The sequence below is a fragment of the Idiotropiscis lumnitzeri genome, chromosome 1 (assembly GCF_059441095.1).
Source record: "Idiotropiscis lumnitzeri isolate Australia: NSW breed Sydney's pygmy pipehorse chromosome 1, RoL_Ilum_1.0, whole genome shotgun sequence".
Taxonomy (NCBI): Eukaryota; Metazoa; Chordata; class Actinopteri; order Syngnathiformes; family Syngnathidae; genus Idiotropiscis; species Idiotropiscis lumnitzeri.
This window is the reverse complement of record NC_142391.1, coordinates 19,493,834-19,638,012: the sequence shown is the minus strand read 5'-3', so window position 1 is coordinate 19,638,012 and position 144,179 is coordinate 19,493,834. Positions and strand designations below refer to the sequence as shown.

Below are 144,179 nucleotides of genomic sequence, written 5' to 3'. Positions count from 1 at the left end.
TTGCATCATCAATCTGATATGATTGTTTAATATTTTATTCTGTTACTTCCAGCCAGCCCCAAAGCATGAAAAACAAAATTGTCATATTATCTAATATTTTATGCATGTGTACTTATTTGCTTCTAAATGCAAAAATAAATACAAATTGTGGTTTTCTTATAAACCATGTAAATGCAAGGCTCTTTGTGTGTGTTCGTGTGCATGTGCGTGTGCGCGTGCGCGTGTGTGTGTGTGGCTGAATACAAGCGGTCGGCTTCCATTTACTATCCATGGAAACACTTTGCGCTTCCTGTACAGTAGATGGTGGTATTCACCAAACAGCTGTAATGCACCCATGAATAATGAGAAGAAAAAGAAGCAGCAGTATTTCTAAACAGATGTTGGAGTGCGCTACTTGGACTTTATTTACCCTTGTCCACAATGAGGTGCTGGATTCCGGCCAAGTTAAGTCATTTTAAACTTTAAATTCAAATAGCAACACTTTTCTCATACGAGCTTTAACGCCACTGAGGGCGCGTACATGTTGTCTACCTATAGTTCAATAGTTCATAAGGTAAAACCACCCAGTTCCCAGAATGCATTGCATGGGGGGGGTAGAGATGGTTGCCGCAATACATGTCCAACAGCTAAACAAAGTATGTTTACATGAAAGTGGTTTGTGGTGCCTAAAAAGACACCGCTGCCCATTGAGAACTGTGTTAAATTAGCTAACTGCTCACAGGTGTCATCTTATAAATAAGTCACGGTGGGACAATTCATTTTTTGAAGGGGCCACGTGAGAAACGGAAAAAGGTTGCCAGACCAACATGATTAATTGTGAATTTTATGTGTTTTATAAAACAGTATTGTTTTATTAAGATGCAGATTATGTAGCCCGTTTATATGTTGTAGTTAGGAAATAAAAACTAAAATGGTGAAAAAAAATGTCTAATCAAAATAAATTAATGAACATTCACAAAAAACATTTATCTATACTATTAACATTAACAAGTGAAAGACCAAAACCATTTACCAACCTGGGGAGCAAATCATAGATTTACTTTTATTTGAAAAGTAAATCTCACTTTTATGAAACAATTATTCATGTGCCAATTATTCACATTTGGTGCATTTGAAATGCAATTTGTATTTCACCGCAAGCGTCTGATTTGTGTGAGGATACAGACCTGTTGTCAAACACTATGATTCACCGTCTCAAGTTCAGGTGGACTTGTATCATCTCTAAAGTCCCTAGACTGAGTGCCCCCTGGTGATGGCATATTTCTCAATTTGGTTAAATCAAGGAGACATGGTGTCAGACCTAACAATCACTCATTATCTTCATTGCAGGAGTACAGCAAGCAATTTACTGTCGGAGACATGGTATTGCTGAACGGAAATAGGCTGCGCAGGAGCTGAAATGACTTAATTATGTCGTGCCTTGCTATCATCACCATTCCAATGATATTACTAAAGTCGTTCTCACCCATTTCAATCTCTGTTTTTCATCAGGCAGAAGTGAAGGGGCATAATATTTGTTGTCGAGATGAAATCATATTTCGACAAGGAGTGGTGAACTTCCCCACAGGACAAGCAAAAGCAGGCAATTGCTTCGGGTCCCAAGTTGCAGTGAGCCCTGGGAGATATTGGCTATGTCTCCCTGAAAATGACACGTGAGCCATTAAAACAGAATCATTCTTTTTAACATTGTCGTGCCACCCGTTTGCGAGCTACTCTTGAATACATCACAAATGTTCATGGATCTGTGCGCGCACACAAGTGCACGCACACTAACAGCAGATGTTTCGATGGAGAGTTTAACACTGACTGTTGAGGCAGAACTGATTAAGTGTGCTCAAGTGATCCATATAACTTGATTAAAACTGTTCCGGACGTTAATGTTGAGAATTTAAGACAAATCATGCAACGCTATTCCATCCTTACACTTTGATCGTTATTCATCACCCTCCGTCGGCGTCGGTCTTTGTACTTTTAAAGTGCTTCTGTCCTCGCATTTAAAAAATATGTACTTGTGCAACTTATTATCAAGCAATACAGTGGAGTGCAAAGATTTATATTGAATACATCAGTGCTTCAATTATATTGATTATATATTATAGCTATGATTTAATGAGGTTACAAAGATGTTGAGCTGTGTCATGAGTTTGTGTTACCAGCAGTTGAATATGAGTCACATTGAACACATTTATTTTTTTATTTATATTCCACTTTTTTGTGTTTGTTTTACAAACCGTGACTTTAGGTTGTACGTAAAATAATGACATCCAGGTCAATACCTCGCATCGCTTTTTGCTTGTGAAAATGTTTTGAATAACAGGCGTACAATATCACCAAATTGCCGCATTTCAATACGCATATTGCAGGCTTTAAGTTATGGTAGAATTATGTGAAATTATTATCGAGACCAGGCCCAACTCATTTGTATAATTTACAAAACCTAACTCGCTGACGGGACTAAACCCGTTTGCGGGCCTAATCCAGCCCAGGGGCCTTGCGTTTGACACCAGTGGTCTAGGACAAGGGTGTAAAAGAATGACCTTTCTAAATTTGCAAAAATCGGACTTTCAAAAATTCATAGCTCCCTTCATGTACATTGTAGCGTATGACAGCAATTGACTTATTTGGACATCTCGGATGCTACACGAGACAGACAATTTTTGTAGGCCTCAGTCAAAGGTACCGGAAGGAATTAAAAAAGAAAATCCACTCAAAGAGGCGCCATACGGTCTTGTTTTTTACTTTAAATATAAAATTTTCACCAGCCCTGTTGTATGCAAAATATGGTGAGATTTCTTGGATACAATTAATTTTGGAGGAGAAAAATAATACATAAATAAACAAATAAGAATAAGAAGAAAATCTATATTATATTAATAGTAATAATATTGGTAGTGGTCGTATTAATTATGTTAATATTTACAAAAACAATAGTAATACAAGTACTAGTAATACAACAATAATATGTAATATGGTAATACCGTATATTTCGTAACGTTTATGATTTAAGGGTTAGGTTAAGCAACACATGTATTTTTTCTGAAACTAAAAAAACAATCGTTTAAACTATAGCTATAACCTACAACACACGTTAAAAACTGCATTGTGCAAGCTTTTATACGTCACACTTTAAAACAAAAATTCAAAATATCTCAAAAACCTGATGTGCTAGAAAAAGAGTAAACCTTTTTTTAAAAATGTTTGGGGATACATAAAGCCTTTAATTAAAATTTGCTGTTGACCAGTGTTAACGTTGTGATCTAAATTAGTCAATTCTCTAAAATACATTACTTTTTTAGTATTCAGAAATAGCTGAGTGAAATTCTAAGAAAAGACATGAGCCACACCGAAAAGAGAATTAAAAGTGAATCGTTTCAAAGTAATTCTTCTATGCTCATAGCGCTTGTTGATTTAATATCCTCGAACTGCACCAGAGCTAATTTGACCGATAGTGGCCACCAGCACTGTAACATGAGACCTGCTGGCAGATGATGAGGCATGAACGGACTAAATCAAGACTCCACTCCGGGGTGGAATTGGCTGAGGTCTCGTTGCGTCCGACCTTTTGAGCTCAGTATAATGCCTTTCCCAAGCAGCATTGGGAGAGCCTTTAATGAAGTGCTCTCAGATGGAAAGCGTTTTCCGCAATGCTTCGATCCCCAAACCCCCAAAAGCCTTCACCACCGAGCCTCCACCCCTTCAAGTTTAGACAAAAGAATTTGCTAAACCACTCTCACCACTCCAACCTATTCAACAAAGTTGTACACTTCAATCTCACTCTTGTGAACGCCTCTGCCCTATTTGTTTTTCCTCTTTGCGTTGGCGATGTTTTGTGAAGCTATGATCAGCAAACCAGAAAACACGTGCTCTAATCCTTCTCCTAATGACTGGGTTCGTGTTTTTCTTTCTTTTTTTTTTTAACATGCTTCATAAGCACTGGCTAGAGACCTACACGTCCCAGCTCTGTGGATATTAGACAGTAACCTAATTTGCACTTGCTGTATGTAATGCACACCAGTGTTAAGTAGGAGGGGAGGTAGCTACGCAGGTCACTGGGAGCCTGCTGCATTCTGTAGCGATGCTTGTGCAAAAAAAAGGGGTCGTGTTTACATTATAACATGGGCACCTTGAGAGGTTGAGGGGGCAAAGGCAAAAGCAGAGACTAAGCAGCAGTAACGAGGTGTTTCTGGACCTGGATTACGTCAGCGCTCTCACTCTTGAGAGTCATTGTGTCAACCTCGTCTCATACTCATATTGTGGAGAACTCGATAATGCATTTGTACATAAAAAGTGAAGTTAAAAAAAAGGTTATAATATATATATATATATATATATATATACACACATACACATACACACACACACGGGTATACACTCCCAATATGATGGAGGCAATTTTTTTTACAGGACGTTTGAGAATAGCATAGAGGGTATTGGTTAAGTAACAAAGGACTTAGTTTTAGGATCCAAACTAACATATTTATACAGATTTTGTAGCCCTTTTCCGGTTGCAAGCACAGGACAAATGTTATGCGAAGCACAACACACTACCATTGTAGTATTGCATTTACCTTAGCTTTGTCCAAAGGGGGGGGGGGTAAATAGAATAACTACACAACAATTGTTTTGTTTTTTTCCATTATTTTGTCGTTGCATGGACCTTGTCAAAATGTAAGCAATTGTGTATATATTTTCATGACGAGACAATTGATTTAAAACACCATAATTAAAACCACCTCTTGCTTGGGTTGGGTATCATGTCTGATTTGAAGTTGAGTAATGCAGGAAGGTCAAGGGGGTGGAACTTTCACGTCTAAACTGTCAGTTGATTGCGATTGGACGAGGGATTTGGACACTATCAATGCTGACAATTTTTTACAATTTCACAAGAATTTGCATTTATGTCAATTTCCTTTGACATCTGACCCTGGTGTAAGAATACCTCTTGAATTCTACTCACAAATTATTGTGGTAGCAAGAGTTAGCGTAATTATACACAGCCACTGAATGACGTAAAATTTGTTTATCGACACCAGTTTTGTAAGTTCAACTCGACATAAATCTTCTGTCATTGTCCAAGGGGAGAAGGTTATTAAAAATGGACTGATAAAAGTAATAGAGGGAAAAACTGTCTACATATATTAAAACATTGTGTTTACGTGACTCCATCAGTCGGCCTTTTCTTTGCCAAATTGACCACACACAATGTATTACTATTTTATGATGAGAAATACCTCCCTTTCAACCTTTTTATACAGTGACAATTCCCCAGGTGTTGCAATCAGAGTATTTCTTTGTTTAACTCAGCTACGCCTCAGCTACAAGAACGACTCAGCCGAACACACATGGCCAATGTCAGCCGTAATTAACTTTGACAGGGGCATTTAGCGGTTGTAATTCAAATCTGATTCAGAGCATCTTAACCCTGAAGTCTGTCAAGTCATTTAAAATGCACTGGAACACTCATGGTCCCAATCAGGTCTGTGTTTGTGCGGCAGCATGTGTCAACTAAGCCAGCTGGGGGTGGGGTGGGGAGGAACGCTTCTTTTACATTACAGCCCTGGATGGGTGGACTTTTCGTCTCGTGTGGTTACCACGTTTGCCTTCGTCAAGAGGGGTTCTGGGTTCCAATCTTCACCCAGAACTCCCCTCCTGCATCCAGTTTGTCAGTTTGGCTTCCTCCCGCATTCCAAAAACGAGAAATTGAAGACTCAAATTTGGCCATAGATGTTGAATGTGTGCGGCAATTTCTTTCATGTAGCAAAAAATATCGTACATATTGATATTATGGTCCTAGTTGTTGCCATAGTGTAGTGTCAATATTAGCTTTGTAAAATTCTATAATTCTTTTTATAAAAAGTTAAATGTCTTATTTATACATAGCGGGCTCATCGACTTGCAATGGCGTTCCGTTCCTCCACATGCTGTTACCTGATTTTGTAAAACCAGAGTATACATTATTAAATAATAAAATAAAATCAACAACACAAAGTGAGAAAAAATCCTTATGCCCGTACCTCACGGAGTGTTTGCACACTGCCCAAATGTTTTTGTTTTCGTCAGGGTTTGTTCACGGTTACAAAAGGTTACTAAGTCGTCCATCAGACATTTGCAAATAGTTTTAATGGTCGCAAACAGTTTTTCTTGTTGCAATCAAATTGTGAACATTTTAAAATTTACTTTGCGAGAAGATTGCTAGGAGGCATTTTTAACATGTTCCAAATTAGATAGCGACAAGAAAAACTGTTTGCGACAATTTAAACTCCGGATGTCTGGTGAACGTCTTTGCAAAAGAGTATTGCAAGCTAGTGGCGTATAATGGGGTGAGGTGAGTGAATCAGGAAGAAAATGATCGAACCCGCTAGGGTAAGATTTTTTTCCACTGATAGCTGTAATCACTCATGCAAATGTTAAAAAAAAAAAACCTAACAAACAAAAAAAAGTGCATGTCCAATTTTGACACATTTTTTTTATTTTCATGTTAATGGCATGTCTGTAATGCGGAAACACCATTAACATAAAAATTAAACAATAACATGTACCACTATCGTAAAAAAAAAGTTAAAAAATTCAATACATACCGATAGACCAATATGAAAAACTTATATCGCAATTTACTTTTTAGCCATATCGCCCAGCAAGTAAAGTAAATATCTGTTACAAGCTTCACAAAAAATAGTAGTTGAAAAATGTGATTAATCACAATTAATTATGGATTTATTTATTTTTTTTGTTGCAATTAATTAGTTGAAAAATGTAAATATGAGGAGTTGTTGATGAGCACCTGGTTCCCAGGCCTTCATCCATGGGGCCCGGCCGGCTCAACCCGAAAAAGGCAATGTGGTTCCTCCTTCCCTCACCACCTGTGGGAGGGGCCAAAAGAGTCGAGTGCCTCGTGAGGCGGGCGGCGGGAAGAGGCAGGGATCTTGCCGATCCGATCCCCGGCTGCAGAAACTAGCTTTTGGGTCATGGAATGTCGCCACTCTGGTAAGGAAGGAGCCCAAGGTGGTGTGTGAGGCTGAGAATCTTGGGTCTCCTGGCCCGGCACCTTGAGCCCCTCCCTTTTTAGCGTGCGTGTGTGTGTGTGTGTGTGTGTGTGTGTGTTCATCTTTCTGGGCTGAAGAGACGTGTTGGGACCAGGTGCAATCAATCTTCATCAGCAGTATTTAAGATGGGCCCTTGCCCCATCTCATCGCCAGATCAACACTCTCCCTTACGAGTTTGTACATCCAGCCAGTTTTCCTTATATACACGCCAAGTTGTTTTTGGAATTCTTACTCTGTCTTGTTCCCTGCATTCCTTCGATTATTTGTACTCTGCTCCTCGCTTGTCAGCCCTGTACCCTGCAACTATACTGATGAGAGAGTAGCCTCCTTAGGGTAGGGGAACGGGTCCTGAGTGTTGTTTATGCTAATGCCCCAAAACAGCAACTCAGTGTACCCACGCTTTTTGGAGTCCTTGGAGGGTGTGCTGGAGAGCGCTCCCCCTGGAGCCGCCCTCGTTCTGCTGGGGAACTTCAATGCTCCTGTGGGCATTGACAGTGAGACCTGGAAGGGCGTGATTCGAAGGAACGGTCCCGCAGATCTGAACCCGAGGAGTGTTACGTTACTGGACTTATATGGTCGTCCTTGATTGTCCATCACGATCACCATGTTCAAACATAAGGGTGACCATATGCTTACTTGGCACCAGGATACCAGAGGCCGCAGTTTGATGATTGTCTTTGTTGTCGTATCAGCAGATTTGGGTCCACATGTTTTGGACACTCGAATGGAGAAATGGGCAGAGCTGTCAACTAATCACTACAAAAGTGTTTCAACTCCCACCTGTGGCAGAACTTTGCCCATGTGCCATGGGAGGCACGGGACATTGAGTTTTCTGACTGCATTGTTGAGGCAACTCTGGCCGGAGCTCTGGCCGTAAGGTGGTTGGTGCCTGTCGTGGCGGCAATTCCCAGAATCTACTGGTGGACATTGGTGGTAAGGGATGTTGTCAGGATGAAGAAAGAGTCCCATCGGGCCACAAAATTGTATTGGATTGGATTTTGGGCGTATGGGACTCGGGAGGCAGCGGACAGGTACCGGCTGGGTAGGCTGAACGCAGCTTTGGTGGTTGCTGATGTAAAAATCTGGATGTGAGAGGAGTTCGGTGAGGCCATGGAAAATGACTTCTGGATGGATTCGAGGAATCTCTGGTCCATCATCCGGCATCTCAGGAGAGGGAAGCAGTACACCGTTAACACTGTTTATCGTGGAGATGGGGTGTTGCTGACCTCGACTCTGGACGTTGTGAGTTGGTGGGTTGAATACTTCCTCAATTCCACTGACACGCCATCCATTGAGGAAGAAAAGCCTTAAGACACACCCATCTCTGGGGTTGAAGTAACTGAGGTGGTTAACGAGCTCCTCGTGACAAAGCCCCGGGGGGTGGATGAGATTTGCCCAGTGTTCCAATAGGCTCTGATCGGTGGGTACAGCATTCTCCGCACTGATTTCACAACGTTCCGAGTTGAGGGCAGCAGTGCAACATCCCCACTATACACAGCGTTGATAGACACCGCTTTCACCTGGTAGACCAGAATTTTTCAAAGCTGTCCGGAAGTAATAATCCATGGTCTCATCAAACTCAGCTCATACCTGAATTAATACCTCCGTGACCACCAAAGCTGAGTTCCACTTGTCCAGCCGGTAGTCATCAGCTGCTCACTGAGTACCTTAGCCTAAAAAGGTCAGATAGAACTCCTTCTTCTGCTTGACAGCATCCATCACCGATGTTTGGGGTTTGGCCCCACGATAGACAACAACCACCTTATGACCACAGGTCAGGTTGGCAGCCTCAACAATTGATGCACCTGGACAAAGCTGGGACCCGATTAACTAAGTTAATGACGTTTTGCTCAAAGTGTGCAATGGGGTGGGCATGTGTGCAACATGCGGACTTACCCAGGTAAGAAATTTGTGGTCATTTGCTTTGCCCCAGTGCATTGGGATTTCAATGCTTACTGCACATACCGGAATGAAATGTTTTCATAGCGCATCAACCGTAATTTCATGTGATATGTTGCATGAATTGTAAATTGCTCGTTCTCTAAGGACTATGTAACAGGATTGCAGATTTTCAGGATCGAATGTTTTTTCAATTGGAAAGACAAATGAAGCATGAACTTGAGGCATTTCTTTTCAGGCAATCGAAAACACAATTAAAGTTGCTTTGCCTTTAACATTTTGGGCTCTATATTCGCGAGCAGCATAGCTGTGGATGAGCGTAAAAACTGATTTTTGTGCCAACACGAGCTTCAAGTGCAATTGATTGTGCATTTTTGGTTCAACTCTCTGCACAATGCTGGACGTTCCAGCGTACATAGTTGTTTCCTTTGACGTGTGCCTGGTGCCCCTGACAATTTGGTTGCTTAAAGTAAACTAATCTTTATGTCTGCTGGAACCATGTACAGATGCAGGTAGTGTAATTTTTTTGCCGCTAATGTAAATTTAGTGAATTTGATCAAAATGTAGGCAGACAGATTCTGAGCTCTGTGGACAATGTGGTCGATGTCAAATTTCATTCATGAATATAATAACAGCATGCACTAAACCCTCTGAATAACTGAAAAATTCAATTCATTGAATGCATTATTAAGATCGTCATCTTTCGAGTATTTTTTGTAAAAATCAAGACACTGGCCGCGGCAAAGCTGTGGAGGGCTAGTCGAGGACGGGCACACACGGACATGGAGCATCGGTTGGAAGGCAGTCTCCAAGTGCCCATTTTACAGATCTATGATCTCCCCGGCCAACTTTACATCATCCGCCTGCTGAGGTCTGCTTGCAGTTATTTCTAAACCTACGTTGCGCACTTTGACCTCCTGGATAAACTCCAGCCAACAAGTTACTAGCTACTACCTTTACCAACCTAGGACTAAACTCTCCACCATGGGAGACAGGGCCTTCCAGACAGTTACTCCACGGCTCGGGAATGCCCTACAAAAGACCCTGAGGGAGCCACACAATATGGAGGTCTTAAAAAAAAAAAAAAAAGACTGTTGCAAAGTTGAGTTTTAAACCCTGTTATACTCTGTTGAAAATGTTTTTTTTTCTTTTACTTTTACTTTTTCTTTCATCTTGATTGTTGCAGGGTTTTTTTTAACTTTGTGTATTTTACTGTAATTTGTTTGAGCCCCCTACTTTCGTAATTTCAGAGTACTCTAAAATGTCAAGTGCATTATAAATGAAATGTATTATTTTATTATTATTATTATTATTATTGTCATATCCTAATACATTCTAATTTATTTTAATTAAGATTATATAATTATACAATATATAATTTGATAAAGCCCAGGCCACAAGTGCCCCAAAAGCAAAAAATAAATAAATTAAAATAAAAAATCAACTCAAACTATAATTCGCCAATTTTCTTGATAACCACTTGTTTCCATGTGGAATTTGTGGAGTTGTCACGTCACCTTGTTTACAAAAGAAACAAAAAACAAAAAGAAGAAAAAACAACCTCGGTATAAATTTGTTTACGTCACTTATTCGGTTTGTGTACAGCACTTTGGTCAACTGTGTTGCATTTAAAGGGCTTTATAAATAAAGTTGGATTGGATGACCATCATGTTATGGTGTCAAGCCTTTTGTAGATCGTGGATCAAAGTAAAAGACCAAATCAGTTTAGAAAAAGAAGAGGTTAAACGGAAAAAGAAGTTGTGTAGATTTCTGTGAGCGAAGTGAATGACAGTCGCCTTTTGGCTATTTATCAGCCTCTTTCTAATATGTTGCTGGACCACAGAAGACGACTGTATTTCGTATTTAGTTATGCGGAACCAGCAACTATTACTAGTGAGTTATTTGTTATATAATGTTTAAGAAAGTTATATTAATCTCATGTTAGCACATATACCGAACAGTATTGAGCTTAAGGGTACGATTACGGCTCTGGCCTTCCGTGGTACTCCAGTTTCCTCCTGCATTCCAAAGACATGCGTGGTAGGTGTGATTGTGAGCGTGAGTTGTTGTTTGTCTTTGTGTGCCCTGCGATTGGCTGGCAACCAGTTCAGGTTGTCAGCGGTTCAGATAATGGATGGCTAGTAATCTCAAAGTATTAACCTGTCACCTCTGACGACAACACCTGCCCCAGCTCACAAAGTGCATGGTTCGGACGGGATGTGTTGTTGTGGGAATTGATTTGCAAATGCTACTTCTTACCTGTCGATATCTCATGCTGCCTTGGATGATCAGTACAAGTATACAGAAATAACTACACTGCATAAATATGTGTAGAAAAAATAAAAACTCTTCAAGGAAAAGATAATTCATAATTCTCTGTGTGAAATCTGCATAATTATAATACAATACAGCTTTATTTATAGAGTGCATTTCACAACAACTGGAGCTGTGACAAAGCGCTTTCCATATGTTGTCATATAAATTAGTGGGAAGTTACACATAGCACAAATTTAAATTTATAAACGATATCAGCAGAACAGCGACAGTCTCATGTTGAGTTAAAAGCTAAAGAATAAAAAAAGTGTCTTCAAACAAGCTTTAAAAGTGGACAGAGAGGGGGCGGGGCTTACCTCACATTCAATGCAAGCTCATTCCATTGGGAAGGACCGGCAACAAAAAAGGCACGATCCCTCCTGAGGCTGTGCTTAGTCCTCGGTACGTCCGAAAACCTGAGGCATCGGGCAGGTGCGTAGGGGTGGAGGAGCTCGGAGAGGTACGCTGGGGCGAGGACATTTAAAGAGGAACAGAAGTATCTTAAAACAAACTCTCAAGTGCGAGGAGCCAGTGAAGAGAGGCCAAGATTGGGGTTATGTGATCCGTCTTCCGAGATGATGCCCCAATTGTCTAGCAAAGCAAAACGGTTGGTTTCTGAACCCAAGTCTAAATTTTCACAGCAAATTTGTTATACTATCGAGGCAATGACATGGGCTCTAAATTAATTTGGCAAAAAAAAAAACAGGTTCTCTATTTCCAATAGAAAGTGTGATCCCACTTGTGACTTCAGATACATGTATGGCACTAAAGTACGCCCATCTCAAAGGGGACCTTTGTCTCATGACTTGAAGTCAAAGGCCCATTTTCCGGCTTTAACACCTATACTATTACCATATAAAGCATTTTCTTCTGGCTTAAATTAAATTTTAGCATATTGAGTTCTCTTTTATACTCTAGGAAAGGGCGTTCAGTCGTTCAAACATTCATACAAAATATACAATTAATATTTTCTCAAAGACTTCTGCCAAAATACTATGTTGCATCAACATTTCCAGCCATGAGACATTTCATGGTGTCTGTCTGTAATTGTTTGCAGCCGGACTGAAAGTGGTGCTCCGTTCCGCCCACTGTCAATCGCCTTCGTCATTCATAGAGAACAAATCTTCTGCCAAGTGACTACTTGTAATTTTCTTCACCGTGAAAACAGTAAGCAGAGATTGAAAGAGCCGTGAAAAGCCAGCTGTCGGGACACATGCATTTAAAATGGCTTATTTGCATTTCCCTTATAATATGACACTTCTGCTAAGTGACATATGATTGATTATGGGGAGTGAAGTGGCTTTTGTAACCTCTGTAAGTGCTCTGAAAACAAATTAAAGCTTTCATCATTGTAACATGTCTATTATGGGATGTGGTAATAGCCCCTCGTTGTATCAAATTATTTGTGTCTAAATAATTTTGAAAAATGTAACTATTAATCATGCTGGAGCGTGACAAAAATCATGGCAAAGACTCACTGAAACCGGCTGGGTTAATTCACGATACACTTAGTGGTGTTTATGGCTTGCTTTGTGAAATAAGCTCAACTGCTTAATTGCTCATCTGCTGGTGGCTGTGGTGCTGTCAGCAGGAAAATTACCGTCTGACTTTAGTTTTAACAAAATGACCCCAAAAGAAACCCCACAATCTATCAGGTTCTATGCCATTCCTCAAGACCGTCTTTTCATTTTTTGAAAATGATTATTAATAAATGTCATTAGTTGCAGCCCGGAGGGATTTTTATAGAACAACGGTTATGTACATTGGACGTCCGGTCACTCGGATTGTTCATGTTCTCGCAAGAACGTTCCGAGCGACTGTCTTCCGGGCGCCATAGACTTTTATACGTCCTGAGTCATCCGGGGTGACTGATGACATTTTCTGATATTCATTCTCATCTCGGTGTATTCCGTGCTTTCCCCGGTTCTAACTCTTAAGTATTTGGGCAGAGAGAGATGACGTCCATCCTCTCCCATTTGTTATTAAGCAGGTCTAAGTTAAACACGAAGGGATAGTGTGTGTTTTATATGAGTAATGCATTAACCTACTTGGGAAAAGTTCATGTTAAACGTATAAGCTTGGACAGCACAAGATTTATGATGATAGCTGCAGAAATTATGCTTTTCTTCCCCCCAAAGGCATTTTAATTATGTAATTATTGCCAGCTGCTTTTCATTTACGGCAGCCGTTAATTAGGGCGCAGGGCCCGCAGTTAAAGTGCTAGATCAGTCCCTCACTCTGGCTCTCTCTCTCCCTCCTTTCTCCTTCTCTCCCACTGCCCCCTCCTGCCCATCACCCCCCCCCCCCCTTTCTCCCAGGGCGGTGGTGGCAATAGCCGAAACGATTAACCCCAAATCCTAAACAAAACTAATTTGTAATTCAAACTCCAGACTCCCGTTGGATTGGAGAAGGAACCCTTCAGCTTAATTCTGTTTAAAATAAGAAACGTTTGTGTGTTTGCTTACACTTTTGGACCACAAATACTGGCAAAACATCAACAGCACGTGTTTATTCACGCTAATGTCTGGCATTTTCAGGTGGATGCAGCTCAGAGAGGAATCAGGAGGGGACTGTTGACCGCCTCATTTCTGGCTTGATCGACTAAAGATGTACCGAAATTGAATTACGTTTTAAAGGTGAGTACTGAATAACTCAGAGATGTGTTTTGTCTGGGCTGTATAAATTATTTACATTTGATGACTGTAACGATGTTCTTCATTATTATTGTTTTTATCATTATTTTTTTAATTATTATATTATATTATATTATATTATATTATGTACTGTTCCTAAATTTGTAGAGCCTGTAAAAACAACTAATTCATTCTTAGTGGTATCGATTCTCTGTGTGTCTTTCGGTCCCAACAAACATGTAACACTAACAGGAGAGGATGACACCCTTGCCCAAATGTGAATACAAATTCTTTCTATATTGAAAAGCCCGACGTTATCCATTTGACAAAGGGAAAACTCAGGGATGAAAATAAATACACATGTGGAGAAATGGCCATGTGAGTTAGTTTGTGTGTGTGTGCAAGCAGATCTGACGGGTTTGCTATTTTACTCATGTTTTTGATGCCCTCACACAGCCGTCAGTGTCAGGCAGTCCTTCAGATGTCAATCTCCGGCTCTTGATGAATGAAAGCAAGTGCAAATGGAGGCATAAAACATCAGGTAAAATGCATGCTTTTCACATTTGGAGTGGCCGGTCGATTGGCCTGTCAAGGAGGGGAAGTGTTGAGAGGTGACACACATGTTATTACCTATGCATTACAGAAGATGATAAGGGTCTTTATAGTGCAAGTATCTTCAAAAGAGCTGTGAAGCGTTAAGCCATCTAGTGATGAATGAATTATAAAATGGAACTGTTTATGTGAGGTTCTATCCATCTAACATCCATCCATCTCAAACAAACTGTGTGTGTGTGCAATTGATCAACATTGCACCAATAATAATAATTCTCCTGGATGACCTGCTTTCAAAGTAACATAAACAGGTTAGAAATGTGAAATGAGTGGGGGCGGAACCACATGCATCAGAGGAATTAGCTCTTATGTAATCGTTTTAAATAAAACAATGACTTACTCTGCTTCAAAGCCACTGAAACGGTTGAAAATGAGAGGAATTTCACAGAACGGGCAATTTAGTCTTCAGTCAACTTTATTTTTTTTTGTGTGTTTATGAATCTTGAGCGGAAGCTGTAACACTCGCAGAGAACACATATGGCTCTGCCGAAGCCTGATAACGAACCTGATCATGTGAAATTTATCTGACTTCTTGCGGCTGCCATGTGCCTTCTTTATCAATGCACAAGCTGCTAATAACATTTGGTATACGTGAGCCCGCTTGCAACGTCAGTGGCTGTTCGCAGTGCCGTAGTCATTTAGAGCCCAAGGTAAACACAACCAATGCCCCTCTACTAAACACATACACAAACGCACACACGCACACCATAACGACAACCCCAATCCTCTTTTACTTAAACAAATTTTTTTTTTCATTTAGGCCACTTGTCCTCATATTAAAATCTGCTACAATTATCTGACATCTTCAATTAGCCTACTTTTTTTTCCACAAAGGAGTTTTAATATTAATGTTTCACAGCAAATAGATTGTGGATTTGAGAAAATTCTCCTTTTTCCTGAGCTACATCAAGTTCGTAAAATACTTTATCTGGATTATGATCGAACATCATCTAAACATTATAGAAAGTGTTCCTGGACAATAAAATACATTTTACTGTGATGTGCAATGCCAATTTATGAAAAAATATAATAAAAAGGAACGCATTTATTTTAATATAAAATATATATTTAGTAAAAATATAACACATCCAAAGATACAATTATTCTATAGAAAGCAGAAAAGAAAATCTGTCTTATAGTTGAATACTAAAACATTCTTTCGCTGTAGCCCTACGTTCATTTGTTGTTTAATGAAATCCTTGCATTAAGTCCCTCAAATTAACCTAGAAAAATACTATAGATTAGTAAATTGCTCCTCAAATGAAGTATTTGATTCGCCCAAATTCTCCTAAAAAAGAAAGTAATGTAGAGCCTTGCCCACGTAATCGTATTTTTTTTTCTTGCAACAAAGCCGAAAAGCTGTGTCACTTCACAGAGTGTTTGTCATTGTGGGGGTTAACAAAATAAAGTCATCAACATTAAACAAAGGTGTCATTATAACAATAATTACACTGAACCAAATGGGCAGAAGTCCATAAATTGCTCCATTTGCTTTTGTGTAAACTTAACTTTCATTTAACCCAGTGTAGACAATCATCCGTACGATTATCCTCTGAAATTAGCGGGTGTAACAATACCCAAAATTCAACTTTAGTCTCATGGTTCCATATTATTTCAGTACAAACATATTTATTTTTATTTTTTTTAAATTGCAACATTTTTGTGCATTTAAAAATATATTACGTTTTTATCTTAGATACCTCACTGTTACCCATGATAAAAGACGCAAGGATGGTTTGACATAATTTTCCTCTTTGCTCAAAGCTCTGTGTCCTTTTTTTTCTCAAGTCACAGAAAATGGTACGTCTCTGATTCTGAAACACTGAAAATTGTGCATCAATGCCCACTTTAGACAGTAGAAGAAACATTAGGACATTCAGAAATGCAAATTCATAAAAACATATATATATATATATATATACACACACTGTATTTTCCAGACTAGAGGCCGCTACTTTTTTCCTAGATTTTGAACCATGCAGCTAATACAACGGTGCGGCTTTTCTATTTTTCCTTCACCAGTAGGGGCGCTCTGTAGTTCAGAAAATACACCAAACAAAATCTCTACTTTTTCTCCTGAGTCTGTTCTGTTTTAATTAGCAAAGTTGTTGCCGTGTTAAAAGGCACTGTTTTAAGAATCTGTTCATATACCTTTATGTGTATTCACGGTATAAAATTGTTCTGTTCATGCAGTAAACAACAAATTCTTTTTCAACATCGAAAACTGCGGCTTATAGCCTGGTGCTCCTTTTTTTTTTTTTCAGAAAGAGTAGCTGCGGCTTATATATAGGTGCACCTTATAGTCCGATATATACATGTGGGTGAGACTGGTTAGCACGTCTGCCTCGAGTACAGAGGTGCATGGTTCGATTCCTGCTCCGACCTTTTTGTGTGGAGTTTGCATGCTCTCCCATGCCTGCGTAGGTTTTCTCCGGCTACTCCGATTTCCTCCCGCATTCCAAAGACATGCATGGTAGGTTAATGGAACACTCTCATGCTCATGACATACTGCTATTGGCATCATAGCATTCAAAATGAGTTGGCATTTCGATCAATACATGAGCAGAGGAGGGCATGTAAAGTGGTGCTGTTTCATGGATTTTAGTGTCAAGTAATAGTCTCATTAAAAAGTTAAAACAGTCAGTCTTGCTTATTTTTCAATTATATGGTCTAATGTACCACTTTGTATGTATATCAATAATACCCTTTTATAAGATCCGTAAGGTATTGGATTATAATATAGTATATTTATTTTATTGTATATGGTATTATGAAATCTGCCTGGCAACAGGAGCTAGCTGAATTCTGATAGGATAAAAACTCTAACCTAAAAATTCAACACTAGGACCTCATATGACATCAATGTGAAGAATATCATCATGATTTCTTAATTATGTTAGGCGAGCAGAAACTGGTGTCAATTGATGAAAAAGTGTTATCGAACAACCCCTACTAAAAATGCACAAAAACTCATGAAATGAATAGAGGATGTTTCTTTGCTAGAAATGAAATGAGGGCATGCCATTTGTTTTCAAGCTATACTTACACAAAGATACGTGTAGCCACAGATATTGTGTATGAGGAACTAAACCAACTACATCTAAAATAGGAATAAACTTTAAGTCAAATGCAAGAGTAGGGATTTTATTTTTCTAGCCCTTACTCAAAAGGGTGTCAAAGGGCTTCACAGGCCCACTGTTGACAAAAATTGGCAACATCCCACAATCCAAAGATCCAACCAGCAAGAAAAAACTCAAAATCACATTTCGGGGAAAAAGAAGAAACCTTGAGAAGGGACCACAGCTGAGGTTCTAAACATCTTTGAAAATTCATTTAGCTTTGCACACTCATCAAGACTGCAAAAATAAAATAAAATAAAAAATCCCTATCTTGGAGATTTATTGTGGCATTCCCCAAAAAGTCCAATTCCAATGTGCCAGTCCCCAAACATGGCCAGGGCTACGAGGATCCTTTACAGCTGTGAATTTGTTTCTAATTCGTTATTGATTTGACAATTTTGGGAGGGGCCTCCTGTGGCACCGAGCGGCTCAGGACAAGCCCCTTCCTGTGATCCTGAATCAGGATAAGCCTTACCGTGTATACAGTAAATGGTTTAAATATCTTACAACTAATTACACAACACTGCTCAGCATATGTGCAAATCCTCATTCGCTATCATTCATTTGTAAATTGTGATTCTTTATTTAAGCATTTTTGGTCGGCGTCAATGTCAAAAAATGTGTGACAAAAACAATATCAAGACAAGTGAGTGAGCAAAGCCTGCTTCCCTCTCGCCCTCAGTCGTTATGTTTACAAAACGCAGGCCTTGGAAGAAATACCCTTGATAGTTCCTTTTATGAGCAGTATGAAGTCTTATAATAACATATAATGCCTGCCAGGGTCATCTGAAGTTAAGCAGCGGCCGTGACCTGCAGCAATTACAGACAGTGAAACTGACTAAACTCAAACTTATCGGAGTCTTTCTGACAGTGCACAGCGTGCAGTCAGATCACAATCTTTGCGTTACGACTTGGATTCAAACTTTCAAAATGTGATCCAGGATTACAGAATATTGATATTCAAATGAAAACTAATCTCTTAAAAATGAAGCAGTCGGTCAAAAACGGACAAAAAGGTTTAAAGCAAAATGCACAGCGGGTAACACACGGCGTAGTGGTCTGAATATGTAATAGCTGCATGTACCGGCAGTAATAAAAATAAATTAACGAAGGGTGTAGAGTAAAGCAAGACAATATTGGGTTTACTTGTCAGATTTGATAGATTTAGATTGTGAAAATACATTTAATAAATGAATATGCTAAGTATGAATAGGTTGGTCTGAATACATTCCAAAAAATATATATTATATCGTAAGGATTGTGTTGCAATTTTTTTAAGATGAAGCGAATGGTGCACAGTGGAATAAATTCTGACCTGAAAAAATGTGTTTGACAAAGGGCTCAGCTGCTACAATTTGGCACAAATGAGATGTGAGGTATTGACCATTGTAAATAACAGCATGAGGCACTTCCAACTACCTAGTCATGAAAGACGACCAATAATATATCACACACACACACTTAAGGATCTGACCTCTTCAGGAAATAATTTCTCCTTCTTGTACACAACACCTAAATTGTTCCTGTAATCCATTTAGCGAATGGACTTCCAACGACAGCGTGCTTCCAAAGAATTTTGCAAATTCAGTGGACTTGAACACCAGAAAGATAATGATTAGTGGTGCTCCTTTTCCTCCTTATTCCAGCACTAGCACCTTAACTTTTACTAATAATCTGTGGCAAATTATCCTATAATCAGAGATTCATTTTTTTTTTTTTTTTGGTCACTAGCATACAGTAATAATCTCATACGCATAATATAATATATAGCTTTTCTCAGGAATCTGGGCTGCTTATTCAATTTGTTAGCACATATTCATTCTGTTGCCATCAGTTTGTCATTTTAAAAATGGTTTTAGTTACACCTAACAGAATATTCACACAGATTGTCTACTGTTGATTAGTGACTCACTCTTGAATTTTCAACTGTATTGTTTTCATTACTAATGTAATTTTGCTCCATCTCACTCTAAAATTTTTGACCAGCTTTATTTTCATGCCTCTATTTTTTATTGTAATTTCCATGGGAATTGATAATCAGCTATGTAGAAAGTTATATAATCTAACTTTTTTAAGTTGTTTTAAGACGTGCTACAGCATTACAGTCACTGACCAAGATCAATATGAGAAATGAACGGCTTGACCAACACTTGACCATATTCATGATTCTCTATTTATTTGATTGTCCTGGTCCTTGTGCTGTGATGATTGTATATTTATGTGTGTACTCGGTGGTGGATTACATCACACCCCTGTGGTTTTCCAATTACCAGAGTGACAGGCAAGGCAGTGGTAATAACATGTGAGTACTCGGTTCTGCTTTTTGACTACATTGGCCTTCTGTAAACCAGTTTGACTTTGGTTGTCTGTCAGAGCCGCCTTGTATTTATACAGCACTCAAACAAGTGGAGGTCTGCTCCGTGTGTGAGGTATTCTGTCGTATGCTGACAAGAGCAAGGTTGCCTACTTATGCTCGGATCTTAAGCCCGGGTAAGAAGGCTGAATAGTGTTAATCAACGCTAACACCTATTCTTTGTCAGCAGCCAGATGACAATGCTTTAGAAAGTATAATTCCCCCCCCCCCTGCTCTGACCCCTCAACCACCCATGATCCCCAAACACCCCCCCCCCCCTCATTGGGGGTTGGAGGGATCTGAAAATGGGACCAGTTAAGCACCGTCTACTGATCTATGGCTAAATAATTGCTGTTGGTATCCTGGCATCCTGATTAAAGTTCAGGAGTTTAATGGATCATTTGAAATAACCCCCGTATTTGTGTTATTCATCTCCCAAGTCGATCCATTTGGATCTGTGCCTGGGTGCATGGCACTTTTCAGTCATAGGGGGGCGAGCCAAGTCCAGCCCTGTGGTTCCTGCATATTCCCCCAGGATAGTGTGCTGCAGACCCAGACCAACATTCTCATCTGTATTCAATCTGCTCTGAGACAAGCTGGCTATGAGAAACTGCAAAGAGGAGAGGCACTTGGTCGCAAAAATACCCAAACAGCACACGCAGGAGGAGTGACATGGAAAATCCTGGACAGTTAGTGCTCTTTGTACACTTAGTTCAGCAGGAATCTGTCCAGAAACACCCTGACACACATCTGTTTACATTCCAGCCACCATCACATTCCAAATCCCTTGCTGATTGGAATCTGTTCCAATTAATTGTGTTCACCCATTTAAATGACACTTTAGACCCATTTATCCCATTTCATATCCAAAACACATCAGAATTGGCACGCTTGTGGTGCAAGTACTTTGTTTTTTATTGCCATTGCAAATCGAAATGAAACCCATACCCCATTAAGGCCTCCATTTTAGCTCGCTCTCCAATAAGGTTGGTCACAATTCCGCCAAAGTTTCTATTTTCAGTCCAGTGTACTGCGCATGTGCGGCGGCCATATTGCTTTCAGACAAACAATTGAGTGGTACCGGTTTACGAGCTAAAAGTCGTGAACCGTCTCACCGTTTCATCAAAAATATCCGAAACAAAAATATTTTGGTTACAACCAAATACTGCTGCTTTGTTGTCTGCCGGAGTGACTCGTCAATTTACAGTGAAAAATGTCACCAAAGAAAGCTATCTGTGCTCTCTAGAATTCACCGAAGGAAATGGGTCAACAGCTGAAAATCCAGTTGCGAGACTAGCGGCTGTGCAGGTATGCTTATCATCTGATTTGCCCGCTCACGTCAAATTTTTTTACAATAATGAATGCTTTGCAAACAGACATTAAAACAGGCACCTGCACACTCAATTACTCACATTACATCTTTACTCTTACAACACGTCACTTCCTTGGACTTCTACTTGAGTATTATTTTTAAAATTACTCTTTCGTATAAATATTGGCTACTCTGCACCTCTGTCCTTGACATGCTGGTCTGTCAGTTCTACAGAGATGTGAACTGTGTCACTGTGCCCTCAGGCCATATTGTTCACTAAAGTAACTAGGCCAAATGTTGGTATGGCTTTTTTTTTTATTATTATTAAATGAGCATAATCTTATGTGACTTTTGATGTCTTGCTAACAGGTGGAGAAAATGGTCAGCAAAAGTAAAGCCCAAACTCTTAGAAATGGAGACATTGCTGAAGCGTCAGTGAAAAAGGATGACCCATAACACTCCATCAACAAGCAGACGTAGCAGCCGAGAGACAGGAGATGAGACAGGTGATCCTCAAATCGATGTTGACACAACCGCAGCAATGGAAGCTGCAACAGCTCTACTGGACCTTTCATCAGTGTCAGGTGGGTTGACAAGCAATGCTACAAAAATGTGTCATTTAATACTAGAAGGTTTTAAATTGCTTTTTTAATGTATTTTTCAGCTCTTAAAGCTCAAGTCCTGCCAAATCAACACAACAGCAATACGGGAGACAAATCCTGTCAAAGTGATACATCAGGTTAAATGATAAAGTTCACACTGGAAAATAAAATTCTAAAAAAAAATGAACACTCACAGTGTAATAATCAAAATTTCGCTACACAGAAGAAACAAATGTTGTCTGTTGAAGATTTCAGACAGGAAGGAAAGGACTCGGTGTGACCCGGCTTCAGTTCACGGCTATTTGGAATTTTCATCGACCCTCTGGAGATGAACTATCATTCACAAAAGCTGTCAGAAAAAGATACATTGAGAGAATAAAAAAAAAATAGATTGCTAGAAAAGAAAACTGCAGCCCATTTTTTCCACAAATGTTGCTTCAGTTAACTTGTTCCATTCAACTTAGACATCTCGGATAAATGTTGAAATAATTGCTCTCAATCTCAAAATTCGCGGAACACTTCAAACAATTAAAAGCATTGTGTGTCGGAGCCTCATCCCCATCTCACTTGATACTAAGCTGCCAATTGTCTCATAGTGCTGTGCAGGATTCTTTCGGATGTCTTGTTTTTAGTGATATGAGGCATTGTATGTGGAACTCACCAGTCCATGTAAAACAACAGACCATTTGGTGAGGCTGCGACGTAGGGATACTCACAATCAAAAGTCTTTCCGATCTCCATCTTGTGGTCAAGGAACCTCATTTTGCTGGATTTCAGCCCACTTTGATGCAGCTTTGATGTCTTACCATGTCCCACCATCTATCGATGGATCAATAGGTTGCTTTTGCCGATCTGCATGCTGGCATCAGTGCAAAAAGAATGGATGGATCAGCATATTTATGTATGATATAATAAATAATACAAATCATAATACTTTTATAATGCTTCGGTAAAGGTCCAGTTTATTTTCCCCGTTCTATTATTTATTATCAAAACTGTCTTTATCCATATCTTTTATATGTTGAATATGTTTAACATCGGAAATATTGGTAAATAAGACTGATAGCATCGGAAACACAATATCCAAGGTGCAGTCATGATTCATAATTATTTTGAATCTGAATTTCTAATTGGCTTTGTATTATAATGAAACCTAATGCGTATGTTTAGAATCAGAATCAGAAATCCCTTTATTGTCATTGTACTCAAGTGTGCAACGAGATTAGAGAGCTCCCCTCTCCGGTGCAATACAACAATAATTCAGATAAATATATAAATTAGATAAATAAGAGAATAGTTAGTGCAATGGAAAATAATACTGAATAGGGTATATAAAAACACATCACGTTGCTGTTCTGCAAGGTAAGGGTGGTCGTGTGTGAGGGCATCAGGTCGAACAGGTGGGAGTTTGGGTGGGTATTGTCTTTGACGATGTTGAGAGCCCTTCTGAGGCACCGGGCGGTGTAGATGTCCGACAGTGAGGGGAGAGGGCAGCCAATAATCCTTTGCGCTGTTTTGACCGTCCTCTGGAGCCTCACTCCGTCCGCCTCAGTGCAGCCGCTGTACCAGGTGCAGACACAGTACGTCAGCAGGCTCTCGATGGACGAGTGGTAGAAGGCCAGCAGCAGCTTCCTGTCCAGGTTGAATTTCCTGAGGACTCTCAGGAAGTGCAGACGCTGGTGGACCTTCTTTACCACTGCTGTGGTGTTGTGAGTCCAAGAAAGGTCATCGGAGATCTGTACTCCCAGGAACTTGAACGTGTGGACCCTCTCCACACGCACGCCTTCGATGCAGAGGGGGGGCGGCACCGTCTTGTTCCTCCTGAAGTCGACGACGATCTCCTTTGTTTTTGCAAGGTTGAGTTGCAGTCTGTTGTCCTCGCACCAAGCCGTCACTCTCTGGACCTCCTCTCTGTAGGCTGTCTCGTCACCTTCCGAGATCAGACGGACCACTGTCTTACAATCGGTAAGAAAGATAATTATAACAAAACTTTTTGCAACAGCACATTGGAAAATGGGGATTTCTACTTGAGCTAATTGGGATACAAAAAATAATTGAAAATAAAAAGGGCCACTATGTCATCAGAAAACAGGGTGTTGAGTAAATATTTATATATTCAGTTTGTCAGTTACACCACCTGTTGTGAAACAACATCCACATCTACTCTCTGCCAATTTGCCAGTTGCCAGTTTGCCGTCCACTCAGACAAGTGTGAAACCCTCCATGGAGACAGTGTTTCATGCGTCCTGGTTAAACCAAATCTCAGTAAACCATATGAGTCTTCTTTCTCTGTACTTCTATCTCAGCTTCATCAATGCTAATGGCTTGTCAATCTTATTTGACAGACAACAGTGTGTCATAGTTGGTAGACATGATTTATACCGCCATGCTTTCTCTCTGCACTTGACACCAGTTCTGGGTTCCTAGCATGGTGAAGTCCGTGGTGTCTGAGGGACAGTAGCTGCTTCCCGGAGTGGACAATGGAGCCATGGTTGAAGCAGAAGGGCGGACCACAGGCAGACGAAATATACAATGTAAAAAGTACGGGAAAAGTTGGCGGATTTGAACCCCTTGCGTCACAATTATGTAGGAGTTTAAATAGGCAGGATATAATAAAATAGTAATAATATAAGGCAAAAAATAATGCAATAATAAAAAGTACTGTAAACGCTTTTACAAGGGAAGCAAATACAAAACTTGTCTATTTTTTTTAGAAAATAAAGTCCTGCAATTTCACAACTACATTCTGCTGTGCAAAATAATTGAAAGGTGTGGCAGATGTGAAATTACAGTGTAGAGTTGAGCGTAATTTACTGTGTCGTATTTGCAGTAAATGACTGTGAAATGATAGTAGCTTGTAATTAACTGAAAATGTAAAGTCCAAAATGTTATAGTGCACCCAAAAATATGTCCCTGCAATGTGCAGTATTTGATCAAGTCGAATCATTTGTTTAATGCGTCATCCCAGGCTGAAAGTAACACTAACCACGGCAGCCAACTCAAGTGGTAGAACTAAGCAAAACAAAGTTCTCCATTAATTAGCACATAGTCTGAGAATGAGTCTTTGTTTCCTCCTTTTTTCCTTTCCAGAGCAACCACTTGAAGTTGTGCAGAATCAATGAGATGCCCAAGAAACTTGAGAAAGACAGCATGTGTTCTCAGGAATCGTGCCACTCCTTGGTTGTCAACGTGAAAGTAAGTCAGCAAGTGTGAGCAATCACTGGAAATTATATGCTTTGAGAAGGATTTGGTATAAAGGTATTAGACTGTTCAAAATGTTTGGCAGGCCAAATTGACGGGAATTATATTCATGGACATGGTATGTCCACCCTGCAGCCTCCTTGTCAATTCTATCACGTTGCATATTTTCCGAGCGCTGGTGATTATATGAATAAATCGCAACAGATGTGGAACAGCATAGATTTAGATGTCTCCAGAGTTAGCTCAGGCCACTGTAGGGGAGCTGGAAACTATACAAATTAAACCAATCTCTTTCTTAGGATCCCAAGCTGCATTGGAGTTTGTTTGAAAATATAAAGCCTTTCATATGGATGGGACAGTACAAATAATGACTAAGAATAAATTATACATATTTATAAAATGTGAAAACAAGTTAAAAACTGACGTTCATTCATACTCATTTTTCTCATGGGCCACATCATAGTTTTGGTTTTGCTCGATGGGCCATTATGTCCCATATAAATCATGACCATCGTATTATTATTACATACACGCGACAAACTGCTGGATAACCGGTTTTAAAAATCAGAATCCAGGAAAATATTGTTTGTTTAACTACCATTGAATTAATTCTAACAGTGTGATTGGTAACAAAGAAAAAATGCTTGCAATATTTTAACATTTTTATAATTGACGACAATTTGCAATTTTGGCATTTTTGCAAGGAACACAAAGTGGTGCGTGATTTGCCTTCGCGGACCACATCAAATGATGTGCCGGGCGGCCTAGAGTTTGAAACGTGTGATTTAAATCTTCAGAATTCTTACTTACATTCTTTCCCATTCCAGGATTAATAAACTATTAACCAATCAATAAGACTCCAGTGATTAATAATGGCATAAAGCCAAGCAATAAAATTAAGTTTTAAGAAAATATTATAAACCAAACACTGGGGCAGAGTTTCACTGCGAATGACTTTAAACGGCAAAGACTTTCTTGCCTTTAGTAAGCAGTCATGATTCTGTGAATACAAGTAAAGTCTGCCCACTGTCTGAGATCTTAAGGTAGAGCTCAGACCAGGGATTGGCAACTGAAATGGTGGAAAGCGCCACAGTATCATGAAGCAAAATATTGCAGAATTTGTTTCCGTCGAGCTTGTTTTGCCTTGACGCAGAATACGTTCTCCTTCTGCTGCTGTTTGATGAATACATAACAAAAGATCAGAAAAAGGCGCATTTTCCATTTTTTTTCATTTCCATTTTTTAAAACGTTCTCATTCAAACATAAACGTTTTCTCATTAGGACGAGAAACTTTATCTCTTGGATTTCTCTGCCAATCAGAATGTGGTCAAGGGCCGCAGTTGCCCCTCCTTGGCTCAAACAGTGTTCATTGTCTTCAAAATCCACAGCTCAGAAATACATTCTGATGTCTGTCAGTTTAATGATTTAAAAGCAATCAGTAATGTGTTAAATTCAGCCGCTGAAAGATTGCAAGGCAGATTGGTAAGATTTGCTCGAACACATTTCGTTTTTGTGATGTATTAGAGCAGGGATGGGCAACTTAAACGGAGGAGTGGGCCACAATTTTCCGGCAGTACTGGGGGGCCCACATAGGACCGCACTTCCTTATCAGATGTATGACAAAAAAGCCATTTTAAATATGAACAAAATATGTGCATATGCGGTTTTTTTTTAACCAATGTAGAGGACAATTGGTTCAATCCGAGGTCGAATTCCTTGAGCAAGATACTGAACCCTCATTCATTCCTGATGCTGCGTCATCAGAAGATGAATGTGACATCAGTGTGAAGCGCTTGGGGGGCCCTAATATGTGGAAAAGGGCTCTACAAGTGAAGGACCTTCACCAAGGACCATATATTTGAATGCTCATATTTAAATGATCCACTATTCAACAGCAAAAGGTTTGACGAAAATAGAATAACCGCATACTTTGATTCACCACCTCCTCCATTCAAATGTCTCCTCCAGGTCATCATACGCATTTGTCAACCTATTAAACATTGAATCGGGCCATGATTTTGGGGGGCGCAACATTTCTCGTGAGGGGGGGGGAATATGCAGTTGCTTGTGTGTGCACAGGCCGCCACATGCGGCTCCCTGCATTAGTGTCTGAAGATTTTGTTGCTCATGCCAGAGTAAAGCATGTTGTAGTAATCTACCCTTCTAGTCTGTGAAAAAAAATCATGGAAATAAATTATTTTATCCAGTTGGCCTCCTGAAAATTGAAAGAGAGTGACAAGTGTAAAGTGACAAAGAAGTTGCTGGCCAAGCAGCGCCGTTGTTTTATATAGCTGGAAAAATGCTTGATGAAAAATGTCAATCTTTATTTTACAAATTTTCTTTAAACTTTTAAACGCAAACCACCACTACTTAAATTGACATTCATTAAATGTAATACAATAGCTCAGTGTACCATCAAGTCTTTGTGTGCCCAATTGAACTTGCCATAAACCCATGCAATCAGTTCCAGATTTCAAGATTCATTTAGGTCAGTGTCCATGGTGTTTTTTTTCTGAGCATATGCTATCATTGTATTATAACACAATCGTTGTGAAGTTTAGTAAGCCATAACGTTACACTGAGTATGCGAATCGTTGTAAAAGTCAACAAGCAGCTGAAGAAATTATATATATATATATATATATATATATATATATATATATATATATATACACTGTGTACTTCTTCACGCAGTCCCGTTCATCCCATTTCTTCCATTTTCTGGCCTCTTGTGTCCCTTCCCAACATTTATGCTGGCAGGCTGATGAGTCAGGGTCCCGTGCCAGCAGAGCAGGCCACCACTCTGGCTGCGCATGGCCTGTGGCCGCGCTCTAATTCTGCTCGGCTGGAGGAAGCCCTGACACCAACCCCACGACCATGTCCCAGCCGCGCAAGCCCTTAGCCATCTACCAATCCTCGCTCCTGGTGGCACAAGCCCTTAAGCCGCCTTCTGACTCCACTCTGGTTTGCGCAAGCCCTGCGACCGGCCACCGATAATCCTCCAGCGGTGCAAGCCCTGCAGCCACTCTCCAACTCTCCTCTGGCGGCATAACCGCCCTCCGACCATGCATCTGACTCTGTTCTGGTTGCACAAGCCCTGCGGCCGCCCTTAACTCTGCTCTGGCAACGCAAGCTGCAACCATCCAGGAGGCGTTTTTAAACTCCTTAGTTTTGTATTGTTTTCTCCAAAGCAAATTGATAAAATAGAAAACATGAGCTAATATCATTTTCCTGAAAAAAGATAAATACATTGAGCTTGTTATTCAAAAATGAATCCTGTCTGGATGATCCCTTTAAACATTTGTAGGGAGCGCTACCGAGCATTTATTTTAAAACATGTAATAACATTTTTTTTCAAGATTTTGTCAGCCAAAATGTGAGTGGAAAGTTTCAAAAGATTTTGTGCATATTTAGACCTTTAAAACCAATGTTGCTTTCTCGAGCAACAGCGTTTGGCAACAACTCCCAAACTTAGTGTTCCTCAATCTCAAGCGCCTAAACACTTTTCAGATCACATATGAGGTCGAACTGGTTCACCAGCTGGGAGGCCAACATTGAAGAATAAAACATATTTCTTTTCGCCGGTGAGTGACGCGACCGTTCCAAGGCTTGAAATAAGCGGTTTTGCATTGCTCTGTTCAATGCAATTTGTATTTTGCCCCGCAAACGGTGCCAAAACTGCAAATGTGACAAATCGCAGCGTTGCCAAGTGTTACACAACCACTGAGTGAATGCTAACTTGTTACGCCCGTCACACATCAAGATTGTTCAGAATATTAAAAAACAATCATGAGTAGGTGCTGGCTGCTGCTGCTGAGCTTTCTCTCGCTCGCTCTCTCTCTCTCTCTCAAGTTGTGTGTGAGCCTGCCTTTGCACCATTCTGAAGCATATTATTATGTCACAAGCGGCTAAGCACACTGAGGCTATGTTAGTCAGCTTGAATAGCTGCATGCTCTGTCTTGTCGTCAAGGCATAGTTACATCATCCAATTCCACAACCTGTCACCTGCAGAAGTTCTCTGATGACTCTGCGATTGTCTGCCTCATCACTGACGGTGACGATCGGGAGTACAGAGGGGTTACGCAGGGATTCGTGGACTGGTGTCAGCAGAACCGCCTCCAAATCAACGCTGGGAAATCCAAAGAGCTGGTGGTGGATTTCCGCAAGCGTCGGCACTCTCCACCTGCACCAGTGAATATCCAGGGAACAGACGTTGAGAGGGTCGCAACTTACAAGTACCTGGGTGTTCATCTGAACAATAAACTGGACTGGAGCGACAACACAGACGCTCTCTATAGGAAGGGTCAGAGCAGACTCTTCCTACTCAGGAGGCTGAGGTCCTTTGGTATTCGGGGAACACTCCTCAGGAACTTCTATGACTCGGTGGTTTCATCAGTCATCTTCTATGGAGTGGTCTCCTGGGCAGGAGGCATCTCGGGCCGGGACAAAAAGAGACTGGACAAACTAGTGAGGAGGTCCAGCTCTGTCCTGGGCTGCTCCCTGGACTCTGTGGACTCAGTGGGGGGCAGAAGGATGACGGCAAAACTGTCATCAATGCTGGACAACCCAGCCCACCCACTCATTGACACTCTGAGAACACTCCACAGCTCCTTCAGTGATAGACTGTTACACCCTCGCTGTACCAAAGAGAGATTTCGCCGCTCCTTCCTGCCGACTGCTGTCAGACTTTTTAACAAGAACATTGGGTCAGGCCTACAAACGGGAGGGCATTAGTGCAATTGTGCAGTCCTAGGATGCAATATACACTACTACTGTACTTTCAGCCAATGGTGTACTTAAATATTGACCAATGATGTCTTTTGTTTACCATTACAGTATTCTTATAACAGTACTTCTATCACTGCAGTATTTCTACCATTGCAGGACGTTCACTATTACAGTACTTTTATCATTGCAATATTTTTATCATTGCAGTATTTTCAATCATTCAGTAGTTTTTATTATTACAGCGTTTCCCCCTCTGTATAATGGACAGGCATTAGGAGTGTTTCCTTACACTTAGATACGTTTATACTGTGTATATTTGCATGCTTTTTATGAATGTCTGCTGCTAATGTTATACATTAACGGCTACTTTACGCCGCCGCCTCTGTGTGATCTATATCTTTGCTGCTGTAACACCTCAAATTTCCCCATTGTGGGACTAATAAAGGACATCTTTATCTTATCTTTATCTTTAAAATAGGCAGCATATGGCTCTCCAGGAATCTGTGTTCCCTACCCCTGGTGGAGCGGTACACTCGGCTGACTTGTGTGCGGGCAGCGTGGGATCGGTTCCCGCTCAGTGACGGTGTCTGTGTGTGGCCTGTGACTGGCTGGCCACCAGTTCAGGGTGGAGTCTGCCTTTCGCCCAAAGTCAGCACCTCTCCGCGACCCTGTACAGGATAAGTGGTGTTGAAGATGACACTTTACCCCAATGTACCAGAATCCCAACATGCCAGAACTCCAAAAGTGGCCCAGACTTCAAGGGTCCTTCCTAACTACTCGCAGGGCTAGTGGTTGTACTTCATCTTATTCTCTTCCAATTTTTTCGTCGTGCATCTTCTTCCACGTAATTCATCCGATTCACATCCATGCAATTTCAACATATTCTCAACATTCACACCGTCCAGTGTATTCGTTTTCTCATTCCAAAAATTCGCAGTTCTTCCACAATTCCTCATTTTTCACCCAAAATGTCCTCTTTCATTCCAAATGGTACATTCAACATAACAGATTCACATCATTCTCATTCAAAATTCTAAAGGTTCATTCAATTTAAGGCCGTATTTCTCTGAATTATTTTTTTTTTTGTTGCAAAGGAATTTTGAACAGGTTAAAAATTTGATGGTGACAAAAAAAAAAAAGAAAACCTGAACAGTGTGAGACCATTCGATCCAGCAAATGTCTTTGCAACATTTTCGCTAAATTAAGCGAACAAACAAGCAACATTCCCTACATGCATGCACACTTGCAAACCTTTACCACCCAATTAGATGCTTTAGAAAAAATTCAGACGTTTCAAAATTCTATATTTCTTCTTGATCATATTGCCCATTTTCAACCATATCATTCAACATCATTCCATCTGTTTCAGTATCATTCAAAATTATTTGTTTACAATTTTTTTCATTCAGCATTTCAACATTTCCATGCAATGCCTCCAGATTTTGCCGTGTCTACCTGTAGTTCTGAATTATAATTGTCATGCCTGTATTTCTCGATGGATTCGGAAGATTATAAACACACAGGCCTTCTGGATAATGTTGGATATCTAAAGCCTTCTACTCCCTGTAGCTCCTGTACTCAAGGCCACATTGAAACTTGGAAATGAATGCCGCGTGGTGTGGTACATTTGTTGTGCTTATGGCAATGCTTGTTGACTGAATTTTCGAGTCTTTTTTGACAGGGGTTAACACTCCAGCCCTATAAATGTCGGATTAAGACTTCTTACACAATGAACAGTGGCTGGTGTGGAAGGATTTGCTTCTAATTCCACTCTGTCATCAGTGGATATTAAGGATGACTTGTCTGTAAAATATTTAGAATCAAACAATGGTGCTATTGTGATATGAGCTTTATTTAAGAGGGCTAAATTGACCACGTTAATTGTCTCATGTCAGTCTACTAAGACCTCTGGGGGTTTACAGATCCCATGGATCGACATTCCTCCGCCTTTGTGTGTGTATTAGCTATTGTATCATTCAGTAAATTACTGCTGCAAACCACTAGTGAGTAGATTCGTGTAATATCATTGCTTACTGATGAGACCTATGAGTGTGTGTATTTTGTGAGCATGTATTGCTGAAAACAACAAATAAGTATGGACCATTGGTGCAATACTACTGGTTACTGTGCAAAGACACACAGAAGCATATTTTTCCTTGTAGTGCATTGGTTGTGCTGTTTTTGCACCTGTACTGGATTAGATGAGAACCCCAGCTTGTATCTTAACAGAGTTAAGTTTTTAGATTGAGTTTCACAGAAGGGTGGGACCTATACAGGCCAGGTGCTGGCTGGGTAATACCTCCCAGTGTTCAACAATCTGGTTCTGTTTCAGAGTTACTCTATGCTCCACTTCCTCTGCTGCCCTGGGTCTTGGGAGTGTGCCATCACACTTGGTATTCATCAAACCTCTCAAGGTAGATGAGGCAGGCTGTAAATGACTAAAACTTTCTATGTACTTTAGAATGGAAAGACTCCAGACTTCAGGTGAAAGGGTAAATTATATTTGAAGGTCAATTTTAGTAGTTCTAAGTAAAAATTAGCCTGTATCGGTTAGCCATGCACCAACTCAAAACACAGATGAACAGGGTTGATTCATATTAAGATTTGTTTCCAAATTGTCAACCAAGCTTCTTCAAAATGTCCGTATTATGTACCGTCTGAAAACTGGAAATGATTATGATACCTAAGGAACGACAATGAAGTCAAAGGTCAAATCAGGTATTACTGTTCTTTTATTCTACCGGCTCTCATTTTTTCTCCAATTCTAGCCAATACTTATGTTGTAGGGACAATGTTATCAGCAACATTTTTCAAGGTTTTGTTTTTCCCGACGATAAATCATTGCTTTTTTTGGTGCGCTAATTTCCATGCATTTTTGGCTGCCATGGAAACTCTGTAAATTCTGCTGTTTTGCCTTGAACACACACAATCTCATGCTAAACCGCCACACTCTGATGTAATATCAAATTTGCAAACAATAATCGTACGTTGTCAAAATATTTACAGAATCATAGAGATTAATGCCCGAGATTACGCGCTCACTAGTTACTTAGATGAGGATTGTTTTAACTGATGTCCATGGAAGATGTTCACCCTTATCATTTTTGATAGAATATCCCGGTTGCGTGTATTGCAAAATTTGGGAGACAAAGGCATGATAAAATATTGACAATAAACATTTACAGCATGGTGAAAAGAGAGTAAATTGTATCAATTGAGAGAAAATGATCCCGTCTCCGAACCAGCCATGTTTCCTGTGATAGATTCAATTAAGCTCTTGGCACAGTCGAGAGCTCATTTGAATTTATTGAAAATCTGAACTGTGCCTAGTATTACCTGTGTGAGAACATGGCACGTTTCAGTCCCTCTGATGTATAAATGTGTTTCTGATTCATGACATGACACATGGTCAGACGGCAGGCAATATGTATGAGTGTATGAGTGTGTTTCCTTGATCCCACCCCATGACCTGTGATCAGTAATTACCAGGATTGCCTGATGGATGCTGAGTGAAATGAATGATTGATGAACACTAAGAGAAAACAGCTGGGCCATTTCAACTGCATGACAGCACATTAACACCGTACGAAAATATCTTAAGTACATTCGACAAAGGGAGTGTGTATTTTGAGGTGGGGGGCGGGGGAGTAGGCCATAGACATGTAATGGGGGTTGAGTGCATGGACCCCAGCAAGTATTCCAACCCTGAAATGAGATAATATAATAGCTTTGCACTCTTCTTGGAAGTGTCTGTTTTGTGTCTCTCCAGAAACTCTCCCGCAGTCATTCAACCGCTGCTAACACCAGGACAGGATGCAAATGGTGTTAGGATCTATACATAGCTGTGTAATATATTTGTTATAGATCATGATTTTACTGGTCCGGCCCAGTTGATAATCGATTTTCCTCCATGTGGCCCCTGTGCTAAAATGAGTTTGACCCCCCCCCTGATTTAAATAGTATGAAATTCATTGAAAATGCTCCGATATGTACAAATTATGGATCACAGCAGATCCTATGAATATCTTCTTTTAAGTTTTAGGCGTATTAAATATCCTCGGTGCATACCGCCAGCTACAGTACACAGGATTGCAAAAGGGCTCGGCAAGCAATGTGAGCGTAAGAACAAAGACAAAGGAAATGATATTATAACTATTACCTTTGAGTCAAACCTGCATCATTAAGAAAAATAACAATCAATTAATATCCCTTCTTCATTTCACATATCCCGTATTCCATGTCCTCGTCCCCTTTCACTCCAGTGTCACCTGTGTTCTTATTCAATTAAAAATGTACATGATCTACAGCAGGGGTCATCATCGTGGTGACCACATGAGTAGCCCGTGGTCCCTAACATTTATGAATAGCATTATTTTTTTTTAATAACACCATTCAATAATAACATTATTAAAGGTAATTTCAGGTCTTTCCCTGATTTAGCAAATGGAACAATAATCACCTTTTTCCAAAACATCAGGCAAATTACCGTACCTTACCGCCAAATTATATTAAATAACTCAATAATCATCTCCAGAATTTCATCAGGAACTTTCCTAAAGATCACAAAGCAAAAGTTATCTTCTCCTGGTGAGGAATATCCCATATTAGCTATTGCCCTTTTCAAATCTGACATTAAAATCATTTTCAAGCACAGACCCCGCTACAGTTTCGGCATTTAGTATGCCGTCATTGACTTTTAAAATATCCTCCCTTCCTTTTTTAAAACAATCACCCAAATTATATCCTTCAAACACTTTCCCCATGTTAGCTTTGTCCGCATCCGCCACAGCTTGGAAATCGTCAAGATCAATTAACACAGGAATGTTTGTGTGCTTATACCTGACATCCTCTTTCCCATCATCATTCAAAGTAGTTTCCCTTTCAATTGTAGAAAACAATTGTTGCCAAAATTCCTTCTTTTCAATCACCTTCCTCCTCTAATATTCTAAAAACATTATCCATCCTTAAGATTTTGCACAAAGTTGTTAAGCTCTATTTCTGTCAGGTATGACTTCAACCTCTATCATCCCACCATGGAACATTTACTCTTTTATTTTGACATGTACTACCAGGAATGTTCGTAAATTTGCTTAATTTGTCATTCACTTGATCACTATATTGGTCTATTTCTTGAATGCATTTAAAGTCTGCATGACATCCTCTAAATAAAAACGATGCAAATCCGCTTTCATAAAATGTCATTTATGGTGAATGTAACTCTCCTCAATCCTCAATATATTTTCAATTTGACAAAAAATAGTAAAATGAAGATGCCCAATGCTCGTAATCTGGTCAACCTCTCATATAAACAAACTGGCAATTCACCAATCAACCATAGTCAGATCTATATGTGTTTTTTTTTTTAATATATATTCAAGTGTGTAATATTTTTCAGACATATTAGTAATCTATAATTTCTTCAACAACTTCCCTTTTTAGCACATTCGGTTTACTTCCCCATGAGCCATTATGGGCATTGATATCACACCATCTTTCTTTCTTTTAAATACATTTCCCAGCATCTCATTTGATAAAATCTTTACATGTATTAAAATAAATTGTATATTTGCTATTGTTGCTATTATAAATCTCAGTCACATCACATTCATGTTCCTTAGCAGTTTTTATATTCTATAATATATTCCTTCTTTGATAAAAGTCACACAACCTTTTCCTCAACCTTAGATGTTGCATCCTTTCGAAAAGTCCAAATGTGATTTTTACCAAATCTTGAACACATTTTTTTAAAACCTTGTTCATTTTGTATCAAACACATAGCTGAATGAGTATCACTGTGAGTTACGTAACCGGTTTGGGACTCCATATTTGTAATTGAATATTTCATGAATGTCATCAGCTTTAGTACTAATGCCCAAAACATCATTGACATGCTTGCACTACTGATCAAATTTGGTCACTCTTTCTAGTATATTGCATTGTTACATTTGCTACAGCACAGATAAATGCTATCAAATCATTTTTCAATCAATAAAGAATCTCTCAAAAGTCTTGTTTTAGATTCACAATAGCCTAGCATTGGGTTAGACCTTCACAGCAACACGTATCTGTTTGAAGCAAGATGATAAATCCGTTTTGTTCCAATGTGAGTGATAAAATAAAAAGAGAAAATGTGTGACAGCGCAGTATTCCATATTCCAACATTCGGTGACAAAATGACATACAAATAATAAGATCTGAATATCCATATGATTTCATTAACAGCAAACAATGTATGTTGTGTGCTAGAGGTTAAATGTTTTTCTCACTGATATCACAAGGAAATCTTTGCGGGTGGCAATGCCTTGTTTGGTAACGTCCTACCAAGACCAACAATGCGCATCCATTTCTTTGTTGTGTTTACAAATTCAGAAAGGATCCAGGCCTTTATTTTCCAATAATAACTGATTGTGGAGCGTTTATATTTGACTTGTTTGAAAACATGCACATTTTCAGATGTCTGTTGAAGCGGTTTTGACCACATTGTGAGACAGAGCTTCCACTTTGTGATGACCAACATCCCAATTAAGGAAACAACACTTTAAATCTCCAATTCGTCTGCCAGCCGGCAGTGTGTTAAGACCCCGTATAGCGTCAGTCAGTTATTGATCATTAAGGATGGAACTGAGAAACCACGTTCTTGCGCACCGTTGCGTGCACGCACACACACACACACGCGCGCGCACACTAAGCTTCACTCAGTCTATGTTGATTGAGGTAAATAAGATCCCTATTTTCCAACTGAATAGAGGCGATAATGGGCCGTTATCTTAGCCCAGTCAGGGGGAAATGTTCTGCGTTGTTGACCTGCGTAGATGAGCTGCCGTTGGGAGGAAATGTTCTGATGTGCTCCCTGCAGAGAGGGGAGAGGAGGGAAGATAATGAGATGAACGCTCGGTATAATGCTCATGTCTAACAGGGGCAGAACATTATCATGAAGAGAAGCAAATGGGTTCGTTTATCTTGTAGCTGCGGGGTTGCTTAATTGTTTGAATTCTATCACTTTTTGATTTTTGTTGTAATATTACTACGACATGCAACTCAGTAATAACAGATGAAGGCTACTGTTTACCCGAGCTTGACCAGGAGGAGTCCACTTCCCCCCCTCACTCCAGAACTGATATTATTTAATTTTATAGAAGTGAAACAATGGCGTCTTGGTGTTTTTTTTTAACAAACAGACTGACACGGATGCTGTCAAACGCTGCTACTACCTAATAACTAAGTTATTTTGTCTTCTATGTATAAAATGTGAAAATGCAACAAATACATACAGAGGTTTTAAATGTTTCTAAAATCTAACTTTATTTCATCTAATATTTTCAATTCTCGATGTGTTCCAGTAAGATGTTGCCGAAAGTAATCGGGTTACTTATCGTGTTTACAATTGCACTCTGACTCATCAAAATATTTTCAAATGTTTGCAAACCACGCGGATAACCTTAATTCAATTAATTCTCAATACACAAACGGTTCACACCACAAAAAGCAGTGCCCACCGTGTCGCAAATCGGTGACGTCACTCCGGTATAAAGTCTGCCTTTCTCACAGATGGCCCCATTCAAAGCAACAGTCTGCGCTCTCCAGATCACGTTGCCTCGCGAATGCAAGGGGAAAACTTCCCTCCAGAGTCACTATGGCGCAGTTTTAATTCCGTGTTTTTCCCAAACGGAAACACGTACCCAAGTTGTTCCTTTTGTTTCACTTTTTATTACTCTATTGCAAATTTACCTTCCTGGTCACCATACACTGCGCCAGTGTGATGCCGGCCGGGATGTTCAGCATCGACAGTATCCTATCCGGACGGCCGAGCTACAAGGAGCCGCTGCTGCTGCATCGGAGCGGTCCAGTAGTGTTGCCTGGGGGCCTGAATGATTCTATTTATACAGACTACAATGGATTGTACGCCGCCACGTGCGGCCCCACGGGCCCTGGAGTTCAGTCAATGAACGGAACCAGAGTAGGATATAACGGCTATTATTATGGGCAGCTGCACGTCCAAGGCACCGGAGGACTGCCATGTGGTGGTACTGTGCACAGCCTCAGCCCACAACAATGCCCCTGCATCACGCCAGGTACGACACTCGCACTTTCTTCGTTGTCTTATTTTGAATATCTTGAATTCTCGCTGAGTGAAAGCCGTTTTCTTACTGTCGTTTGGGTTTCACGAAATGTTGTCTTGACTTCGGATGTGTGTAAAAATGGGAAGATGTTTTTCGGCACGTCCCCCTACAAGGGAACGCTACGTTATTTGGTGACTGTTAGAAAAACGTTGTATGAAATTGTCACTCTCCAACGGATTGTCGAAATTGATTTTGTAGAATAATCATGTAGTAATTAAAAATGTGGGCGTTTAAAGCCCAAAAACATTCAAGTTTGCGAGAAAAAAAATAGAATTGTTAGTCATCTATCATTTGGCCCGAAGATTACGAAACCATTTTGACTTAAAGTGACGGAAATTTAGACGGAAAATTGAGGCTGCTTGCTGGTAAATATCCTTGAACCAGGCACTAACCCAACCCAGCCTAATTACTTTGGCTGGGCGCTGTCGTAGTTCTCGGTTGTCAACATTTCCAAGATTAGCGGAAAGTGCTTAAAACTGTTTTGTGCGAGAATTATACAGAATGCATTGTTCCTATTTCCATGATATTATATACAAAGTAGTGACTGTTTTATCCACGTGAACTATGTGTATTGCAGTGTTTGTCTATAGGCTAGTTTAGTAGTTTATGCCGATGCATATAATAGTCATATTTTAAATTTGTCCAAATGACCTCTATTGATATTACACTACGTGTGCAAGCACAATCGGTCAGCCTCGGCATATTGCGAGTTTGTCTTTTACCATTTTGACCCGTGTCCGTCTTGCATTTGCCATGCAGCCTATGACAGCCCGGGGTCGGTGTTGGTCTCCCCAGTGCCGCACCACATAATGTCCTACGTGAATATGGGCAACTTTTCTCGGAGTGAGCTGCAACTTCTCAACCAGCTGCACTGCCGCAGGAAGCGACGGCATCGAACTATCTTCACCGACGAACAGCTGGAGGCTCTGGAGGGCCTCTTCCAAGAGACCAAGTACCCCGACGTCGGCACCCGGGAACAACTTGCTCGCAAGGTTCACCTCCGGGAGGAGAAGGTCGAGGTCAGAAGAATCACATTTTTTTCTTCGATTCGCACATGTAGTTATTTACTCTTATATATACTTATTTGTGCGCGTACATTGAGATCTGCCTAATCTGAAAACGGAAAAGTTCGTTTATCGCCATGAATGCGCGTTAATGTTTGTGTTTAATCGACGTACGAATTCATTAAAATGTACCTTAATTAAAACACAAGAATACATTCATTTAAAACATACTATATATGTTTGCGGCGACTTCGTGCACTTCCGACGCCATATGGAAGTGGGGTAAAGTGCCGAAAGTGCTGAGACGCATCTCTGTTTGAACGCAGTTATCTAAATTCATGGGGAGGGGGGTTCTTTTTTTTTTGTAACGATCTTGGATATAGTATCGATAAAAATAAAGGCGCATGGGAACGGTTGACGGGATAAATTATCGAGTATCACAAAAATAACACGTTGGTGAAATAAAAACGCCAAGTCTAATTTCTGATTCGTTAAAGTAGACTAAATAAAATGGATCTTTAATATACTAATTTCACTCACCTCTATAATGCATTATGAGTCTACTATTACTGTAGACACTTTTTTTAAGTGGGCCAATTCAAGAAGCCCTGAGATTTTTTTTATATATCTACAAAGCAAATGCACATTTATTAATATCGTAACTAGGAATGATATGGCGTGTTGTATAAAACAAAAAAAAAATATAGTCCATAATTAAAACTAAATGACAAACGATAAGTGTTAAATGTGTGCTTTCTTACCAGGTTTGGTTCAAAAACAGACGAGCCAAATGGAGGAGGCAGAAAAGGTCGTCATCGGAGGAATCAGAGAACACTCAGAAATGGAACAAAACAAAAAAAACATCCGCGGAGAAAACTGAGGAGAGAAAAAGTGAAGTGGACTCAGACTGAGTTTAAATGATCGAACCACGCGCGCAGACGTTTGCTCGGATCGGTGATGGTGGTGGATGCCGTGTGTTGCACAGATGTACATATCTCAGTTGTGTTTGTTATGCGTTGTCTATTTATATCTAATTTAATTTTGAATGTTAAGAGAATCGAAATACGCAATGCCCAGTGTCTTGCATGACACTTGAGTTTATGTCACAATTCGACATGTGACAACTTTATATTCATGTTGTAACGCCGATGTTCCGTGTCAGTTACAAACGTGTTGAATTCGCCCAGCAGTATGCCGAGAATGGAATTTGTCTTTGCAGAAAACGACGCGAAGAGCTTTACAATGCAGATTTACAATATGATATTATACATTCCATTTTGTAAGAAAAAAATACAATGATAAAAGAAAAAATACTAATCCATACTTATTGGGGCGACGATTAAACATTAAAACATAACTGAATTGCCCAGCACAATTAAGGCTGATTTATTTTACACACATTGGGTGAACACTACTTGACTGATTTATCAAATTTCCTCTTTCATTTACATTTTCAAAACAAGTTAAAGCAGAAATGTTCTATTTTCACCTTTATGTATTTAGTAGGGATTAAAGTGAATCTCAATTGGTGTATTAACATTTTATGGGGATATTTAAAATGGCGCAGTTAAGGATTTATGCAAGATTTATGGTATTACATCTCAAATTTTCAATGTTTGAGTGCAAAAGAGTTTGGCAGATATGCGGATAAGCACCAAAAGCATTTCGTGGGTTCGGTGCTCATATCATATAATCTTTCGTACTATATGTGGCCATCCCCTCTCCGAAAGTAAGATGTTCCAGCGGGGGAATGGATGTTGATGCTTTGACAAGCCCCCACAATTTAACAACTATACGTCAATTCTTCAAGCTTGATTTGCGTCACGTCAAACATTTTAGTTACTTAGTCGCACATTATGTGGCGTTTAAGAAATAGACTGATTAAATGATTATTATAATGCAATGTTTATACTAGTAGTTCACAGTTAAAGCAGAGGGCCCTGATTAATTATATTTAGATAGTTTATTTCCGATAAGGATTTAAAGAAATATGTCCAATTAGAGCCTTGCGATTGGCTGGCAACCTACAGCCCGAAGATAGCTGAGATAGGCTGCGACACCCCCCGCGCGGCCACCCCCCGCGACCCTTGTGAGGAGAAGCGGATTGTGGGTGGATGGATGTCCAATTAGAATTTAATTAATAATAACAAAACAAAGGACAAAACAAATCAACCGATTATAAGTAACACACGGAATTTCATTTTCGATTAAAAGTGCAAATGTGTAAGGAAATATATTGTCAATTGCTTCGAAAATCGTCTATTTAGCGTTAGGTGAGACAAGAGAAGGACTAACCATGTTTGAATTGATATAGTGGTAGAAATGGTATCCAAATATTCTGAATTTAAGTGTCGAAGATGTTGAGACTGTAGATCTTTCTGTGGTCTGGTTGCCTCTGCGCACAAATTATTCAGTCTTTTTTTATTGCCTATCACTCACTGTTAAGCCAAACCCTGGCTGAGCCATATATAAATTTTGAGTATTAAATTACATGCCGGTAAAAACAGGCAAAGCGGAACACATTTTATAATACTAATTTAATTAGCATAATGTGGCTGTAATTAACGTAATTTATATACGTATTTCCAGAATTTAATAAATAATTCTCATTAATGGAAAAAAGCATTTGTGTGCGTAACCATTATTACAACAGTAGGTTTATTCTACTAAATATGAACGTGTACTTAAATTTATTATTACATTTATTATCACATTGCAAATATGCCTAAACCGCTTCACCTTCAGCAGTATACAATTCTAAAAAGCACATTTGCCAGGAAGTAGTAAAGCAATTTTCCAGTAAAATGCATGTGCCTTCCAAAACAGATCCGACATTAACTTGTTAAACAACGAAGTGCTTCACAATAAACATTCTAATGAATTTTACATCATAGCCTACATATGGAAGTCCTACAAAGGGATCAGTCATTGCATGATAGTAAACTTTTATTACATTTACAATTTCCCCTTTCAATAAAAAATAGTTTAAACATAACTTTGACATTGAGCCTGAATGAAATCTCCATTATTTTAAACATAGCTTATTCGTTGATAGCGGCACGACTATATTTGATTTAATGTAAATTACTTGAGTTCAAAGAGCAAGCTTACATAAACGTTGAATAATGCCTTTATCACGGTCAGCAGTTTTCCGCACCTTCAGTAGGACAATTATTTAACTTTTAGAATTTAGATGCATGACTTAATTCACGCTTGTTGCGCAACTCGTGGACACGTGGAGAAAAAAGTGGGAACTCGGCTCCTTTCGGCGGAACTCGGCCGGATTCGGCTCTTTCCCCGCTCTTGATCACACACCCGCTAACTGAAACGCGTATGACTTGATCAATGTTCAATTTATTTGCCCGTAAACGTTTTATTTTTCTGTGTGTTTTTTTTTCTTTTTTTTTACCTGAATAGGCAGACTTTCGCACGTGCGCAATAATATAAGCATATACACGGTAACGCTAACAGACTATTTTAGTCTAAAAAGACTTTGGTCCCAGTAAACAGAGTAACATTCAAGAATAGAATATTCAGCGTAAAATTGAGAGTAAATAACAAAAATTGAGAGTAAAATATTCAGCGCAAAATTCTCTGAGTATTTACTCTCAATTTTACGCTGGATATTCTACTCTCAAATGTTACTCTGTTTACTGGGAACAAATAAAGTATTTTTATAGTAAAACATACTCTACGAAATTTACTGGGTAACATACAATAATAATAATAATAGGCAGAGGTTATCCAGCAACTAACGTCCTGCCCTCTTGCATCTGGCTTTAATTGTGATGTTATTACAAGCAATACAATTCAGTGTACTTTGGAAACGGGACTAAGTCTGACTATAGGCTAAATTAATTTTTACAAAATAAAACCAAGTTATCCATTTATGAAAATAAATTACTGCCAGTAGGTAGGTATAATGTGTTGTTTAAATCAAATTGAAATAATTTCTCAAATACATTTGACTTGTTTTTGTTTTAATGAAATAAGATGAGGTAGCACGGTAGTTGACTGTTTAGCTCACAGGTGTCAAACTCTCTCCTGGCTGCAACACGCATTATTCAAATGAGCAGGATACTTGCACAATACTTTTCAGGCTTCTTCAGATCTTGCTGATGAGCTGATCATTTAAAAGCGAGCAGGAAAGCGACCCTTCGGGACTGGAGTTGGACACATATGGTTTAGCATGTTTGCCTCACAGTGCAGAGGTTGTTCCCACAAAAAAAAAATGAGCACACTAAATTGTCCTTGGGTGTGATTGTGTGTTTCTTGGAATTGTCTGGCAACCAGTTCAGGGTGTACCCCTCCTGCTGCCCGAAGTCAGCTGGGATATAGAATCCAAAACACCTTCGTGAGAATAAAGCGGCTCAGAAAATGGACACATGTCTAAAATGGGATGATAATCACTGAAATTAGTTCTATTGCATCCTTTATGTCAACAATGTCTTAAAATGACCAAATGCTACTCAAAGGGCTCCCTGGCCACAAGCCATATTGCATGGGATGTGCTCTGAAGAAGTTGAAGTCTGTCTGCTATCGCTGTCTTCGACAACCATGTGCTGACAGGTAAGAGGTTTCACAAACGCAACCTAATATAACTAAGTTACTCCAGCAGTTAAACATAAATGTCATTCACACACGAACACTTTTGTCTATTTCTTGAGCGACTGTATATATACTTTTCTTACTTGATATCATTTTAATTTGCTTTTTGCATAGGTGAGTGTTGAGACCACCGGTGGGAATATGATGCATCATCTGAAATTTTATTATTTATTGTCAGTTTTATTTTTTTTATTTTTTATCATGAGTCAGAGTGTTTGTGTTTTTGCTGTTCACTATTTTCCTCTATGGTCAATGGAAAGGTTTGATGAATTCTAGGCAATTACGCTAAATATATTTTTGGAGGCATTTATTCAATATATATTCAAAATATTCAAGGCACATGCTTTTTCCACTGACGAAAAAGAAGTGATGAGCATATAAGGCCTCTTGAAACGTTGTGGAGCATTGCTCTGTCACTATCATGTCGGCACTGAGTGATCGTTGCTAAATAGGGACACCTGCTGGATTTTACACATCATTGCAGGAAAATCGATAGTTATTTTGGTTGCTGTTTGGTAAATTGTACGATTTATCACTAAGTCTAATTTGAAAATATCTATCTTTTTTAAAAATAGTCAAATAATGTGAACGTGCTTTGTGAAAATCAGAGTGAAATTGTTGTGATTGTGAAGTTGCATATTATCTTTGTCCTGTGAAAAACGCTGGTCCATTTTTTTTCACATTTTTTCTTATTTTCACGTGAATGGTGTTTCTGCGAGGGCGGCAGGGTGGACGACTGGTTAGCACCATGGCCTCACAGTGCAAAGGTCGTGAGTTTGATTCCGGCTCCGGCCTTTCTTTGTGGAGTTAGCATGTTCTCTCCTTGCCCATGTGGGTTTCCTCCCACATTCCAAAAACATGCATGGCAGGTTGATTGGACGCTCAAAATTGCCCCTAGATGGCGGATGGGTGTTTGTCTTTGTGTGCCCTGCGATTGGCTGGCAACCAGTAAAGGGTGTACCCCGCTTATTACCTACAACCCAAGATGGCTGGGATTGGCTCTTGTAACCCTGTGACCCTAGTGAGGAGAAGCGGTACAGATAATGGATGGATGGATACAATTTCTGCATTCCAGAAATCTCATTAAATAAAACACTTAAAAAACTGGACATATACATACGTGAGGGAGAAGGGAGAGAAGGGAAAGTGCCCGAGACTGATTAAACACCTCCCCCAAATCGCGATATCTAAGATCGGGAGAAACTGGCAGAGAACAATAGGATGTTGGAGAACCCGAAAATGCCCACAATGAGCATGACAGAGAGCGCTCCAACTAACCATGGACGAGGTCACCCAGTCTATGTGCGGGTTATGAAATCTGAACCAGGGTAGTCCAAGAACAATAGGGAAAGAAAAAATGATGACTTGAAATGATGATAGAGAGTGAGACAGTCTGGTGTGTAACAATCACATGGAGCTGCCGTTGATGGCACTGACTGGGCGAGTCTAAAAGTGACACAGGGAATTTATCATGAGTTGTTGGGAGAGGAGACAGTGGCCGGTAGATTAATCCGATGAGAAGGTTCAATATAGGTCTTTACTCAGGCTGATTTCTGCGGTTCTGATCGCCCGTAGATGCACTCAGTTGTTGCTCAAAAACCAAGAAACAGTTCAACATGAATTGGCCACAATTTCCTAGCTCCTGAGAAAAATGTTCAGGTGAGGGAATGTTGTGTTCTTGGGGAAAAGACTGCAGTCGGTGTGGAGGTGTGGGGCTGTGTTGGAGTAGTAGACCATTGAGTTGACGGTGGTGGAACGGTTATGAATCGCGTCTATAACTTCTAACAGGGGGCGCTCGTTCGTGTCTGCCGAGCGTTGCTCCCTTTGCTCTCACGGCTCAGTGGATTGCGTCATCTGAGTCAGTTGGCTCCATGACAGGTCAGAACATACTGTGATGCGAGGAGCATGATTTGGACCCAGAAGCAAACAGAATCCAAAGATCCAACCCCAGTCACTGTTACAACACTGAGTGTGCGCTCAGATCTACTTAACATATGTTAATTTAATTGAATTTTTTTTTCAACTATGAAGGGGTGGTATTCAGTGTTTGACAATTATCACAATGCAGAGAAGAGAATGTAGAGGCTAGATCTGACTATATTTAACATTCTGCGCTGCGGCAAATTAGTATGGTAATTGCAATTCTTTTTTCTTCAACATATGTAATTTATGTACTTTTTTAAATTGCTGCTAATTTGATTTCATTGTATAATGTAATAATGTATGTATAATATTGTTGAATATTTCTGATGTTGGTGTGATGTGGAAAAGTATTGGACTCTGGGAAACTTATGTTATGTTGGGAAGTGCATTCATCAAATACATAAAATATATATCTCTATCCATCCTTTATCCAAGCCGCTTCTCTTCACGTGTTTTGCGGGTGTGCTGGAGCCTATCCCAGCTCTGTTCGGGAAGTAGGCGGGGTACACCCTAGACTGGTTGCCGGCCAATTATACTGTTAAATGTAAAGTTGTAATAATATCACCAAACTAATTAATGACGTGGCAAATGTCACATTATTGTTTCTGGACCTCTAATCTGACTATTACAGTATTCTGTGCTAATACATATTATTAATGCAATTATTGTAATATGTACATTTTGAGGGTGCGCTGATCCCAATTTTCTGGCTGATCACCAATCTTTAAAATGCTTGACCTGCCGATCCAGATTTTGGCCAATTGCGTCCTTGGACCCTTGTTGAGAGAGCTCACTCAAGGCATTTTTGTTTCACAGCTTGGTGAATTTGTGAACAAAACAGTGTGTCATTGCAGATTTCTTGGGAGCACAAGGAGCTGCAGGATTTATTGAGAATATTGAAAGTTTTGTTTGATAAAAAAAAAGTTTGAAATTCAGGAGAGAGAATTGAGATCAGGAATTTTGAAATTCAGGAGAGGGAATTGAGATCAGGAATTTTGAAATTCAGGAGAGGGAATTGAGATCAGGAATTTTGAAATTCAGGAGAGGGAATTGAGATCAGGAATTTTGAAATTCAGGAGAGGGAATTGAGATCAGGAAGGTTTTTTTTTTTATCATCAAAGCAGAGAGATGCAAGACAAGCATGTCAGGATGGCGCAGGATAGTGCACAACTTGTCATGGTATTGAAGCAAAGTGTGTTTTCTCTGCACATCATTCTCATTTATTGAGTTAGGACAATGCATTGACCTGTTGATCTATCTGTGGCCATCGAGCTTTCAGTTTTTCTTTTTTGGGCTTTCTACATCGCAGTAATAGTAGACTCCACTTTTCGTCTCAGAGCCTAACAAGTTGCTCATTCACTCCAAACTTTCTCTCTGCTGCTCGATTATGGTTTTCAGCTGCTGATTTCACAACTTGTAGCTGTAGTCTGACGAATATGATTCTCTTTTGGGGGCATTTGTGTTCAGTCGTTCTCAGTTATCTTTGGTGAAGTTGGTGATCACTTTTTGAAGAAGCCAACAGTACCACATCATCTGCAAAAAGCTGAGATGCAAAACTAAGGCCAACAAACTGGACGTCCTCATTGCCTCGGCTGCGCCTAGAAAGTCTGTCCAAAAAAGTTCTGAACAGAATCTGTGACAAAGGGCAGCCGTGGCGGAGTCCAACCTTCACTGGAAACGAATCTGACCTACTGTCAGCAATGCGGACCAAACTCTGACATTGGTGGTAGAGGGACCGAACAGCCCGTATAAGTGGGCTCGGTACCCCGTACTCCCGAAGCACAGACCACAGAACTCCCAGAGGGACTCGGTCGAACGCCTTCTCCTGGTCTACGAAACACAAGTAGACTGGTTGGGCGAACTCCCATGCACCCTCGAGGAGCCTACCGAGAGTGTAGAGCTGGTCCACTGTTCCACGGCTAAGTCGAAAACCACACTGCTCCTCCTGGATCTGAGATTCAATCTCCTGACAAACCCTCCTCTCCAGTACCTCTGAGTAGACCTTATCAGGTAGGCTGAGGAGTGTGATTCCGCTGTAATTGGAACACAACCTCCGCTCCCTCTTCTTAAAAAGGGGGAGCACCATCCCGGTCTGCCAATTTAGAGGCGCGGGGAGTGACCAGGAAAGGAGAGAGGAAGCCAACGGACAATGTAAACCGAGTCATCTTTACAGACATTTTTCTCCAAAACAATTCTCAAAACTGATACAGTACATTTACGTTTTCTGCCCACAAGCACCACACTCCAGTAGTGTTGGATTGCAAGGCCCAGTGGTAACTTGAGCACGGTGTTTAGTTCTGATGCACCAAAGATGTACAGCTAATATGGTACAGTATTCAAATTTTGCTCAGCAAAGTAAACTCATTATTTTTGAAGAAAATGAATGAAAATAAATGTGTGAAAATTTTTAAAATTAATCTCCACAGTTATCGCTTTAATTTTTACAGCCCTAATGTGTATATATATATATATATATATATATATATATATATATAAAAGGCTACATTGGTAGAAATACTTTTTTTTGTCATTTTCCCGAGCCGCAATAGCTTGATGGCGAGTCTAGTCTTCTCTATGTACAGTATATCTGTGGTGCACACGTTTAACTCACGATGAGCATATTCAGGCTTGATTGAACTAATTCAGATCAGATGTTTTGCACCCAAATGATCACAAGGTTTTGAGGTCAGAGGAAGTCAACGCAAAGCTTGGGTTTAGACTAAAAGCATGTTGAATCCGCTTGCAGAAACACATCCCAGGGCGGCTGGCTTTTGACATCAGCCACTGCCGTACTAGAGCATTGTGTCTGATGTGGGTTATTATGAGACTACTGAGTGGTTTGCTTTTAAAGTTGAACTAATTAAATACATATTAAATTAAATAAATCCTAAATTAATCAAATTGTCACATTTGATTAATGATAAAATTTTGTCACTTTTGGTACTGCATATATTGCTACCCAACATAAACGATAAACATCACCAACAACCGTGAACCTTTCAATGTTTCAAAACATCACTAAAATGAGAAATGTCTCTCCATCTTTTTCCCCCTATTTTTGAAAATGGAAATATACAGATAAATAGTGTCACACTGCTCAACAATTTACATTTTTCTATTTATTAATTTATATTTTTTGCGGCTTATCTTGACGAGAGTCAGTGTCCAGTGGCATCATATACACTGGACTGGTCACACGTAAGTGAGAGGGTTTTTATACAGGTAGACAAAAAAAATTACTGACTTCACTCCTATAGGTAATTTTGAGTGTTAAATTCACCAAAATTCATGTTTTTGGAATGATGTTGCAAACCAGAGCCCATTAAAAAAGAAATATGCAGGGAAAGAAAGTACGTGCAACCAGGATTCTAAATTAACCCCTGCCATTAGAATGTACTTTCAGTTTGGCCAGTGACGCATGAGGCAGTCATGTCGGAGAGATATACTCAACGCTATGTTTTGTTCTCAGCTATTTTTCCTTTGACCTGTACATTTCCCATAAATACTGTGCCGTAATGCTATGCAATGACGTTTAATGCCCACATTGGCCGCGCAAATGCTGGTATTTCACGCTACAGTGAAGAGTACAGCCAGCGCAAGAAACTAACAGAGATAGTGTGAGGTCAATAAAAGGAGCGCAGCAGAGTTAACAAAATAAATGGCTAGAGGAAATTCCGATTGGCTGGTAACTTTGGAGTGTCACCAGCCACATTGGCTGGTCATCAAAAAAGTTCATTTAGATCCCTGCAGTCAACTTCCCACCATAAGGTCATATTTGAACATCAAACGTTTTGATGGTAAGACATGCCAACCCCATAATGCACTGTGATGCCTTGGTTATTAAAGATGCTTTTAATTTTTTAAAAAATTTTAATCAACCAATGGCATCCTATAATAACGGTGACTGAAGGACTTTGACTTTATTTACATTAATTTTTCAACAATGAAACCATGGTGCTCACCGAAGTGAGGTTTGTAGAGTAAATAGGCAGGGCAGTGAGCATTCCAGCATTTTCAAACATGAATATTTCCCCTCTAGTCAGAGACGGTAGAGAAACATGCTCAGTGAGCAGACAGAGGAATGCTTTGTACCCTTCTTCCCACCTCAAACTTGCACACCATTCCTCACTCGAGTCCTACAAATGCTTCATCCTGCTCTTCTTTTCCTCATTCCTCGTTCAAAAGTCCTTCATCTTCAGTCCACTCGCAAAAATAACTTAAACCAAGGAGATGCTGTCTCTTCACTGCAGTGTGCTACTGCTCATTCTTACTCAACAGGTAAGACCTGCATTTACTTTTATTCCTGCTAGCTATTTTTTTCTCTGTCATAAAAGTGATAGTTTAACGGTAGTATAATTAGGCATATGTATACCAAATATAAGTAAGAATATTGCAAACCCCAAAGCCTGACTCAGGATCTTGTGCATTGCCCTCAGTCCTGCACTTGCCCACATCCGCTTGATGAAAAGATTATTTAGCTGAATACTGTTTCATTGGTGAATGTTTTTTTTTTTTCTTTTCGAGTCTTTAAATAGCCCACAGCGTCTTGGTGTGAATAGGAAACTCTCCAAATTCAGTAGTAGAGGATAGTTCTAATACAAAAACCGCTGCTGACCGAAAATAAAATAAAGGGTTTTCTCACATTAAAAAATCTGAATGAAACCCAAGACTTTTGATTAAATATTCTAAGGCAGGGATGTGCAAATTAAATGCTAGAGGTTGCCACGATTTTTCATCAGTGCTACTGTGAAACCACATAGGATCACATACTTTCTAGCCAGATGTGGGACAAAAATGCTCATTTTAATATGGGCAAAATCCATGCCAAATAAATTATATATCTGAACTGCTGAATACGAAGCCAACATCATGTGCAGGAACTCATTCTGTACAATTTCTTGTTTCACTAAAATCAACTTACTCAATATGTTAAAATTATTGGGGTACTAGAGTTAGGGTGTTTGTATATCATTTCAAATATGCAAAAAGATATTAGGCCTACTCACGTTCTAGTATATGGAAGTTTAAGACCCAGTGCAAGCAAAACTAAGATGACTGCCATCTATTGGTAAATGGTTATATTACAACTTACAACTACAGTTCACCCCAGCATATTTGCAATTTGGAACTCGCCGATTCACAATTGCGATATATATATATATCTATCTATATATATATATATATATATATATCTTTTTTTTTTCCGATTTTGTACTTTCCCTTTTTTCATGTATTCCATTTGTTTCATTTGTAAAGAATTAAAAAATGAATAAATAAAAGAAAATAAACCACTCCAAAAACGTTTGAAACAACGATGGCTCTTAGTTAAGTTAGATGGCCGTTAACGAGGCAAAGTGCACAGCCACACTTGGATATTTATATATCAACGATTTACCACGATGAGCATCACACAAGCTTCTGCTTGGTGTGCGGCTTTCCTGGACCCGCAGGATTCCCAAAACAATGTCAGCCGTTACGGCAGACTTCCACTGAAATTTGCTTAAATATATAACTAATTGTAATGCAAGAAAGATGGAAATATCAGACTTTGCTCTTTCAATCATTTCTTCAAACAAATGGTAAAAAAAATTGGTTACAGAAGCACATTCTTAGCACACTTACCATTAGCCTCAGCTGACACCATTACTGAACAACTGCGTGGCAAAGGTTATACACATGAAATCGATGCGTGCAGAAGGTTAAATGCGGGGAAAGTGTGCAAAAAACGTTTCTAAGTAATTGCAAGCAGGCCTCCATGGGGAGAAGATGTAACTATGGCCAGAATGATAACAGATCATTGCTGTGAAGTGGGCACTAGGTGACCAGATTCCAAGCTGAGCGTTCTTGTTCATGTGTGACACCCCCCAACACAAACACGGCTGCGCTGCGACCAAAGGGGGTGGTTTTGCATAACAACTTAGACCTGCTTCTAGCTAGTCTAAAATCTAGTCTCCTTTTGGTCAATAAATTGCCAGGTGTGGGGGGGGCATGCAATTTAAAAGTGTAGCACGATTCACCAAATTCACAAACACGGTAAACACGGTACACGTGTCCCAGCATGAAAATTAATATAATCACTGACGCGCCCCTTTCTGCTCTTCAGCTCAACCACAGAATTTATATATAATTCAATTTCCTCAATTTCCATTTGTCAATTTCCAAATAAAAGTTAATTTGTTAGTTTATGTTGAACCAGTTTTTGAGTTTTATCATTTCCTCGTTGACGGTTATACAATCCAGCACATAAGATGTTCGTGTAATAAGATGTTTTACATAAGTCATTTAGGTACAAAATGAAAATCTTATGGCCTAGCAAACCCCAATACCTCTCCAACTTAATGATGAATAATGTTTTGTTCGTACAAAAATTCCCAGGGAGTAGTTTTTCTTCTCTAAACTAAAGGTTATTTGTTCAATGAGAGATGTGGCCCTGGCAGATCTGAAGCCAGGCCCTAATCCTCTTCCGTACAAAACAACAACTAAAAAGTAATAAAAGTAAAGTACATACTAAAAATCTTGGCCACTTTCTCACTTTTTATCTGTTTTAGAAGGTATAGAAAGTGATCTAAATATTTTCATTTATGGGGGAGTGGACGGATCTTTCTCAAAGTATATGCCACCTCCTTCCCAGCAGGATGCCCCTTTATTCATTTACTATTGATCCCCCAATCAATGTCTACCCATCCATCCATCTTCTGTACCACTTCTCCTCACTAGGGTCGCAGGGGGTGCTGGAGCCTATCCCAGCAATCTTCGGGCAGTAGGCGAGGGACACCCTGAACTGGTTGCCAGCCAATCGCAGGGCACACAACGACCATCTGCACTCACACTCATACCTAGGGGCAATTTAGAGTGTTCAATCGACCTACCATGCAGGTTTTTGGAATGTGAGAGGAAACTGGAGTACCCGGATAAACCCACGCAGGCACGGGGAGAACATGCAAACTCCACACAGGATGGCCGGAGCCGGGATCGAACCCACGCCCGATGCTGTCTCTCACTGAGAGGCCATCGTGCCGCCGATCAATGTCCACCTAATACATTTATGTCGACTGGGAGGTTAAGTGTGGCGCTGTGGGTGGATGCCACGGGCCACCCCCCCGTCGGCCCCGCCCTCCGTTGCCCCCGCTCGCTATTAAACATGATTTATGTTGAAACTTATAATCTAAAATCATTTCCTCCATCAGGGCCAATCCAACAAAATTAAATGGTTTCTTCAGGCAGATCTATCACTCAAACAATTATTATCAACAGCAGATGTATATAAGCAATTTTCATAAAATATAACTCCAAGGCCTTGGTTTTTCTATCAATGAGGAATTGTTGACCAAATGATAAACTATGAACTGATTTCTGCATTCACTAAGTGCAAGTTTTCAAAAGCTCTGCAGTGGAAAATTGTCAGCGATGCCACCAAGAATCCCGGGACATCTGCCAAGATGATTGTTGCTGACCCGACCTCTTCTGGGGTTGACGTTTCAAGAAGGACAGCAGTGAGGGTCCTCCATTGTTGTGGGCTTCATGGTCATCATGCAAGAAGAACATCTTTGCGCAAAGAGCGACACATCAAAGCCTGAGACTGAGACAAATATTCAGTGATTTAATCTGATGAGACTATACTGAAATGGTTTGGGCACGTAAATGTTGCCTCTGCGTGGAAAGGAAAGAGAGAGGCCTTGATGCTGTTGGGCTGTTTTGCAGCCTTAGAAACAGGGAGCCTTGTTGTGGTACACGGCTCCATAAAAAATGAAAATGACATTGACTTTTGAGGCATAATATGCAGAAATCCGCTCATAGTCTATCAGTTGGTCGTTGCTGGATCTTCCAACAAGACAATTACCCGAAGCACATATTGAAATTCGTCCAACAAGGACACCAAAACCAATATCCTGGGGTTTGATATTATATATATATCTATATATATATATATATATATATATATATATATATGGTGAGCGGCATTTGTCATTTATTTTGACTTTTTGTTTAGTGTCTTAGCAGGTTTCAAGTCAATGGGCAGAATCTGCTTCATCGTCGTGTAAGTGACCCAATTGTGGCTAAGAGGAAGCAGTTCTGTCAGTGGCCTTGTAGATGCGGACAAACACCTCAGTGTGCACCAGGAGTGAGTTCTGTGCTGGATGGATGTGGCTGCTGCAAGAGTTGTGCTAAGCAAATTGGAGAGCCATGCAATGAGCGGGACATCTGTGATCTGCACAAGGGAATGTACTGTGACTTCTCAGCCGACCGACCAAGATTTGAAATTGGAGTATGTGCTTGTGAGTGGGATTTTCGTGAATAATATACAATATTGTACACTTGAAGAACTAGATGTAGTACGGGGAATTCCCGTGGGTGGTTGGTGTTACGATAATAATGACCCTTAAAAGTTTAAAACTAAAGTAGAAGAAGAATATACTGTACACTCCTTTTGGAAATAAACAATTCCTAAACCATATGACCATTCCTACTTTAGGAAGCTGGCAAGTCTCTAATCAGTGGAAAAATCATACCATACGCTTCCTTTTTTAAAAATTTTTAATTGCCGCATCACCTCATATGTGGTCTCAACTCAAGGTTTCTTCTATTTGCCCACTTTGAATCACGGAATGTGGGTGCCTGTGAAGCCCTTTGAGACTATTTTGTGCATAAGGGATATACACATTCAGAATCTTGACTTAACTTTATTCTTATATTCTTACAGGATTTAACTTTTTAGTTTTGGCTGGTAATGAACACAAAACCATAGGAAATAATCCCTCATACACAATATATGCGGCTGTGTATTTGCATATATCTACGCGTGAACATAGCTTGAAAACTGAAAATTACTTGTCCTCAAGTCACTATTGGCACAGAAACACCATAAAGAAAACCTTTTTGAACGTTTTGTGAGTTTCTATGCAGTTTACAGTTACAGTTTTTTTTTTGTCAAACTGTGTGTCGCAATGACGCCAGAGTTTGACGAAACAATTTAATTGAAACAGCTGAAGTACGTACATCACATTAAAGCTCCTGGGGCCGTTCAATAAAATATGGCCTCTTACCGTTTCTGTTAGCTTCAGGGTATAGATTCAAGTGTTTTTGTAGGTCTTGGCCTGTTACCATTGGCCCCCATTTTTTTGTAAACAGAGGTGTAACATACAATTGGTGTTCTGACAAAATGTCCTACCTGTGCGAAACCTCCTGATTTGATAGCCTGCCCTATCCCTACCAGGAGGACTTTTTTTTATAAATTCATCTCGATCTTTTCTTTTTGGCTTTTCCCTTCAGGGGACGTCACAGCGAATCAGTTGCCGCCATCTGACCCTGTCCTCTGCATCCTCTGCTCTCACACCAACTACTTTCATGTCCTCTTTAACTATATCCATAAACCTCCTCTTTGGTCATTATTTTTCTTATGTGGTTCTATAAATTGATCTCTATTAAAGGCCAAAAATGGGGATATAAAATTTAAAATGGTGGACTTCATGTTTAGTTTAACATATGGCTCCTAGAGACTATTTTTTTAGGTCTTGGGCTGTTACATATTCCTCCAACGTCTTGTAGATTTTGGTGAAACGTATGACAGAGGCTGCTTTATTTAAACATTCTAGGTGGTCATTTTCTAAAACCCATAAACAATAAACCAAATACATATTATCTACCAAAGGTTCATGCTTTCAGAAATATTTTGACCATTAAAATCAGCGCCATTTTACTAGGCAAAAAAAAAACAAAAACAGGGCCATCACAGTTGGATAATTCCTTCAAAGAATTTAGGCATTGAGCTCATGATGGCTATATAATAGCAGCTGTGTGCTGATGCAATATGCGGCAATTTACATTTAACCCGATTAGTCGACCAATTGCAACTGCTATCGGTGACTAGTCGACAAGCAAAATAATCATTTGTGGCAGCCCTAAGTGAGAATTGTTAATGCATAGACGACATTGACCGGGTTAGTGCTCAACATTAAGCTATGTTATTTGCGTGCCTTGCATAATACGTGCCAGGAAATGTTGAAAATGAAACCCGAATTAGTTTGTGCATGTTCTTGCGTATGTCTGTGTGCCTGTGCGTGTACATTTGGGTATATGACGTGGTTATAACCATTGCCCCCCCTCCATTTAATCACCCTTTAGCAATCCCTGGTAAATCCAAAACACATAGAATCAGTCATCAAAAAGTAGTCAGTGCTGGAGTCTTGAGTTTGTCTTTTCATTTTGTTTTTTCAGACTTGATGGCAGTTGGATGTGATCTCAACGGAGCCCATTATGAGAACGGAGAACCCTTTCAGCCGAGCCCCCTTTACAAGTGCACATGTATCGGAGGTGCCATTGGCTGTACTCCTGCCTTTTTGCAGAAGCCTGCAGGTCTTTTGGGACCCTCCCCGATGATGGGAAACCTGCACTCAAGCCTTCGTAGCAGCAAGATTTCAAAGAAACATGTACAGGATACAGGATACATGTCAGGTGTGTATTGGGAGAGAAAGATGCCAGAGATATTCATCATTAGGGAATGAACAGTGAGGGCTGCAAGGTACCAATTGTTTTTGTAGAAATTATTTCTATTATTTGAGTGTTTTTAATTGAGATGTTGGCGACACTGAGAAAATCCACAGATGAAAAACCTGGAGTTCAGTTGCATTGCTTGCGTTTTATTGTCTTCATAAGAATGTGGCGAAAATAGCAATTACAAAAAATAAGGTCACTCTCTACAAATGGTGGAGCAATTGCAAACACAAAGTGCATCAAGTTCTTTTCTTTAACAGTTCAACGGAAACATGAATTAATATCCACACTTGAAATGAAATTTTCGGCATTCCTACCTGATAATCCAAAGTGGATGGCATTAGAAGAGAATTCTCTACTGCTCCATGAGCGTGGACATTTTCTTTTCTTTGAGAAAACAAGTAACCCTGAAGTATATCGATCGCCAGAAAATGGAAATTACTTCATGGAAAACTAGTAGTACGTCTCGCATCAATACTTTAACATCTTGTACATAATTCTTCTTTTTTTTAATATGGAAATTGTTATTAGATGAAATTATTTTGTCTGAGGTTTTAGCCTCAAGCAGATTTTGGCAATACTAAAGGCTGAAATATCTGTGAGGCGGTGGTTGACTTAGCTAGTTATGTACTGTATCTACTTTATCCTCTATTTCTATGGAATCTATTGTATTTATCTATCTAATTAATACTGAAGCTTACAGGGATCCGCCTTTGGCCTGGAAAAAGAACTGTCTCATCCAAACGACGTTCTGGAGCCCTTGTTCGAAGTCCTGTGGCCTTGGCATCTCTGTGCGTGTCAACAATAACAACAACAATTGTGAGATGAGGAAGGACATGCGTCTGTGTCTACTCCGCCCATGTAAGAAGAGTGTGATCAACAGCATTCAGAAGGTGACCAAAACATTCCCCCCAAATTGCCGTGCTAATACTGTGTATCTTGATCTCAGTAAAGTGACTCTCATTTCTCAATTCTAGGCGTCAAAAGGGAAAACATGCCAACCTCAGTTCCAGGCAAAACGGGGTGAAAAGTTTGTGCTTTCAGGCTGTACAAGTACCAAGAGGTTCAAACCGACATACTGCGGTATCTGTGCTGACAAGCGCTGCTGTTCCCCCAACAAATCAAGAATGATCTTGGTCAACTTCAACTGCCCAGGAGGCTCTAAGATAGAATGGAAGATGCAGTGGATAACATCTTGTGTTTGTCAGAAGAAATGCGCCGATTCGGCTGACATGTTTTCGGATCTGCGTTTAATGTAACCAAGCCAGTAGTGATAAGCACGGCAGTTATTTCAAACGTAATGAATCAGTTCATTTCAAAGATTCGGTCAAAGTATTTGTTCAACAAATTGTTCATTTGTGAAAGAGAATGTGTGTGTGTTTGTGTGTGAAATCCGTTGCAGTGCCCAATGAAGTCACACTATTCCAATCGGACTGCGGCACGCCCAGATTTGTATACTCACCGCATGAAAGAGAGGGCCGCTATTGAACTATTACGGTTGGACAAGTGGAATCACTCCAGTTCCCAAGTAACTTTGGGACAAGTGCATTGTTTTCCCAAGCACTTGTCACTGTCATGATCTCTTTTGGTTGTTTTTGCTTTAGTAATTAGTTTCATGTCTTTCCTTGTGTTCCTTTGTGTGTGTCTCGTTAAGCTTCTTGTGTCCACCTGCGCTTGTCATTTCACTCCCAAGTGTTCGGCAATCAGCTCCCTCCACTGCTTTGTGTCTTGTCCAGGTGTTCCTCGTTGTCTCGTCAATTTCTTTGTATTTAGTTCCCTCGTTCCTTTCAGTCCTTGTGCGGTCTCTGTCTGTTATCGTCCACGCCACATCCAAGTCCTTTTCTCTATGTGTTTGTTTCGTTACTTTGCTCTGGTTTTGTTTTGAACTTTGTTTATGTTTATCCTAGTTCCTTTTAGTTTTATTTTGGAAATTAAACCCTTTGTTTGTTGAAACCACTCCCTGCCTCGCTCCCCTGCATTTGGGTCCTCTTCCACCAAAAAAGACTGACAGACGCCCTATCAAAAACTGACTTCTGTGATTTTGCACAGCAGCCTTTTCTTCTTCACTCCAGGGTCTCCTCTCCATTGATCCATTATCAATTGCAATGAACGATATCCACGGAGTGGTGTGATGTATTTTCCAATAAAATAGGCCTTCATAAGGCCTTACATCTCCGGTAATGCCGAGCGATGCTTTGAAGCTGTTTTGCCGCAGAGAATTTAAATCAATTTTCAACGTTCAAGAGGAGACAGGACAGTACATTGAGCTATCACTGCTGTTGTCCTACTCTGATATACAGGTTCTTCGCGATATAACTCTGCTTTGATGAGTAGTGGAGGCATTCAGTTGATAAATATAATTAACAAATGTGTAGTTACAGAGAGCACCAAAAGTCTTTTTCCCAGCATTTTCTTCCAGCTGATGTAATAATGCAGCTGCCAACCGCTTGAGGTCACTGTTTGTTGACGCTTGTCATTTTAACAGTTATCAAGCTTCATGTTTTGTTTACTCTCTTTACATAGATTAAACATATTCCTGGTCTCGATGTATGTATATTATTCCCATGCTTCCATTTTATTGTATTAAAACATTTTTAGAAATGTATTAGTCGTTATACCTACGCTGGGTCTCTACAGCAACCACTTTTCAGCAGTGGCATTGATTTTTGAGAAAGGTCACCATGGCCAATGAAAAAAACAAACGCACACAAATCACTGTTAAACCTTAGATGGAAACTTTATGTTTCAAAATGTTGTCGAGTCAGATTCGAAGGATGATTAAGACAGCAAGTGTGAGCAAGAGCAGTCTCCCTTCATGGAAGAGGAGCTCCACAGCGACACATTTCAAGATTTTAGTATTAGTATAATAGTCAGTCTAGTACTGGGCTAGTGAAGTGTTGCTTGGTCTTGAAGTAGCTTGGTCTGACGCGCTAGTGGCTTTGTTTACCTGTTGCCTCGCTGTGTCATTCAAGAGGGAGTCCAGAAGTCATTTGCTAAAATGTGGAGTGTATTTATCGTTTTCTCAGGCTTAAAATCTCAATAAAACACAACTTGTCCATAGTGGATACAAATTCCAAAGAGTCTGACCAAGCCAAACCAAGCAACGCTAACCTAGTACTAGACTGGCTATTATACTTTCAAAGACCTGTATCCACTTAAAACCTGTCCACTCCTACTTTGTCCTTTCTTTTATACACCGACAGTGCCACAAAGTGCTCAACACGAGTAATACACGCAATTGTTATGTAGACGGATGGGATGAGTGTAATGTAAGGGGAAGGGACGGTCCAAGATTCAGGAGTGGGGGACCTGCTGCCGTTCCTCTGGTCCAAGCCCTCCCTGTCGACCAGGCACTAGACCCCCCATGCCTTGATAACTGCAGAAAAAAACCTAAATAAAGAAAGTGCATACATAGCACACACAGACAAATCAATGGTGTCAAGGTTCATCCCACTTAGAGTTCCAGTGCCTTGTTCTATTGCAAGAAGTTTGTTAATTTTTGCAATCTGAAAGTTTTTATCTGTCTGTCGGTTGAAGTCTTTATGTACCTTGATGTCATGTCCCATGAACCTTGCAACTTGTTCTAGCTCTTGTCCAAGAGCTGGCACAGAGTAGCAACCTGTTTTCTCTGTTTGGTTGATCTCAGGAGTTGAGGGTGTTCTGCTTTGCTTTTTTCTGCATTTTTTCGCAGTCACACCGCAGATATTTGTCATAGCATCAGGTTTTGCAAAAAGATAGGGATCATCTCTCTTTTTTATTAAGAAATCAATGGACTCCATCCTCTCTGTAAAAAACACTGGGGCCTTCCTACCTCTTTGTCCCATACTCTTTTGCTATTCTTGCTAAACTCTTTTTCTAAAGGTGACAGAGTTTGAAAGATGTCCTGATTTATTGGAGATGTGTTGGCATTCTGGTGTCAAATGAGATACTTCCCCTTCATGCCACTTGTTGAAGACAATAATTTATACCAGAACTGATTTGTTCAACTTGCTGTATGCACTTTGTGTCATCTGTTGGATCAACTCTGCCTTTGCCCTCTTCCTCACCCATTCTAAGGTGGTCCCTAAGAATGAGCACCTCTTTGGTGAGGGGAATATCATCGTGTTTATTCCTTCTCTTTACCTTCACTGATTGAAATTAGATTTGTATTATTTTTTTTCCAAGTGTTCCACAAACCTTTTTGTTTTTCTCCCTGCCAAGTCATCGTCCTTCATGAGAGTCCAATCAGAACTTCCACAGCTCCGTTGCCTGGACTAAAAGCAGTAAGCCTGTATGACAATCTTAAATTTAGAAGGGACACACAAATCCTCCAGACCCTTGACAGTCTTGTCCACATCTTTGACCATTAGCATAAATAGTCGAAGCTCCCTCATTCGTCGTGCAATGTACTGGTGCGTTGACTTGACATGGCTATGTTTTGTGAAGAGTGATTCAACATACTTGCAAATTGAGAAACATTGCCTGTGTAAAAAATAATCATGAGTAGAGGCGTTATCTATTGGCTACTTCCATGTAATAAGTTGCCATTTGCCTTTTTTCAGGACTTCGCCGTTGTACTTGTCGTCTCCCTTGTTCCATCGCAGTTCCAAAAGGACCTTTCTTTGTTGGGTTCCTGGAGGAAACGCAGCTGCAACATCTTTAAATTCCATGTTTCTTTTCCAAATGCTTTACCGGTTTTAAATTTGATTGGCCACAGTAGAAGGAATAATGCCTTTTCTGCAAACTCTTCCCTTCTTGTGCAATTTTTTATTGTTAGAGATTAATCTTCTTTGCTCATCTTTTATTTTTGTAATATTTTCGTTTTTACACGAGGTAAAGAGTTACTTCTTTTTTTAATTGCAGACTTAACTTTGTGCTGCTTTGCTCCATCTGTCTGCTGACTTCTGGAGTCTTCACTGGGTGTATCGTAGGACATCAGATCTTCTACCTTTAGAAGGAATATTGTATTTCTTCATCACTTGACTCAGTGGTTGTCTGAGTTTTTTTTTATTCCCCATCTGATTCCAAAAGATTGATTAAGGCAGAGGAATCATTATCTTCAGTGGGACTGTCCATCTATAATAAGAAAACAAAACTTCAGAAAATGACATTGCCGTTAATGATGTGAAGTCAGGGTGTGAAATTCATGTCTCAAAAAATGACATTCTTCTGAAATTTTGTAGAGGACTAAACTGAGCCTCAGAGGGGATCGTGCCTTTACTGTTGCCGGTCATTCTCTCTGTAATGACCTGGTAAGCCCACTCTGTCCACATTTAAAAGTCGTTTCAAGACACATTTACTGAGTGCAGAGAGTGCCAGGGAGACGTCCCTAGTTTAATGTGAGTTATGGCGTACTTAAAGCAGCGCTTCACAAGTCCTCCTGGTGCACATCCTCTCCAGTAGTTGTTGTTGTTGTTGGGCTGGCGCCTGGGCGGAACCTCACAAGGTTCGCCCAGCTAGCGCAATCACCTTCTGCGGCTCGGTGGAGAGGCCGTTGTGAGGGGGAGGTGCGTCGCCGAAAATCCTCTGCCGGAGGGGAATGAGTCGGGGGCACCGCAGGAGCCATAGCCAAAAGGTGGCAGGAGATAGTGGCGGCGCCCTCTCCCTGACCGGTCCTCCGGACCGAGTCGTGGGGTAATATGGGTGCCGGCAGGATACATTCGTCGTCGACGGGGGACCGCAGACTCGTCCGGGAGACCACGTAGAGGTTGTATCCTTCCTCCCGGTCTCCAGTAGTTGGCAGTGTCGCTCGCCTTGCCCATTGTGCGCAGCGCGAATTAACTCTACAATGTTGATTCGTTTTGCAACGAAAATGCTATTATTTATAGTTGGGGTGGGGGCGCAATTTTCTTTCCTTCTTCTTGGGGGGGCATAACAGAAAATAATTGAGAAGCACTGCATTAAAGGAACATTTTGTAACCAAAACAGACATGGTAGCGTCTTCATAATATTGTAAATGTGTTGGTCTTTTACAAATTTGTGCTGAGGACGGCCCTTCTCTTTTTCACTTTTGTTTGAAGAAGCTGATCGAGTAGTACCGCGGTATTTGTTTGCTTTTAAATTGTATATATTTCAGTCTTAAACATCAAACATTATTTTTTATATTTCGATCGATCATTTTCTGTATCAAACCAAAAATATGTTCGAATGTGTCTTCTCTCTGTTGCCCTTCTCTCCTTCCAACCTTGGTCTTTCCATTTCTTCTCTCCGTATTGCAACGTCTAATTTGTAGTCTGATTCATCCTGTCGCTTTCTCTAGCTCCCTCATGATGCCCCTTCTATTTCTCTCTCTTTCCTCCTGCTGGTCTTGCTGCTGTTCTTCCTCCACCTTCTGCACGACCCTGGCCTGACTTGACCCTGGCCGGTCCTCAGGGACGGAGGCAATTAGGACAGGTGGCGTGATGTAAACAACAATTCGATATTCATCTTTACATACAAGAAAAGAAATGTGGATTTCCATACTTTATATTTAATTTTTAAATTGTCCCATTGTTTTTTGCCTACAGGTGCATGACCTTGCCCAGCACTCTCAATTTTTGTATTAAACAAAAATGCGTGCCAAAACAAAGGGTGAAAAAAAAAAGAAGCAAACATTTGTCAGCAATCCAGGTATTATTGATAACATGGAGCTTTATGATCTTTGGTACATTAGTCCATGATCTTTTCTTTTAATTGTATCGTGTTAAAGTGATTCATATATTATTAGTTAATATCAGCAAATGATCATTTTAGTCCTCCAGTTACATGATTGTTGCATTTGAGCACAGCATTATCTTGTCTACAGCAGAACTGTGGTAGCTATCAAAAAAGAGAATGGACAAAGAATAATTCATGTATATTTCACCAGCATGAATCCTGAATTCCAATTCAAAGTAAGGACAACATGTACGGTAATTGTAAAGTCAATTAGAGCAGTCCCCCAACCCGGGGTACGTGTACACCTAGGGCTATGTGAGCACATTGCAGGGGGGTACGTGGAAACATGTAACTACTAACTGTTAGCTTGAATGAAAACTCCAAATGTTGACAACTCGTAAACACACTTTATTTGCAAACGCCACCTTCTCCCCCACAGCAAAGACACTCACTCTTTCACCACCCCGTGCCGTCTCCACCTTACTCCAAGTAACACTGCCCCCAAGCTGTGTGGCATGTGAAGGTTATTACACAAAATAAGACACTAACATGCCCCACTCTTGCCAAAATCCACAGCTTGTGTTAGCAGCTCAAAGCTCATTGAAACTCAAATGGATAATGAAAGGAAGCTAAAACTGCTAAAGTGGGTCTGACGAGTCCTAAGTATTTTCTTTCTGATATTTTGACTGTTTAAACAGGACTATTTCAAAGGAGCCAATTTGTGTTAAATGTTTTGAGTTAGATTGAACGATTTCCTACTATTGAAATGTATATTGCCGAGATATTTTAATTTCCTATATCATTTCCAATTTCTTACAAATGGTAGCGAAAATAGCATTTTTTTTTAATGAACAGTTCAGTTACATACAGCTAGTGGTGTTGTTTTTTTTTTTACTTTAGTAATTTAAGTTATCCAAGTACATTTTTTACCTTTTTACTTTGAATTAAATCAAGTCAACCCCACAAACCCTCCCTCAAGAACTTGACTGTCAGGTCTCGGTTTCGGCCTGGTGAAGGATTGAGGCGGCGGACCCAAATGCAGGGAAGCCAGCACGGAGCGGTTTTAACAAAAAGTGTTTACTTTCCAAAAGAGAACTAAAATGCAAACAAAGAACTGGGAAATTAAAAAAATGCTAAGGTTCAAAACAACGAGGAACAGAGTAACGAACTCTATAAAATGAACTTGGACGTGGAATAGACAAACGGCAGGCGACAGGCAACTGACAGGGACAATAAACGGATCAGAACTGAAAGCAAACAGGGAACTAAATACAAAGAAATGAACAAGACAAAGAAATTAACAAGACAACGAGGAACACCTGGACAAGACAAGGGGCTGTAGGGAGCTGATTGGTTAACACTAGGGCTTGAGTAAACAAACACAGGTGACGAAGAAGAATGACATTTCATTTATAAGTGTTATGATTGACGAACATTCAACATGGAAAACTCATAGAACATGTTAAATCAAAGGTATCCCAAATAACTGTTCTAATATATAAGGTTAAAGAGTCTCTTAATAAGAATACTTTGCTTTTGATGTATAATTCCTTGATTGTTCCATATCTGCCCTATTGCATTGAGGTGTGGGGGTACGCTTGGAACCTACACTGAACCGCTCTTTTGTTTACAGAAATGTGCTGTTCTTGTTGTTTCTAGAAGTGAATATAGGGACCATACTAATCCATTATTTAAAACAGTTTAAATCTTTAAAATTCATTGAATTGGTGGAATATAACCCCCTTAAAATTATGTATAAAGCTCATCACAAACTTTTACCAAATAGATTGCCAAACAAATTAAAATAAAGTGTGTGTACAAATATAGAGGAACCGAATAGTTTCCCATACCAGTATACAAAAACAAACTCAAGGTGTCTGTTTCAAATTTCAGACGTAAAAGCACAATTGATGAAAAAATAGATTTTATTCTGTTAGTTAGCAGTACATTTTTTGATTATAACATTTAAATTGTATCAATTTTTGTTATATATTGTAAAATTTGAGAGTCTTCAATGTAATTGTCATTCATTTGACATATATTCATATGAGCAGGAGATAAAGTTTTTTTTTTAAACTTCTTTCTGCCCCCTTTCATTTCTTTTATTTTAAAGAATCTGATGAAAATCACTATATATATAGCCAACGCACAAGAGACCCGATCAAGCAGTGCAGAGTACTCTTGGGATTTTCCGTCACGGTCCTGTGAAAGAGTCACACCACCAGCTTCCTGGCTTAGCCTGTTGCTAGACGAGAGGGGAAACAGCAAGGGTGTCAATTGTGTTAATTTGAACATTTCTTTGCAAAATCTTTTTGATATATTTTTACTTTTTCAGTAAAATGCAAATCAAACACAAATGTGCTTAGTATTTATTTCTTTGGATGAAACAGTCGTACTCCAGTATCATTTATCATTTATAGAAGACCCTCGTCATTTAGAGACTTAGTTATTTGATGCGTTGAATGAGTATAGGAGTGTCAGGTGTCCTACTTTGTGAATGGTCATTGAATTCACCTCGAGTCCAACGCAGGACGCGAATGACGTTTTATTTTTAACTTTTGCTTGTCTCGACGCAGCTATCGATTGTTTCAACAAAAAAAAATCAACTGGTCAATTAGAATACGAATACATGTTATCTAACGGGAGACCACCCATCGGTATCTTGCCATTTAAATTTGATCGCGCTGGAAACATCATAGCTCTCTTCCCCTATCCTCTCCTTTTCACGGGCCTAAGGCAATTGCCTCGTATGCCACCCCCATTGCGGCGTCTCTGCCCGAATACATTTTATGTAATTAAGGCTGCTCCATGGCACAAAACGCTACGTTATCTCTTACCGAGGCAACAAACACGATTTTAAAACAATTTAAAGCCAAAGCACTGTGTCGATTGGTTATTTGTTTCGCTTTTATTTTGGAAGATGGCCAACGCAGCTCGGTGGCAGCGAATTACCGTAATGCCCAGTTGCATGACCCCCGTTTCAGTCAGACACGTCACTGAAATGCTTCGCTCTTTAATTTCACCCATGGCAACGGAATCATAACAACACATTCTGGCAGATAGGAAAATGGACACACTCCCACAGGCGCAAAAAAGAGTTTTTATCAACGACATCGACTCATTCACATCAAAAAGTATTGCAAAGGTAAAATCTTTACACATGATAATTAAAACGGGAAATGTGTATGGTAAAAAGGTATTTCTTGTTGACAGTGTCTTTCCAAACATGCGCTTGAAGCTGATTGCTCGCTCGACAAAGAGGGTCGGACATTAAAGTCAAGCGACTCTGGGTCACAAAGTTACAATGTCGTTGGAACGAGTTCAGATGTTTCAGAGGAGAGCAGACCCTATGTGTTGGAAGCATACATTGTAAGTACCAACAAAAGTTAAACATAAAATAATAAACCAGCAAACTGAATAAGTGACTAAAACAATTAACTACCTATTGCTATATTTTTGGGCAAGCAACCGAGTAGGGACACCGTTCTACAAAAAATGATGGAATGTGACATCATCATCTACAACATTACTGCGTATCCTGAACAGGTAGACGAAGCTAGCTGGGCAGTTACAGGTAGGCAAATTATATATATATATATACACAAAATTATTTGAAGCAAATTACAGTTTTAAAAATGTAATTGGTAAAAAGTATTGCACCGGTCAGAGTTTTGGCCCTTTATCAGGTTTTCCACTGTATGAGCACAGTCCAACATAAGAATCATTTAATTGACTGAAATTATATTTAGTGTGTGGGAACTTTAAAGTAACATGAACGTTGGCACCAGTTCAAGGTATACCCTGCCTGCTGGCCAAAGTGAGCTGGAATAGGCTCCAACACTCCCCTGCCCCTCATGAGGAAAAGTGGTTCAGATAGATGGATAAGCGCTAATGCTTGACTTGAGGACAGCTGAGCCCTTTTTCTCAAGCTTTCTGAATTGTATCAAAACTGCCTAAATTGAAGAGATTTGGCAGTGGAAGGAGTGTCAAGTTATGTAGATATCACAATTTGGCCAAAAAGCGACTTAGACGATTATGCTATGGGTCCAATGAAATGTAATTGGTGCAATTGATTGCACAGCTCTCGGCAAGGCTAAGCAGAATTTTACAAGAGGTGTTTTCTCTTTTGTGTATTTGCAGCCCTATATGATAAAAAAGATGATTTTCAGCAACCAAAGAGGTTCATCCTCATCTCTACAGTGATGACCTGGGCATGCAGTGAGCCAATCAGTTCTGTAAGTATTTTGCAAGGAGTTTTGATGTCTGCTGTCCCTGTAATACAGACGAAATGCATCTCAACATACTCAGATGTCAAACACCTAATGTTTGCAGTCAGCGGGCTCATCAAAGGGGGTGTCTGCATAGATTCAAGAAGTGTGGAGTGACTGGTGCTTTGGTGCGGCCAACACTACTTTGAGCTCAACATGTTCAAGACTGTACAATACAACACATCTTTATTGAAATATCGCTTTCACAACAGCTGCAGCTGTAACAACCGCCAACAAGTAAAAAGTCCAACTGCCCCGTGTCAATCATTGAGACCTTCAGGTTTCTAGAAATTACAGTCCCAGTAGAGATCCCATCCTGAAAAAGGCCCAGTACGTCCTAAGGGAGGACGGCCTACCAATGGAGCTACCAAGGGAGTTCTACACTGCAGTCATTGAATCAGTCCTCTGTTTATCCGTCATAGATTTGGTGCGGCCTCCAAGAAGAAAAAAGCAAAGCAACGGACAGTTACGACTGCGGTGAAGATCATCGGTAGCACCCTATTAACGGTCTCTGCCCTCTTGTAGATAAACCTCGTTCTGATACAGTGCTTGCCATAATGGCTTCTCTTGTCGAGGGTACTTTACTTGGTCAGCCAATTCTGTGGCTGCAAGGCGATAGTTATCTTCCTCAGCCTGGCGGAGTTGGTGAATATGGCATGACCTCCGACTTGTTCTTGAACATCTTTCAGGGGACACACATCTTCACAAAAGCAAAGTTTCAGTTGCAGTACAGTATGTTGTCCCTGGTGTATCAGTTGCTATTTAGTTGCTATGATCATTTTATGCTGTGGTTGTTCATCTAGCGTCATTCGTCCCGTTTCTTCTAGTTTACCTTCCCCAGTACCAGTGTGTCTCTTGTGCTCCCCAACCTCTATGGCCAGAGGCTAATGAGGCTGGGCCCCTTCCCAGGCCCTCAGGAGCGCCATGACATGACTTTCCTATGGTGGCGGAAGCCCTGTGTGCCGCCCTCCGACCATGCTCCGACAGCACAAGCTTGCATGGTAATATCCAGTTGGATCCTTTGACAAGACCCTTCATACTATGCGCCTATTCCGCAGTTGAGTGACACAAATAATGCTAGAGTCATGTCCCGGCTGGGACATCACATGGGTCAACAAGGTCTTCGCCAGCTGTTAGGGAACCCGGGCAGAATGGTGAGAAATGGGCAACTGGAACAAGAGCGAGGCATTCATGGAGCAGGGCTGAAAACAAAACACTGATGGAGTGCTACTACAGTAGTAACACCAGTGAGAGAGGATACATACAAAGAATGTCGGAGACATGGATTCTTCTGAACTCCTCCTCCACATTTAGCAAGACCCAATTAATGGCATTCAAACATAAACAATAGGAAGTTGCCATCAGAGCTAGATTTGGATGAGGTCCAATGTGCTGCGGTACCAAGATTCTACGATCCAGGACACAAGGTTACTTGGGTGGTGGTTTCACCATCACCTCCAAACATCAAGAGTGGGTTCTTATCGCAAGAAGCAGAACAGCTCAACACAAGATTGTTTGATCTGAGAGTGATCATGAGATAAAGATAGAAGTGCCCTCATAATCACTACTGAGTGATGTCAACACCACACTCATAAGTATTCCCACCGAGAACATCACTGAAAACAATGGGCCGATTATGCAGGAGTATGAGTTTTCCTAGAGATGCTTGGCTATGAGACGAACAACCGGAAGGTTATACTAGAGGTAAAGGTAAGGCCGACCCGAAGTGAAAGAAAACTTTAGAAGCTTAAGAAAGAACTGGCCAAGAAATACAGCAAGATGTCCACTTGAGACTGCCAAGCAAAGACTCACAGCCTCGGCTACTCGCCTGAAGAGGTACACGAGAGACGTAGAGGCTAGGAGAATAAATACAATGTTCAACTCTACTATGCCCGAAGTTGACTGGACGACAATGTTGGAGGGATGCAAATCTCAAAGCTGTATTCATTTGTTTGGAGTGATATCTACTGGAAGAGATTGGCCAGATATTTTATTACACCTCTGCGAAAATCAAAATTGTGTTCCATTGATGCCCCGTGTTGGAGGGAATGCGGACCGTCCCGGCCGGGCAGACCAGGCTCACATATTCTGGTCGTGCCCAGGCATTGTTGGTTTCAAGGGAAAGGCGATAAAATGTATATCTTCAGTGCTGGGTGTCCACCTTGAACTTTCTTTATTTAAATTGTTTCTCGGGTTGATTGCGAACTCTGTATGTAACCATGATGTTTATCGTTTTCGAATATGCCTGTAAAAAAGCGATCACAAAGGGCTGGCTCAAACGGACTCCCTCCTCATTGACACTTTTAGTGAGAACTCTCAAACACATTCATTTCATGCACACATTCATGATGATGTTCACGCTTCGTCTATAGCAGCACAAGAGTACGGAATAAAATGGGTCTGTTTTATGAATATGGTAAACAACTTGACATTGATTCCCCTCTATTTTCTGTACACATTTTTTCTTTTCGTGACTATCCGCACTCTTTTTTGTTTTTCGTTTTCTTCTGTTTGCTTTTTGTTGTTAAAGTTAGTTTTTGTTTCACTGTTTTGTTTTCCAGAAATCCTTACTAAAAAAATAAAGTAAAGTAAAAAAAAGGATTAACAGGTCTGTAGTGGTGTTTGGTATAAAAAGTAATTAATGAATGAACGTCAATTTGAGATTTAATGGCTGCACTGAATCTCGATTACCACTGGGGGGCACCACGTCCTTTCTGGTTAATTATAGGACAAAATAGGCTGAAAAATCCTCGTTAAATTTGTCTTAATCCATGAAGGAGCTACATTAATAAGAAGTGAGTCTGACCGAGTCACCAGTTACCGGCATAGCACAGCTGCGTGTAACATGCTAGCTGGCAAGGCATGCATGAGCGCTGAGAACCACTGGGAGATTATGCTAAAGATGTTCTTTATTAGTCCCACAATGGGGAAATTTGAATTTAAATCCAGTGTTTTCCAACCCCGTCTGCTGTATGTGTTGCCATAACAATATCTCAAAGTAACCTCCTTTTTATTTTCTTTGATAGGAAGAGCTGGAGCTGCCTTTTACTGATGATGATTTTAGAAGAAGAAAACCTCACCCAAACTTTAAAAGACACCTGGAACTGGAGAAAATGGTTGCTAAAATTGGGAAGATGGTACGTTTCAAACGACTTTCATATTTCTCATCTTTGTTTGGTAATCAAGACACATACGGTTTATACATATACAATATTTTTATGAAATCATTTGTGAACAAATTTACATTTAAAAAAACAGACTGCAAAACTATGTTGGAAAAATTCTAGCTCTTTTCAAAAGTAAAAGGAAACTGACAATGGGGTTGTACACTCAGTCTTGAGTGCTTCATATATCTGAACAATATTCATCGTTCTCTTTTGTTAACCTGCTGCCGTGATTGTTTTGTATAAAGTACAACCGTATGTAACCGGAAACAATTTGGCTTACATATTCTTTTTCCAAAATATAAGCTGGTCTACATGTCTTACGACAAGACACTTGTCTGCGTGCACTACAATAACTTCTTCCTTTCTTTTAGCACGAGGATAAATATGATATACTGTGGCATTTGAATAAATAAGGCAGCTTTTGGTCACTGTTGATTCTTCACAGGTTTGTTGTTGTTTATATTGCATCCGGGACTGAATTTTTAAAAACAGACATCGATCAACATCGATAAGCTCCACACTTTACGGTTCTGTGAACGGTCTTAGAGAAATTACTCAAGTACATTTTCAATTGATTAAGCCTACATCAACCTTATGTTGCACCTTCTACCACGTTTATGTCATCGCTAACAATAAAATGTATATTTTTGCCTAGGATTCATGTTGACAATCGGAGCCGAGCCATGTGCGATCGAGGCACCTGTGTCTCCTACTAATGTACTTCTGTGGATTCATATTACAACATAATGCGTAGTATTATTGACATAGTCTTTATAATGATTTAGATGTAGATTTCAGAATGTTATTTTGACGTGTGGAATACATTTTGTGGCGACTTTGCAATCCCAGCTCCACCTACTAGAGCTTCGAAGCCCCGGTTACCAGATTTCTTTTGGGACTGAACTGAAACTGTTATGATTGATTCCATACAAACAGTGTTAGCACAAAACCTCTAAATTGTGACAGGTGCATGCTCACGGCCATTGAACATGCGTTTTAATGTGACTGTCTAATTCTGAACGCAGCCAGTCAGTAATGAGACGCTGTGCACACTCATTTATTAATTTTTGCCTCCCGTTTCAAAGACATTTCTTCTTTTCAGTTTTGAGCTGTATAAAATGGAGGAAAAAGTTTGAAGTGTTTTATCTTGGTCTCATTTTTATACAACAAAAGCCTTTGAGCGGGGTTGTGTAGATGTTTTATAGAACATTTCATACAACACTTTTATTTGTATTCCTCACAATTGAGCTGTGTAAATTGTTTTCGTTTGAAATTTATAAAGCTGCTTGTTACTATTTTTAGGACAGAGAAATGTTTTCCACATATGTTGTGGTGTCAGGACTTCAGTATGGAATGGGAGAGCAGGTCTTCCATCTCTTTTTCAAGGTAAGTGTTGATTATTTTTAGGGTCAAAAATAAAGGGAAGAAATGTTACAATGGATGCCTTCATAGCATTTCCTGCCTAAAGGAACACGAAAAAAAGTTTCCCTAAAACCTTTTTTTAAGGAGTACATGTACAAATAAGATTCTGCGGTCACTCCCGAAAATGATTACTTGGAAAAATATTTATCATGCCAATATATTGGTAACTTATGACATGTAATTAAATTAAAACAACAAAATAACGATCAATGTGGCTCTGAATAAAAACAATAAACCCCAAGTATTGTTGGCTACATTCCGTATGCGTTGCAAATGCATTCATTCTGAAGTGCTGCTGATGATTGTGATGTTTTGTATGATTGGGTGATGGTGGAATGACATTTTTAATTGCATTACAGATGTCATGGCTGGGACAAGAAAATGAGATACCAGTCTTTGGAGAGGGCAACAACATAGTTCCCACAATTCATGTCAGTGACCTTGCCAGGTTAGACACAAGCACAATACTCTATTCAATGTTTTTCTTTATTTAAGTGAATCATTGTATTTAAGGTCATTTCGAAACATAAAACATTCAGAACCTTTGCAGAGAGGCATCGTCCAATACTGTAAAAATCCCTAAAAAAATGTGGTTGAATATTTATCGTGTCAAGTGAGGAGCAGCATTTGGACCCAGAAGCAGACATGACACATTAGTTGTTGTTATGGTGGGCCTTACAGCCAGAGGATGGATCACCACACAGATGAAAGGGTTTGAGAGCAGTGACAGAGGCTTTATCCCAACCAATTCATACACACACACACACAAAAGAACAGTAACACAAAACATCGTCACAAGAACAAAACAAGTGGTAATGCGCACTGACAAAGCCACAGAGGAAGGAAGCAAAAAAAAAAACAAACAAAAAAAAAAAAATCAAGTAGCCCCAAAAGACTATTTAAAAATAAATGAAACAAGTCACTAAGAGTACTTCAAAGAAACAAACACCTTAAGTAGAACTTAATTCTACAAACCTCAAGTTCTACTGGAAAAAAGACTACGGTCGCGACAGGAGCACTGTGGGACTGGCAAGCAACAGGGCAACATGCAAATCAATACTCCGGCACCTTCCTTCATTTGGGGCTGACCCTAAATAGTATGCACTGCTGATTAGAGACAGGTGCATCCGACTGATTGCAAGTGCTGCAGCTTTGTGATTCCGCCCGCCTCTCAATTAGTATAAACTGTGGGTGGAGAGAACACATGACCAACAGGCAAAAAACAGGACACGACACTTGAAAATTAAGTCTTTATCTTCAAAAATACAAAGTAAATATAGAGAGCGAAGCTGGATTCAGAAGACATGGAATTAAGCTGACTGTAAGCACCATTTCACAAGTTTCACTATTTTTATAGATGGATAATAATTGTAAATATTTGTGTTTTGCCATTTGTATGTTTGTGAAAAGAAATTATACATTTCTTTTGTAATTATTTGGATTTTTTGGGTAAATCACAACAGTCCCCCCCATGCTCCTCCCCCCTAAGGGGCACCCTAGTTGATGCCTGCCCAGAAACTAGGGGAACAAAAGACAAGGTCAAAAGCAAAAGTATTAAACAAGTAGAAAACAACAAGAATCAAAGTAACCTAATAAGCACAAGGAAACCATCCTTACTTGCAAACAAACAGTTGGACGCAACAAAGACAACTGGACAAGATACAAATTGTTTGAGGGAACTGATGGGGTAAGACAAGGAATCGGCTAAACATGCACAGGTGGACACAATACCTTAACGACACAGACGTACAAAAGAACATGAACTGAATTCCAAATCAAAACCAAAAAGACGAGAGGCGTTGACAGGACCACAATTATGCCTGTTGGTAATGGGGAAGCAACAGAGGCCAGGCCCAGTGAGGTGGGCCGGTGCAGGGCCAGGCAGTTCTGGAACCTGTTATGATAAAAAACATCTTTACCGTACACGGCCATGGCATGATAATATGGAGGAGAAATTTGAAAGTGGTTTGGTGTGCTATTTACTGTCATTTTCTATTACGTTCCATTGTAGTGTCATTAAAAGAATAATTGAAGGTCAGCCCAAGCCCTATTATTTGGTAGCTGTGGACTATTCCAACAACACCATGGAGGACATTGTTAAGGTATGTATGGTATTATGACACCTTTGGAAGAAATAAAAGAAAAACATTATCTCGTTTGAGTTCCCAGACAACTACTGTACCGTTGCACAATCACATCAACACAACATGACCCAAAAAGTATCTTCTATCGCTCTGTCTCTGATTAAAACAATGCCAGTGACAGCCATCTTCTTCAAAGACTGGGGCCATGCAGTCCCCTCTGTGCAAAAGCCTTTTCCATTTGTCAGAAAACCAAACACCTGAGCTAACGAACCCCACGTATTAAGCGGATATTAATATGCAATGGAAACTTACTTCCGTGCCTCAGGAGAGTCCTTCTGCAACTAAGCATGACAGCAATTGATTTTAACCAAATAAGACAACTTAAATGCATCTAACCTTACTATTTTCACTCATTTTCTAATAAAAAAACATCCACACGTCAATTGCCGGTAACAATTATGCCTTATACCTTCCACAGAAGTAGGAAATGAGTTTTGCAACACTTCTCTATCATGACTTGCATTCAAGAGCGTCAATGTATTTGTTCTCAAGCTATTTTCACCACTTTAAATTGGTTAATATTCCATCATATATTTCTACATTTAGAATAATACAAATAACAGACAATCAAACCATAGCCATGTAAAGACTAAAAGTTGAATTTGTCAGACACAGTGAGCCCAGTAATGCGCCACTATTTCCAGATCAGTAATTAGACGATAGTCCTGCATCGAACGTTACAATGCGTTGGAGCCCATCCCAGCTGTCTTCGGGCAGTATGCTGGTTACACTCTGTACTGGTTGCCAGCCAATCACAGGGCACACAAAAACAAACAACCATCCGTGCTTCCTCACAAATTGCAAGTCGTCCCGAATTCAACTGCCCACATCATCACCAGAACCATCTTCGTGTGCACCACATCACTTATGTTCTCCATCTTCACTGCCGACCCATACTATCACGTTTCCTTTTCAAACTCCTCCTCCTGGCACATAACCTCTCTCCCCCCATATTGGTCTGACCTCCTCCATCGTCCCATTCATTCCTGCGCTCTCAGATCATCCTCACCATTACTCAACCCCGTTCCATCTGCGCAACTAACCACAACGGGGAGCCGAGTATTCAGCCGATCAGCTCTTCGCCTCTGGAATGCTCTCTCGCCCCACCTCTAAAACAATGATTAATTCTTTCATTTCAAAAACTCAAAGCACATGTTTAAAAAAGCCTATTCGTAACTCTCACCCAATTCTGGAATTGAAATTGATCCCCGTTTAAATGACAATGACTAACATTTCATTTTGTTCTCCCATCAGTCCATTGCCAGTGCACTTGGAATGGGGAAGATCTCGAGGAAGCCATTTGAAGAGGCCTTCCTAAAAGAGGACTTCAGTGTAGGTTGCAAGTATTTTGAAAACTTCAAACTTCTTTTGCCCAGTAGAAAGCTTCCAATTTATAAAATAGATTATACATTTAAAGATATGCAATTCTTATGTTGGGTCACTGATTGTATAGTGGTACATTTGGTTGACTTTAGTGTAGCTTACCCATCCAAGGTTTAGCCTATTCCACCTTGCACTTGCAGTCAGCTGGGATAGGCTCCAGCGCCACATGGCCATGAACTGGAAAATGGTACCATGTAGAACACAGGTGTCAAACTCAAGGCCCAGGGGCCCGATTGGGCATGCCACATCATTTTATGCGGCCCACAAAAGCACATCATGGATGACAATCTATCTGAAATTTCAAATTGTCTCTAATAAAGAATAACTTGCACAGTCATAACAGCCTTCTCAGGGAAACCCGAACTACAATGTGGCCTACCATAAAAATACGTTTCACACCTCTGCTCTGGAAAATGGATGCATGGCTGGATCGCTGCTGTTTTCTAAAACATTTAAACTGCTTCTATTGTCTGTCACATTCTTCAAAGATAATGGACATTGATTTATTGCACGTCAACCTTTGCATGGAGGGTGTCCATCTCAAAGAACTGTTCTCTCTCCACTGGTTGTGTGAGTTCGGTCTGGTGGAGAACATAGATCTAGTGGTGGAAGAGTATCGCCAGAGCAGGGGACTGCTGGTATGTACTAAATAGAGAGAGCACAACAATTGGATAAATTGCTGAGTGTATATAATATCAAACAACTGTTGCATCCACATACAAGGGTACCTCGAGGTGCAACTATTTTGTTTGAGTCCACCGTTTTCGACATAAAACCTTAAATAACAACACAAGCAATCATTTAAAGGAGACATGCCTTTTTTCACAATTTAAAACTGTGCCCCAGTTCTCTGAATGGATATGCTTTCCTTAAATTACACAGATAATTTTGAATAATATTACCATTTATACTTGCTATTCCCTGTCTTGCAAAAATCTGTTATTGCCGACACATTTTCATGACGGTTGGAGGGTGTGGATGCCACCACCCTCTGTGAATTCCCGGCCCACCTCCCATTAAAAAAAAAAAAAAAATCTAATTCTTGGTAAATGTAAAATATTTGCTTGTAGGACTGATTTTCAGGAGTTGATAACCGCTGCAGTATGTCCAGTTAGAACACAATATTGTCCAGATGAGGAATAATCAAACCAGTTTGGTCCATGTAATCTTTAATTTGGTTAGATATGGATGTGTGTGTGGTTTCTGTAGAACAAATAAAAAGAAAACATGAGCGGATACAATGGAAAGCCTCATCGACACAACATTAATTTGCCGTAGTCATAACCATAACAAATCAACAAAACAGCATAAGCAACATTAACTGAAATGTCCACGAACAAATCGCATTCCCACAAAAAAAGGATATTTTATGTTGAGTCACTTACATGCTAATTCACGCACACCTTGTGGTTGGATGACTTCGGAGAGAATGACTGTTATGATGACCTTTGTCTGTTACTTATCGTGGGTCCTAAAATAGGTGGCTAAAACATGCCCAACTAAAATTCAATTATATGAACAGGCGAGCCACCAGAGGGTGCTACAACGGCATACTACAAAACAACCTGACCTTTTTAACAGCCGCCCCCAAATCTGAGAAACAGATTTGTATCCATTGAGGCCAGTTAAGAGTCTTCTTCTGGTGGAAAGGCGGGCAACTTTATGAGGCGAGACACCGGTCTTACGAAAATTTTGTCATTCACGCGAACCTCTGCAGATCGGACCCTATTGTCTCTTCCCTGTATAGTCGTCTTGACTATTCCGACAAGCCAAAGGGCTCTCGGAGATTGTGGGTCTGCCAGCATTACCACAGTTCCGACTTTGAGGTCATCCTTGTCCTCTGTCCATTTGTTACGAGTTTGTAAGGCGGGCAGGTAATTTTGTGTGAAGCATTTCCAAAACTGGTCACTGAGAATTTGACTATGTCTCCAACACTTCCTGCTCAGAAGATCGGATTCAGGGTACACCACCTGTGGTAGAGATGAATCATGCCGCCCCATCAAGAGTGTATTTGGTGTAATGGGATCGGGATCTGCGATGTCAGATGACACATAACCCAACGGTTTGGAATTGAGGATTCCCTCAATCTCCACTAGCACCGTTCTCAATACCTCTTTGGGGACAACTTGCAATCCCAAGGTGGTACGGAGGGCGGCTTTGACGGATCTTATCTCCCTCTCCCATACTCCTCCGAAATGTGGGGCCTTTGGAGGGTTGAAATGAAAATCGATCTGTTGCGAAGCCAGTTGAGTTTTCAGGAAAGGGGCTATTTTTACAAAGGCCTGCTCAAGCTCTACAGCACCTCCTTTGAAATTTGTTCCTTGGTCAGAGTAAACTTCCTTAGGTTTGCCTCTCCGGGCGATTAGTCTGCGTAGGGACATGAGGAATGAATCACTGTTGAGACTGCTGAGGAGGTAAATATACACTGCTCTTGTTGTTAGACATTTATACAAAATTCCCCAGCGTTTTTTCAGTTCTTCTGCCTACCTTGACCTCAAGCGGGCCGAAGCAATCCATACCCGTAGAGTAGAATGCTGGATGATAGAGTTTGAGGCGGGCTGGGGGTAGGTCGGCCATCTTTGGTACCTCTGGTTTAGCTCTCCATTTTTGACATTCTAGGCATTTGTGTTAGAACTTTTGCACTGCCTTGTCGTCCTCTCAGAATCCAATACCGTCTACGTATCTCAGCAAACACTCGCTCAGCTCCTGGATGGAGCAACTGCTGGTCATAGGCCTTGATAATGAGATTTTTTACATGGTGCGTCGGATCAAGTACAATTGAATGTAGAGAGTCTGGAGATAAATCGCTGTGGCGGAGACGACCACCAACCCGAATCAACCCCTTTTCTTGATCCCACTCAGGTGACAGCCTCAGTAAACGACTATCTGGCTGTACATTTTTACCTGCCGTTAATTTATCTACCTCTATGGGGAAACTATCACTTTGTGCACTTCTAAGGATGGTTAACTCAGCCTGCCTGAAATCTTCCGCTGAAGGGCTGTAATCTTTGCTTGTTGACCCACGCAAACTATGGGCAACGGCTTCCAGCAAATCTTGGAAGTTATTGAACTGATGTGAATCGGTCAGCTGTGCCGTCTGAGATCTGGCCACAAAATACCTGTTTTTTCATCTCTTCTGGAATGTCATTACGTGTAGCGCATGGTTTGACTGGCCACTTTGATGAGTGTTGCGTTAGAAAGTCTGGACCCCAGCTCCAGCGATTGTTCTCTTTGAGGTAGGCCAGGGTCTTCCCACGCGTGATGTCGTCTGCGGGATTATTTTGTGAGTCCACGTAACGCCAAGATTGTGGAGTTGTGAGCTCTTGGATTTCGGCAATCCTGGTCCCGACAAACACTTTGTACTTACAGGACTCTGACTGCAGCCAAGTTAGAACTGTTGTGGAGTCAGTCCAGTAGACGTCGTCATGTATTTCCAGTGTGAGCTCCTTCTTTAAAACTGCTGCAAGTTGAGTCCCGCTTAGGGCGGCGCAAAGCTCTAACCTGGGCATTGAAAGCTGTCTTTTCGGTGCCACGCGTGATCTAGCTGCCAAGAAAGACACTTGTACGCCGCGTTCTTCATAACTGGTACAGAGGTAACTCACCAAAGCATAAGCTTGCTCTGACGCATCACTGAAGGTGTGAATGGACCTGTGGCAGGGGGAGGGGTATGAGTTTGGGTAAGTGTAACACCTTGGAAGAGAAATTTCGGTGAGTTGGGAAAGTTCATCCTCCCAGGATGTCCATGCTTTGAGCAGTTCCTCAGGCAAGTCAGGATAATCCCATTTTTTTCTCCAAAGTTGCTGCACCAGTACTTTGGCCCTAGTTAGATAGGGACTGATGTATCCCAATGGGTCGAACTGGCTGGCGAGAACTTTGTATATGACTCTCATGGTGGGCTGCTCTCTGACTGAAGGGGCCGGTTTGTAGCTCAGTGTATCAGAACGGCAATGCCACATAAGCCCTAGGGCTAATTCTTGTGGGTCATGATTGTTTTGAGTGAGCCAAAGTTTTGTACTTTCCGATGCGCACTCAACGGGAAGGTGTTCAAGCGTTTCTGGGTGACTGGTTGCCCACTGCCTGAGTTCGAATCCACCTTCTGCTAGCAAACCCCATAGTTTGTTGGCTAGTGACTTAGCTTTCTCGACTGATGGTAAACTTTGCAGCCAATTGTCTACATAAAAAAAACGCTCAATTGCCGCGCGCACATCTTCATTAGGTTGACTGTTATTTGTCACATGCATTTGCAAAGCAAACGTAGCACAGCAAGGGCTTGAGACGGTTCCAAACGGCAAAACTCACCACTGGTACACTTTAGGGGGTTCAGTCACTGTGTTCCACCAGAGAAATCTCAGGTACGACTGATCTTCGGGAAGGAGATGTATCTGGTGGAACATTCCCTTCATGTTGCTACTAATGGCCACCATATTCTCTCTGAACCGCAACAAGACCCCCAAAAGACTTGAGGTGAGTGTGGGGCCGGGCAGCAGGTGTTCATTCAGTGATAGTCCTTTATACTTGAATGAACAGTTAAACACTATTCGGTTTTTGGCATTGTGCGTTACCATGTGATGGGGAATGTACCAAAACAGCACAAGCAACATTAACTGAAATGTCCACAAACAAATCGCGTTCCCACAAAAAAAGGATATTTTATGTTGAGTCACTTACATGCTAATGCACGCACACCTTGTGGTTGGATGACTTCGGAGAGAATGACTGTTATGATGACCTTTGTCTGTTACTTATCGTGGGTCCCAAAATAGGTGGCTAAAAACATGCCCAACTAAAATTCAATTATATGAACAGGCGAGCCACCAGAGGGTGCTACAACGGCATACTACAAAACAACCTGACCTTTTTAACAGTAAATATCACACTTGATGAGTGGCAAGCACTCCAGACAATGTTTTTGGTGTCCAAACTTAATTAAGCATATTTCCTGTATGTGTTTAAAAATAATAATTATCAACACTCTTAATAAACTCCTGTGTAATTTTACTGACACAGGAGGAGGTGTTAATGTTTGCACCTATAATTAAACATATCAAATAAATCAACCAGTGTAAACCATTTAAACATCATTTGATTGCTCTCCTAGAGGTGTTTTTTGTCACATAGCAAAAGATGCGACTGATATCTTGTATGGAATGGAATACACAAGAAAGACTACTGAGATGTACTGTGATCTAAACATTTTCAACTTTGGGTTCCTATTTTTCACCACATTAAAGTCGATGCCCAGTTTGAACTTCAAGATATTGTGCATTTAATTATCACTGCCATACATATTTGCCAATGAAAACAATTATTTTAACGCTCTCTCTTTTGTACTCCTTCTAGCCCATCCGTATGTGTGTTCTGGGTCCTCCTGCAGTGGGGAAAAGTAGAGTGTCTCAACAAATATGTGACCACTACAAGCTCCATCACATCAGGCTGAAGGAGACAATTATTGAAACCATTGCACACCTGGTTAGAGTCTCTGCACTGGGAACTCAATTTGTTGTCTTTGTTTCCATCAATACAAGGAAAAAGTTCCATACTATTTATTTGGCATTGTCCCATTTTAAAGTAGTACTGTCCTGATCATCCCTTTTATTCATTGTCCAGGAATCTATTGTGAGGAACACTCCTTCAGAGACAGAGAATGAGGACTCAACAGCAGCAGTAGAAGCCCAGGAACTATTGAATATTTTCAAGGACAATATGGAACAGAACGGAGGTACGACTTGGATGTGGGGCATATACGTATTCATATGGGGTATATATAGTTTGGTGAGTGTTTGTTCATGTTTAGTTACCCACATATGTGAGTCTTTATGAATAATAATAATGCTATTAATGATAATAATAATAATAATAATTTAAACACAAATGACAACAGTACTAGAATGATGAGCACAAAAGTGCAGGAGATGTGTGTGTCAGCGACGCTGTATACCGTGCCAGAATACAGACAGAAAACCGATTTTTTGAAAGGATTTTAAATGAACCGCTCCTAATGATTCAGTGCACTTAAAAGAACTGTTGTGTTCATCACTATTGCAGTGGTGCCGCCGTGGAAGAGATTTTAACGGCAGAGGTCTATTTAAACATTAGCTGGCTAATTTACTATTCAAATCCGCTTAGCTTATTATGGACTGATTATGGTTTTCGTCGCCTTCTTCTTTGTCTCATTCTTCCTCTTTCTTCTTCACCATGAACGTGCCCAATGGAAGTGAGTACGGACAGTTGGTAGTGGCGCTTTTGATGCGTTCTGAGGCAATTTTTATTGTTTGCCCATTCAGCCAAGTGGGTTGAGATGAACATTTGGCTGCCTCATGACCACATCACATGCACAAGGGCCGATTCGTGGGCCAGACTAAAATCCACTTCCGGCCTTAATTAGTCAAGCCCTTTTTTAAAAATTTGTCACGCCCCCAAAAAATGAGCGTCCAGACGGGCTGGAGGGCTGGACCGTTCCGCTCCCGGGACGGACTGCCAGCTCTGTTAACACCAGATTTACAGATAGGCCAAGCAATGGTTATGATTGGCTAAAGAGAGGGGGAGCTGGATATGTGGTGCCTTAAAGTACGGCTTTCAAATTCCCCAACTGCTTCCCAGGACTCAGGCTTGGTACACTGTGACTTCAATCAGTTTTTTTATTTATCTAGATTTGAACTTTTAAGTCATTTTCTCAAATGCTCCCCCGTGGTCATAAGTGGGATGATTATTTTGTCTGTTGTCTTTGTTCTTTAGGTTCTTTGGATGACCAGGTGTTGGTGAAGGTGATTACGGATAAACTTATGTCCAACCCCTGCAAAAACCAGGGCTTTGTACTAGATGGATTTCCAAAGACATATGACCAAGCGAAAGAGCTTTTCCATGGTAACAAAATCAAACATAATTATCACATATTATAGAGTAAGATGTCCATAAAGTGCATGCGTGTGCACAAAGACACATTTACACAAGTTAGAAAATATGGATCTAACTGTGTCTTTCTTTTAGTTGATGAGCATGAATCAGACGAACGAGCATCTGTGACTTCCTCTTACAACAAGAAGATAATGCCAGGTTCGACCACCAAGTAGCCATTCAAGTGGGAAAATACACACACAACCATACTATTTCCATAAAGACATAGATTTGATTTTGATATGATTTTCTATATTGGAAATTTCTGTGTAAACTTCCAAAATACAAAGGTGCACATAAGTGGTGTGCTGGTACGCAGAAGCGCTGAAAATTATGCTCCATTCAGCTCTGTCACCAAGCTTCTGCACATGAAAGTTTTTTTCTGGTGAGGGTTTCTCAGGGAGCTCTTAGCATCGGTTAAGATGTCAAATGGATGGCGTGTCATAGGAAATAGGGACGTAGCTTATGCTAATAAGAGCTTCGCTCGCACAGGTTTTCATTTAGAATGAGTTTTGATTCATCAACATACGTGCAGTGGTGTGACAAAAATTGGCCGGTACGCACATTTCATGAATGTAACGGTGATTTTGCATATCCTCTCACTTATGCATAAACATTTCAACGCAATTGTGAGGTGCATTAGATATAAATTGGAAACACTGAAGCCAAGTTTCTCTTGCGTTTGCACAGCAGCGCATTGTTACATTGTAATTTATCCTCATAACAGTTGCGAGGGTCGCTAAAAGACTGTGGGCCGGCCAGATGCTATCCATGATCCAGATCCACGAGGTTGAGGCAAATAAACGAGAACCAACAGCAACCTCATATGAGAACCACACCCAAATTATGCGCCCCCTTGCACGTGTATCATCTATATTGGACATAGCAAATCTCTGCAGTGATTTACTAATTGTTTGCATTTTTTCCCTGTGTTGCATGCGTGTCTTTCTTGCAGAGTTTGTTTTGTGCCTTGATTCATCAGATTCCTTTCTGAAAGATCGTGTGATTAACTTCTCGGAGAAGTTGGTGCAGGAACACAAATACGAGCAAGAGCACTTCCTGCAAATTTTAGCCAAATACAGAGAGAAAAACATGGAAGAAGAAAGTGTTGTCAGTTACTTTGAGGAGTTGGACATCAACCCATTATTAATTGGTAACAGTCTTTCTGAAATTTCAGTGCACCTCTCTTTTTGGGGAGGCGATCGCCGTTTGCAAACTTTTTTCAATGTTGTACCCCTTGTGAAATATACTTTTTATCCAAGTAACCCCCACTTTTACACAATCAGTCCGTGTCTACTTCTTTGATGGGAACCATTGGATGGGGATTGTGTCACTGCGCAAAACTGGAAGCTCATTGGATAAATGGTGGCCTTTATCCCGCCCATGGAACGTTCAGCATCTTTGGGTGTCTGTGGGGAAGTGGGCTGGCCCGGCCGGAAGCTTGGGTTCTGCAGGATTAATTAAATAAACCCTCTTTGATTGATGGTGAAATAAGCAAATCAGCAATTTTGAAGAATAAAACATTTTCTCAAATTTCAAACGTTGTTCTGTACTGATCCGGAGATGTTTCCGATCCCCAGCGACTTTGACTTTTTCAAAAAAGACTCGGGTTGTGTTTAGCAACTCGCTTTTGTCATTTTGTTTCGGTTTCTTTCCCACAACAAGCAGCGACAGCCTGGAGCTTCTCCCCTCTTTACGATCGAAGAATAGAATTTACATATCAATAAATAATCAAATAAACCAACATTAATGATGTAGGCTGGAAATTTGCTTTCCCTCCAGCAACTGCCACTGGTCATGAGGATATCCTAACTTTTTTGCTTCCCTCCAATCATATGTTTGTGTGAAGTAATTTTTTTAACAATGCAATGAACTCCTGACTTAGAGTGGGAGTTTGCAGTTTTCTAATTGGCTCGCAAGATTTGAATGTAGCTTTTGTTGGCTCTTATCCTTTGAATTCTTTCAGCACACAGTTGGGCCACGGCATATTGCAATTTGAGTGTGATTTTCAAGTTGAGATATCAGATTAATATTAAATTATTCCATTTTAAATTCTTCGGTTTAGTGTGACCGTTGTTACTCTTTACAGAGATTACCAGTCTCAATTCACCTGGCAACCAATTGTTGATGCATACAATCTGCGAAAGAGTCGGCGAACCCAGAAACTACGGCCAGAGCAGCGAGATGGTACAGGAAGCGGGGAGTAAACTGGCAGATACCGTTGAGGAGGCAAAGGAGGAGCAGAGGGATGTGGAGGAGGCCAGGCAGAGATTGGCTCATTGGGAGATGTGGGTATGAGGCTTTCCTTTACATTTTGAATCTGGAATTCACTTTGTTTGGTGGAGATATTTTGTGTTTGAATGCAGTCTATCACCGTGAATGTATTATTAGTACATTCGATTTTGGCGTGAAAGGGATTGAAAAAAAACACAACAAAAGTACATTTTATAATGTAACATGGAAAAGTACGTTCACTTGAAATAAAACCAATATCCTTCATCTGGAGAAAAAATAAATCGGGGATGTCACCAAAATATTGTGGGCCTGGGAAGCTCTATGCAAATCAAATTAGTTTAATTTGTTTTTTTTTACCATTGCATTTGATTTAGGTTTAAGTCCTTATCCTTCCAGTGAGTCGCCACCTTGGTGAAGCATATGGTGAAGGAGCTTGCGTAACCCAATGATCCTTCGGAGCTAAGTTGTCTGGGGTTGTATGCCGCTGGCAGGGTCACCCATGGCAAACAGGTCCTAGGTGAGGGACCAGACAAAAAAACAGCTCAGAGACACCTGATGATGAGCCAAATTACTGGACCTTGTTTTCCCTTGCCCTGATGCGGGTCACCACAGCTACCCCCTGGAGCCAGGCCTGGAGGTGGAGCTCGAAGGCGAGTGTCTGGTGGCCAGGCCTGCACCTATTGTGAGCTGGGCGACAGCCAAAGGCACCTTGGCGGTCCAATCCCCGGACACAGAAAGTAACTCTTGGGACATGTAATGTCACCTCTCTCGCAGGGAATGTGCCCGAGTGGGTGTGCGAGGCAGAGAAGTTCTGACTTGATCAAATTGGGCTCACCTCCACACACAGTTTGGCATTTGGTACCAGTCATCTTGTGAGCGGTCGGACACTCTTCTTTTAGGAATCTTATTAGTTTTCCTGTGTTTAAATTCATTTGTCTTCTTTTATTTTTAATTCATTTTTCCTTTTCATGATAAATGTTTGTACCTTTTTCGCCAATCTCCTGGTCCTGCTTTTTAATGCCTGTTTTATAACAATCGTCCCTTTCGCTTGAAACATTCGGTGGCTCGTCCGGGAGAAGAGGTAAATATGGAGTGTGTGGTTGTTAGTGTGGATTTTTGTTTGTGCGCTTCTGGTTCTGGTTACTTGGGTGTGTGTTTTCTTCTAGTGGGCACATTTCTAAGCATTGCTCTTCCAGATTAGAGCAGAGGTTTCCAGCCTGGGTTTTTACAAACATTCCATCGGACAGCTGTTTATTATTTTGGCTCGTTATTTTCAGAGCAAATCCCAGGTTGAGTAGATTCTTCTTTGGGGGCTTGCAAGTGACCTCGAGCCTGGCAAGCTGCAGTAGATAGAATGGTCTTGGTTTTTGCTTCGGTAGGTGTCTGGGATTGAAACAATATATTGTTTGTGTGTGAAAGACCAAGACCTTAGAGGAGAAGAGGCAATGGGAAGTGCAGCAGTTGGAGGGTCTGTCGGTGCCAATGAAGACCTACTTGATGGAGCACGTCATAAAGACTCTGTCTCAGGGCTTGATTGCATGTGGCTCAGCATGGCCGGAGGATCCAATAGATTTCCTGGTAATGAAGTGAGACTGAAAACATGACTTTGCTTGTATTTTTTGCCTTGAAATTTAGATTTATTTTTGTTCTCTATCATTTCAGGCAGAGTATTTGATAAAGAACAACCCCTGACACATTTTTGGATCACAGAGGTCGGTGTCCACTGGTCTTGCACTTGCAACCTTTGTTGCAGTAACCATGTCTATAATTTACTTAATTACCTTCATTTTTTATTTTTAGAGCTTTCTTGAAACTATTTCAATCAAATACTTCCAGACATTGACACAAGATTGTTTTTAAGCGGCTTAAGAAAGTTTAATTTTGGCCGTATACCGGAGGTTTTGAAACTGAGAAGACGTGCATGCTTTGCCAGCGGGGGGTTGGCGTTCCTGTCAGAAATAAAAGAAAATGGACACAACAGTGTCCCATTTCTTGATTTGGTGCAGCAGATGACTAAAATGATTCAAACTCAGCGTATATACACCATAAACATATATATTTTATCTAAAAAAAAAAAAAAACACTGAACATTCACTTTACTTTGATTGCTTTGACGTGATGTCTAAATGGAAAAATTCAACTCAAAACATCAGAAGCTTCATTTTCCCGTTTTTTTTATGCTCTGTTTTCTGATGCATATTCCCCAAAAAATAATTTTCCAGTGCATTTTTATCTATTAATTTTGTCTTTCGTATTTTTTTTTCCTGCTTTCTGGATTTTATTTATTTTTTACTGTTTTTTGCAATACACCCCCCCCCTCTCTGAAAAAGAGTGAGTGAATAGAGGAAACAATACACCAGGTTTGCCCAACCTTTTTTTTTTTTTTTTATTCTTGCAAGGGGGAATGATCAGTTCATGTTGGAATGTTTGGAATCCACCAAGTCATAATGAAATTACAGGTAAAAACATTTTAAAGTTTGGTGTTTACTTTAAAATGATAAAAAAAAATAGTGGTAGTGATAAGTTCAGCAGTTTAAAATCATAGTGGTTTGTATAAATCAAAATAAATCGAAATTACAGGGGGGGGGGAATCATTTAAGGAAAAATAGAGATAAACTAAACAGTTTAAATTTGGAACGCATGAAGCTGTAATAAAAAAAATAAAATAAACAAACTTCCTCTCAGTGGCTCGAGCAGTCATCCCCTCCTGCTTGAAAACTTCCATCATTCCTGTCCCCAAAAAGTCACCCAAATGACTAGTGTCCCGTTGCTCTCACACCAGACATCATGAAGTGCTTTGAGAGACTGGTTCTCCAGCATATCAGGGACTGCCTTCTGCCCACACTGGACCCCTACCAGTTTGTATACCGAGCTAACAGATCCACTGAGGACGCCATTGACACGGCTCTGCATGCTGTGTTGGGCCACCTGGAACAACAGCACAGCTATGCCATGATGCTCCTTGTGGACTACAGCTCGGCATTTAATACAACCATCTCAGACATCCTCATCACCAAACTGGACATTCTCAGGCTCCCCGCCCGCCCTCGCTCCTGGATTAAAGACTTTCTGCCCAACAGACCCCAGGCTGTGACGCTCTTCCCCTACACATCCTCCACCCGAACGCTGAGCACCGGTTCCCGACATGCTGTGAGCCAGATGGGGAACCCATTCACAGACTTAAAAAGTAAAACTACTACAAATGTTAAAAGCAGATACAGTTTTTTTTTTATTGTAAATCAGACAGAATCAATATTTCGGAGTCATGAATATGACACAAAATAAATTGATAGCAAAATAAATAGCATTAACCGTACCACTCTAGTAGAATTTATTAAGTCAACGTTGAAGGTGACACGTTTGATGGTTTCAACAAAAGGTAGATTTATACTCGACATCATTGTTTTTTGGGGGTTACAAATTGTGAACAGAATCATCATTATTGCTACTCAAATTCTCTATTCTTCATCGATTATTCTTCATCTCTGTCTTTTACACAGTCCCTCCATTCAAAGATTCAGTACTTGTCCCGCTCAAACTACTTGCCCTGCCCTAACATCTCCACTTTGTGTGACATGATTGGAAGCTATGCAGTTAGAATTCTCAGATGAAGCCATGCCACCATTGTCACAGCATGGCAAAGGCAAGCCCTCTGCCTTTTTGTTTTCAAAATGCACATGTTTGGCTTGTCCACTGGCCAGTGATTTCAACAGGATCTGCTTTTCAGCCAGTCGGACCTGGATTGCCACACGAGCATGAGCCGATAAATCAGGTTGCTGTAGCATGACACTGTCCTCCTGAAATACATAACGTGCACATTCTAATGTAAACATCAGGTTCCCATCATTACACATTTAAACAATCAAATACTAACCTCAGCTGTAGTCTTATAGTTCTTTAGCAACAGAGTGACTCTGGTCTCCAGGAACGTCCACAATTTAATTTCATTCTCCCAGCTAACTGGTAAATCACGATTCGTCAAATTTAAGATCTTATTGACGGAGTCTCCCACGAGGTAGTTTTTCAGTTCTTCTGTAATAAATGAAAAGCAGAAGCCCAAGAGTTAAACTTCCATTAAAAACTGTGACCCACAAATAATGCATTGATTAGTACTCAGAAGAAAGAAGGTTCAAAATTTGAATCTTCCTTTTCTGCGGGTGAGTTTGTATGTTGTCCCTGGGATAGTGGGGGTTCACTCCAGACCAAAGTCAAGCAGATTCTTTTTACTTTATATTTTTGTTTATTTTGGTTCTGTGTCCTGGTGCATGTCCCTCATATTTCTTAATTTTGTGGTTTGAATGTATGCTCTCGTCTTCTTGTGGGGCGCTGGCATAATATTAGTAATAACTTCTTTTATTTATATTGTACTTTTCATTTCGACACAATTTGAAAGTGCTTCAAAACGTTCACCATCTCTGGGCAACATCACAAAGTGCTCAGAGATTCAGTTAGTATCTAGCCTGTTTGGAGGGTGTGTACTGTTTGAAGGTGCAGTGGCCCCCCCAAACGAGACGAGCTGCTCATCAATGCAAGTATCCCCACTGAGGATGTACATCTTTTGGAGAAGGCTGCTCCATTTGGTCCACAAAATTGGGAACATCTTACTGGCATGATGACACCTCGGCCTGCGCTTTGATGACAAGCTACGAGTTTTGAGGGTAAAAACCCTTAGAATCACAAACACACACAGAAACACACGCACTTCGACTAACAATCGTGGCAAACGTTTTCTGCCATAAAACTCTACCCATGGGCAGCCATTGCTATGCATTACTGTGTGAGATAAACTCTTTAATTAGTCTCTGGCGCCACCTGGTGGTTTAGGGGTGTAAACACTAGTTGTGACAACTTGACTTGATGGCTTTTACAATCAAAACATGAACTTGCGCAATCTGCTTGGTGAGAATCGAATGCAGACACACTGACAGGTGTCGATACACATGCCCATCGTAGGTTGCATACGCGCATACACGCACTTGAACGGCCACAACAAATTGGCTCATTTGATTTGATTATTGGCGTTCTAACCAGCTACTAGAATTGTCTTATTGCTGTGCTTGCCAGCAAGAGTTTCCCCATCTTGGTCTACAGAGTGACTACTTTTTTCTTTGCCATCTATACATATTAAAAATTAACATGTTATTCTGAGCAAAAATTTAACTTGATTCTATTCTCTGCATGCTTGACACATTTTCACTCTGACATTATCACACAGTATGTGATCCCATCCATTTCGTCGTCGTCATCAATCTAGTGGGCATGACTTGAATGAAAAACACACTCACCATGTTGCATACAAAAAGAGGTGAGTTGATAAAATATGGCATTCATTAACACTACTGTTTAAACCAGACCCCATCAGAATGTTCTGTGTGATTGTGTGCGTGTGCTGTATGTGTTTTACCCTCTGTCATGCAGAAGACTCTCAAAAAAGCGAGTAGCTGTGCTGAAACTGGGCATCCATTGGAGTGCAGAGCAAAGACGCAAGATCTATAAATCAGGAAAGACAGATTTCATATCATCGTTAAGACACCACTTTTTACAAGAATGACATCGGGCAGTCTTTCCCAAACGGGTACGTGAGCACAAGGGGTGTAACGAGGATACATGTCGAACGCTATTGATCTTGTAACATGGTATTCAAGAAATTACGTTGATTTTGAAGTTCTAAAGAAGCTCATGATATTTTGCAAAACAATTAAACTTTATTTATATAGCGCATTTCACAACAGCCGGAGTTGAGGGTTATTTTTTTTTGCCTAGTCCCGTACAAACATTTAATGAAACAGCCCAGGTTCTACATTTCAACTAGGTTTACAAAAAATGGGAAGCATGCGTAACAGCCCTACAAAAAGTGTCTAAGAGCCTCACCTAACCTGCCAGAAAGTCTGCCATTCATAATTTACTTTTTTTTTTTTAATTTCCATTTTCCATCGGTCTCATTTTCCACCTTTTAAAAAAGCCATATATTTGGTGAAGTCCCCAAGAAATTTGACCATATTTAAATCAATCAAATAAAAATACTCACTTCAAACTGGGGTTAGTTCATCTAAAGATATAGAAAATTAAGTAACCAAAAATTGGTCAAAAGCTGCTGCCGCTGCAACACACTGTTCTAACAGAATACAAAGTTGCTTTTGAAGGCCTGAAAATGCTCAAAAACCCACCAAACTCTAAGATATTTCTTCAGAAAATATTGAAAAGTGTGTAGTGTATCTTAAATCAAGGTTTCACAGTAATTATTAAATACATTGTGTTTTCAGTTTTTGTTCTCTGCTCTTGCTTTTCATTTTAAAATCCAATATTTAATTGTCAAAATTGCTGAATTTATATACTCAATGTTCAAATACGCGGGCGAGACGTCAAGTGCTGAAGCGAGCAGTCAGCTGCACCTTGCCAAATTCCAATCACTCGCTAAAAGACAGAAATAACACCGAGAAGTAGCCATGAGCCTCGCGGCTTGTCACTGCATGTGAAATACTGGAAATGTAACATAAGCGAGCAAAGTGATTTATATTCCATGGTGACAAGGAATTTTGCCTCCCAGTTCCTGTTTTTTTTTTTTTTTTTTTTTTTTTACAAAAATATTTGGAGAAAAAAAAGTGTTAAATGAAATGCGTGCCAAAGGTTAATCCATTTCATCCTACTACATCTCAGCACAAGAAAAAAAATAATCTTCTCGTTAAAACTGACTTACGTTTTGGATCCCCAAATTGCTGCCATGGATATATACAACTATGATTTGCTGCTGCATTCACCCGTGGAATAAAAATAATAATTAAAAAAAAAAAAAGAGGCAAAAATAACTGGTTATACATACACTGGGAGACCAGCACGTGCCAGCACCTCTGCTTTCATAGCGTAGAGTCTCTCACTTTTGCTGATGCCAAGCTTGATCTTCACACGATCATGGACGTTGTCTTGGAAGAAGAAGCCATTATGGACGAAAAAGTCAGCATTGGATCTTGTGCCATAAAAAATTTGAATCTGCACAGACATACGTAAAACAAAATCAAATGGAATATAACTCACACATACACGCACTGTATTTTCATGACGATAAAGCACACTTAAAAGTCTCACATTTTCCCCAAAGTGCACAGGGTGCCTATTAATGTGGTGGGTGCACCGAATTCCAAAATCGTTAAATGCTGTTGTGACTTCCTTGAACGCTCCGCTTGGCTGACTGAGCTTTGCTTGCCGACACGCTGCTTATGTAGCGAAAAGACGGACGCCCGATTCAACTGTTTTCGCTTCCGATCCGATTATTGCGGCCTGGAATAATATCCGATGCGATATCGCCCGATAAATATCAGCAGGAAAGCTATATGCTTTCATTAATTTTTTTGTATGAATTGTTAGAAGAAACTTGATCAAGTTGTACTTTTAAAATAAATACAAATAGTAAGCAACGGTCGGTAGGAGAAAATATGACCTATTTATTCCAAACATTTGGGTTGCATGAATTTAACCCCAAACATGAGCATGTTGAATGAGAACAACCACCATGGTGGTAATTATGCAACAAAATTATCGTCTGTGCAATACCCGACATCGTGAACTGGCGATGACTTTGTGCTGCGGTTAGCCACAAGTACAGTTGCATTGAATAGAATACAACTTTATTTATAGCGCAATTCACAACAGTTGGAGCGGTAACAAAACGCTTTCCATAAGGGTGTAATAGAAAATAATGGGAAATTAGCACACAAATTAAAAGAGCACACATAAACAATAGATAACAGAAGAACAGTGAAAGTCCCATACTCAACATGCTAAAGAATAAAAACGCGTCATCAAACAAGTTTTCAAAGTGGACAGAGGCGGGGCCTGCCTAACATTCAATGGGAGGAGGGGATTCTGAGCATGTAGCCAGTTTTAAGTAATTAATACAATGTAAGAGTCACCAACAACGATATCCCGATTGTTCTTGTTCCAAATCACCCACAGAGGCTCGCTTGGGTAGCTAATTTAGCTACGTCGTCCCGCTTTTGTTTACACGACCTCCGACGCTTTAAGAGTCTGCCAGACCCAGCAGCAACTCACGCAGATTCCGCTATTCGCATGACTTGATGAAAACATAAATGAATTATACTCCCTCGTCACCTGCTCATTCTCCTTGTAATTCCGCAGTGCCACACATTCACAACGGTCATCCTCCAAGTTGTAGCCAGTGGTGATCTGCAAATAATTAGAAAGACCAAGACGTTCAAGCGTGTGTGCAAAAATATCAATGCTGTTTACAAGTAAGAGCAGACTGCAACAGTATGTCGAAGATGTTCTACCAGCCTGCACTTGCAAATGCTTATGTTGCCGCTGTTCTCAACTGTCAAAGTTCTGATGTAAAACACTTATAGTGCGTGCTTTATGCTAGGATCCCTCCATGGAGTAATGACGGACTCTCCAAGCATTGATATATATGTCCGTGCAGCAAAGAGGAATGGCCTAATATGAAAAGTACGTATGAAATAGATATCATTTATAATAAATATATCTATTTATTCATAAGAGTCCTGAGTTGGGACTTTGACTTTTGGAGTCAGGACAATCACTGTTTTCAAAATTACATTTACAGCAAAGATTTTTTTTTTCTAAACATTTAGCTTTGCTTCTAGTCAAAATAAAGAAAATCAAGTTTGCTGCAATAGACAATGAGAATTGTCGAAAGAAGAACCGCTGATCTGATGAACAAAAAAAAACAGTTAGTTCATTCATTAGATTATAAAAAAAAATGTTCCATAAAGTTAGAAAGTCGCTTCTCAAATGAAGTCATTGATTCCCCAAACTGCTCCACAATGAAAAAAAAAAAAACAAAAAAAAAACATGTTATTTCAATCCTTGTTGACACCATTTATATTCATGGCTCCATAACTGTACTAGAGTTGAAACTGACTTGCAATATTATGCATACGTACATATAATGCATATAAGCATGTATGTTTTGCATGCAAAACACATAGTGAGTGTATTATAATTCAGTAACAAGTCAATATATATCATTGTCACAATGACACTTTTTTCGTTGCACAACTTGCAAGTCCACTGCTGTGGCACAATAAGACTATATCTAAAATTGTCATCGTGGGTGCATGTCCACTGTGATAATCTTAAAAAAGATCCAGAAATCACAATGTAGGATTTTTTTTTTAACGATGTATTCATGTGATACTGCTGCAACTAAGTATTTGAACACCTGTCTATCAGATTCTGACCCTCAAAGAACTATTAGTTGGCCTTTAAAAGCCCACATCCACCCCATTCATTATCCTGAATCAGATGCACCTGTGTGAGGTCGTTAGCTGCATCAAGACACCTGTCCACCCCATACAATCAGTAAGACTCATACAAGACCAAGGAGCTGTACAAAGATACCAGAGACAAAATTGTACAACTCGACAAGGCGGCATTCTTCGGGCATGTTTACAGCATCAGGTGGGCATTAGCGGCAGTGCTCTAGAGTGGTTTGGATCCCATTTGGCTGTCAGGACCTTTTGTGTTCGCCTTGGTTGCTCTGAGTCCCGCTCTGTCCCTTTGTCGTATGGTTTTCCAAAAGGTTCAGTTTTGGGACCCTTGCTGTTTTTGTTGATGCTAAAATTGGGAAAAAATAAGCCAAGCTCCAAAATGGGGTGTGCCTATTTGTCATAAAGCTCGTCACAAAAAAGCCCCTAAATCACTACAGAGTCTTTTTTTTTTTTTAGGGGTGGGGTTGGAGTGATTGTTTAAACCTATTATACAAGTGCCAATATTAACGTCAATCAAGCGTCTCGTTCAGTATTGTTCAAAAATACAATATACATAGTGTACTGAATTAACTTTATTTCTAGGGTATGGCAGAAAACGGCTGTGTCTCGATCAATTAAGAATCTATTTCTCGCATGTGTGCTGCGTGTGTGGGGAGTAACATAACAGGAGTGGGCAATCTGGGCAAAAAAAAAAAAATCTCTCTCGATGACGATAATTTGACTTTGTTCTACACCCTTATAACATACACACACTAACGTGCGTTTCTCCTTCCCTCCGTCACGAGATTGTCATTGGTTGACTTGAGCTGTTGATCAATGCCACACTTGAAAGAAGGTACGCGGTTGGTTGGTTGGCCTAAGCTGTACATGCAGTGTGAGCATGCAAAGTCCACAGTTGACTGATTATTTTCCTGACAATTGTTTTCATTTTCAGTATTAATGCCTTGAATGTGCATATCTAGAGATGAATACTCTTAACAATTTATATCCCAGTCCTACTATCTTTGTCTGTCTCATTATTACATGTTTAATAAGTAGAAAATGATGATCCTACCAGTCCATTTGTGTGGTTGCACATGTCCCAAAGAGGAATGAGTGCCTGTGTGATTTGGCTGCCATCCTCAGTCGGGATCTCGTTCTGACGGGTCATGACCGAAGACACAGCCCACCTGTAGAACATCAAAATAATTCCACTAAAAGGAACTGGGAGGATTTATTCAAACTCATCAAAAAATATATTTTTTAGCTTGGAAATAAAATTGCAAAAAAAAAAATGCAACCATTTAGGAACAGTCTGTTCCAAATCAAACAAGTGAACCAATTAACTGTCAAAACTCATTTAAATTCACTCTACAATCTAACCAGTGAAGAGGAAAGAGAATGTCATTCCACTGGATCCCAATCATCCCCTGCACAAGTCCTTGAAACTTCCGCCATAAGGCCGCCAACTTAACATCCACAAAAACATTTATACCAACTGCCAAAAAGGGATCGCGAGTCAAAAATTGTTTTTGTATTATGTTCCATGTGCTCCCACTAGTGTCAATGCGTTATTCTAATTAATATTGTGTTGGAAGAGTAAGAATTAAGATTAAACCAACCATTCTCAGTCACCTCAGGGGGGCACACATTTTCACATTCTACCGCTGTCTGCTGTTAACTGAAATTGACAAGGGCTCAGATTGCTACTTTTTAAAAATCCAATACGCTCTGCTTGCCTTGCGTGAAGACACCATGAGATACCTTTAACCCACCTTTTCAACCCTCAAACGTTTCTATGCACCATTATATTCCTCATGCAAAACTTGTTTTTTTTAATACGATGTATCATGTTTAAGCTTTGGAACGAAGGATTTCCAAGACAACATACCCTGATTATCATGAATTTAGAATTAGTTCATGTACAGGATTGCTTTAAACCTATCACTGAACAAAACTTACAATCAAACATCAAGTACAAAAACAGATACAGGTATGATGAGTCCGTAGTTTAAAAGCTTACTCACTGACCTATAGTCATCATAGGTGAAGCTGTGCTTCAAGGGTAGACCATTGGCAGCAGGATGAGTCTGTAATTGTTGGGGAAATGTGGTTAGGGGAAATATATGGACAGATATGCTCAATTTATTTATTTATTTTTCACGAATCGATGCGAATGATCCGTGCCCACTTTTTACTGAATTTTAGCCAATTTAAAGCAGTGGAAACAGCAAATGTATAAAAAAAAAATACACAGCCGCTCTTAAATGAAATTTATGTTTGAAAAGTGTCGCAGGAGTGTGGCAAAAACGACATCAGTTTTCTTATTCTGCCGAGGCTGTGTGGCTCAATTGTCACCTATTTAACACCTGTGTTTTTTTTTTCTTTTCAGACAATCATGAGTGAAAATAGTAGAGTTCTCTGGATTAAGTTGGCTTGTATGTTTAAGGCAAGGCACGTTTGATTGTATAGAACACATTTCACGTCCACGCCAATTCAAAGTGCTTTACATAAAACATCAAAATCATTCCTGCATCCATGGGGTCCAGCAGGGCTCAGCCCAAAAAGGCAATGTGGGTCCCACTTCCCATGGGCTCACCACCTGTGGGAGGGGCCAAAGTGGTCAGGTGCTCTGTCAGATGGGCGGCGGCACCCATGCTCGGCTACAAATACTATCTCTTGGATAATGGAATGTCAACTCTGACAGGGAAGGACCCGAGCTGGTGCCCGAGGCCGAGAAGTTCAGACGAGATACAGTCGGGCTCACCTCGGCACGCAGCTTGGGCTCTGTTCCAGTTTTCTGAAGAGGAGTTGGGCACTCTTTCACTCTGGAGTTCCCCAAAGTGAGAGGCGCCGAGCAGGTGTGGCCATACTTATTAGCGTGGGTGGGACGGGTCTTGACTGTTGTTTGTGTCAATGCACCAAACAGTGTTATGTTTTTTATTATTTATTTCTAGTGCTGTGCGGGCTAAGATGAAGAATATCCACAGTTACAGGTGAGTACAGATGTGACTTCTCACATCTAGAAATGACACTATTGATTTACAGAGATGGGCACTTAACCCTATTTTGCCAGTCTTTCCTGCGTCTGCGACCTGAACACCCTTGCGTCATCGTCCCGCCGTCCTTATTCATAAAATAAATCGTCCTGCGTCATCATCCCTATCCCTCTAAGCCTTTGAGGGCTGAAATTTCCAAGTTCATAATTGCAACTCTCGGGGCGTGGTCACAACGCGTGAGTGACCAGGGGGCAGCACATGTACTCTTGCTGTTCATTGTCTACCGTGGCTATACAGAAACTGAGTTTTGGCTTTTAATGAACCTGAGTTTGTTGACCAATTCCGCACAATATGCTCATATCCATGCGCACTTAAGTGTTGCCCCTGTTCAGTGTATTCTAAATCTAAAACGGAAGTTTCCTCACCTGTAAAATTTTGTAGAAGTAGGCGTACTGGCGTGCTGTGTTTTTAAACTGGTTAAAGACATCATGAATAGCTTGTGTGCCCAGAAGCAGCTGCACCTCTTCTGGCTTGTAGTATAGCGGGGTACTATAATCTTGGGGAAGACTACGGATATATGGCAGCCATATTGATTTGGGATTGGCCCGCTCACAAAGCAGGTGGAGGGCCAGAGCCACATTGCCCATTGCCTTCAGAATTCGGTCCTGGCGTAGCAGAGGTCCTAAGAGAAAGAGTTCTCATTAAATTTCCACACTACTTTGATAAATGACAATGCCACATACATTAGTTATCGGGAAAATGGTCTAGGTGGTGTAATGCATGTAACACAAGACAGGTTGAAAATGTAATTAGGGCTCAAACAGCAACCGCAGCGATGTCTCTTTTGTTTTTGTAGAAATTTTTCTTATCGTGGCTTTTTTTTAATTCTTTTATTATTCTGCAAATGAATCACATTTTGGGGGCCCTAAATACGAAAGAAAACTCACCCAACTTTGCTTTGCAGCAGCAAGCAGCTGCTCTTACGTAACCATAGTTAGTTTACAGCTTGATTTCTTTAAGGTATGTAAAAATTAAGACGATACAACATTCAACTTTTATTAAACTATGCAGCTTGTACCAGCATTTTGTTAGATGTTTATCAATGATTGTGCAATCTAAATTGAAGGCAACAATGTGGCATTAGATTTTTTTTTTTGTCAGATACTGAACGTCATATATAGTATGAAATAAAAATGTTAAACCTTTAGTTGGCTGCATACTACTGATGAGAAATAAATTCTAAATTCCTTACCCAGGATGGAATCCTGTGCCGATTCCAAGGTCATCAGCATCTTCCTAGGGATGCACAAAAACAGTTCTTCTGCCTATACAGAGAAGACAACCGAAACAAAAAAGTAAGGACAAACTATGTTTGGTAGAATATTTTTATGAAACAATGCTCTCTGGCAATAAATCTAAAATGTTAACGACTCCTTTACAATGGTGCCAACATGCATTTGGATGCCCATGAAAAATATGTCCAATATTTTTTGCTGCCAAAGAGCTTGGTCATAAAGACCTTCATGCCTGAGACCAAATACTCCGACTTTTCGGCAGAGGGCCTAAATAACTGTGACAACAAAAGCGGATGTAACTTGACCCAGAAAATCCTTTCCTGTCAAAATTTCACAGATTTGATGAGAGTCCGGGCCTTAATTTTCATTGTCGTGATAGCTCCACCTTACGGACTAAAGGAAATAGATATCTTTGCATTTGAAGTTATTTCCATCTAGCGTGTTAGCAAGCTACAGAAGAAGAGCTACAGAGTCGTTAAAATAAATTAGTTATTGTTTATAAGAAATAAAAGTGCAAACATCATTGGCATTCGGCCTCTGGTATAACATCACTGTAAGACTCTGATTTTCACATTCTGAAACCTCAACATCATCATCAGATGCTTCGCTCTCCAAAATCAATTGCAAGGCCTTCTCAGAATCTAATCTTTTGGTAATCTCGATCAGTTGTGATAGAACCCCACTGGCAAAGCCATATTGATCATGTAGCGCCCCTAATTTGCAGGTGGGGTAGGGTCTGAGAAAACAAACTTGTGTTCCAGTCAGGCAGAATGTGGGGCGATGTAAGAGCGGACAATGGTGATAGTTGGCATCCACAATGATGCTGCAACTTTGCTCGTGAGCAGCAGGGGCACCCCGCTGCATTTGAGAACCAAGACAATATTTAGCCGGCTATTGAGCATTGAATTAAACAGTAAATGAAGCAAAGCTAGACCGTTTATCAACAACGCCTTTGTCTTTGTTACTGCATTGCTTGCTTCACGTCCTTACAGCAGCAGACGAGGCAAGTTTGCCCGCTTGCATGTCAGAGAAAAGGACATCAAAATACACCAGTTAGTCCAGCACTCGTCAGCAGCTTGTGTGGAGGCTGTTGACAGTGTACGGCGGTAGATCCTGGTGATTCAAGTAAAGAACTACTATCTTAAAGGAACGGTTGATTTTCAGAATTTGAAGCGGGCGGCACGGTGGAGCACGATTAGCACAATGGCCTCATAGTTCAGAGGTGCAGGGTTCCATTCCGTCTCCAGCCTTCCTGTGTGGAGTTTGCATGTTCTCCCCGTGCCTGCGTGGGTGTTCTCTGGGTACTCCGGTTTCCTCCCACCTTCCAAAAAACATGCATGGCAGGTTGATTGGACACTCTAAATTGTGCCTAGGTGTGAGTGTGGGCGCGGCTGATTGTTCGTCTTTGTGTGCTCTGCGATTGGCTGGCAACCAGTTCACCAGTGTACCCCGCAATTGCAGATTAGAGGTGCGAGTCCAGCTCCTGAATACTCTCTATGACAATACAGGAGGTCCTTGTGTTACGCGGTACTCGAGCTACGCTGTCGCTCTGAACGGTTAGGACCCATATAGCTGTCATTGGCGTCATCCAGAGCCCAAAATGTGTTCCGCGTGATGCAGAGGGAGATTGCTGGGAGATCGAATCTGCAAAATTGTTTTGAGAAACAGTATTGACCCTAATTTAATCCCATTTAAAACAAAGCATAAAGTTGACATTTACGGTTGAAGTAATAATTGAGCCACGTTGATCGGTTCATTTTTTTACGGATAACAAGGAATATAACCCGTTTATAACTTGAGGACCTCCTGTACATATGACAATAACAATGATCTGTCGTATCACACAGTAGAAACTGTTGGATGCAAGGGAAGGCACAGTCAATGACGTGACGTCACATCGATTTTCAACATGGCGCCTTATGGGCGTGCTGTTTTGGCGACTACAAAACAAAACAAAAAAAAGATTGAAACACCAGTTATTTATCAAACTTTCAAATATTGCTTCCTTTACCATCAATAACTCGAAATGGATGGGCGAGGTACCGTTTAATTCATTGTGGTTACTATTGACGAGCACAACTTGGCCACCTGTGGTTAATATAATGCAAGCAGACACAAACGAATAAGAGTTTCACAACTAGTTCAAGCAAGTGAAATGCTGTAATATTAGTTGTTTTGTACAAACAATATTACACTTTAAACAACAAACATGTTGCTTAAAGTTGCAACGTGACAAGGAGTTGCCATACTGATGGAACTTACGGAATGCCTTTAAAATCCCAAATAACCGATGACGTCACAAGAAACCACTAATATAAATTCAATTTAATTTAAATAAGTTCAAGTGATAAGCACATATGTGTCGAGAATTTTAGGAAAGAAATCAGTAAAATGACAAGCTCATGCTCTAAGGCCGATTTTGTCAGCTGAGTTCAATCAGAATTTTGCTCTCACTTGGAACATTTTTTGGGGTCATATCTACAGTATAATTAACATTCTCACCTTTATGTCTCTTGTGGCTTGAAGGCCATAGCCTTCTTTTCCAAAGTTGGCAATTTGGAGACCATCACAGGAAGACCCATTTGCTTTTGCCCAGGACACCAGATCTTGGAAATGGCTGTGTCTGCAACCCTCAAATACAACCGACAAACCTGAAATAGGATAAATTGCATTTGTAATCCCAATTGGAAAACAATTACATGGTGCTGGAGCGCACTAAATCCCATGAGAAAACCCGGAATCGTTTCCAATACAATACTGTAAAACAAGGGCATGTTGTGTTGTTATCTGGGGATTAGATGGATGAACAGATGCTCAGACAAACAGACACTTTATTCCTCCCATGAGAGAAGGTGGATTGGGACAGCAAATGCATTCACAACAATATACTGTTCTTGATAAATACAGTAGCAACCAGCAAAGTGAAAAGTATAAATACACTTTTATAGTGCTTCATCACCACTATATGGTGTCCAAAGCGCTTTTTTTAAACATTTGAACTTGCCCAAAAAGTTCGTAGCTTATTCATTTCAGTTGTGCGTGTTCAATACCCAAGTTATTTTCAAAGCCACTGTGCTAGCCGCCACTGCACACCGCACACTTGCAGCGTGCAGGGTTCTGCCGTAAGACTTTACAATTGGCGAGTCCCGGCCACTAGTTTTGCGGGGATTCAAAATATGAATTGCTCTTTCATGATTTGGCAACGTCGTAAATTACAACCAATCCAACGCACAAAAGCTTTCACACACATGGAAAATTCAAACCAAAAGGCAAATTACCCTTCTGTTTCTTGCGGATCTTCTCCACCAAGCTTTTAATTTGGACATATTCCTCCCACTCTTCACTGGCAGACGGTGCTTCACTGCTGCACTCTGAAAAAAAAACAATACTATTAAAACACGCGGCATAGCATAGTATCTAGCTCAGGGGTCGAGAAATCTGGTTCCTGGAGAGCCATATCCTGCCCGTTTTAGATCTCCAAAAACACCTAATTCAAACGATCAGCACATCAATATGCCCTGCAGAAGCCTGAAACGATCCTAATTATTTTTTTTATACCGTGCGCTTTTAAAAAGTTTATTATAGTTGTTCCTATATTGTGTGTACATTATTCTTACGATATGAATTGCTCTTGCTGTCTGTCAATACATTAAAGTGTCATAAGCACTATGAAAACATGACTAGGTTGTATTTAAATGTGGCATTTCTATATTGCAAAATTTCATTAATGAGGGGTGGGGTTGTAATGTAACCCACAATGATTATTCTGCTCCGTTATTTCACTTTGTTAGATTGATAATTTATCGATACAATTTTCTGGTGATATTGATCACCTGACTATCGCGATACATATCGATACCGCATTATTGGCCCAGCCCTAGTCCAAACCGTTGTCTACTTGCTCAATATAAACCTACTTTGCAGCAGTTCAGCAATTAGGTTCATCATTTCTTTAGGAGAAGGCAAGGCACTAGCTCCTGATCCAGACTTCTGAATCTTTGCTCGACTTTTCTTTCCCATGGCGTTGGATGGACAGCAGCACTGGGGGGGAAGAAAATTAGTTTTATTGTCCGTATTTTTTTTTATCAAATTGATTTAAAGTGCCAACAGCAAGCTCATAAACAATGTGTAGCATTGTTATTTGTAAAATATGGTGGTGGAACAACAACCAAGGGTCAGGGGCACTTACAACTACAAGTACAGTATGCTCAAAAATAATATATGCATCTCTTTGATTCTTGCATTGCTACATGTATCTTTTCTGCTAATAAGCAAAGTAGTGTGGCACTGTAAGTCACAAGAAAAACAGGCTCTTTAAGATGGAAAAAGAAGAAATTATAGTGTATGAGACACGATTTTTACAAATTTTAATGTTGGATTAATAAAAAAAAAAGCTGTCTCAATCGGTTTCTCGAATTGATCGCCATCTTCAGAGTCTAAAGATGACGCTGTTGGGCCTGTGATGTCATGCATCCACTCATATCACAATCCCATTTTTTAAGAAAAAATGAATTTCAATTGCGCTATTTTCCATAATCTTTCAGCCCCATTGTTCTCTCTCTTCAGCAGATGTTTAGACTCGTTTTAGCTAACTTTGTTGTTTTTTCATTAATAACTTTTTTTTTTATGATGTGCAATATGCGTCTTTGATCAAAAAAGGTTGAGGAACACTGCTCAATGATACCCACGTTGAGGAATGATAACCAAACACCTGTTTTGGAAGAGCCCTCAGGTGCAAAGGCTAATTGGGAGCTGGTGGTTGCCATGATTGGGTATAAAAGGAGCTTCCCTGAAAAGGTCAGTCATTCACAAGCAAAAATGGGGCGAGGTTCACCTCTTTGTAAACAATTGCATGAGAAAATAGTCGAACAGTTTAAGGGAGTGGTGCCCAAGAGCGGTCCTCGAGATCCCCTAACAAGCCTGTTTTAGATACATCCCTACTGCAACACACCTGATTTAAATCATCACCGTCGTTGTCGGGCTTTTGCAAACCTTGCTAATGAGCTTTTTTTTTCCCACCTGTCCTAGCGTTTTCACGTGTTGCAGCAGATTCTGTTCATTATTATTTGGTTAAAAACAAAGTTTATCAGTTTGAACATTAAATATCTTGTCTTTGTAGTGTATTCAATAAAATATAGTTTGAACAAGATTTGCAAATCATTGTATTCTATTTTAAGTTTAAGATAACGTCACAACGTCATTGAAATTGGGTTTGTAGAAGCCAGTTGGGCGTAACACAGCCACAACACTATACTTGATCTTATTATAGCATGTCAGCCGCGACCGTTTCCTGGTGTACGTGACGTCACAGGCAGTCCAGCGATAGTATATTGCATCGCAATACAATTACGATTAATTAATTAACACCCGGTGAGTGCAAAGAGAACCCCATTGAATGCAAAAGGAGAGCCGAGGCGAAGTTTATTCACCTTTTCTATCTCAGCAACTCTGCTTAAGCTAACCGTTAGCTTCTTGCATTGGCAAGTATTAAGAGGTGGCCAAGTTAAACGTATTCGAATACAATTGCTAATAAAGCTGAACTGCGCAGGAGAACATGGATGCTTTAGTTTATGTAAGGCGTACCTTCTACGTGACGGCAACTGCAGTATCGTCCCTTCTCCAACTTAGTTTTATTTTTCTATTGATAATCCTTCTTCTGTAGAGCAAATTGTGTGCATTACTGCCATCTACCGGACTGGAGTGTGGCTCAGTCGAGGGAAAGGAGTTGCGGGCCTGTCATAGTATGGAAGACTGAAATGTTTAATTAAATTATATACTGATTCATTTATTAATTAAATATGGAATTAAATAAAAACATGTGGAATTAATTATGTGTAAAAATGACATCAGTACTAAAATGCCCCCCAAAAAGACTGTAGTGATTCCGTTTTTTTTTTGTGATGAGAATCTCGACATTCGCCCCTTTTGTTATTTTTTTCCGGTTTTAGCGTCTATGTCACAGCAGGGAGGCAAGCGAGGTAACATTACTCTAAATGTCAGTTGTGTTGTGACCGTTCACCACCAAAATTCAAATGCACGTGACGACTCGTGTCCACTTTAACATGTGAAAGTATAAAAGCATTCTGCACAATAGTTTGGATATGTCGACATCAAACATGAGCTCATGCGATCACCACCAAAAAATAAAAAAATAGCGTGCCGATCGATTCTATACTTACACAGGCTGAAGCGGACAAGAGCAAGAATGCGTGCACAAACCCCGACTGGTTGTATTTTGGACATTTAGCGCTGCTTAAATTATGTCAACTCTCAAGAGGCAGACGCAGCTGACATCGGGCAGCCTGGAGGTGGGCATGGATCTTTAAACATAACAGTAGGCACGACAAATAGCAACAATTAGCTTCAGGCAGTAAAAACAAAAGACGTTAGCATATCATCATTAGAACCTTATCATCCACCTTGCCTCTGCATGTCGTGGGGTTGTCTCCCAAACAGTCGCATGCATTATCCGACACTGCTTGCAGCCGCCGGCTTCGGTGTGAGCGTGAGGGGCAGTCAATTTCAGATAAAGACCATCGAACACCGGGGCTGTCTTAAACAGCATGCATCGCGGAAAGGCATGTGCTTTTATTCGGGTCCGCTTTGGGTGTGTCAATGTTCAGTGAACAAAAAGTTCCAGAGAGGTTAGGAACATATCATTTCAACTGTTATGTTTCAAATTGGATGGCGTGTTGTAAGTCCTGATCAGAAAAGAAGCAGTACACATGTGTGCGCTCCTCCCTGTCTCATCTATGCACATCTGCTCACTTCCATATTTCTTCATATTCAGATAAATCGGCCACGGAGAGGCTAATTCTTTTGATATGTTGAAGTGATCGTAGGTAGGGATGTCTACACGAATTCTGGTGCCAATTGATCACCGTTTTGGGCCGTTATAAGCAAAGAAATTAGAATTAGAATTAGAAATCCCTTTATTGTCATTGTACTCAAGTGTGCAACGAGATTAGAGAGCTCCCCTCTCCAGTGCAATACAACAATAATACAGACAAATATATAAATTAGATAAATAAGAGAGTGCAATGGAAAATAATACTGAATGGGGTATATAAAAACACATCACGATGCTGTTCTGCAAGGTAAGGGTGGTTTCGTGTGTGTGTGTGAGAGTTCAGAATTACAATGGTTTCCAATGCAGAGTTTGTTATCGGTCCCTTAAATGACTCCAACCAAGAGAGCGGAGGGGGCGCGGTCATATTCCTCATTAAAAGTAGGCGTTTATCAAGTCGTCTTTTATTTCCTAATTTCTCCAAAAGGAATTGGTAAAATAGAAACTGATAACTAATTTCAGTTTCTTGATCATAAAATATACAAACTGAGCTTGTTAGCGAAAAATGGGTCATCTTGTCCACCTGTCGCGGTGCTGCCTAGCGCGGATTGCGCAGCTTTGACGTTCTTCAACTATCCTTCAATAGAATGAAAGCAAACAAACAGGCCACGTGACGTATGCGCGTGACTATAGGCGTCTGTGCTCGTGACTGTGACCGGGCTACTGTTCCGTAGCCTGCATCGTTGATGCAGTTCTAAATTAATTCACCGGGCAGGTATGTGGAGCTATTTCATGTTTCGTAAAGAGTTTTAGCTCATTTACGTAACTTATTCATCTCGTATAGCTTGTTAGACGCAGTTGGGGGAAAAAGTCAAATGGCGAAATGGAGCAAACTCTCGCTAGTTAGCTTGTATGTTAGCAACCGTGAATGTGCTTGTTGGTAAACTTTATTTTGCTTCATTATTGTTTATAGTCACGAACATGCGATTTATTCATGTTTTGTTCACCCTGTTAATAGAAGCAGTGAATGACACGGGTGAAGACTGGCCAACATGGCTGATGTGAGTATTAACAGCTTCATCCGTGGTTCTGACGGACCGCAGCACAGCTGTTGCATTGTAGAAACATTAACGATTGCATGTCCATATTCACTAAATTTAGAGTGGGCTCTCCACTGTCACCATCTAAGTTTATTGCACGCACTACGGGATAATCTTCAGTTTTAAGGCTTGTGAACGTCAACGTTTCAAGTCTACAAACAACACGCTAACCGATTGGTGGAGCGGCATAAGTTTAAATCGTCATGCAGCACAAGGAGTTAACAGTTTACTTACTGTCTTTCATTGGATTGTTCTGTGTTCAGTATTTTTCATAGAAATGTTTACTATAATTATTACTTCACTACTGCATTTTTATAGGTTAGTGCTAGACGTGATTAACCATACAAATTTGGGTTATGGTAGTAGGAACAGAACTCTGGCATAAACCAAAGGCCCTCTGTGTATAGTGTTCCATGTACGGTTTGTCTGGTTGTTTCGCATTTAACATTTTTCTTTTACAGGACTTGAAAAGATACCTGTACAAACAGTTGCAAAGGTATGTATAAATAACGATGTGATTTTTTTTTTTATTACATAGGTACAGTTGATCATTTTGTCAAAACTTTTGTAAATGAGTACAACCTCGGTCCACGAACTCATTTTGTTAAGAGACTGTAATCCATAATGTTCACAAATGGAAGCAAATTTTCCATTTGTACTAGCCCCCTTTAGAGTAGCTTTGGTGGTGAGGAGTGCCGACTCTCGCAGGAAGTTGCATGTCTGCAGTTGTTGCTAAACAGAGCATTTACAGCTCTTCAGAACAATAGAGAAAAGAATCCATGGTGGTTTCCACCCATGCCTGCCACCAAGAGCTGTCCAGACTGCCCTGATCGTAAAATCAGATCCACTCTTAAATTGCGTTTGAGCTATGCTGTGGGCTAATTGGAGTTTGGAGGGGAACAAAAAGTTGAATATGACGCATGGCGTGTGTAAATTTTATGCTGTCGATTTAAAAAAAAAAAAAAAAAAGTACTACTGGGTGGTTTGCACAGATGCTGTATGCTGGTGAATTGAATTTGTCCGATTGGTTTGTTTCTAAATCAATTTGCTTGTAAACTGTTGTTAATGAACTGAGGTTCCCCGTAATCTGTTGTCTGGTTTCATGCAGTCTTGAAGGTCTTCACGCAATCGTGGTTACAGACAGAGATGGAGTTCCAGTTATCAAAGGTATTTAAGCAATATGATACCCTTTGGGCGGGTTTTGTATTTGATCAGAAATTAAGAATGTTTTTTCTGCATCACTGTGGCAAATGAAAAAAGACCTGAGACCTGAACAACAATGTCATTTTCATTTGACAGAAGTGACAAAATGGCTGCCTCAATGAGAGAGCTAAAAATTTGTGGATTTTTCTGCTTAACTCACATTCCACAAACGCAATACTAACCATACCATGTTTGGAAAAGTGAAGGCGCATAAAACATTTTATTACAAATCAATAATTGGAGTTGACTTCCCCTTTAAGCGCTAGCTCGCGTTGGCTCCACTTGTGCTATGAAAATGTTTCCCCGTAACTTTACTAACGTAGTGAATTGAGTGTGGGTTTTTTTCCCGATTACACAGGATTGGCAAAAGAATTCTGAGCCAAAATATTAAACGTAATATTCCATTGAAGTTGGGACCTTGTGTCAAAAACAGTCAAAAGAGAATACAATTATTTACAAATCATTCCAACCTGTATTCAATTTAATACACAACAACAAAGTCAAACTGATAAACTTTGTTTTTAGCAAATTAAAATAACTTTTTTAGGGCTGCATCATGTTCCAAAGAAGTTGGGATAGATGACAAAAAGAAAGTTGAGGAATGCTCATCAAACGCCTGTTCGGAAGTTCCCACAATGTGAACATGCTAATTGGAAGCTGGTCGGTGTCATGATTGGGTATAAAAGGAGGTTCCAAGAATTGTTTAGACTATCACAAGCAAAGGTGGGGCATCGGTTCATCTCATTTGCGAACAACTGCATGAGAAAATAGTTTAAGGACATTGTTCTTCAACGTATGTAGAATGTGTACATATATGTATGTATTTACGGATGTACAGTATATGACAAAAAAGTATTTGGTCAATCAGAGGAACACACTAACTGTGAGAGACACTGAGGAAAAATCCCGGAAATCACATTGTATGATTTTTCAATAATTTAATTGTAAATATGGGTGGTAATTAAGTATTTAGTCAAAAGCAAAAGTTCAACTTAATACTTTGTAAAATAACGTTTGTTGACAATGACAGAAGTCCAACATTTATTGGAGCTCTCCTCCAGATTTGCACATACTGTAGCTGGTATTTTGACATTGCAGATTGGTGTGAGACAGTTGTGTGTGCGTGTGTGTGTGATTTTCTTTCTAAGGTTCTAAATCTTCCACTGCAATGAAAAAACATGTTTTTTTATGTTTGCACAGCTTTTTAGTTGTCCTTTTTTGTCTATTCCTTGAGGTGCAGATGATTATTGTTTATGTAAATACGTCAAGTGCTTCATGATAATGGTGTTTCTGTAGCTTCACTTGAGATAATATATTTTGCCATTCTTCCTGTAGTCGCCAATGACAACGCTCCAGTCCATGCGCTGAGACCAGGCTTCCTGTCCACGTTTGCTCTGGCAACAGATCAAGGCAGCAAGCTGGGCCTCTCCAAAAACAAGAGTATTATCTGCTACTACAACAGCTATCAGGTCAGAATGTTTCTGAAACATTTAGCCAACATGGAGCACCTTCATGTTCATTATCACACGCTTATCCATGACAATCACCATAAATAAATATACAGGTATATAATTAGCGGTGTCACAATACCAGTGTTGTTTTTGGCTGGAATTTTAGATTTAGACTTAGTCTTTTGGACGAAAATGCTAATTTGTTTTCGTCACGTTTAGTCATTCCTATTCGTGATACTTTTAGTCGATGAAAACTCAAAAAGGTTTTTGTCTAGTTTTAGTCAACGGAATTAAAAAAAAAAAAAAAAGGTTTTAGTCCGTTAAAAATAGGCATACAAGGTTTCCACCCAATAGCAAAGAGTTTCTGATTGACTACTAAGGATTATGCATTACCAACAGATAGTGGTCACAGTGGACTCAATACTCATTGCTCCAAAATAAGCCGAGCGAGAACCAAAATATTTTATTTGACAACTGATGCGGCTTTATTTCACTTAAAGCAACATAAAAATACAAATGTTTTGACAACATAGACTTGTAACCACAAGAACAAACTCTATCCAACATATATTATAACTAGTGCTGTCAAGCTATTACATTTTTTTAACTAGTTAAACAAAAATTCCATGATTAATTGCGATTAACCACATTTTTCAACTAATATTTTTGTATTTAGTTGAATAATATCTTGGAATTAATGTAAAAGCACCAAATATGAAGTAAATTTTAATTCAAAGACTTATTTAATAGCTATCTTTGATCTTTGAATATGATCTAATTGAAGACATCTTTACCGGCGTTTCTCAAAACTGCCCACAAGCACCACACTCCAGCAGTGTTGGTTTGAAAGGCCCAGTGGTAACTTGAGCTAATATGGTACAATATTTGCAAAGTATACAAATTATGTTTGAAGTAAATCAACTGAGTTAAAATATTTAACTTGAGTTAAACAAATTGAATTAATCTCCAGAGTTAACTCTTTAATTTTGACAGCCCTAATTATAACAAATTGCGCAGAACGGTTTTCTACGTTCACAGGTTGATGTGGACAAGAGTAGTAATGTGCGTTTGCATTTTGGTGGTGATCGGTCACCGTTTTAGACAACACAACTGACAATTGGAGCAATATTACCTCACTTGCCTCCCTGCTGTGATGTAGACAGCGGAGACAAGCAAAAAATAACAAGCCGAGCTTCAATTTGCATGCCAATTTGTTATAAATCTCATCACCCAAAAAACTTAAATCGCTACTTTTAGTCTTTTTTTGGGGGTGGGGGGCATTTTAATACTGATGTCATTTTTACATGCAAACGAGTTATATAAATGCCAATGTTAAGCTCATCTAAGTGTCCCTTTAAGGAAATGGGTGCAAGAATTGCACGATACCTGCGTGGAAATATGCACAAATGTTCATAAAGACATACTTTAGAATTTCAGAGAAGGAGCCACTGAGATTGCTGTGTTGCATAGCAACAGTTGCTAAGCAAAGCATTTTCCATATCAACTGGCTGCAACAAATCCGTTTCTGAACTATTATAAGGTGTTAGGACATTTTACTGTTATTTTCCTTTGTCCGGTCCTAAAATAGTTCTAAATATCATGAGATCACTAAATGTGATAATCTCCATACATTATGTTTAGTATGTCCCCCAAATTTTAATGGTTGCATGTAAACGCCTGTTCAAGTCATCCCTTTCCCTTTTGTGAAGATATTATGGTTCATATTAAGTAACGATGGCATTGGCCACTGCAGTAAATTTAGTACCGATATATAAAGCATATATGTTTATATTGTATATAATTGAGTAGGGATGCAACGATTCTCAGTTACCGATTTAGATTCAATTAAATTTTTTATAAATCACTGCCATGCTTGTCTCTGTGCGCTCATGTGGTGCTGCAGCCATCCACAAATGCATATCAAATCCAGGGCACACTGGGTGACATCACTGTCGTGTTACTCAGGATGGGGTTCAGTGAAAGCTGATCTAGATATACTTCAACTTTAAACTTGAAGTTATGGTATAGTTTAGTGTCCCAAATGCTATCTGACAGCACCATACAATGGGTATTAAATTGTAGTTTGTATTTGGTAGATGTCACATAGCTGTGCCTAAATTGATAGCGCGTGCCAGTGCGCGAGCGCCGAGCCAAGGGTAACGTGGCATTAAGTGCTACCTGGAAGGTGTACAAATCGCACAGAAAATTACATTAATAGCTTTAAATGTTTTAATTGTAGGATATCATTTTCTGTCATGTTTGTACATTGTGAATATTGCACAGTAGCTTGATTTCAAGAAAGTTACAAATCGACTTGAAATCACAATGTCAGTCAGAAAAATCGCAGCACAATTATTTCCTAAAATTCTTCAGCTGATCTGCAATGTGTGTCTGTGGATCTAGTCAAAGCCCATGACGAGGTCCCCAGGAGGAACTATGGAAAGAGAGGAATGAAGATTCGTCGAAGTAAGACAGACTGTGTGTGAATGAGAGGGCTGGAGGAGAAAAAGTGAGCCTACCAGAAGACGCGATAGTGAGGGTGGAGGACTTTAAACACTTGATCAACAGTCCAGAGCATCATTGAGTGTAGTAAGGAAGTGAAAAAAAATGATCCAAGCAGGTTGGAACGATGGGAGGAAAGTTTCCAGTGTGAATGAAAACTCTCCGCGACAAGAAGGTTGAGGACACGAGAGCAGTTGGTGTTCGAGAGGAGGATATTGATGGATGATGCGCTCTGGCGATGTAACCCAAACACATCTTCTTTTGTGGTGTCCTCTTAGATTATGGTCTGTTGTCTCTGTGTTCAACAGATTGTGCAGTTCAACCGCTTACCTCTTGTCATCAGTTTCATCGCCAGCAGCAATGCCAACACAGGTAAACACTTAATCTTCACATTAGCATTTTATTGGTGAGGTTTTGGCCTTTTACTGTGGGATTGTCTTTTTTTTTAGGTCTCATCATGAGTTTGGAGAAGGAGTTGGCTCCACTAATAAATGATCTGAGGCAGGTCGTAGAAGTGACATAAAGGGAGACCGACCATCAAAGCCTCTCAGGTTTCCGTAGTGGAATCCCCCCAGTGTTGCGTTTGTATCCGTCACTTCAATCATGATTTACTATATACACTCTGTGCTGTGCTGAAAATAAAGGTTTTATGTTTAATCTGATACTGGAAGTCGAAATAAATGTTTGATTTTAATACATAAAATGGTAATTGTTTATTTTTTTCTTTTGAAGGTTTATAGAATCGCTCAATCCTGCTACAACACCATTTTGCTCTAGCTTTTTTTATTTTGGTTCTACATTAAATAAACTATACCACACACTGAACCATCAAAGTATTCACTCAAATTAATAAATGAAAGTCTATATTGGTCTACTTTTGGTGGTATATCAAACTCATTTAAAACAGTGTTTAAAAATGTAACATACTGTTGTAACAAATATGTAAGTGTGCATAATTTTTGACCCTCCGCCCTGCTGCAAAATCTGCTGTAACATGACTCAGATGAGCTGATCTTTTCAATGTTTCCTTTTTGATGATTGTCCATCTATGAATTGATTTTTTATTGTCGTGGTAGCGCTACCAACTGGTTAAAGCAAATAAATGATATTGTCTTTGGTGTTTTCTCCGAGCAGGTTGACTAGATCTACCTCATATTTGCTCGGATGAATGTATCGGGTCTTCATGATGTCAAAATACATAATTTGTCATTTTTTGCAAAAAGCTGTGTGCACGGCTATGCACACTTCGCCAATAAAACAATGTTGATTTTTGAGGTTCTAAACATTAATGAAAACTCATGAAATTTTGATGGATTATGTAACAGGCCCAAGACCTACAAAAAGTCTTGGAGCCATAAGTTGAATTGCACAGGAAATCGGCCATTTTGAATTCACTTCAAAGTTTGACGTCGCTTTGACAACAAAGACTTCTGTTACAATAATTTCTTGTAAAATTTTCTCCTTTCAGTTATTTTAACCACACAATAATTTCTTGTAAAGTTTTCTTACGTTTGATAAAAGTACAGGACTTTAAAACTGCTTGTAGCTCTAGTTATGTTTCCTCTTGAAAAATTGAGTTCTCAGTCTACGGAAGGGCTGCATATTTGACCAAAAGTTGCTTATATTCAGACAAAACCTGTCAAAGCTGCATATACCGTACTGACAAACGGAACATAGACGATATTGTCTGCTCCCTGCTGGAAAAATAAGTGCTTCCATTTTTCTGGAACTCAGTTAATCAATCAATTCAATACATTGGCACAAAACATGGCTTGTGCCTTTTTTTGTATTGAATGTTATAATGAGGCTCTTGGGTTTGTACACAATAAAAGGTTTTGAATCAGGTGGCCTCCAAGGACCTCATGATCGAATAGCCTGCAGACTTTTTCTATAAATAGCTCACCAGTGATGCCCCATTATAATTTTCTAGGAACTTTGTAGAAGTGATCATCTGTAAATTTGAACACTGACAAGATTTTTAGAAATAAAGTGTTGTCTATTGATATGAATCTGTTTCCTAGTTAATACGAGAAATTAGTAGCATGATCAATGTCTTCGCAAAAATGAATATAATTTTTGATTGATGATATTTTGGAGAAATTTGTTTTTTCAGAAGGGTGTCCCGAACTGGTAGCCCCTCGCATTAATCAATACCCAAGAAATGGCTCTCAGTTTTTGACCATTGTTCTACATTAACTTACAATATTTACAGTATTTGAAGTCTGTCAAAGTGTAGTAGTTCATGTATCCATCCATTGATTATCCAAACCGCTTTTCCTCACGAGGGTCGCTGGACCCTATGCCCGCTGTCTTCGGGCAATAGGCGGGGTACATCATGAACCGGTTGGGTCAATCGCAGGTCACTGCACACAACGACAAACAACCATCCGCACCCACAATCATATCTGGGGACAATTTAAAGCATCCAATCAACCTAGCATGCATGTTTTTGGAATGTGGGAGAAAACCGCAGAGTACCCAGAGAAATTCCATGTTGGCACGGGAAGAACTTGCGATCTCCACACAGGAAGGCCTGGGATGGAATTAAACCCATAACAGCTGCACTGAGAGGCTGAGTGCTCACCAGTCGACCACTGGGCTGCTATGTCGATTAGGTTTTTTGTCTGTTTATGATGAGTTGGATGGAGCTACTATAAGCCAATTTATTCATCTGAAGTCTGTCGCAGTATATTAGTTCATTTCAAATGTGTTTTTGTTTTTTCTTGTTTTGTTTTTTTTTGCTTAACGTTATGTAGTGAGTAGGCTGAGGTGCATCTTGTTACCAATAGAGGGTACTGGTGGTTTATATATGCCTGAGTTATAAAAGTCTAGCAGACGCAGCAATAACGAACTGTACGTCAGACCTGTTGTAAAATATTTAGTCGACTGTATTAAAACGCCGACTCCAAGCAAGCTGACGTGCGTGCATATATTCATCAATATCTCAAGATATTTAACTTATGATGAATTGGATGTAGCTGAGCTGGAATATCTGTTTTTATATATTTCGTTTTGTTTCTTCATTGATTGATAAAGTGTATGTTATGTCAACTTCAATGACGTGTCAATGAAGACATCACTAAAAAAATCAATACCGATAACAATAAAAAAACAATTAACTGTACACTATTTATGATGCTTATATAAAAACTGATATAAATATGATTTCGACCATTTTTATTGTAAAATTCAATTTTCATTTTCATTAAAGGATGCTGGTATAAAAAAATTACCGCACGAAGAAAGAACTACAATAACCAGCATTCTATGCGCGCGCAAGTAGGAAGTCAGCGAGGAAGTCAAAAACAAAACCGACACCGGCAAGTGGAAGACAGACAACGAATGGAGACCTGGTGAAGGTTAGTTGCTTTCCTGACACTGTTGGGTTTAATCGCTCGTGCGGAATCGTTGTTGGTGGTCGCCTGTTGCATTTTGTTATGTTACAAAATTCAACCGATCCTTGCATAACCCGAGCACGCGTTACTTAGGACCAATGAATTACGTACTCCAAGTGGGTAGATTCAGATAACACACTAATTTATGGCAAATCTCTCCTTCCCTACCAGAAACGTAAACCTCAAGAAACTAACTCGCCTCTTCCTTGCACGTCAATGTCCATAACTGGACATACGTTATTGTAATGTTATTAACTTTCTGCTTAAACTCAACGCAAGACTAAAGTTGATATTAAAACTAAACACTATGTGCCTGTAATATAAAAACGTTTCTGCTTTTAGATGAATATTCATATTCCGAGACCTAAGAATAATGTTTTTGAAAAATATCGGCTTTAAGCACTGGTCATTGACTTACTGTAAGTGAACTCTAATGATACATTTATTTTCTCTTCTATTCAGCACCAGGCTGTTCCCTCCTTAAAGACCAAGTGTGAAGTAAGTTAAAAATTAAATTTTTTTTTGTGTCGTAAGAAAAGTAATTACACATAATCCAAATAATAAAACATGAAAAAAGAACATTTTTTTATTTGGTATATTTGACAAAATAATCGTTTTCCCAAAGTGAGATTCTGCCGAGCGATAAACCCGGAAATGTGAAGTCATACCAAGGGAATATGACAGAGCACACCATTGAAAGTGTATTTGGCCAGTCATAAATTGACTCAGAAAGCGAAATATCAAACGTATTTGAGGGGATCCACGTATTTGAAGAGTTGGAGGAAGAGGAGCATGTTGGGCTTGGGTTCATTAGACCATACATGTACAAGTCAGTCACTTCTAAAAAAAACCCAAAACAAACATGAATGAGCACCTCAAACAACCCTAAAATACTCCATAACATATACAGTCATGAAAAAAAAAAACACAAAACAATTGATGACTACTGTACATGACCTATTTTATTGCTTACACTGCTTTTCTCACGTGGGGCGTGACCGTCTTCATTTGAACCGTTATATCTCAGTAACTCCTGGGTCAATCTTCACAAAAGCAGTCATTGTTTAAAAGATTGGTGCATATTTTTGTAACTCGCCCAATACTTTCACACTGAAATTGACCTTGTGGATCACGTGATCTTAAGAAACTACATGTTCTCAAAAAACATAGAAAGATTCCGAGATGTCAAATGTTTTGTTTTCCAGCAATAAGGAGTCGAAGTATACATATTCTCAGATTTGCAATGAAGAGTCAATGTAATTTCACTCGTTATTATTTTACTCTGTATTTGATAGTGCTAGCAGCGCACATTGCTACAAGTGCAATCATCAACTTCAAAATAAAAGTGTAACTAGGCATTGATGTCCATATGTAATTTTTAAGTTGGCCTTCATACCGTGTTGGCGGCTTGTTACTGTGACATATAACGTGAACAATTGTTGCTGTGGTTAGCTTGACTTCTTCTTCCTAACAATGTACACATACACCTTGTTTATCGCGATTAAAAACATGATGTAGAGTTCAAATTATTATTATTATTATTATTATTATTATTATTATTATTGGGGCGGCACAGTGGCCCGACTGGTTAGCACGATGGCCTCACAGTGAGAGGCAGCATCGATCGTGGGTTCAATCCTGGCTCCGGCCATCTTGTGTGGAGTTTGCATTTTCTTCCTGTGCCTGCGTGGGTTTCCTCCGGGTACTCCGGTTTCCTCCCACATTCCAAGAACATGCATGGCAGGTCGATTGAACACTCGAAATCGCCCCTAGGTATGAGTGTGAGCGCGGATGGTTGTTCGTCTCTGTGTGCCCTCCAATTGGTTGGCAACCAGTTCAGGGTGTCCCCGCCTACTGCCCGAAGATAGCTGGGATAGGCTCCAGCACCCCGTGCGACCCTAGTGAGGAGAAGTGTTACAGAAGATGGATGGATGGATTTTTATTCTAATTAATAATAATAAATAGCTTTCTCTCTCTGAGTTTCAGGACAAAAAGCTAAAACATCTGATTACCTGAAGATGATTGTCTGCCATCCAGGACTCTAACATGCAAAATAATCTATTTAGTGAAATACAAGTGCTGTGAGTGACGGCCACTCACCAGAATGGCTCGTCAGCCATTAGTGGCTGTTTACGTGACGACCTCTCCATAGCTCCAAGATTGTTGGTGTATTTCTTTTTCATTTATGACGCACACATATGATATACATAGTCTCACTGATGGTGTAGTGGTACATTCGCCTGATTTGTGTGCGGGCAGGGTGGGATCGGTTCTCACTCAATGACGGTGTCTATGTCTGCCTTGCGACTGGCTGGAGACCAGTTCAGGGTGTAGTGCGCCTTTCACCCGTAGTCAGCTGGGATAGGCTCCAGCACCCCCCACGCGACCCTGTACAGGATAAGCGGTGTGGATAATGACATGACATGACATGATATACATACATAAATATGTTCCCTGTTTGAATGTATGCTTCTCATTGTTGGACTAAAAGCCTGTTGCACCATGACAGTGATATTTTTTTAAACCAGTTTTCATTCTAATATCTTCTTTGGGGTGTTTTTCTAATTTAGAAAGATATATATATACTTAAACAGTACCTGTAAGAGTTGTGGTATCATTCAAATCTTAACAATACCCATCTCTAATCAGGATAGTATTGGAATCTGTGAACATTGTAGTCATGATATAAAATGAAAGAGCCTGCTCTCAAATTGCAAAGTTAAATATATTCTTTCTTTTATTCTCACAGAAATGGCTCTCCGGCTGCTCAAAGTTCCCACTCTGGCCACCGCAGTGTTTGCCTCTTCTGGATTTTACCTCTACAATAGACGATTTGATTTCAATGACCTAAGTTTGATCCGCTTTGGACGTGCTGCTGCCACTGTAAGATACTGACTGCATTTATTGTTTTTGTTTTGGAAACATAAAATGTACTGCAACTGTTTGGTGCGTAACTTTTAATTGTATGCCTTTTGTAATGAAGTTGCATGTTCGCTTGCACTCTAGTGTTTAGCCTGAAATCTAGTCCACATATAGTTAAGAGTGTACTGAATACAATTCAAGAAAGCTATAAAGGTCAGAGCTCATAAGTCCGCATGTCCATGCACTTCAGAGGACCCATTCAAGAATGAATGTATCCGGCAATGTACACATCGCTTGCGAATGTATTTACCACAAGCTTCACTATTTTATCTTTTGTAATAGTGTTGTTGTAAAACACTATGTGTACTGTATATACTGTATTTTTATGACTTAGCTGGCGGGTGGCTCTGTCTCGCTCGCTTAAAACCAAGAAATGATATGAAATATGCAGTGCAATTCCTTGTCGCATGGCTCAAGGAAACCCCTACACCTATTGGCCAATCAGATGACAGTGACATCATGGCCCCCCTCAGCGTGCGTTCTAGAACCAGGTTGGAAGCGGTTCTGGGGAACGGTTCCATTAAGACCACACGGCCTCGATAAAGTGTGAAGCAAAAACGACCACACAGGGAGAACCAGGCTTTTTTGGGGTAGAGCCAGTACAATGGAAAAGGGACTTAAGATGATTAAAAACGTATTCTTTCTCATTTGAAAAAGAATTAGCACTTCACACTTAGTAGCAGATGGTAAATTGGAACATTCTTCATGTTGAAATTTCCACGTAATGATCCTACGAAGCATTGATGCAGCCCTATTCAAATTGTGTGTTTTTATTTTGTTTTTCTGCAGACTGCTGTCATCAGCTATGACTATCTGACTGCTTTCAAATATGTGGAATATGGCACAGAGGAGTATTGGGCCCTAAAGTCCAAGGTAGATACACTCAAAACTTTTTTCATTTGACGAGGAGTTACGTGTGAACTTGAGGAGTCTAGCTGAACAATAAGCATAAATATGGGAGGGGTGATGAATGATTACATTTTTGAGGGTGAGAACTATATGAACTAACTCATTATGAGTTTTGAAGGAGCCTTGTCCTATCATGGTACGTGTGTTCCATTTGCCAATCTGATCAGAAGTCGTGTATATGGTCCGGTTAAAAAGCCAGGCTTTCTTGACTGCTTCACTTACGGGAGCTCATGTTTTAAACAACTCGTTATTTGTCTTAAATGTTGAAAAACAATCACCAACTACTGAATTAAATCGACTACTGACCTCCATTTGGACAATTCATGTCATGTTTACATAGATCTTAGCATATCACCTGGCTCCATATGTCTTGCACTCCAGGTTAACGAAAATACAATTAAAGCTCTTAAATAAAACTAAATACAATAAAATATCTAGTTGTGACTGTCACGGTCACCTGCTGCCCCCCACCCCAAACGAACAAATGAGATTTTGGTATCAATAACAAATTTATACTGGTACCAGTATCACCGAGACCAAGTACTTTTACATTCAAAAAATGCATTTTATGTAATTTGTCCTTTTAAATACCATGTTTAATGAAAATGTAACATTGTTGGGGTCTTAACTAGTATTGTAAGGACGTATACTGGAGTGTCGATATCAATACGATACCGATGGATCTGCACAGCCCTATATCAACAATGCCATTACTGCGATGGCATGCCCGTTAAGAATGCCCTTCGTGGAAGTCATAGTTAGCCCACGACCTGCCGGAACCACAGACGTGCGTAACATTGGCCTGCGATTTATTTTTGTTGTATTTCGGAAACATTTCCCCACCAGAAATCACGTCACGCCACACTCACATTTGATCTCTACTTGCGGTGTGTTGACAACAGACATCTCTCAAGCTACCGTATGCACTTTAGCATTCTTGCAGTTCAACAAATGAGTTTCCTTTTCCAACTGTGCGCATTTTACTGTAATATGATATCTTGTCTACAAACACCACGCAGTACATTCCACATACCGATGTTGGGGGTAACTGCCGTCTAGCTAGCTAAAATAGCTTATAAACGCGTTAACTTGCAGCAGAGCAATCTGGTGGATTGGTGTCTTTCACACAGACTCAAATCAGCCATAGTTTCAAATCCTTGTCACAACACTAACATCCTAATGGTTATGATAGCTCCTCATTCCAAGCCACTACCAGTATTGAAATTGAGTGGGACGCATTCAGTGGCAAAATGATACCAAACATAATTACTGTGGCGACATTACAACCAAAACGTGCCTCTTTGGAAAACCTGACTGAATGCAGTGTCAACTTTCCCCCAAAAGAGGGTAGTAACAGACTGTGAAAAGAATAAATGAGTGCACGATGGACTTGCGTGGCCTGTCATGTCTCTCAGAATGGAGTACAATGAAGCTCAGCAATCTCTTGGGGCAAAAATAAATAAATAAATAACCCGTCCACCATTTTTTAAGTCGACTTGGTTGACTTTTGTACTCAGCACGAATAAATCGCAGGTTCTGCGCTGCAGCTTTGGTTCCTTTCCCGTACTATTGTTTTCACATCATAAACTTGTCCTACACTTAGAAGAGCCTGACATCTGTACGTAGGCTTTACCCAACAAGGAGTGGTGCTTCGAAGAGAAATTATAATTGTATGCTACTAGAGAAGTGTTTGTTGTGTTTGCATACATGTGTTAATTGCAACACCATGTGTGTTGATTTGTACCAATTTCTCCATGCGTGTGTTGGCTAAATAAAAACAAACAAACAAACACTTACCCCTACACATTGGTCAAAGGTATATGTGGACTCCCAGGGACGTGAACTGTGGATTGCGTTTTGAAGCTCCCCATAAAATATTTTGCGTTGTATGACTTTTCTAAACCCACATGAAGATGGTGGCAGTCAAGGAAGATGCGTGTTGCCGCACTTGTCGATTATATCGATAAAATCGATCAATAACCCAACAATAATTAAGTGTTGATGCGTGCCCGCCGTCGATGTGGCTGGATCGGACGGAAGACAAATAGATATATCGATTAAATAGATGTCTCATTACATCCCTATTGGTCACACGATATTGTAAAATATTATATGGGTACCGTATATTTGACGACGCATGGCTGTTTCTCGCAATTCTCGCTAAAAATGGATTTCTCGCATGTGTGCTGTCTAGCAGCGGCTGCATGTGTCTCGCTCCCTTCCGCCATCTGCACGATGATTGTCATTTGCTGCCTGAGCTGTCAATAAACGCCAAATTTGAAAAGGAGCTATGTGATTGGCTGGACTGCGTTTTAGATGCAACACAAGCGTTGCAAATTCACATGACTAATATCGTCCTAATTTCGATATTAATATCTTGAATGTTCATATCTCAATGACTGGACGATAATGACATCGCCCAGCCTTACTGCTAATCAATGTATGAGGTAGAAATTCATCATTCCAGATTATGGCACATACATTTTTAAATGATTCGTCGTGGTCTGATTTTCATATTACACAAATCTGGCATTTAGAGAGGGGTATGTAAACTTTTTTATATGCACTGTATACACGCACACACTTAAGCGGGCATATCTCAAGTGTTATGAAAAGAGACAAGATACACTTTTTCTTCAAAGCATATGCTTATTTCAGCGGGAGGGTGAGATAGTGATTTGGCAGCATTGGGGACAAATACATAGTGATGTCGAATGAGCCCTTTGCTTCCTCAGCTGCATGAGAAAACAGCAAGCATGAGCGCACAGGCAGTTAGGGGGAAGCGGCCATTTTGAAAAGTGTCTTTTCATTACTGAGATAAAAGGGAGAACGAAATACCGATTCACTCTGCATCTGCACAGTATCATGCAAATTTTCCCAAGATTGACTACAGACGAGTCATTTTCATCAGGGTGTGTTGAAATTGTATTGAATGAAACAGTGATCCAAAAGCATGGTGGGAAAAGGTTTTAAAGCCTGTGAGGATGGTGAGGAGTATTACTTCTGTTGCTACATTCTTTAAACCAGTTTATACATTCATTTGTGCTATTTAAAAAAAAAAACATATTGTTGAGCAGATGTCTGTGTAAGTGTTATCTATCCTCAGATAATCCCGCTTCAATGACGTTGCTGGATTTTGTACATAAATATTTTTTAACTATGGTTTCTGGTTAGTTTATGTACAGTTGTCCGTCATTCAACTCATCCAAAAACTAGTATTAAAAGTCCTGAAAATTCCACCCTAATCGACGTGATTCTATCAAATGCTCCTCATAAATTTTCATCATTGGGTGTTTTCTGCAATGTTTTCAGTGACTATTGTCTAGTTGCAGCTTGCATGGATAGAAAAACCACAAATTTATTTATTTACGTTTATAGACACTTTTTTCTTGAGGTGACATGCATGTTTTTTGGAACGTGAGTGAAAACCAGAGTACCTGGCGATAACGGGGGGATGCACATCCATAGTTTTTCATTAGAATGTTGCACACCAGTCACATAATTATATATTTTTTTAATTATTAGTGTTCATATGTATTTTTTTCACCATTGATGAAGCTGCAATTTTAGTTAATCTACTTCATTTTAGTACTGCAGCCAAACTGTATTGCTGAAGGACTTCAAAAAACATGCGCACAAACACTAACCACGCATGACATCCCCCACCCCCTTTTTTTGTGCTTGGCAGCTCGATGTGCCTCAACGAGCCGAATAACGAGCTAATCATGGGCATCCTAATAATAAATGGGCCTTGTTCATCGTCTGCTAATCCCAGTCGTTAAACCCTGGTGTTGCAATAGAAATCATTTACTGCAGCTGTGCTCTCCACATAGGACCAGCTGCCCAAACAGCATACAATGAACTCACCTTTGACTCTTCGCCATACAAAAAGTCAGAATTGAATATCTATTGTTGTCTATTGTATTTGCTGCACACACTGTTCAATGCCTATTAGTCACCTTTCTCTCGCAAAATGATTATTTTTAAAAAGGATGTAATTATATTTGAAGGCCAAAAATAATGTTATTAATTATTGTTGTCTGTTCTACTTTGAATTGTGATGCAATCACACTTGCTTGTGTTGTTGGTCAGTTTTGAAACCAACACATACTGAGTGGATTAATAGGGACTATTTAAATATAACTGTATGTCTTGTGATATAGAAATGAATTTAGAAATTGTCTAGTAATTTAAGGTTTTCCCGCTTGATTCCACGTTCCCTGTAAGTGCCTTTCAAATAAACTGAAATGAGATATTTCCATACCCCAGGTGTTCCAAATATTGTACTACCAGCTTGTGAATGAACTGTTTACCCTTCTTCCGTGGTATCTACACCTCGTCATCATTGTATAAATGGGTGACTGAGGCAACCACGCAGATGTGCTCAAATGCTGCCTGTAGACTTAATAATGTGTGTTGTAATATACTCAACTATTTTTTTCCCGTATTAGTAAGAATCTCTTTGAGTATTGTTATATTACACCTGGCTGCATATGTCACTCCAACAGAGTAACATTTCTGTTAGCCTGTCACTGGGATTTTACGTTGGCTGCTAATATTAGCACTGCCGATGTTTTTTATAAGGAACACACACACTCTGCCTTATTTGTTTACCTGACTCTATGATGCATGGACTGATGATGGGCGGCGGCTAGCATCAGCCTATACCAGAACAGAGTCATTTCAAGCGTTCAGAAAGCATCATTTTCATGATGACGTAATGTCATTATTGAGCTGTGAGCCAGCCTCTGTGGAACAAAACATCTTAATTACTTGGAAGAGCGGAGCGATGATGAATCAAATGATTAGGCTCCAAGCAGGAGGAAAAGCGATGTCAGAATTTAATTCTCATCAGCCTTGCTTCCAGATTGCCTTGAAAAGATATTATGCCAGAAATAGAGACTTGACTGAGGCAACTGACATGACCGGGACAGAGACGGGAACTATTTGATTATATTATTGCAATTGTGTCTCACATATATGTATTTATTTTCAGTTCTCCTTTTTAGCATTGTGTGTGTACGAGCCATTTATGTTGAAGTACGTTTTGATTTTAACCCCTCCACCACTTGGGGCGGTGTGATGTCAATTAGTCACAGGTCTAAATAATCTATGGGATAATGAGACCATGTGTTGCTATTGGGAAAGCAAAAAGTTTTAGAACGTGGCGCGACATGAGGAGATGTGACGTGAGGGAACGTGACGTGACTTGACAGGAAAGTGGACCTCATACATCAAGATCGCCTTTAGTTTGGAAATGGTAGAAAGGACATCCGTCACAACCCGAAGGAGAAAATCACTAGATCACAAATTTGCTCCATCAATGACTGCAGCATCTGTAAAAAAGGCAATACACTTACTTTGTCACTTGAGGAAACACGAGAAGTTGTTTTTGATGACATTTTGCTTGCACTTCTGCTGAAGAAAGTGGTGTGGTCTACAAGGCGTGGTCTCTCTGACGGACTATCTATCCATCCATTCTCTCTCTCTCTCTCTCTCTCTCTCTCTCTATATATATATATATATATATATATATATATATATATATACCCTGAAATATATTGTATTTTACATACAAATATATTTTTCTAACCACTTGTAGGTGCATCAACGTTCAGCGGAGCGTCTTCGAGATCTGTGCTGTGCAAATCGTGGTACCTTTATCAAGATTGGACAGCACCTTGGGGCTCTAGATTATCTCCTTCCGGAAGAGTACACATCCACGCTGAAGGTACTCCATAGTCGAGCCCCCCAGAGCAGCATGGAAGAGATCGAGCAGGTCATCAGAGAGGACCTCGGCAAGGAGGTACATTAAATTAAAAATTTTAAAAAGTGTTAATAAGATTTTTAGGCAGGGGTCACCAAAATGTTGCCTCCGGGAACCAGGTCGCCCCTGAGCACCACATGAGTCGCCCATGGGCCTGTTCTAAAAATAGCCCACCAATGAAGAGATATTCATTTTTAGGAAGATTGTATAAAGTGTGGTATTGTGTACATGTGGTCTTTATTCATTTCCAAATTATAGAGCGAACTCATTCATTTGAGATTTGTTTTCACATAAATTAATATTGATTCATTAATAATGACCTGACGGTAATTAGCAGATTTGTTATTTCATAAGTGTGTATTAAACTGGTAGCCCTTTTCATTAATCAGTGCCCAGGAAGTACCTCTCCATTTCAGAAAGGTTGGTGACCCCTGTTTTCACCTTTGTACTCAAATTAGTTGGGGTCGAAAGAATTTCACCAAAGGTAAAACTTACACTTGTTTGTAAGATACTTTAAAGCTACGGTTGCTTTGGCACTGCTTGTGTTGTAGATCCAGAGTGATCCACAGTTTTATCCCACATACAATCACACAAAAACTCTTCCTGGTAGCATAAAACTTTGGAATGTTGGACTTTATTTGGAAGTCATTTGTTAAAGACTTTAAATAAGATGAACAAAGTATAATATTTCACAAAGTTTGATTGAATAATAATAGTACATGTTTGAATTTCATCCTTATTTGTTCTGCTTACTGCTTGTTTTTGTAATATGAATAATGACGGACTCAGCTGTCTATGTTACAGCAGGTAGGCAACCGTTGTAATATTGCTTGCTTTGTTAGTTTGTCTAAATCTGATGTCTAAAACCACTACCGATTGCTTACTACCCTTGGCCACTTCAACCTGTATAAGTATGAAAGCGTTCAGCACAATAGTTTGGATTTATTGGCGTCAAACGTGAGGTCCTTACTGTCCAGCCTGCGGCTCCATGTCGCGGATGGCTGATGTTTTCTGAGGTTGAAGTGGGCCCAAGTAGAGACGTCCACATACATTTTGCAAAAGGAAAGTTGTCAAATCTTTTGCTAGTGTATTTTTATCCAATTATACTGTGTGTGCTTCAACTTACATACAGGGGAAGTAATCCTGGTACTGCTGATAATTTTATGAAACGTTATCTCTGCACGCATTTAGATTCATGCAAGTTGCCTGCCTATAAAGGACAGTGCTATTTGACTTCAGAAGCACCAATTATCATTAGCCGGTACAGTACTGTTAGTGATAATGTTTCAGAATTCATCTAGCTCCAAGTTTAATTTCACTGATCCAAATCATTTTGGGTTTCCCAGGTACATCGTTGAAATACAAGTAAATAAGCACCCCATTTCATGGAGTGGCAGAAAAATATGTCCTTGTTGATTTCCAGTTTTCATTGATTTTTAACAACATATAATGAATTTTATTCAGTATTCTGATTTGGTCAAAACACAGCAAACACATGGCCCCATTGCAGAACCAACTTATAATGATGACAGCACTCAACTGCTTCCTGTAGGCAAGGCAATTCTTCATTTTCTCTGCTGCAGTCTGCTCCCTCTTTCATAATATAAACTTTCTTATCAAATTATTGTAACAGTGAGACAAATGCCTTTGCTTGTGGTAGACTGAAAACATTTTGGTTTTACATTGAAAAGTGAACATGACACAAGACATATACAGTTCAAGTTTTAGATATCGTCCTTAAACTCTGACGGATAGACTTTCACCTAATTTAAAAAAAACTATTTGAATCCTTCACAAGTTAACAATGTGGGTATTTTTAACTCTGAGCTTAGTTTTAGTCCGCATGTTAAGACTCTTATAAAAAGAGGACAATTCAAAGAAAAGAGCCAGAGTCCGCCTATTTCTATTTCATGAAAACACAACAAAGCACTTTCCATAGAAATTTGTGGGAAATTCGAACACAAATTAAAACACATATACAATATATCCCAGAGAACACTAGAACAGCGACAGTCTCATGTTGAGTTGATAGCTAAAGAATACAAATGTGTCTTCAAACGGTTTTTAAACATGGACGGAGAGGGGGCTTGCCTAACATTTAATGGGAGGTCATTCTATAGGGAAGGACCGGCAACAGAAAAGGCACGATCCCCCGAGGCTACGCTTAGTCCTCTGCACCTCTAGCAACATTTCGCCCGCATACCTGAGTTATAAAACTCGTAATGGTGTGGGTCCTTCTTATTTGTTGGATTTTCTTTTGCAATATCGACCCTCATGGACCCTGAGGTCCTCTGGAATTGGCCTTCTAACAATACCAGAACCAGAACCAAAACCCACGCTGAGGCAGCTTTCCAATTTTACGGCCCGCGTTTGTGGAATGGCATGCCGGAGGACCTCAGAGCCCGGAGAACGTCAATATTTTCAAAAGGAGGCTCAAGATTCACCATTTTAGTCAAGCGTTTGGGTGATTATAGCTTTTGATTGATTTTTTTTTTTTTTATATTTACTTATTTATTTTTCACTTATGAATTTTACTCACACCTATTTGAATTTTTAACTTTATATTATCTTGTTTTAACCCCAGTGTTCCTCACTGGGGGGCCGTTCCCCCTGGGAGCTGTGTTTAGCTCTGGCTGTAGGGATGTTGCCATAGGGGATTCCTCCGCATGCTCGGATTCCGATCTCAGCTGTGGTGGGGTTCCTGCAACTGGATGCTTGGCATGGCTCCTCCACAAAAACGGTGTGTCTTCACACTGGTCCCCTGTGCTTAGCCATATGTCTCACCCCTGTTCTCAGCCATGTTCTTTCTTGGTGGGTGGGTGTTAATTCAAGTTTTGAGTCCTTGTTTGTTGTCCTTGTCTGGTTTATTGATTTAAAATGAATTTTAACTGTACGACACGTTATGTTGCATTATAAGGTGCTATACGAATACGAGTTGATTTGATTTGATTTCATGCTCATTATAGCCACGCTCAGCTTTCATCTCTGTGGGGGACACGGTAGTGGCGTGGCTTAAATTAATTGAATTAATTGAAGTTTGTTCTGAGTATCTCATTTCCTTGGTTCAGTTCAAGATGTTTACTCTAAAGATTTGAGTAAATGTTTCAAGCATGAAGTAATGTCACACAAGCACCATCAATTAGTAATACAAACAAAATCAAAAAGGTTGGTATGCAAACAGCAGTGGTACTTAAAACTGTGATGTGCGTTGAAAATTCTCAGTGTGCTTACGCATCACTATGTATAACAATTATAAATTTTTTAGGTGAGTAGAGGTATTGGAGCAGATTGGGTCATTATTTCACTGCATCATGAATCAGTTTATTTGTCGAGATAAAGATTCTAAAGAATGAGAAGGAGATCATGATTTTTTTTGCTACCTTTACAGTGACAGAAACATGAACGTATTGAGGTACATGCATTACGCCTCCTCAGGCATTATTAAAATTATGTGTAATAATCTGACTGCAGCAAAGCAAGAATTGTTGTCTGTCTGGAAAAGAGCTGGCCATAAAACCTATTATTTTTAGCGCTTGATTGCACTCCATGTTGCGGTGTAGTGATTTATGACTTCTTCCAGCTGGGGTTGTGGTGGTGATGAGACAAAATGGCCATCTTGGAATGCTAACACAGACACACATGTGTTGCCATCCAACTGTGAAGCATCCGGCGACATTTCATTTGTGCCATAAGTCATTTCAGTGAGCCTATTCAATGAACGTATGTTGTTGCGGTTATACCTTTTGGGTACACAGCCCAGGTGAATTATGTTACTATATTTAGTGCCATTACCAGCTTGGATTGAAATTATTTTAATTGACTACGTATTAGTAGAGTATTTGAACCAGAGGCTAGAGAGCATCCCTTATAACACAGGCTTAAGAAAGAAATCGTTGCTATCATCGCATCATGTTGAAATGGCCTCACAATTGATAGTACATTGTTGAATATTATTAGGAGATCACGTAACTTTCTCCTCACGAGGGTCTCACATTTGACGCAGACATTTTTATTTCATCAGAATCTATTCAACCTCCTAAGGATGATCTTTTGGAAAAAAAAAAAAAAAATGTCAAACGCATCCTTTACCCGAGATGCACAACGTATTGAATTGACAGCGATTCATGAAAACAATTATTATTCGAAGCATAATAACTTGAATCATGAATTAAAATGCTGATGAGTTGGATACTGCCCTAAATACCAGCAAAAAGGACATTCTCATCACTTTGACTCTTGTTCATTACAAATGCTTGTGTGCTGATTTGTTCAGAATGTATGTTTTGTATGTGTGTGTGTGTGTGTGTGTGTATTCAAACTGGGCCTGCCACTGTTTTCACTTCCATAGCCATTTTATTGCCGCAGCTTCTCGCAGCTCCTTAAAATGACAGTAAATTACACTTTTCTTCAATACATGAATAGAGTGGGTGGTCATCATCCCAGTTATTTAGACATTAGTGGATGCAGGTCATTTCATTAAGCATGTTTTTATAATGAATAACTCAGCAATTCCCATGCACAATCCCTCAGTGCTTGCATAATTTCTCATCTAATGCAGTTTAGAACTGAATCAATGTTGACCCTGTAACTGATTAGCCGGCGTTATGTTCAAGTTGGTCTGTTTTACGAGTGCCGCAAAATGTTTGAAGAGGCGGTTTCACAATATGATGGTTGTATTACTAAAGATATAATCGCATGCAAGGAAGGCAAGAAAAGTGCATGAAATAAGAAGGGATGCTTTGGAAAGAATACCTGTCTTCAAAGTTGACCTCAGGGGGGTAATCACTCAGTAGTTGGAAGAGAGAAACTTTGTCAAGGTGAAGGTTTAATTTAGTTTGACCCGGGGTTGTTACTGGAGTTGTTTGTCAAATACCGTGGTGAAAGAGAACGGAGTAATGAAAAATAAAGAAATACAATTATTTTTTTATTTCATCCTTAAATATATTGAAAGGTTGCATATTTAAACATACATGAATTTGTAGCTATTTGTAATTTGTAAGACATAAATCCATCGACGGAGAAGTAAACTGTCATGGATTTTCCGTATTTAGTTTCGGAAATCACTGAACTATGGAAAAAAAAACATGGGTCACAGTGCTCACACAAGTTGAAAACCAGAAAAAATACTCAATACTCTATTACACCTGTTACTTGCCTCACCGCTCATGCGCATACAAAGATGCTAGCTGGCAAAACTAGCAGTTTCCATTTTGTTTACCACTAATCTAAACGGAATTATTAGGCATAAATATTATTAGGAGATCACATAAGCATTTTTGGGCCAATGCTAAAAACATGAAGTCCAGCTACCGTTGCAACTTCACTGATGGGCTTGATGGCGAACACTTGGTGGTCGGGCCCGCACCCATGGTGCCAATGGGATCACCACTTGTGGGAGGGGCCATAGGAGTCGAGTGCAATGGGAACTGGGTGGAGCCTGAGGCAGGGACCTCGGTGGTCCAATCTGCGGCTGGCTGACCACCAAAATACTGTTTTATTTTCTATTTTATTGCTGCAGTGTATTGAAAAATTTTTTTGTTAACCTAAATGTGCCCTACATGCTGCAGTGGGAGGACTTTCTGAAGAAGATGCATGATCTTTGAATTGATGTAATAGTTTAGATCAGCATATTTACACATGCTGCTATCGGCCTCAGAAACACTTAGCAAAATGCTAAAAGTTGACAAGAGAGTAGCTCTGACCTTCACAGATTCCTGGGGGATCTTATGATGACATACCATTGCACGAATCTGAAGCTTCATATTTGTAGTACAACGTATTTCCACTCCTCTAAGGACATGTGTCTGATTAGATGACGAGTGGGGCTGAGCCGAAATGTATGCTTGCTCATCGAATGGTCCAGAAACAGCGTCACAAGCTGATACAATACAATATAATACAATACAACGTTATTTATATAGTGCATTTCACAACAGCTGGAGCTGTAACAAAGCGCTTTCCATATGACGCAATATAAATTAGGCAGGAAATTAGCAAACAAATTAAAAGACATAAACAATAGATACCAGAAGAACAGCCGAACGATGAGGCTTTACGACGTGGTTGAAGCTGTTTCATCAATGCTTCAAACTCGCAGTCACTGTCATTTGTACTCACTTTCATGACAACACGGGCAGATCTACCTTGAAAAAAAAAAAAAAAAAACTGCTCGAGTGCAAGATGCTTGGTTTTACTTCCTTGCACATGTTCTCCTCTCAACTCGTTCTCTCTTCTGAACTCATCCAAGAGTCACTGCAGGCATTTAAAGAGTTAATCGCTACTTTCATGCTATCATACCCTCATTTTCTGTTTCTCTTTTCATCTCTACTATTGTCTTCCAGCTGTCAGAGTTGTTTGTTTTCTTTGAAGAGACACCTCAGGGAGCTGCCTCTTTAGCCCAAGTCCATAAAGCAGTTCTGCATGATGGGAGGACGGTGGCCGTTAAGGTCCAACACCCCAAAGTCCAAAGACAAAGCTCCAAAGACATACTGGTGATGGAGGTGAGTTGTAAGGCTGCATAAATATAGCACAAAAAAGTATGATTCCAATGAAATTGGGATGTTGTGTAGAATGGAAATTAAAAGCAGACTACTGTCCAATGATTTGCAAATTCTTTTCAACCTGTGTTGAGTTGACGACACTACAAAGCCAGTATTTCATGGTCATACTGATACATTTTCTTTTTGTTTGTTTGGTTGTGGACGGCACGGTGATAAGACGCCCACCTCACAATGCAGAGGTCTTAGTTCCCTGACCCACCTGACTGGAATTAGCACGTTCTCCCCGTGCCTGTGAGTTTTTTCCCCCACATATCAAAGCCATAGTAAGTTAATTAACACTCCAAATTGTCCCTAGGTATTATTGCGTGTGCGGATGCTTGTTTTTCTTTGTGCTCCCTGGTTTTAAATTGTCATTCAGAGAAATAATTCTAGATTTTAAAAAATGCACAGAGGTGCACGTGCCTGACACCTTGCTTTTCTGGGCCACTAATTGGAGATGGCTGACGTGAGATTGCGGCCGGAGGGCGGGGGACTAACTGGCAAAAAAGGCTCAAGTGCCCAGCTCTGGTCTTTCCTCACAAGGGTTGCAGCAGTAAAAAAAAAATGAAAACCTTTCCATCAATCCATCAAACTTTGACTTTGAAAATAATGAACGGAGACTACAATTACTGGACCCACCTCATGGTAGTGTATTTTGTTACATTATTTTTGTGCTATTTCAAATTGTATAGTTTATTGCACTGTCCTCATTACTTATTTTGTTCTTTTCCACATCGTGGTGTCTCTTTTCACTATTAATTTCTGTCTTTTTGTTGTCTGGCTCTGGTGTCATGTGTACTGCTGTCCATGTATGAATATCTCTGTGTTTTTAATATTGGTTAGTGCATTGAGACACTTCAATGTGATTTTGCACAATAAAAATCAATAAGCTTGAAAATTAAAACGCATATTTAGGCTTTTGATATAATGTTTTAGCAGTGTACTCAGCCAGTAAATAATTTTGATCGTTAATATGAGTATAAGCATATACTAACTACACTTTTTTTTCCAAGTGGGTGATACATAGCGATTCTCGTTGTGCTCTATTTTAAGGTATTGCTAAGAGGAGTCCATTGGCTTTTCCCTGACTTAGCCTTCATGTGGTTGGTAGAAGAGGCGAAGAAAAACATGCCACTGGAGTTAAACTTCCTCAATGAAGGACACAATTCAGAAATTGTGTCAAACAAGCTGGCCCACTTGAGCTTTCTCAAGGTAACCCATTTGATATTCCTTTTCCTCCTTTGAAATTTTTTTTTAATATTTCTCTGTTTTGTAAACATGTTTTGTTTGCCTTATTAGGTGCTGACAAACTTGATTTGTTTGAATTTAAGACCATTACGCTTAATATTTTGCGTTAGCTTTTTAATAATGTTTAATAACCTAAAGTGTCTTAAATATGCAACACTTGTGTTCTCTTTTCAAATTTTGCCGTTCACAGAAATCTTCAAATCACAAAACTGGAAACTCTTTTCATTCCATGTCCATTATTATTTAATTTTATGGCATCCTTAATTAAAATGTGCTGGTTTGAGTGATGGAGTTATGCAGTATCACAAGGTCCGCGATAAGGACAGTGTTTTTTTTATTATTATTTTTTTTAAATATTATCAATACTATTATGCTGTAATATTGAAGGTGTTGTGAGTGACAAGTACATACATACATGCTTTCTTTCGTAAATAGTATTTTTTTTATTTTATTTATTTTTTTATGAAAAAAAGTTTCTTAAAGTAATTAACTTATTGCTATCCACCATTGGGACTACGGATTCTCTGAGGATTTTGAGTAAAAAAATTGTTCTTTGATTCTGAACCTTGGGGGGTTCAGTGGCGAGCCAACACGCAGGATAAAGACAGTGGACAGGACAGGTTCTTGATGTAATCTCCGTTGGTCGACCACTTTTCTTGATGGACAGTGTCCTTAAGGGTCTTGAAAGGCGCTTGCAAATTGAATATATTATTATTATTATTATTATGATTATTACACCTGGTAGATTTGTATTGGTAGATGAAATCATTATTTAGAAACTGCATTTTATCCTTGAGTAATTTTTGAGTGTGCATACCAGCAAATCCAGAGAGTTTCTGATACGAGTATAGAGAAAAAAAATATTTTCGGGTGATTACGACTCACCTGTTTTCTGTGTTTGGTCATTTGGCGTGCACAAGCCTGAGCACAGTGATGTCATTTCCAGTCAACACCGAGGGTAAAAATGTCTGCTTGCTGAGAAGGATAAAAACGGTTGGATTTTGCCGCAAAGTTCATTCTCCACAGTCGTGATATTATTGAGAATACTAGTGAGGCTGCGTAGAATTTAATATTTTAAAGAAACTGTTGAACTTTAACAAGTCTCTAGAGCTTAAGAAAAAATGTTTCAGCGGAGCTGTGGCCTCAAATCTGGGTGAATGGCTGCAGGAGAGTGTTATCCTTGGAACTGGTAGGGGACTCAAAACTTGAAGATAAACACAGAAGACCACCTGAATGTATCTTGATTGAGTTATCTATTTACGGTTACACTTTTAGAATGAGTAATTTTTCTGTTCCATTTAGGTTCCCATGATCCACTGGGAATTGTCCACGAAGAGGGTTCTGACCATGGAGTTTGCTGAGGGAGGGCAGGTCAATGACAGAGAGTACATGAAAGCTCATGGCATCAACGTCAATGAGGTAACAGTTGCCGTGACATGGAACGCTGTCAAACTGAGACTGCTGAGGGAGTTAGCTTGGCCAATTACTGAGTTACTCCAACATAACTGGCTACATGTTTGTACACGAATGTATGACTTTGATTATTGATAATGTTGAGTTGTACATTTTTTGGGCTGCTCGTTCAAATCTCAAATCTGAAATGGCTCCATGTGCCGTCTAAAATGTGTTCAACTATTATATTGTTGTCATTGTAAAAGTCCACCCATCCATTTCTCCATCTTATCAGAGGTCAGGTAAACGGTAGCCTTTACGAGCTGACTTTGGTCAAGTAATCAAGGAGTTGAGGCACTACATAAAAATGACTTCATGTTTTTCACTCAAAAACAAAACATTTTTAATTGTAAGGGTTGTTATTCTGGTCAGTGTCTGTGATTGTGGTTTTTTTTTTACATGTTAAACTGTCTTTCAACAGTTCAGTTTTGCTGAATTGAGTTCTGCAAAAACCTCTCTTTTTTTTTTCTTAACAGATTTCAGAAAACCTTGGCAAAATGTACAGTGAAATGATCTTTATGCATGGCTTTGTTCACTGTGACCCCCACCCTGGCAATGTGTTGGTTCGAAAGTGTCAAAAAAGCAAGAAGACGGAGATCATCCTACTCGATCATGGCCTTTATCAGGTTAGAAATCTTGACGCGTCACAAAGCACAAATAACAGAAAAATGTTGCAATTTCGGTGTCCATTTTTCATTTGCTGACTGAAGCCTTGGAGTAAATCCAGTTAAACGCAAACGCACAATTTGGATGCACGTACATAGGTTGTTGTTGCACACACTTACACACAGACAGAGAGACAGACAGACACATTTATTAGAGCCCCAGCAGACTAAAAGCTTTTTGATAACTCTTTTGATGTGTTCTTAGCAGAGTGCAGGGTGCTGTGTTCAAATTGGACATAACCTGTGTGTACTCTGAAGACACACAACACACAAATGCTTTCAAATTGAAAGCATTCATTAAGAAGAATTTGCCAAAAAGAAGCATGCAATCAGAGGTTGTTCCTATATACCGAGAGTGACCATTGTACGGCTTTGTGGTTCATAGATTGATTATAAAACTCCGAGGTGTAATACTAGCATGGACCGTTTGTTTGTTGCCTGCAAGGCACCACTACCTGCCACCTGCTCAACAAGTGAATTCAAACCACTTAATCAATAATTAAGACTAATCCAGAAAAAAAAACATTTGTGAGAAACTTTGAATTTACAGATGCAATTAGTATATGTTGTGGCACACCACTCACTCCAAATGGCCGGAAACATATTATAGAATGTATGTGTATATATTGTGAATATCCAAATTCAGTTTTAAGAAATACAAATTAAATATCACACATTGTGAGAAAATGCCTGTATATTCAAATACAAAGAACAACATTAATGATTTCAATAGTTAAATATACACAACCTAACTTGTTAACAAAGCTTTGGATTTGAGTCGATCCCTCCTGACCACGTCAAAATAACCTTGAGAAATATATTGTTTTTCCTGGCATTGTTTTTCGGAAGTGAATGAGCTTTTCCCTTCCATTAATCATTGTGTGACTGGGCAAATTAGGTAATAGATATAAAAGCGGTCTAAGCACCTTGAAGGGAGAGAAGCGCGATACGAGTAAAGCCCAATTGCTATTTACAATGTGTTTGTTTGTCACCCAATCTCACGTACTCCAATAACTCATAAAATAGAAGCAGTGATTCAAGGAAATGTTAAAAAATGACACACATTTTGGTTGCAATGCAATATAATGTACTATATATTTTATCTAACGAGCAATTGCCATTTGTAATTTCTTTTTTTTCCCTACCCAGGTCCTACAACCAGATTTCAGGATAAACTACTGCCGGCTGTGGCAGGCTCTGATTCATCAGGACATGCCTGGGGTGGAGCGTTACAGTCGCAAACTCGGAGCTGGAGACCTATACCCACTGTTTGCTTGTGTACTCACCGCTCGCTCCTGGACTGCCGTCAACTCCGGTATCAGTTCTGTGCCTGTCACACACTCAGAGGTAGGATTTATATTTGTTCCCAAGGATACGTTGCCCAGAGAGATGAGGTCTTGAATACTGAAGCAACTCAACTTATTTTTATTTATATTGCATCTTACCAACAACCAAGACTGAAACAAAGTGTTGTTCTTCAAGATAAATTGAACATAAGGCAATTTAGCAATGATAAAAAAAAACATAAAAAAACAATATTAAAACAACAGAATAATCTCAAATTGTGTTAAACACTAAAGCCCATTTACTCAATAAGCGATGAACACGCATGACTTTGTTTTTTCATCAGGGTTCGTGAAAGGTTGCAAAGGCATTTGCCCGACCTTTGCGAACACTTCACGGTCACAAACAGTTTTTTCACCTTTCATTGTCCGTTGGACCGGTGGGCCGGTGGCTCTTGGCACACTTCCCATTTCTCAAGTTTCCATTCAGCGAATACTCGCTTAATATATCACTCAATAACGAAATCTTCACAAATTTGCTTCAGCCATGAAAACTTCTTTTCAAATATGGCAAGACAGGTTTTCTTTATTTATTCATTTCTTCCACTGTAGGAAGTTCTGTCCCTATCTTGGACGAAATCAAGGGTTAATTCATGTAGTGTCTTATAAGGCAGACCAATGGAACATAGATTGTCAAAACTAGTGATAGACCGAAAATGCTTTTTCCGATACCGATTATTTGTAGTCATGGAGGCCGATAACCGATATTTGAAGCCGATATTCATTTGTTGAAAAAAGGGGATGTGCTGGACTGCAAAATAAAAGCAAGAAAAATGTGTCCAGTCATGTCTACTACATCCAATGGAATTTGTTACACCTTACTAAAAATGTAATTTAACCAATCTTTAGATAAAATAAAGTGTAGACGAGGGATTATGGCAAAAGGAAGTGTAGATAGGATGTATCGTGCGTGAACTCTGGAGCTTGACATGAGCGTGTAACATGAAATAATGCAGCTGAGATTGAGGAGGTCATTTGTGCCATGCAGAATTTACGCACCCAAAAATTGCTAATGCTTCAACCCTGTTATTCTGATAAGGCAATGTCGATCAACTCGCTGAGGTAAAGGAGGAGATTTTTCATTTGAGGTGGTTGTTGAGAAGGGGAAAACGTAGTTGGCATGATGGGAAGATCTTATGCGGCGGCGAGGCGTCTGACTCTCGATGATGATGGCAGATCTGGATTGTGGTGGCGACTATCCACTTGAATCCGACTGGAATCTCATCAGACTTTTTCTTTCTTTTTTCTTTGCTGTATAGTGCATATTTTAATGTAAAATGTATATATTTTTTGCTTCAGGAAATCAAAGATTAGCCCTTTCCATCTGTGAGCAAAAATGTTGTGTGCCTTTAGTCAACAATTCCCCTCAAGTTAAAAATCACTGGACATTTAGTGAACCTTTCACACATATGGTTTTGTTTTGTTTGTTTGTTTGTTGTTGCTGTTGTTGTTGTTTTTTTTACCCTTGGTTGATAAGTTTTTCCTTGAATGTTCTTCCCTGAGAAGCATTTGGTGATGAAAGCAAATTACTTATTGAGACATTTTATATGCTCTGGCCACTATTACGCCATGTTTCTTGCATATAAATACTTGGATTTATACATTAGCGAGGCAAAACTGAAATTGCTCGCACCAATTTTCCTTCCTACTGGCTGCATTCCCCTCGCCTTTTGCTCTCCCTATTATTGCTACACTTGCTATGAAATCCCTTATTGTAGCTTTCAGATGCAAATGAGAACAGTTCTCCCTGTCCCGCTGACAGCTGTGAGGCTTGCTATATTACCTCCTATAATTGCTACTAATTGTTAGTCTCCAAGCAGGACTTAGCAGAGCACAAACCGCTGCCATTGCAACTATGGAGACTGTTCATGACATGTTTAGGAAGGCATATTGTCTTTTGAGCCTGGTGTGCATACTGCATGTCTTTCTATAGTGGCTGGAGATGTTTGTTTACTTTACTGCAGAGAACACTAGGCATTGTATAATATTTAATGCATTTTATAACGCCAATTTTCCACAGATGCTACTTAATCAGAAACTTATTACAATATTATATGATATCAAAGTTTGCTAGTTAATGTACCCTATTTGTTAATATCCGTGGAGAAGATTGTCTATATCGCAAATTCGTAATAAATGCTGTTGAAGCACACAATCCAAACGTAAATGTTTGTAATTATATTCATTATGTATTAATTCATAATTTTATATATTATAGGATTAATATGAATTTATTATTAGCCTGTAGTGCAGCGGTCACCAACTCCAAAATTGTTTTGTATGACGCCGTTCTCCACCACACTTGATTCAAGTGAACATCAGCAAGCTCTGCAGAAGCCTCATAACGATCCTGATCATTTGAATCAGGTGTGAGGAGGAGAGGGACATCTAAAATGTTGTGAATAGGGGCCCTCAAGGACCAGAGCTGGTGACCTGTGCTGTTGTGCTCATAGCAGTGATTCACAACCAAGGTGTCATGGCACCCTAGTGTGCCATGTCGAGCGGGAACAACAAATCGGTGCTATTCATAAAAAGAAAAACAAAATAGATCATTGAAAGAGCAACAGATTTCTTCATCCAACTTATTCCCAAATGCAATTATGTGTGTCTGGACGGCTGCAAAAAATCCAGTTTCCAACCTGCATTAAAAAAAAGCAGCATGCGCTATGCCGAGGATTTGTCACCAATCTCAGTTGCGTATGCTTTTACTGTATTGAGCGCATACAAAGTGCGCACCGTATTATTGGGCGCTGATATGTTAAGACAGGCCCCAGCATTTAGACAATAGCTAGCATGCACGCTAGCATATGTTTAGAGAAAGGTAGCTTTGAAAACAGAAAACTTAGTTAGTTACTTGTCAGTAGCAATCCCGCAGGTGCTCGAGCAGCATTTGGGACATCCCAACCAGCAGTGGGTCAGACGCATTGTCATTAACAGTTTGTGATCACACTTTGTCGGGGATGGATGTCACTTATTCACCACACTGCTACAGGCATAGTAGCAAACAATGAAACAACCAAAACAAGGCACAAATAAATACAATGAACCCAAAATATGGATCTCTCATGCCATTCATATCCCTAAAAGAAATAAAATGAACACAAAACATGTATCAAGTGATGCAAAGCATTCTGGGAGTCCTTCTGCCTCAAGCCATCAGAGGGCTGGTCAGAGAGATGTCGTGAGTGGTGTTTTTTTTCTGTAGCTGTCTTAAAGGGGCATGAACATAGCCGCAGACAGAAATGACTATTCTTTTCTCTTTTTTTTTTAAACACCAAATTTACCGACATGGGCAAAATGGTGTCGGTTATTGTAATACATTTCGGTAACGGTAAATGTTCGGTTTTATTATTTTTGAGCATCTTAGCAAAAGGTTGACCTCGGGTTATTGGTAACTCTTGTTCTCTTTTCTCGTCAGGATGTCGAAATACGGACCAATGCAGCTCTTTACTTGCCCCAAATCAACGATCTGTTGAACAGAGTTCCTCGGCAGATGTTGCTGCTATTGAAGACCAATGACCTATTGAGAGGAATTGAAACCACTCTACAGACCAGAGCGTCGTCGTCCTCTTTTATCAATATGTCACGCTGCTGCATACGTGCTTTGGCCAGGTACAACAATTGCAATATAACTAGAAAGTCTGTGGATTGTCCAATTTTATAATGATGGTACAATCAATAAGCATGGGGGGAAAAGAAAAAACAAGTGTGCAAATAAACTTAGTGTTTGTCAATTTAGTTTTTGTAGCAGCAGTTACTGGCTTCTATTTTGGTCCATTTGTTGTCCAAATATCTGTACCAATGTCTGTTTTCTGTTCCTGAGTTTACACACAAAACCTTACTTTGGTCTTTGTTTCAGAGGTTAACGTCAATGTGAGATACTGTACTAGTACGCCTGTCTGAACGATCATCAACACAAACAGATGAAAACGATTGTGCTGCACACAATTTTTTTCCCCAGAATACATTTTAATGACAACTTACGGCAATGAGTTCCTTTTTTATAAAGAAAGCTATGTAAGTTTGTAGTGCGGACCCAATCAAACAAAAAAAGTGAGTTCATGTCTGCATTCAATTTGAGCACCTCCAGCGCCATCACGTCTGTTTTGGATTCACTTTAAAATGCTAAGCAGATATAAAACCCTCTCTGAATCCGTCTTTTATGTATGATGGAGCCACAATCGGATAACGCAGTCTTTGACGCCCTTCAGAGAAAAGTGTGTTTCATTTGGATATTGACATGCTTTGGTGTAGACTAACTTTGGGTTCTTCTTCTCTGCTCTGACCGACAGACACAAAAGGAGTCAGATTCAATCCAGCAGGAGACGTCTGCAAATCACACTGACGGAGTCCTTCAACCTCTGGAGACTCAGTGTATATGAGTTGTTTCTATGGTTGAAGGGCTCTCTGTTGGGACTTGGGGTTTCTAAACTGCTCACATTTCTACACTGAGACAAGTAGAAATCCTACCGATTATACGTGCACACTTTGACCTCTATCTGCCTGTCGACTTGTATCACGAAAATAGCTCGTCTTGTACAGTGTCTTTGTTAATGTTCAAATCTGAAGTAAGTACTATATCCAGTCATTTTAAGTGCAGACAGTTGTCTGACTATTTGGATCAAACCAGCCATTGGACCATTGATGCAGTGCTTGTCAAAACTTACCTCAGGATGCTACAGTTACTGTATGTATTTCTTGTCAACTCATGGTAGTAGTGTTTGTTCATCAACAAATGAGTTACTCACTCACTCTTTCCACGAATTACATTCTTCTGTAAAGATTATTAAATGCTATTTATGCACACACACACACAAACACACGCACACAAATGACTTCTGCCTCATCATTATTTCATCTTATCATCAAATTTTTAATCAGAAACTATGTATAAATTGGACGTTGTTATATCTGCAGTGACATTTTACTGTTTGTCAACTGCTCGGGGTTGTGATTGCATGCCAAACCTCAGCGGTTCTATTTTATTTCCAACAAAACTGTCGCTGTAAGCATTTTTTTGTCCTGTTTAATTTGTAAAAGGTGTATCTTCCTCTGCTGCCATCGAAGAGAATATTCTTGTGCTCATCTCATTATGTGCTGAGATACAATTTTACACCAAAACAAAATCGGCATCAGAGTATATTTCAAAATGTCATTTCTTTCAAAGCGGCAGTCAGAAATGTTTGCTGAATTAGTAGCTTACCTACTATAAGAACATACTTCATGCATGCTAAGAAGTAAAGCTGTAACAGCTGTTGTGGTTCATATTTTAAATTTTATCATAAACACAGAGAATCAGCAAGTCTTGTCTTTTTTATATATTTTTTTCAATGCATGGAAGATGTTACTAATATTATAAATGGTTGAAAGAGGTTGTAGTTTGTACAAATTGGAAGTCGACTCGTGATATGTAACCGATTGCAGTGATTATGTAAATGAATCAGACACAGTCAATTGCTGTTGCCATTTTGAATTCACTACATTGCAGTGAATTACTTATTTCCTCGTTACTTCTTTAGTTTCCATTTTCATTTCAATTTACTCGGTGGGTGTACATACTTCATTAATTACATTGCGCCGCTCTATAACATGTTCACTTAAGACTATGAGAATATAAAAGCAATCAGCACGGTATTTTGGATTTTATTGACATTAAATCTGAGTCTCAATGAGGAAAATCCATTATCATCTCCACCAAATTGAAAATATTATGCCGATCATTTTAATATCTTTACAGGTTGAATTGGAGAACAGTAGGCATGTGCATATGAATTTGGTGCCGATTAGTCATAGTTTTCAAATATTCAGGGTAATATTTATTTAATTAATTAACAGTGACTGGAGTTTATTGCCTGTAGTCCACAGAGCACCACTTTTTTTTTTTGCTTAAATGGACAAAAAAACTCTGGACATCAATCATTGGAAGGCTGCAACATTTGAAGAGTTTTGAGTTCATTTTGAAGCTTAGCGCTTAATAACTTTTAAATAAGCACACACTCACACACACACACAGTACACAAAACAGTTTTATGTTGTTTGATTTATTCTCAAAATCTTTATAAGAATTATAAGAAGTACGTCATAAGAAAACTACTTATATATAATTCTATAAATTGAATTTTACTTTTTTTTTTTTTCATCCATATTCAACTTTAAACAATTTAGACATAGAAAAGAACTAACAAATGTGTCGGAACTCATTTCAGTCCAAGCTCAAAATCAACAATTCCAATTTAACATGCTTTAATCCCTGAAGCAGAAACGGACAATCTCTCACCTACACACTCACGAGTCAGGCTGCTGATAATGTCCTTCTCTGTGAGTCTCATCCTGCAGCAGCGCATGAATGCAAAAATATCTATGAGGATGAAGGTATTTTTTTGACCCACGGTGGACTTCCAATCAGTATAACATGATTTTTCTCGAGCTCATTTGCAGTGCCTCATCAGGTGAGTTGAAATTAGAATAAATTTGTCACACAGTTCCTCCTGGAAGCTGTTCTGGAGCTTTGTTATTTATTTGACCATGATTGGCTAGAGCAAATATCCATAGTTGTTATGGTAACAAAATGCATATTTCACATATAGTGCAGCCATAAAAAAAACACAATAAAGGAATTCATCATCATACAAAAAATAAAGCATGAAAAAAACAAACATTTTTATGTCATGTATACGGCAATATACAAGCAAGCGACAAACCCAGAAGTGTGACTTAATTTCAAGAACAACAATGAGGAGCTCCTCATGGGAGGTGTACAAAGCCAGTCAGAAATCAACTCTTGAAAGCTTATCGGAGGGGATCCAGGTGTTTAAAGAGTTGAAGCAAGAGGAAGTTATTGGCATGATGGATGTAGGACCATGCATGTACGAGCCAGATGCTCAGAATGATGAAAATGTTGTGAGACCAAACCCATCAAGATTAGAAGACCAGTAAGAAATATAGGCTGCGGTTATTAGACTCGTTTTACTGTTTGAAATTCCGTGCTGTAAATGACGCACGCTGTTGTTCCAATTATTCTGCTAGCACCGAGAGCACGTCATGGTAGGTTGGTGTTCTACATTGTCAACTTTGCTTTATTTTTTTACCATATTTTGATAGTAGAAGGCATAAATTAAGTATATTTAATAAATCAGAAATAGAAATGAATACACAGTAAGATTAACTTGTTATTGGCCGTTTTCCAAAAGGTCGCAGCGTTTTTATTCATTAAACAATCTCAAGTTATGCGATGCCACACCTTTTTGAAAATGGATAGTAATCACACCTGTTTGCCAAGTCTTTATCATAATGTTGAGAAAACAGACATCTTTGAAGTGCTTTTGACAAAGAACATTCGTCGACACTGACGTGAAATTCATTTGCTTTACGAGAACGAAACTGGTCAATTTACGTGGCCTATTTTTATCTTTTGGCCACTGAAAAAAAGTGTTTGTCTGAATGTGAACAATGTAGCGGCTCGCAGCGCCGAGTCATTTTGCTGAAAAACGCGATTACGATGCCAAAGAGCTGTTAATGGGACAATCAACAATGACATATAATGGCTGAGTTTTCTTGAAATGACGTCACTCGCCGGTGATTGCCGAATTATATTGATTTTTTTTTCGTTGTTAAGTCCGTTGCTATGGGTCTAATCTGGGGTGTGTTGTGTTGAAAAAACTAACAAAAGTATGCTTAAAATAGTTTGGGCTGTTTGTATTACTCAAAAGATGGTTGGCCAAGTTAGCTTCACACAAGGTCTTTTAAAACTGTGATCCAGTTTAAGTGGTTAGATCGTCCATCTCAAAGTCCTGAGGTTGGGGGTTTAAACCCATGCTGCAGTCTTCTTGTGTGAAGTTTGCATGTTCTCCCCTGCTTCTGCAGAAACTCCAGTTTCCTCCCATTTCCCAAAACATGCATGTTAGGTTTATTGAAGACACCAAATTGTCCTTTGGCATGAATCTGAGTGTGAATGGTTGTCTGTATGTGCCCAGCGATAACCTCGTGACCAGCCCAGGGTGTATCACGTCTCTTACCTAAAGTCAGTTGGGTTCGCCTCCAGCACACCAGTGACACTAGTGAGCATTATAGAAGATGGAGAAATGGATGGATAGAACTGGATTAACAGGACCATCCGTCTCTATCGCTGAGCCCCACCCAGGCCTGACATGTCCGTTTACAGGAGTGAGTCTCTGCAGAGCTCACTCCCATCATCTTGGCTGCTTCTGTTGACGTGGTTCAGATGGAAATTAAGTCATGCCCCCGTGTAATGAATTTCTTTTACCCATTAAATGTATAAATTGTAAAAAAAAAAACAAATAAAAAACACTCACACTGTAACATTTTAAAACGGTCAAGATGACCTGACAATAGAACATGATTGAAATTATCTTTGGATAAATCATGCCCCATTCACCCCATTTTATGCCCCTAATTTATCTTTAATTATTATTGCTACACTTGTCACGGCATGGCAAACCTGGCCAATCAGGGACGGTAACGACAGAAGACAAGACAAAATGATATGTCAGTTATTTTCCCATGCACAACACATGCACATGCACTCTCATGAGCACTCAGTCTGCCAGTCCCGGCTGCAGCACGCAGCCTCGTCACGCTGATCGTTTACTGATCACTGGTTAGCAAGAAAACAGAAGGAATTTGCCATCCCTTGAGACATTTCATGGGAACATATATGTAATGGTGATAGCCTACCTACGTAGTATGCTACATTACTGGGCCTGGAAAACCACCACCACCACCTAGTTGATGTTTGCACTCGGTCCTTTAATTGATTGTGCATTCCAAAAGATTTTCGTGGTTTCACTTTCGCTTTGCACAATTTGATCAGCAAGGACCTTTGGATAAAATGCAACACGGGCTTCTTGTTAAGTTGTTTTAAGACAACTTCCACAAAGACTTAGCGATTTCATTGACCAATGTTTCGTCATACTGAGCGAGCCGTGCTTGTCAGGGTGCCTTAGCGTGCTCCGCTCAGTTTCTGAACACAGCTGTTCAATATCCGCTTATGCGACTCGACTCTGACTAACCTAACGGCACATTTGAATAACATTCTGAGTTTCTGAACAGAACGTTGTTCAAAAGTGCAGATCATTTATTAATGTGGATGAGCCCGGCAGATACAACAAGGATTTGCTGGGATTATACGCAGCCAATCATGTCGCGCCTGGGAACCAATCTTGCACATTTTACGAGTGCACATGGCAATGTACAAAGTCTCAGAGTCAACTCATCTCCATGGAGCAACACAATTTTTCACAATATTGTTGCCGATATGGCTGCTTTTTTTTTT

The 144,179-nt window shown here is 39.8% G+C and overlaps 7 protein-coding genes and 3 long non-coding RNA genes across 21 annotated transcripts in view; 8 read left to right on the top strand and 2 right to left on the bottom strand.

Moving 5' to 3' along the window:
- dicer1 (dicer 1, ribonuclease type III) overlaps window positions 1–172 on the top strand; it is a 38,588-nt gene extending 38,416 nt beyond the window's left edge. For both annotated transcript variants that reach the window (XM_088316896.1, XM_088316978.1), the window contains exon 29: window positions 1–172. This exon is cut by the window's left edge and continues 5,430 nt beyond it. The gene's annotated coding sequence lies outside the window, so the exon portion shown is untranslated.
- Window positions 173–21,149: 20,977 nt separating this feature from the next.
- LOC148343540 (uncharacterized) lies at window positions 21,150–22,062 on the top strand. Its single transcript, XR_015844675.1, has 3 exons — window positions 21,150–21,280; window positions 21,654–21,868; window positions 21,949–22,062. It is a non-coding gene; the product is annotated as an uncharacterized LOC148343540 (long non-coding RNA).
- Window positions 22,063–37,391: 15,329 nt separating this feature from the next.
- gsc (goosecoid) lies at window positions 37,392–40,314 on the top strand. Its single transcript, XM_088307465.1, has 3 exons — window positions 37,392–37,887; window positions 38,695–38,954; window positions 39,704–40,314. Exons 1-3 carry the CDS (start codon window positions 37,575–37,577, stop codon window positions 39,848–39,850), a joined length of 720 nt encoding a protein of 239 aa, XP_088163591.1. The 5' UTR covers window positions 37,392–37,574; the 3' UTR covers window positions 39,851–40,314.
- Window positions 40,315–49,614: 9,300 nt separating this feature from the next.
- Window positions 49,615–58,204, top strand: ccn6 (cellular communication network factor 6). The gene is made up of 5 exons (XM_088305836.1): window positions 49,615–49,748; window positions 53,461–53,746; window positions 55,686–55,922; window positions 56,658–56,854; window positions 56,939–58,204. Exons 1-5 carry the CDS (start codon window positions 49,701–49,703, stop codon window positions 57,218–57,220), a joined length of 1,050 nt encoding a protein of 349 aa, XP_088161962.1. The 5' UTR covers window positions 49,615–49,700; the 3' UTR covers window positions 57,221–58,204.
- A 7,369-nt stretch (window positions 58,205–65,573) lies between these two features.
- ak7b (adenylate kinase 7b) lies at window positions 65,574–85,906 on the top strand. The gene is made up of 18 exons (XM_088303917.1): window positions 65,574–65,721; window positions 65,790–65,945; window positions 66,042–66,150; window positions 66,717–66,811; window positions 69,871–69,981; window positions 71,314–71,397; window positions 71,793–71,881; window positions 73,445–73,535; window positions 74,832–74,909; window positions 75,449–75,598; window positions 80,301–80,429; window positions 80,568–80,679; window positions 81,696–81,824; window positions 81,948–82,013; window positions 82,810–83,007; window positions 83,944–84,146; window positions 85,509–85,667; window positions 85,752–85,906. Exons 1-18 carry the CDS (start codon window positions 65,644–65,646, stop codon window positions 85,779–85,781), a joined length of 2,067 nt encoding a protein of 688 aa, XP_088160043.1. The 5' UTR covers window positions 65,574–65,643; the 3' UTR covers window positions 85,782–85,906.
- LOC148343537 (uncharacterized) lies at window positions 71,902–79,728 on the bottom strand. 2 transcript variants are annotated; one of them, XR_015844990.1, is made up of 4 exons: window positions 79,629–79,728; window positions 75,479–75,605; window positions 75,063–75,137; window positions 71,902–73,327 (listed from the first exon to the last, which is right to left on the bottom strand). It is a non-coding gene; the product is annotated as an uncharacterized LOC148343537 (long non-coding RNA). The 2 variants fall into 2 exon arrangements; XR_015844991.1 differs by lacking the exon at window positions 79,629–79,728 and adding an exon at window positions 76,346–76,395.
- Window positions 85,907–87,502: 1,596 nt separating the features above from the next.
- setd3 (SET domain containing 3, actin histidine methyltransferase) lies at window positions 87,503–104,207 on the bottom strand. Of its 7 annotated transcripts, none has more exons than XM_088313360.1 (14): window positions 104,012–104,153; window positions 103,784–103,924; window positions 101,522–101,645; window positions 100,883–100,975; window positions 100,107–100,255; window positions 97,562–97,634; window positions 96,735–96,991; window positions 95,342–95,400; window positions 94,386–94,500; window positions 92,196–92,270; window positions 90,910–91,076; window positions 89,494–89,579; window positions 87,964–88,121; window positions 87,503–87,886 (listed from the first exon to the last, which is right to left on the bottom strand). In XM_088313360.1, the coding sequence occupies exons 3-14, from the start codon at window positions 101,622–101,624 to the stop codon at window positions 87,623–87,625; spliced, it is 1,599 nt and encodes a 532-aa protein (XP_088169486.1). In that variant the 5' UTR covers window positions 101,625–101,645; window positions 103,784–103,924; window positions 104,012–104,153; the 3' UTR covers window positions 87,503–87,622. The 7 variants fall into 7 exon arrangements, with proteins under 7 accessions (XP_088169486.1, XP_088169400.1, XP_088169158.1 ...); XM_088313274.1 differs by having other exon boundaries at window positions 104,024–104,143; XM_088313032.1 differs by lacking the exon at window positions 103,784–103,924 and having other exon boundaries at window positions 104,029–104,207.
- Window positions 93,374–96,308, top strand: LOC148343535 (uncharacterized). The gene is made up of 3 exons (XR_015846609.1): window positions 93,374–93,521; window positions 96,018–96,171; window positions 96,268–96,308. It is a non-coding gene; the product is annotated as an uncharacterized LOC148343535 (long non-coding RNA).
- A 795-nt stretch (window positions 104,208–105,002) lies between the features above and the next one.
- On the top strand, window positions 105,003–111,309 carry lamtor3 (late endosomal/lysosomal adaptor, MAPK and MTOR activator 3). 2 transcript variants are annotated; one of them, XM_088316056.1, is made up of 7 exons: window positions 105,003–105,166; window positions 105,410–105,452; window positions 105,953–105,987; window positions 106,600–106,658; window positions 108,030–108,163; window positions 110,956–111,019; window positions 111,097–111,309. In XM_088316056.1, the coding sequence occupies exons 2-7, from the start codon at window positions 105,444–105,446 to the stop codon at window positions 111,168–111,170; spliced, it is 375 nt and encodes a 124-aa protein (XP_088172182.1). In that variant the 5' UTR covers window positions 105,003–105,166; window positions 105,410–105,443; the 3' UTR covers window positions 111,171–111,309. The 2 variants fall into 2 exon arrangements, with proteins under 2 accessions (XP_088172182.1, XP_088172249.1); XM_088316123.1 differs by lacking the exon at window positions 105,003–105,166 and adding an exon at window positions 105,250–105,331.
- Window positions 111,310–113,922: 2,613 nt separating this feature from the next.
- On the top strand, window positions 113,923–140,259 carry adck1 (aarF domain containing kinase 1). 3 transcript variants are annotated; one of them, XM_088313627.1, is made up of 12 exons: window positions 113,923–114,006; window positions 114,505–114,540; window positions 116,792–116,925; window positions 117,754–117,837; window positions 123,476–123,679; window positions 129,982–130,140; window positions 131,233–131,391; window positions 132,730–132,846; window positions 133,356–133,505; window positions 134,694–134,891; window positions 138,306–138,499; window positions 139,180–140,259. In XM_088313627.1, the coding sequence occupies exons 3-12, from the start codon at window positions 116,794–116,796 to the stop codon at window positions 139,337–139,339; spliced, it is 1,557 nt and encodes a 518-aa protein (XP_088169753.1). In that variant the 5' UTR covers window positions 113,923–114,006; window positions 114,505–114,540; window positions 116,792–116,793; the 3' UTR covers window positions 139,340–140,259. The 3 variants fall into 3 exon arrangements, with proteins under 3 accessions (XP_088169753.1, XP_088169914.1, XP_088169832.1); XM_088313788.1 differs by lacking the exon at window positions 123,476–123,679; XM_088313706.1 differs by lacking the exon at window positions 114,505–114,540 and having other exon boundaries at window positions 113,934–114,006.
- The last annotated feature ends 3,920 nt before the right edge of the window (window positions 140,260–144,179 follow it).

Bases quoted from the DNA above. Each gene is read 5' to 3' on its own strand.
- ak7b (XM_088303917.1), top strand. From the start codon at position 65,644: ATGGACACACTCCCACAGGCGCAAAAAAGAGTTTTTATCAACGACATC. The intron at 71,882-73,444 runs GTTAGACACAAG...GTTCCATTGTAG, and splicing joins CATGTCAGTGACCTTGCCAG to TGTCATTAAAAGAATAATTG. The intron at 75,599-80,300 runs GTATGTACTAAA...TACTCCTTCTAG, and splicing joins GCCAGAGCAGGGGACTGCTG to CCCATCCGTATGTGTGTTCT.
- setd3 (XM_088313032.1), bottom strand. From the start codon at position 104,169: ATGCTGTTTAAGACAGCCCCGGTGTTCGATGGTCTTTATCTGAAATTG. The intron at 100,976-101,521 runs GTAGGTTTATAT...TTTTTTTTTCAG, and splicing joins AATTGCTGAACTGCTGCAAA to AGTGCAGCAGTGAAGCACCG. The intron at 96,992-97,561 runs GTAAGGAATTTA...TCTTTCTCTTAG, and splicing joins GGCACAGGATTCCATCCTGG to GACCTCTGCTACGCCAGGAC.
- adck1 (XM_088313627.1), top strand. From the start codon at position 116,794: ATGGCTCTCCGGCTGCTCAAAGTTCCCACTCTGGCCACCGCAGTGTTT. The intron at 131,392-132,729 runs GTAACCCATTTG...TGTTCCATTTAG, and splicing joins CCCACTTGAGCTTTCTCAAG to GTTCCCATGATCCACTGGGA. The intron at 138,500-139,179 runs GTACAACAATTG...TCTGACCGACAG, and splicing joins TGCATACGTGCTTTGGCCAG to ACACAAAAGGAGTCAGATTC.
- ccn6 (XM_088305836.1), top strand. From the start codon at position 49,701: ATGCTGTCTCTTCACTGCAGTGTGCTACTGCTCATTCTTACTCAACAG. The intron at 53,747-55,685 runs GTGAGTGGGATT...TTGTTTTTTCAG, and splicing joins TGAAATTGGAGTATGTGCTT to ACTTGATGGCAGTTGGATGT. The intron at 56,855-56,938 runs GTGACCAAAACA...TCTCAATTCTAG, and splicing joins TGATCAACAGCATTCAGAAG to GCGTCAAAAGGGAAAACATG.
- gsc (XM_088307465.1), top strand. From the start codon at position 37,575: ATGCCGGCCGGGATGTTCAGCATCGACAGTATCCTATCCGGACGGCCG. The intron at 37,888-38,694 runs GTACGACACTCG...TTTGCCATGCAG, and splicing joins ATGCCCCTGCATCACGCCAG to CCTATGACAGCCCGGGGTCG. The intron at 38,955-39,703 runs GTCAGAAGAATC...CTTTCTTACCAG, and splicing joins TCCGGGAGGAGAAGGTCGAG to GTTTGGTTCAAAAACAGACG.
- lamtor3 (XM_088316056.1), top strand. The intron at 108,164-110,955 runs GTCAGAATGTTT...TGTGTTCAACAG, and splicing joins GCTACTACAACAGCTATCAG to ATTGTGCAGTTCAACCGCTT. The intron at 111,020-111,096 runs GTAAACACTTAA...CTTTTTTTTTAG, and splicing joins CAGCAGCAATGCCAACACAG to GTCTCATCATGAGTTTGGAG.